This window comes from Echiichthys vipera (assembly GCF_963691815.1).
Source record: "Echiichthys vipera genome assembly, chromosome: 19".
NCBI classification, from domain to species: Eukaryota; Metazoa; Chordata; class Actinopteri; order Perciformes; family Trachinidae; genus Echiichthys; species Echiichthys vipera.
The window spans coordinates 24,679,279-24,822,158 of record NC_139844.1 but is presented as its reverse complement, the minus strand read 5'-3'; the positions used below and the strand labels follow the sequence as shown (position 1 = coordinate 24,822,158).

Here is a 142,880-nt window from a genome sequence, read left to right as displayed (position 1 = left end):
GAAAAACTTTTCAAGCAAAGCGAGACACTGACATAAAGCAACAACACTGTGTTACACTTAGCTGCCCAAGTACATGGAAATGTTCAGGAGTAGTCCAACTAGTGTGAAAAAATAAAGAATTAAGTGTTTCTTTATTGTCGCACGAGACAGCACTGGAGTTGGTTGTCAGTTTTTAGGCTGCACAAAGTTTTTTTTAATGTTTTAACTGAAATTAAAAGTGTATTTTAAATCGGCATGAGTCCGATTTGATCCTGTCATGACAGAAACTTTGGTGACTCTTTTGTTCCAATGTCACAATTGATTTTGCTAAATCTGATTCTGATGAACATTTTGGAGATGTTTGTGGTTTCCATGACATTTTAGGAACGATACTGACGTGTCTTGACGTCGTGATATGAGAGTCATGCAGTAAAGCTCATGGTTTTTATGGAAATGCTTGTCATGATATCAACGCGCAATTTCCTTCAGTGTTGCTCCAAAAAACGTCCAGTAAATTTAACTGTATCTGCAGCATGACACGCACAGATGCAGTCATAATAATGCGTTTATATCATATTTAACGAACATACTCATCTCATCTCATCTTCAGCCTCTGATCCGGGGTCGGGTCTCGGGCGCAGCAGCTCCAGCAGGGGACCCCAAACTTCCCTTTCCCGGGCCACATTAACCAGCTCTAACTGGGGGATCCTGAGGCGTTCCCAGGCCAGTGTGGAGATCTAATCTCTCCACCTGGTCCTGGGTCTTCCCCGAGGCCTCCTACCAGCTGGACGTGCCTGAAACACCTCCCTAGGGAGGCGCCCAGGGTTCATCCTTACCAGATGATCCTGAACCACCTCAACTGGCTCCTTTCAACGCAAAGGAGCAGCGGCTCTACTCCGAGTTCCTCACGGATGCTGAACTTCTCCCCCTCTCTCTAAGGGAGACTCCAGCCCCCCTCCTGAGGAAACACATTTCAGACGCTTGGACCTGGACCTGGTTCTTTGGGTCCTGACCCAGCTTTCAGGACCACAGGTGAGGGTAGGAACCAGGACTGAGCGGTAGATCCAGAGCTTTGCCTTCCTCAGCTCTCTTTTCGTCACAATGGTGCGGTAGAGCGACTGCAGCACCGCTCCCGCTGCTCCGATTCTCCGGCCAAACTCAAGCTCATGGCGTTGTCATTTGACGCACAAATGTCATTGAGGGAAAACCCACGTGTTCGTATTTCTCCGCCACCTTGCAGAGAAATACGAAGTGGTGGAGCTTTCTGTCAGAGGGTATTTTTTAAATCAATATTTCATGTGAAGGATGGCTGAAATGACGGGCGTTAAATGACACGTGAAAAGCTTAATATGCGTAGACATGCACGCGAAAAGTCATGAAAGTCATGAAAAGTGGCGTGCTATTCATACGCCCTCCCATGAGACCACGTAGTTCCTCCAGACAGCTGAGCCCATCTGAAAAGGATTGAAGCTCAGTGGGCTTCATGACATGGAAATGATGTGGAAGGCAACCGATCTACGGAGTGCCACGGCGGCGCCTCGGCCGCGTGCCGCTCTTCATCAGGGTTGGGGAAGACGTGCATTACAGTTACAGTGGCGACTGCTCCATAGAGGGCTCTAGGGCGCCACCCTTCCGGCTAAAACACGCAGGAATCCAATTAGCTTTATCCGAGCTTAACCAATGGGACTTTGTTCTTGAACCTTTTATTAGGTAACACTTTTTCTTCTAATATTACGCCGTTTTCCTCAGAATATCAGCCTTCGTCTTCGTCTCAAACTGGTCCAACTGTTTTCTCTTCATATTGGGAATCTGTTCTGGAAATCTCTTTCTTTGTCCTGACCGTGGTCCTTATTCTCTGGGGTAGCCTTTGTCTTACTATCAGGGTCCATACGGGTGCTTGAAATCCTTAAAAAATAATATGTTGTGTTTTTAAGGTTTGAAAAGTGCTTGAAAATGCTTGATATTGTATCTTTATTGCATTTCTTTCACAACAAATAGCTTTAAAATAGAATAATATTATATTTTAATGGTATTTTTTTTACATAATCTATTCACTGCACCTTATATCATTGTATGATTACTTAGTACTACAATTAGACTGCTTATTTATACAATTTTTATCTTTTAATGTTGCATTTTGTATTGCTGTGTTGATGTGTCTGTGTGTAAAGCTGCTGCTTCACTGCAATTTCCCAGCTTGGGACCAATAAAGTATATCTATCTATTACAAAACACCATTTTAGTTGTTTATACAATAATACCATCTATTTTAATGGGATAGAAAAAGGTGAAATAGTCATTTTCAATATGTATTTGTAGAATTATGTAATTTGTTACACCCCTGAGGTCCTGGAAAAGCTTGAAAATGGACCTTAAAAGTGCTTAAAAGTGCTTAAAAGTGCTTGAAAGTGCTTGAATGTGACCTTTGAATGGGTGTACGCACCCTGTATTAGGCATAAACCTACTCAAACATAATATTTTGATCTGCTGGCATCATCAACGTTGAGTTTTCAGTTTGTGGGTCACAGAAATTTCCATGTGCGTTGTGTTCTGCGAACTCTAATGCGTTGTACAGTGAGTAGTATTTGAGTTGGCAGCCATGTTGGCTCCCTCCTTACGATAGCAGTGGAAACAAGTAGAAACAAAGCAACGTGAGGGGAGAAAGTCCCCTGTGTGAGTTAGTTACTGGCAGCCTTTGGCGTCATCTGTGACCCGCTGCTTCTGTCTGGCCCGGACCACCACTCGTGTGTCAGTGACTGCTGGTTTAGTCTGACGGTGGAGGGAGTGTGAGGACTAAGTTAGGGTGAGTCAAGTGAAGGGTGCAGATGATTGGACGTCGTTAGCGTCATCAGGAATCGCTCGGGACGCACGAAAATCCTTCCCACAGAAAAAGGTCATCTTCTCAAGTGCTGGGCCGTTACTTTGTCAGCTAATGATTCATTTCCCACTCCACATGTAAGAGAACAAGTTCATTTTGCCACAAGGGATTCTGTTGACCTTCGAATCAAGAAAGTTAAATGCTAAAGTATTTGTGGGTATCTTCTTTTGGGACTGGGAAACCAGTCTACTGGCAGCGAGCATGGGACAGTTCAGCTCAGTGTCATCGAGTCAGATGAAGGCCTGGTCCTCACGAACACGGGTATTTTTGAAACTGAACTGTAACGGACCCCGGGTAAAAAACATCTCCGTCCACATCTCATCTCATCTTCAGCCTCTTATCCGGGGTCAGGTCTCAGGGGCAGCAGCTCCAGCAGGGGACCCCGAACTTCCCTTTCCCGGGCCACATTAACCAGCTCTAACTGGGGGATCCTGAGGCGTTCCCAGGCCAGTGTGGAGATCTAATCTCTCCACCTGGTCCTGGGTCTTCCCCGAGGCCTCCTCCCAGCTGGACGTGCCTGGAACACCTCCCTAGGGAGGCGCCCAGGGTTCATCCTTACCAGATGATCCTGAACCACCTCAACTGGCTCCTTTCAACGCAAAGGAGCAGCGGCTCTACTCCGAGTTCCTCACGGATGCTGAACTTCTCCCCCTCGGTCCACATGAAACCCCAAAAACCAACTCCATCAGATAGTCATGTCTAGAGCGCTCCACACGTCTCCATGGATACAACCGACTTTTTACCGTCGCACAGTGTGACGTCAAACAATGTCCGCAAGAAATTGTGGTTTTCCTCGATTTTCCTGTCCACGCATGACGGCTGAAACCGGACTTTTCCCAAAAGGTCACGCTGGACAAAAAACTCTGCAACAACTGTGGTTACGTGTGCGGTCACAGGAAAACGCGTCTCCTTGTCAGCGGTGTGATGACCCTGGGGTTGGTCCTGCTCCGCCCTCTTGTTGGCTGTTTGTCTGCTTTGTTTCAGGAGGTTGGTGGGAGGAGCTATGCCATCACAGATGCAGCACACCTGAGCAGGCCGGGCTCAGATGGCTATAAAGCACACCTGCAGGATCCTCTCGCTCTCTCCTGGCCTGACTGACATCATTATTATTTGTTTCCATATTGTTTCCACACACATACACTTACACGCTCACACACACAGACACTTCACACATACTGACAACTGATACTGAATTATATTGCTTTTTTCCTTTGGTTAATTAAAACATAGGGATGTGTGGTCAGATGATAGTGTATCTGTTGCATGAGGCATGCGAGTGAAACGCGTGTGTGTGTGTGTGTGTGTGTGTGTGTGTGTGTGAGTTTGGTGTGTGTGTGTGTGTGATATGCTTGCAGACACACAGTTAAGAGGACAAAAGTCTAACTCACGACTTCCAGTATTGTCCCACTAATCAGAGCTGGAACAATCGCCACCCCTTGTTAATTCCCCTTTACCATACAGTTCCATGGGTTACAGTGGAAAGCACTTCCGGCTTTCCACGGTAAATATTTCATCACTCAATGTTCTTTGTATTTCTTTGGCCTGTCGAGCGAAGCCATTGAAACTTCAAGAGTGCGACCTCTTGAATATTTTTAGCCGCTGAGGCTCCACCTTGTCCGCCATTGGCTCTCCTCAGTGGCCCTGAGCCTCTACCCGGATGCGTGTGCCAGCTCTTGTTAAACAAAAAGTGACAATAATTTTTCAGTGCTTGTTAGTCAACGTAGTCAAGGCCTCGGGACATGCGCCGCCCCGATAAGGGGGTCCGATTCTCACACAAAGATCCAGTACTTGGATTTTTATTAGCTGAGGATTTGAGAGGAAAGTGTGTCTTTGTCCACACATCCCCTTTGGCAACAGTGTTGTTTGTGTCACTGTGAAGGTCGTGGAATTGCTCTGGCAACGATATCATAATAACATACACCACTCATACGCCAAGTCATAAATCGTATACAGCAGCAGCTCGTTGCAGTGCCAGCTGTATTCTGTTCCATGTTTAGATGTTCTCCTGTGCTGGAGAGGTGATTTAGTTCTTCCTGCAGCCAGAGGCCAGTGTTGCTGAACCCCCATAGATCCAAAGTTATCTCAGGACACTTTACAGAGTAGGTAAAGACCGCACTCTATGACACAGGCACAGGCACCACCACCATCAGCAGAGACCTGCACACACAGGACCACGGCAGCAGGCACCACCACCATCAGCAGAGACCTACACACAGGACCACTGCAGCAGGCACCACCACCATCAGCAGAGACCTACACACAGGACCACGGCAGCAGGCACCACCACCATCAGTAGAGACCTGCACACAGGACCACGGCAGCAGGCACCACCACCATCAGCAGAGACCTACACACAGGACCACAGCAGCAGGCACCACCACCATCAGCAGAGACCTACACACAGGACCACGGCAGCAGGCACCACCACCATCAGCAGAGACCTACACACAGGACCACGGCAGCAGGCACCACCACCATCAGCAGAGACCTGCACACAGGACCACGGCAGCAGGCACCACCACCATCAGCAGAGACCTGCACACAGGACCACGGCAGCAGGCACCACCACCATCAGCAGAGACCTGCACACAGGACCACGGCAGCAGGCACCACCACCATCAGCAGAGACCTGCACACACAGGACCACGGCAGCAGGCACCACCACCATCAGCAGAGACCTGCACACAGGACCACAGCAGCAGGCACCACCACCATCAGCAGAGACCTGCACACAGGACCATGGCAGCAGGCACCACCACCATCAGCAGAGACCTACACACAGGACCACTTCAGCAGGCACCACCACCATCAGCAGAGACCTGCACACAGGACCACGGCAGCAGGCACCACCACGATCAGCAGAGACCTACACACAGGACCACGGCAGCAGGCACCACCACCATCAGCAGAGACCTACACACAGGACCACGGCAGCAGGCACCACCACCATCAGCAGAGACCTGCACACAGGACCACTGCAGCAGGCACCACCACGATCAGCAGAGACTTGCACACAGGACCACGGCAGCAGGCACCACCACCATCAGCAGAGACCTGCACACAGGACCACGGCAGCAGGCACCACCACCATCAGCAGAGACATGCACACAGGACCACGGCAGCAGGCACCACCACCATCAGCAGAGACCTGCACACACAGGACCACTGCAGCAGGCACCACCACCATCAGCAGAGACCTGCACACAGGACCACTGCAGCAGGCACCACCACGATCAGCAGAGACCTGAGAGACGACAAAGAACAAACAACTCCGGGGAAGAAGTTGAATTAGTAAGATGCACTGATGAGACATGAATGATACAGACAGAGAGGAGAGAAGCTCAGAGGACCAGGAACAGGACGATCCCCCGACAGACTCGAACTACAGCAGCAGGACGGGGGGGGGGGGGGGGGGGTGTAAGTACTCCATCATGCATTTACAACAAGGCAAACCAGGAAAGACTCATCAATGTAAAGCAAGAAGTCTCACTCTGAAGTTGCTTCGTGGAACCATCAGCAGAACGTGTCGGTCTGATTTAGTCTACTCAGAAAAACACTTTCCAAAGTGCAGGGTTCGGCTCACTGGCACATTTAGTCTTCTTATAAAACTTCCCCGAACACCACAGATCTGGAAAGGACCCTGCTCGCTCTTTGGACGAGAACAAAGTCAAAGCTGGACTCGTTCCCAGGGTAAACATCCACAAATGTCAGGGGACCAAATTTAAAAGTTATTAAAACATCTTTTTTTAAAGCTACATGTCAGAAGCATGAGCCGTCCTTAATCATGTCTTGGCTTGGAAATAAGTTTATTTAGTAAATAAGTGTTTTGGGTTTTAGTTTAATTGGTGCAGAGAATGATCAAAATGTGCCTGTTGCTCCGTGTTTTGACAGCTATATTATTATTATTATTATTCATTCTTCACGGTTTCAGTCGACGAAAACCAAATGTTTTAGTCCAGTTCTGTCATTTTAGTCGAACTGATTTGATTTGATTTGATTGACTTACTCCAGGTAGGGAATGAGTCCTTACCCCAAGTGAAGGAGTTCAAGTACCTCGGGATCATGTTCACGAGTGAGGGGACGATGGAGCGTGAGTTTGGCCGGAGAATCGGAGCAGCGGGGGCGGTGTTGCAGTCGCTCTACCGCACCGTTGTGTCACCTATGGTCATGAAAGTTGGATCATGACCGAAAGAATGAGGTCGCGAGTACAAGCGGCCGAAATGGGTTTTCTCAGGAGGGGGGCTGGAGTCTCCCTTAGAGATAGGGGGAGAAGTTCAGCATCCGTGAGGAACTCGGAGTAGAGCCGCTGCTCCTTTGTGTTGAAAGGAGCCAGTTGAGGTGGTTCAGGATCATCTGGTAAGGATGAACCCTGGGCGCCTCCCTAGGGAGGTGTTCCAGGCACGTCCAGCTGGGAGGAGGCCTCGGGGAAGACCCAGGACTAGGTGGAGAGATTAGATCTCCACACTGGCCTGGGAACGCCTCAGGATCCCCCAGTTAGAGCTGGTTAATGTGGCCCGGGAAAGGGAAGTTTGGGGTCCCCTGCTAAAGCTGCTGCCCCCGCGACCCGATCCAGGATCAGAGGCTGAAGATGAGATGAGATGAGATGATTTGATTTCAGATAAGATTTTGTCTTTTATCTTATTATTATCTGATAAAAACAACAAAGGTGACGTCGGTCAAAGGTTGTCTTCCTTCACCTGTTCAGCAGTTCAGATAACAGACTATCAGCTGTCCTGCTGTTATTACCTGGAGTAACCACAGACACTTTCCCTGTCCGTCAACGACTGCTTGTTTATAATCATCACAATTAATGTTAAAGACCGCTGTCTCGTCATTGTCTCGTCTTAGTCATAGAAAAGGTTGTTGTCGAACATATTTTGTCAGACGAAATAGACGTCTGACTCCCCGGATAGAGACAGTTGGGCCATTGGCTGCAAATTACAGCTGGCATCTTCCTCTTTCCTGCCATCCACGCTATGTACGTAAGTGGCTGAGCGTCGCCCAAGATGATTTTTGTTTGGCTCTTTCCCACAATCTTAACTTGTGTAAGCAGACTTTTCTCTTTGGTTGTTGAGTAAATTTAAATTCTCACACAGTCTTTCCTCACCATATTTACTATCAGCTGTGTTCCTGTTTATGTATGATAGCTTATTTGGTTGTTAGCTTAGCACATGGATTTATGGCAATTTTGGGATCAGGTCTACAAGGTAACCAATGCAAAAACTGCAAAAACCTTTGTGAGACTAATTCCCAGATGACCTAAACTAATGTTAACCACTCAAGATCAATGCCTAACTTTAACCATCTAACCTTAACCATCTAACCTTAACCACTCAAGATCAATGCCTAACCTTTAACCATCTAACCTTAACCACTCAAGATCAATGCCTAACCTTTAACCATCTAACCTTAACCATTCAAGACCAATGCCAAACCTTAACCATCTAACCTTAACCACTCAAGACCAAGCCTAACCTTTAACCATCTAACCTTAACCATTCAAGACCAATGCCTAACCTTAACCATCTAACCTTAACCACTCAAGATCAATGCCTAACCTTAACCATCTAACCTTAACCACTCAAGATCAACGCCTAACCTTAACCATCTAACCTTAACCATTCAAGACCAATGCCTAACCTTAACCATCTAACCTAAACCACTCAAGATCAACGCCTAACCAAAACCATCTAACGTTAACCACTCAAGATCAATGCCTAACCTTAACCATCTGTTGTAAAAGGTTGAAGAAAGCTATTTCCCTTGTCTTTACGTGTATGAAGGTGGTGACGTTTACCTGCATGGAGATGGAGACTGAAACAGTTTTGTCTTAAGCCACAAACGCTGAACTCATGACCTGATCAGAACAGCGTGAAGAAGCACAGGAATATTTTGCTAACTGGTTTATTTAAGGCAGCGACGTTCAAGTGCGTGATGTCGAAAGTTCATGTAAACAACTTAACCCTCATACGCCCTCGACTGGAGCGTGGCCAAAAGTCAGGTCACTGCGTGCATGTGACTATGGTCCTGACGGCAATATGATGACTAAAAATAGTGTAATAAGTGAGTTTTATGTGAGTGAGTGTGTCTAGTTTTTCCTGTGTTTTTTGGGAATGATGAATTGGATTTCTAAGTACTGAACATTCGGTACTTGCGTGACATCCGCAGCAGCTGTGGTCGGTGCCGTAGCTCTGTCATGAGATCTGGAGAAGAGAGAGAAAGGAAAAAGAAAGTCAGAAGCTTTATTATTCTGCTCTTAATCACCCACTTGAAATTCTACTCAGTCCTCTCCTAATTTTTCAATTTCCAGCCCCGTGTTTTGTTTTCTGTTTCCCCGGACGACCTGAACACCAAATTAATCCGATTCACTAATAGTGAAACTCAGGGCGCCCTCCCACTGTGCCTCCGTCCCGTGCCCCGTGCTTTAGGGTCCTTGTCCCCCCCTCCAGGCCCGTTTGTACTCACACTACCTGGGCCTCGGCGAATGCTTCTTGCTGCCTATACGTCATCACGCCGTAACACGTCACACGCATTGATGACGTCATGGCGATGCGTGGCTTTGTTTCCAGATCTTTCCGTAGACCTCAGAGTTTTTGTGCGTCTTGTCGACTGTTTTTGAATCTTTTCATCGACCAAATCTGCAGTAAACACTCCACCTCCGCATCACACCAACGTGAACCTTTCACCACCATTGTTTTAAATGTCCGTGCATGGTCCCTCCTCCTTTTTTCTACGTCCCAACAGGCGCACAGGAAATGACCTCAGAACCACCGTAGGCCTCGTGCTCGTACACGTGCGCACGCTCGTGCTCGTACACGTGCAAACGTGCTTTACTAAAGCCCACCTCTCCCAAACGGGCCGTGGACGACCAGCTGGCCGCAGTTACGCGCGGAGCGGGTGCACTTACACTGGTCAAAGGAACTAGGCTTGACCCGAAAAAACTGTTTTGTTGCGGTGCGGAAGGACAGTGTGAGTGCGCCCTCAGAATCTTCCGAGTTATTCACGATTTAACCTCCCAGAATTGAAAACATGTGGAAAACCAGTCTCAGTGTTCCTGATCCAATATCATTTTCTGCAGTGTTGACGTCCAGTATGAGGCCTTGGCCAATGGGAATGTACCACAGGAGGGTTTTCACAACAATAGACAGCGTGTTGTAAATGTGCCAAAGCCCCCGCCGACTGAGAGCCCACAGTTATGTAACAGTCACAGTATAACTCCATCCAGTTTAGAGGTTTTACCCTTTGGTTGCCTCGCACATTGTGAACGCTCATATAGGATCTGGCCCTGTAAAACAACACCACCACATGGTTTACATTGCACGGCTCTGACCTCAAACGTGCTGCATAATTCAGGCGCTGAGGGAGCACGCATACCATCCAACCCACCCTCAGGGTCGGACATTTAAAAAATGTTTTCAGCTCATTTTTTACCTCACGTGGCGTAGTGTGTTCTGATGTGCTCGAAGGTTTAATCATGTCATGAACGGTGCGGGGAATAACTCAGAGGAAAACGATGTGTTTCAGAGTCACAGTTTGATTCCCCTGGTTCCTCACCGGTCAGGGCTGAAACAACAACAATCACGCATGAGTAAAAAGCAAGTATGCACACACACACACACGCGCACACACTGGCTAACCCCTGCTGTGTTGTGCGTAGCTGGAATTTCCTTAGTAATCCTCCAGCTGTTTTCTCTGGCGGGGTCAGTCACCTGTCTGCTCAGACTGTGGGAAGACCCCCCTCTCAAACGTCTGCCACAGTCAGAATCCCACGCATGTTTTCCTAAAAGGGTATTTTTATTATTGAGTTATAGGTGCGGAAGGTGCTAACGTTGCTTTTTAGGGTCACCATAAAGATCCCATTCTGATAAAATGCCTGTAAATGAACACATAAGAACACAGAATGACCTTTATTAGATGATTCAGAGTGTTGCAGCAGCTGCCCTCAGGACGGGCTTGACTTGGAGACGTGTCGATCGAAACATTTAAACACGGAAAGATGAACTGCATGTTTGCTCATGACCTCTGGAAAGTTTCCACAGTGATATTGGAACGCGTGTGTTTATTTAACCTGGACGTGTTCTTCTGATGCCAGCCGTGCGTTTGACGTCCCTGCTGTGCTTCTGCACAACGACAGGTTTTATGGTTGTTTGGGAAATGAACGCGCCTGGTTTGTGCTTTGATTACATTCACTACACATTACTCTCATAAGAGATGATCCAGTGCATCTCTCTTCTCATCTTCAGCCTCTTACCCGGGGTCGAGTCTCAGAGGCAGCAGCTCCAGCAGGGGACCCCAAACTTCCCTTTCCCGGGCCACATTAACCAGCTCTAACTGGGGGATCCTGAGGCGTTCCCAGGCCAGTGTGGAGATCTAATCTCTCCACCTGGTCCTGGGTCTTCCCCGAGGCCTCCTCCCAGCTGGACGTGCCTGGAACACCTCCCTAGGGAGGCGCCCAGGGTTCATCCTTACCAGATGATCCTGAACCACCTCAACTGGCTCTTTTCAACACAAAGGAGCAGCGGCTCTACTCCGAGTTCCTCACGGATGCTGAACTTCTCCCCCTCTCTCTAAGGGAGACTCCAGACCCCCTCCTGAGGAAACACATTTCAGACGCTTGGACCTGGACCTGGTTCTTTGGGTCCTGACCCAGCTTTCATGACCACAGGTGAGGGTAGGAACCATGAATTTGTTCTTCATAATTTTAAAATAATCCATATTCAATCCATATTTTAAAGATGAAGGCTATGGTCAAAATGTAATAAAGTTATTCTTGACAATGTAACTACAAGTGATTTTAAGTCCATCATTTTTTTTACGGTTTGTCTGCTCCTGCGACCTATGTATAAAAAAATATATAGTTTCACATGTTGGTTATTTTCACACTGACTGCTGTGAGAGGGCGCTCTGGGCTTGTGTGCCAGTGTCTGCTCCTCCTGTTACTCCTGTATCACTGAACATTTAAAATTTAAACACCACCTCATAAAGACGACTGAGAAAGCTGCATGTATGTAATCTGCAGCTGGATGGACGGTGATGGAGCAGCAGAGAGAAAGTTTGGAGTGAGAGAGAAACTTACGAGGGAGAAAAGAGGAGGATTCTCAAACTGCACAGAAGAAAACAGAAACAGCTAATCGTGGCTAAAAGCTCGATGACCGCAGCAGAAGAACAAGTTCACAAACTGGTGCTTGAACAACGAGCTGCAGGGAGAGGCTTGTCACCGGTGCAGTTACGTCTCCACGCCCAGGTCGTTGCACTGAAGCAAAAAAAAAAAACAACGGCTAATCGCTAAAGGCTAAAAGCTCGATGACCTCTGTGCTGCTGGGAGAAGCTCGTCACCGGTGCAGTTACGTCTCCACGTCCAGGTCGTTGCCAAGGCGATGAATATAAATCACTTTCTCCTTTAATGAAATGTCTGTTCTTGGTCTCTGATTTTATAAAATACATTTCCCCCAAAAATGAGACTTATAAATGTTTCTGTTTCTTCTTCTTTAAGCATTTTTTAGCTGGTGCGACTTAAACTCTGGAGCGATTTATAGCCCGATTACCCCGCCCACAATCCAGTCCCCGTTTTAGAGACTGCATCCATGATTGCTGGACACTGGACGCTATGGTTACTGTGACTAAACACAAACAATCACACTCTCTTCAACCCACCACCACCACCACAACCACTTCCAAACACTTCTGGCTCCTCCTCGGCCATCAATCACACTCCATTTGTTTCAAACATTCCTCCCTCTGTGACTCTCTGCAGTTCAGCAACCCTCTGCCGTACCGCTGTCTGTCCAACACTTGTAGCTCTAGCATGTGGGAATCAGTGAAAGCTCTCTTGACACTGGGCCCGTATCCCCTCGATGTCATCCAAAAGGCTTGAGACCAGATGTGGACCTTCCGTTACACACCGTGGTATCTCGCCATTCGGCTGCGCCAACAAACACAAGAGCTTCAACCCTAAGCTTGATTTACTGCTGATGACAGATAAGAGTGATTGTCAGGGAAAATGTAAACTCCATAATCCACACACTCTGAGGAAAGACAGCTCTATTTGTTGCATGCAAGACACAGACTTGTTTCCAACCAGGACAAACTCGGTTAAGCCGAACTGGCAGAGTGGATCCAAAACATGCTTCTTGAAATCAGCTGCTGAAAGAGGAAGAAGCCGTCGTCTGTCTGATAATCAGATTCTGCTCCAAAGGATCAAAAGGACCGGGAGAGTCACGCTCATTCTGCGTTTGGAGGATGTTTTACCACAACATCCTGCAATGGCTGGGCTTTACAGACTGTTATTGTACATGAAGGGCGCACTCACACTGTCCATCCGTACCGTGTCCAAGCACGTTTCACGGCTAAAGTCTGGTTCCTTTGACCAGTGTGAGTGCAACCGTACCGCGTCTAGGAGCGGCACACTTGCCTTGTCTTGCTGGTCACGGCCCGTTTGGGAGAGGTGGGCTTTAGTAAAGCACGTTTGCACGTGTACGAGCACGAGCGTGCGCACGTGTACGAGCACGAGGCCTACGGCGGTTCTGAGGTCATTTCCTGTGCGCCTGTTGGGACGTAGAGAAAAGAAGGAGGGACCATGCGCCGACATTTCAAACAATGGCGGTGAAAGGTTCACGTTGGTGTGATGCGGAGGTGGAGTGTTTACTGCAGATTTGGTCGATGAAAAGATTCAAAAACAGTCGACAAGACGCACAAAAACTCCGAGGTCTACGGAAAAAGATCTGGAAACAAAGCCATGCATCGCCATGACGTCATCAATGCATGTGACGTGTTACGGCGTGATGAAGTATAGGCAGCGAGAAGCCAAGGCCCTAGATTGCACCAACATCCCATAATATCTCTTATCACTTTGGCTTAAAGGACAAAATAAATGCCAACAGTAGTAAATCAAAACCTGCAGCTTCAACCCTCGCCTACGGGAGTCTCCATCTTGTCAGACTTTGACTCAGCCTCATTTCCTCTGACCAAAAAAGGGCATGTATGTGACGTTGGGGGGAGGGGCGTACGTCCATCTGGCTGACGTTTACCTCCGAGGAGAAGTGAGGGCCAGAGGCTAGCTGTCACTCAAGAGGCCATGCCCCTAACTATTCATAAACTTTAACCTCCAATCAAATAAAAACTAGCCCCTCCCCCTCAGTGTTGCCATGGAGATCTGATCTAAACACACAGACTAGAATGTTCTTTTGTCCTTAAACAGGTTTAATGATGCTGTGTAAACGGCCTGTTTAACATGGGGCTCAATGAGAAACTGCTCTGTTATGAAACCTGCCCCTAGTGGACACTCTGAGAACTGACGCTGACGGAGCTTCCTGATTGGATCAAACAGGAAGTCGCTGTGGTGGGGGCGAAACAAACAGAGCACAAAAAGTTAAGAAAGTCCATCTTTAACTGGAGGAAATATCGTGTGTCATCCACTTTTATTCTCTCAGATAATGGAGCCGTAATGGCTGGGCTTAACACTCATACAAGACACATTACAACTGTAGCTAGGTTACATGATGCACACCATGTGATAATTAGGTGGAAGTCAAGGTTTACAAGCCCTATCTTCCGTTACAGAAGGACGGAGGTATTTGAAGGGGAGGCTGAGAGTCTGAGACGTTTGAGGTTTTGCCTCCTAAGCTCTTGGCACGAGCAGAAAATCTCAGGTTCAATGAAATATTAGTCGTTTTTGACAAAGGCGGGTTTGAAAATGTTGGAAATGACCCTAAATCCACAGTTGTTTCGTTTCCCAATCCCTCATCTGGGGATCAGGAGGATCTCTGGAGCCGGATGTGTGAGGTCTTTGGTGTTATTTCTAACAGAAAGTATGCAAACAAAGTCTCTGTTTGCACTAAAGATGGAAGATCATTGGCGTAAATATCAGCGTCGACACATGTTTAACTGAAAACAACGTACTTACAACCCACATTTGTGTCTGATAAGAGAAAAGATCCCTCTTAACACACCACTGACTCCCCTGCTCATCCCTGCGTTCACTCCCACACACACACATTCTCTCATTCCCTGGCACGGGAGACGCGCTGAAGTGTCAGATGAGGGCGTTGCAGCGTGACTAGCTCGCTCTCATCTGCTTTCACTTACTGCTCACCGTCTCCCTGTCATGACCCCGGCACACAGCTCGCTGCGTGGCTCGCTGTTGATGTTTCCAAGTCTGGATCTCCGAGTTCTGTTTTTGTCCCTTGGTTTCCTTTCGCTTGCGCTCTTTTTTTACTTCCACGTTTTGTCTAACACACCCTCTATCAGGTCACACATCAGCTGTTCTTAAAACAGTCTAAGAACTCCTTTAACCGTTGCTGTAACGCCACACTTAGCTGTTAAAGAAGTACCCAAGTGTTTTAGTGTCACACTTAGTGGGATACCCTTCCATGCCCCGTTAGTAGGGCTGCACAAATAACAGAATATTAATCACCAAAACATGTTTCCATGTCTTCCCACGGTTAAATGAACACGATCACCTGTGTTACTGATGTTTAAAGTTGGTGCTCAAACTAACAGTCAGACACCAGAGGGGCGGTCAAGATGTTTTGGGGTGTGTCATGACCACAGACTGTATAAAAAGTGGACGTAGCGTCTCCGTCTGGGTTCGTTCTCTCAACTTGATCCAGTCGTCCTCGCCTACAGGAGTCTCCATCTTGTCTTTGACTCCGCCTCATTTCCTCTGACCAAAAAAGGGCATGTATGTGACGTTGGGGGGAGGGGCGTATGTCCATGTGGCTGACGTTTACCTCCGAGGAGAAGTGAGGGCCAGACGCTAGCTGTCACTCAAGAGGCCACGCCCCTAATTATTCATCAACTTTAACCTCCAATAAAATAAAAACTAGCCCCTCCCCCTCAGTGTTGTCATGGAGATATGATCTAAACACACAGACTAGAATGTTATTTTGTCCTTAAACGGGTTTAATGATGCTGTGTAAACGGCCTGTTTAACATGGGGCTCAATGAGAAACTGCTCTGTTATGAAACCTGCCCCTAGTGGACACTCAGAGAACTGACGCTGACCGAGCTTCCTGATTGGATCAAACAGGAAGGAAGCTGTGGGCGGGGCTTGGTCGTGCCATGGTGCGCACACCCTGCAGTGTCTGTAAGAAACGTTCCTGAATGTTGCAACTGAAGAGGGTACTGTTGAACATACGGGCAAAACAAAAATCCAATATCTGGAGCAGGAGGAAAAGAATACAACTTGGCTTTAATTTGATTTCTACTCTGTGTCATTGCACCACTAATATGCATTTGTACAATTAGTGTTTTCTGTCCCAAAAATCAACGATTCTTATCCCCCGCAATTTTGCTGCTTGCATTCACAACACAGAATCAGCATTTTCTCTAAAACGTTCTGCTGTTGAGGTGGAAAACTGGCAGTACAGGTTTCCTGCTCCCATTCCCACATGACCACGTGTGAGGAAAGGTCCCTGCACATTTCAGGGACAGACTCCATGTGTCGACAGGAACATTGCATCCATCCCAGCATTGCCTTGGCAAGGTGGAAATACCCCTGAACATCACTAGCCATGTCTCATTAGCCTTCTGAGACCATCCTGATCTCTGAGCTCACACAACAGCATCATTAAGCAGAATAAAATCAGAAAAAAAGCCCCTAAAAAATGAAAATATATCTTTTTTAAATGGCTTTGTAAATTTTCTATGATGAAATAAATGCATCCACCATGTTAGCTAGGCCTCACAACATTTGGTAGAGAAATCCAACTTGTGCAAATGACTCAAAGCTGTGAACTCAAGCCCCGACCCTCATATAGACGTTTAAAGGTGTGCTGACCAGTAAATATTAAAGAATACAGCCGTGTTCTTTCTCCCTGGTCTCCACACGAGCGCATGATGTTAGCGGTTAGCTCCCGGTCTGAGCTGAACCAGCTGCGTTTAACCCTGACAGGGCTGAGCTTCACTGTTGTGGCTTTGAGCACGATGAGGTCATCTGTTTTACCATTAGGCCATCACGCAAAGGACGCATTCAGACTGTTTAAAAGACACGTTCGCCTGGTTGCTATGCCAACTCCTGATGTATCCAGAGCGTTGAACATTTTGCATTCATTTATCACTAATGACACCAACCACAAACATTTGGAAAATGTGTAAAAGAATACTTTGGTCGACCAAAGATCAGTCACATCATGGTGGAAGTATCACCTGTGAGCATGCGAGTCGTCTGCAGAACACAACAACAACTGTGCTGGAGGAATGTTTTTTTATTGACGTGTTGATACGTTAACACATAAGTAGGCCTATTAGTTTTCTTTTGACCACTTAAGGAGCAGCAAGCTTTAAACACCACATACTTAGGCCTCTCAAATCCTTTTAGGCCATTGATGAATCTTTTCCACCCTCGTCTGTCTCGGGCCGTGCAACTGTTTCCACGTCAGCCCTCGTTCTTTAGCTTGTTCTCCGGTGTTTTGGGGTCTTCCTCTGCTCTGTTTGCCTCGTTGGTTCCATGTTAGTGCCTGTTCGGTTATGGACTTTTTACCATTTCTTAATGTGTGACCAATCCAGCTCCATTTCCTCCTCAACAGCTGTGCCTCTGTTGGTTCCTGTTTGGCGCGTTCCCACAGGTCGATGATATTTAAACGCCACATGCTATCACCCTATTAAGGGGTTAGCAAAAGGTTAAGCGTACAAATCCAGTAGATACGCATTAGTTGTCAAGTTTCTGGCCATCTGATTGAAATAAGTGCAATAGTCACACTCCTGTAGTTTTGATTTGATCATCGGCTGAAAAGACATTTGGCTCTTTAGCGGCTAAAGCTACACTTTGTTCTCCAGACGCCAACTTTGTCTGTTTCACGGCTAAAGTCTGGTTCCTTTGACCAGTGTGAGTGCAACCGTACCGCGTCTAGGAGCGGCACGCTTGCCGTCCACGGCCCGTTTGGGAGAGGTGGGCTTTAGTAAAGCACGTTTGCACGTGTACGAGCACGAGCGTGCGCACGTGTACGAGCACGAGGCCTATGGCGGTTCTGAGGTCATTTCCTGTGCGCCTGTTGGGACATAGAAAAAAGAAGGAGGGACCATGCGCGGACATTTAAAACAATGGCGGTGAAAGGTTCACGTTGGTGTGATGCGGAGGTGGAGTGTTTACTGCAGATTTGGTCGATGAAAAGATTCAAAAACATTCGACAAGACGCACAAAAACTCTGAGGTCTACGGAAAGATCTGGAAACAAAGCCACGCATCGCCATGACGTCATCAATGCGTGTGACGTGTTACGGCGTGATGACGTATAGGCAGCAAGAAGCATTCTCCGAGGCCCAGGTAGTGTGAGTACAAACGGGCCTGGAGGGGGGGACAAGGACCGTAAAGCACGGGGCACGGGACGGACGCACAGTGGGAGGGCCCATCCCTGTCTTTTAGGTATAAATACAAGCATTGCACGCTCGGCGTAATACTTTTACTGTAAGGATTTCGACGCCTTCGTGGTCTTCAGTACGGCTCTAAGTGTGTAATCTGCTGTAACATTGATGATTTGTGATGTCATCACAGGGTACCTCCCTGTGTGACATCAGCCAGGGTTAAAGCCCCTCCGGCTATAATGTCATCCTCCGCTGCGTCCTCTGGGTGTCTCTGGACAATCTGGCAGATCCAATTTCAGCTTTTTAGCTCTCTTTAAACAACTTGTGGAAACAATTGTCCAATTAGAATGAACTGGAAACAGCAGAAGTCTCAGTCATGTGTGTTGAGGACAATGTTAAACGCTAACCCAGCCTTGTTTCAGCTTTCAGGAATGTGTTTCAAATGATTTTTCACAATGGGCTGAAAAGAGTTTCTGGGTTCATTTTTGCCGGCTCTGTCTCGATTCAAACAACATCCAAATGTCATTTTGTGGTAATACACAAGAGCCAACACTGGGGATACTGGCTCTCTAGTGTGTTCTCTGTCTGGACACTGCCTTTAAATCATAGACTACGTAATCGAACTATTGAGAAATCAGTTGGTGTATTACTGGAAATCTAAGGTCGTGCATTATCACATTTGGTGCAATTTGACGACAACAAACTTTACATTTTTGCCTGTAACTTTTGAAATGTAAGTCTCAAACAAGTAAAGTCTGTGGGTCCAGACGAATCCATCCCGTTTGTGTCTTGACCTATTTTCTGCACCTTTGAATAGTGTCTAATCTGTTTTTTTATACGAGGCCTCCTCCCAGCTGGACGTGCCTGGAACACCTCCCTAGGGAGGCGCCCAGGGTTCATCCTTACCAGATGATCCTGAACCACCTCAACTGGCTCCTTTCAACGCAAAGGAGCAGCGGCTCTACTCCGAGTTCCTCACGGATGCTGAACTTCTCCACCTGCATCTTCTGACTATCTTAATCATAATGTGATGACCTGTATAAAATGTAATCACTTATTCAATAATAGGTCAAATGCAATACGTTGTATTGTATTGTATACATTGGATCTGGAGAAGGCATATGACCGGGTCCCTCGGGAGATACTGTGGGAGGTGCTGCGGGAGTCTGGGGTGAGGGGGTCACTTCTGTGGGCCATCCAATCTCTGTACCCCCAAAGAGAGAGCTGTGTCCGGATCCTCGGCAGTAAGTCGGATTCAGAGTAGAGCCGCTGCTCCTTTGCGTTGAAAGGAGCCAGTTGAGGTGGTTCAGGATCATCTAGTAAGGATGAACCCTGGGCGCCTCCCTAGGGAGGTGTTCCAGGCACGTCCAGCTGGGAGGAGGCCTCGGGGAAGACCCAGGACCAGGTGGAGAGATTAGATCTCCACACTGGCCTGGGAACGCCTCAGGATCCCCCAGTTAGAGCTGGTTAATGTGGCCCGGGAAAGGGAAGTTTGGGGTCCCCTGCTAAAGCTGCTGCCCCCGCGACCCGACCCCGGATAAGAGGCTGAGGGTGAGATGAGATGAGACTACATTGTACGTAAATTCACCAGGTAAGGGTGTTAATAACATCATTCCTTTTTAAAACACTCTGTGCAGTAATTGTGTTATGAGTTCATACACAGCGCCTGAAGATTGTAAGAAAAGAGTCGACTCAGCATGTGGTGAGTGGGCCAGTGTGCTTTGATTTGATATGGACACGGACTGCGACGAGATTACATTCTTCAAAAATGATTTCCACACTCATATCCTGTTGTTTCCTTAGTCTTCAGTGTCAAGTTTATTATTTATGCACGGTGGCGAGTAAAAAAACCTTTCTGCAGCAGAAAGAAGCACGTGCAAAGGAATAACTGTTCTCCAACAGTTACTGAGGGAGGATGTTCAAGAACGCTAAGACTGTTGCCTTGATGTCAGGAATGAACTCTTTAAACATACTGTACTTGATTGTCGTGTGATGATAACTTGTTCTGTAAGAGGAGACCTTCACACTGACTCGTTTTGATGCGGGGACCTCCCTGCAGAGGAATGCTGTTTGTACTGGTCACCCTGTTAAGACGCAGACCCTTTCACACTGTCGACGGTGAAATACAACAGTGTGTCTAAAGAGAGCCTTTTCTCAAGTGTTTTCCTGCAAACTTTTACGCTAAACTGTAAACAAACAGCGTTGAAACCTGAACTCTAACGTCGTTTTCAGTCACACTGCCAAAACCTCCCAGGACTGTTGAAGGAAAGATGCAGATGTGGGGGATTCAAACATTATAGAAATGTTTAACTGCATTGACTTCAAAGGCAAGGGGGGACCTGGGGGCACCCCGATGATCTTACATTATGGGAAATGCAGCATACAGTGTTTTCAGACTAAAAGTCAGGACTCTGCTGCTTCGATTTAGGCCGTTCTTAACTTTGTTATGTCTCTTCTGAGCATGGACAGCGATGAGGAATCGGGCCCCTTTGCACTGAAATGTAAAACAATTATTTGAATTGGAAATTAAATTTCCCCACTGAGGCATTAATAAAGTGATTATTTATTTTGCTCTTTCTTGAATAAAGACACCCAAACACCTGCATGGTTTGTAGACATTTTGTATCTCTTTGTAGTTGCATTGTGTCTCTTTTAAGTCATTTTGTGTCTCTCTGTAGTCCTTTTGTGTCTCTTTGTAGTCATATTATGTCTCTTTGTAGTCATTTTTGTGTCTTTGAAGTCATTTTGTGTCTCTTTGAAGTCATTTTGTGTCTCTTTGAAGTCATTTTTGTCTCTTTGAAGTCATTTTGTGTCTCTTTGAAGTCATTTTTGTCTCTTTGTGGTCCTTTTGTGTCTCTGTGTAGTCCTTCTGTGTATCTTTAAAGTAATTTTGTGTCTCTTTGTAGTCGTTTTATGTCTCTTTGAAGTAATTTGCATATCTTTGCAGTCGTTTTATGGGTTTTCTTAAGTCATTTTGTCTGTCTTTGGTCATTTTGCATGTCTTTGTAGTCAAATGCATGAAGAGGCTGTCTAACTCCTTTCCAAAGCTTTCTCCCACAAGCCATCCACACTGACCCTCCTCTGCATAGATATGATACCAAACACTGTTGCACATTATGCAAACTACTATCAGAAAAGGTGCAAAAAAATCCTGAAATACATTTTAATGTTCTTAAAGCTATTTTACTGTTCAACGTCAATACAACCAATGCCTGTTTATTGTATTTTCAGGCTGTAAAGAGGACCACTAACAGTGATTTACAGCCGACCCAACAGCAGGTGGTGCTACACTGCAACCCCCCCAAAAAACCTCTTTACTGGAATATCAGGGACTTGATGCATTAGTCAGTATTTTTGAACTTTAACGGTTCTTAATGTCCCTTGATGCTGTGAGCCAACTATGAAAGTTAGCTCTGAACCCAGGTTAATAACAATACACCAGTTTCCTTTTGTTTGAGTTATCAGGAAACCAGCAGGACCCCAGTGTGCACCTCTAACTAAACTCCATACTATAGTTTTACTGCGCCTGGACAAGGCAAACGCCTGTCAGGGAATTGTCCTGAAATGAATACCACAGCGGGAAATGAGATTGAATACGTACGTTTACTATAATTAGACTTTACAAACTGTACTGTTCTGTATCCCACATGGCTCTGTTGTCAGATGACGTGCAAGTCTAGCGTGACAAATGGCGAAAGAGAGCTGATGCCATCTTTTGATTGGTTCCACATTATTTTTGAGGACAAAGTGTACTTTTCACACATGCAGCATGCAGATGGAGAGCTCCCTGTCTGTGAGAAATGGATTGATGATGTGTGATCATTGCTGTTTTTTTAAATGTAGGTTTTGGTGCTGTATCTTCTCTGTGATGTGGTTTGGGGAGATAATATCCAGTGTTTGTTGGACTGCAGCCACTTACAGCTAACAGAGTAATGTTTGTTGAGAGACTGCCGGATGAAACGGATCCAAATATCAGATTGGAAAAGGCTGTTGTGTGGGAGAAGTATTACAGGTTCACATGAGGCCTTCAGTTCTGTTTAAGGGTCCGTCCACACGATCCAAACCAACTTTCTTTTCTCTGTCGTTCTTAAAAAGTTTTCCATCCACTCGGGCTCGACTCCTAAATCTGTGCGTCAACAGGAAACCAGGTGCAGCGACTCCAAATGCTGTAGTACCCATGCCAGGCCTGGAGGTGGCACTGTAACTGCCACAGAAATACACCAACAACGAAGAAGAAGAGACGGGGAGACGCTGTGGAGAATCCCAACACCGGAGAGTTCCTCTCCAAATCCTCCTCCATCCTAGAGACAAACGTGTCCCTGGTTCTGGTCTTAGTGGAGACTTTGGTGCTGTTCTGGACTCTGATGCACCCATCACTCTGCAGTTAGTGTCCTCACTGAGCAGAGGGTGCTGCTGGGAGCCCCTTCACTCTGCAGTTAGTGTCCTCACTGAGCAGAGGGGGCTGCTGGGAGCCCCTTCACTCTGCAGTTAGTGTCCTCACTGAGCAGAGGGTGCTGCTGGGAGCCCCTTCACTCTGCAGTTAGTGTCCTCACTGAGCAGAGGGGGCTGCTGGGAGCCCCTTCACTCTGCAGTTAGTGTCCTCACTGAGCAGAGGGGGCTGCTGGGAGCCCCTTCACTCTGCAGTTAGTGTCCTCACTGAGCAGAGGGGGCTGCTGGGAGCCCCTTCACTCTGCAGTTAGTGTCCTCACTGAGCAGAGGGTGCTGCTGGGAGCCCCTTCACTCTGCAGTTAGTGTCCTCACTGAGCAGAGGGGGCTGCTGGGAGCCCCTTCCCCGTCCCAAAGCACTCCCAGGCGCCACTTTCTCACTACATTTAGAGACTTTTCACAGCTTCTTAGAACTGGATTTAGAAACAGAGCCTAGAGCAGTTTAGCTCCTTATTCAGAGCATCAGGGAAAAGGGAGAAATCTGTGCTGGGCCTCATTCAGTCCCATGCATGTGGCTCAGAGTCCAGTTCAGTCAACAGTCTCTGGGTCGTCTCTGTCCTCTCACGCAGCAGCACTGTTGTTGTAACGTGACGCCACGGGGTCAGAGGTTGGAGGTGGATGGTCGGCCAACTAAAGTTGTGTGCTTACAAGAAACGTGTCTATGTGTGGGCGGGCCCTAAGTGCCATGGCTTTACAACAGACTCACCTTAAAAGTGTCAAACTGTGTCTACAAAGGTATAATAGCCTATTTGTATTTTTTCCAAACATGTAGAAGTCGCATCACATTAGAAATGGCAACTAAATGAAGGCAAACCACATGATACAGGGCATCAAGAGCCCTGTTACGGTGTGTGACTGATCAAGTGCTGCCATCTAGTGGCTAGAATTAAGAAAACCAAACGCCAGTGTATGAGTCATAAGTTTGGAGCGTCTGACTCATGCTCACTTTATCAGTTAAGGGTTTATTTGCCTGGCCTTTACACAGTCTATCCTGACTAATTAGCTTCCCAGTATCAACACAGAGTCGATGGACAGAGAGATAACGTCTTGCATCCTGTGCAACTGATGTTTTCTGGGTGAGATGGTGAAATAGATAGCACACACTTCTGCTGTGCATGCTTCTCATAAGTCATTATCACATGACAATACGTTCTGCAACATGTAAGGATCAGAACAAATGGAGGAATGCTTCATAATCACAGAGAGCTTTTACATAAATCAAAGTGCTGCAGAGTGTTTGAGTCTGTTTGTTTTGAATCTTCTCTGCAGGCTGTTGCACATCTTTCACAAAGTGTGGCTGTGATGATGTGGACCTGTGCAAATGCAGGCTTGGCATACCTCCGTTAGACCTGCAGGAAGCACCTGGTGGGTGAGAGACTTATCTTGTCAATTCCCATGCCAAAAGAAAATGTTTTTGCCTGATATCAGACAGAAGCGTCCACTTGTAACTTTCTGTTTCAGTCTTCAGTTCGCACGGAGGAATGTGCGGATTCAAAGGTCTGGACCGAGACAATAAATGTATCAAAACCAACTTCTTGATCTGCAATATACTCTCTAAGAGCAATGTCCCAGCATTATCATGAGCCAAAGGGTGGTTATCAATAGTGAGTAAAGCTGTATGGCTACCATATAGCACTTAGTTTCACAGTCAGTGTATTCTTTACATTACACCATCCTGATTAATTAGCCTATGGAAAAGCAGCGACCGTAATGTAAAAAGTCTAAGGAGGGTAAAAAAGAGTCACAGCGCCATATCTAGTTATTTCATGGGACACAATACTTCAAAATCTGGGCTGCACTTGCTCAACAGACACATAATAATCAGAGCACATTGATAATTGGTTCAATTTGCTGATGCATCAGCAGTCAGTCTTGGGTCTGAATACATTTTATACTGAAATGTAAGATATGTATATTGGCCGCCATTCATCATGTGTAATCCTTGGATCTTGTGCTGATCCATGGATGTGGGCTGAACAGCCATGTGCCAGTACTCCTTGTTTACCAACTTTTAAAAACAAACAAACCTCAAAACCCTGTTAAGTGCAAGACTAAACATTATTCATGCATACACATACAACACTGAATATATGTTGTAGATGTATTTGACTATGTTTGTTAGTAGGCCTGTTGCAGATGGATTTTCCTGTCCAGGGTGGACCCCGCCTCACGCCCGATGTCAGCTGGGATCGGCTCCAGCCCCCCGCGACCCAGACAGGGACAAGAGGTTGATGATGAATGAATGAATGAATATTTTCTGATTCAATGCATGCTGAGGTCAGACCAGGTTTTCTGGTGTGTCTTCGATGTGATTCAGTCAAGACCATGGACTGTATAAAAAATGGAGGTGGCATACTTGCCGGGGTCCGTCCTCTCACCTTGATCCAATCGTCCTCGCCTACAGGAGTCTCCATCTTGTCAGACTTTGACCCCGCCTCATTTCCTCTGACCAAAAAAGGGCATGTATGTGACGTTGGGGGGAGGGGCGTACGTCCATCTGGCTGACGTTTACCTCCGAGGAGAAGTGAGGGTCAGAGGCTAGCTGTCACTCAAGAGGCCACGCCCCTAATTATTCATAAACTTTAACCTCCAGTAAAATAAAAACTAGCCCCTCCCCCTCAGTGTTGTCATGGAGATCTGAGCTAAACACACAGACTAGAATGTTCTTTTGTCCTTAAACAGGTTTAATGATGCTGTGTAAACGGCCTGTTTAACATGGGGCTCAATGAGAAACTGCTCAGTTATGAAACCTGCCCCTAGTGGACACTCTGAGAACTGACGCAGACGGAGCTTCCTGGTTGGACCAAACAGGAAGGAAGCTGTGGTTGGGCTTGGTAAAAACTCAGTAATGTTTTTAAGAGAGGCTCAAAGACGTACAAGTCTGTTTTCCGTTCAACCTCTGCAGACAATGAAGCCTCGTGGCTGGAGCTCTCTCCCTGAGGTGAAGTAACACAGAAAAACAGAAACAGTCGCACGGAAACCTTAAAAAAACTAACAAAACATGATGAGTGATGCGTTTTTTCCTGGTCCTTTACCCTCCAACAAATGAAGTAAGAAAGAGAGTTCTCTGTTTCTAAAAAGTGGCTTCAAGGACGGGGCTTTCAGGAACTCAGAGAACAGGGGAGAGCAGCCGGACAGACCCGTGCGTGGGCTGGAACGAGACCCTATAAAGTCATTGTGTGTGCAGGGGGTTGTCTCTGCCCTGTGCGGGGGCTTCAGGCTCCCTCGACCGTAGCTCGGTCTCAACACTCCCTCGTCACAGCGGGCCACAGATGAGGGCTGAGATCTGCTTCCTGCAAGAACAGGAACAAATTCCCAAACAGTATTTCACTGAAGTGGAACCTGGAGTCGCATTCGACGGCAGGTGACACACGATGAAACAAACTCACAGTGGAGTTTAAGGGCACACTCCCACTGTCCTTCTGCACCGTGCCCCGTGCTTTAGGGTCCTTGTCCCCCCCTCCAGGCCCGTTTGTACTCACACTACCTGGGCCTCGGAGAATGCTTCTTGCTGCCTATACGTCATCACGCCGTAACACGTCACACGCATTGATGACGTCATGGCGATGCGTGGCTTTGTTTCCAGATCTTTCCGTAGACCTCGGAGTTTTTGTGCGTCTTGTCGACTGTTTTTGAATCTTTTCATCGACCAAATCTGCAGTAAACACTCCACCTCCGCATCACACCAACGTGAACCTTTCACCGCCATTGTTTGAAATGTCCGCGCATGGTCCCTCCTTCTTTTTTCTACGTCCCAACAGGTGCACAGGAAATGACCTCAGAACCGCCGTAGGCCTTGTGTACGAGCACGTGCGCACGCTCGTGCTCGTACACGTGCAAACGTGTTTTACAAAAGCCCACCTCTCCCAAACGGGCCGTGGACGGCAAGCGTGGCGCTCCTAGACGTGGTACTGTTGCACTCACACTGGTCAAACGAACCAGGCTTGACCTGCAAAACCTGTTTTGGCCTGGTGCAGAAGGACAGTGTGAGTGCGCCGTAAATGTTTGGTTCGGCTCTAAAGCGTTTGGATCCCGTGTGTGTTGTGAGTCAGTGGAAGGGGAAGGAGTGTGTAAAGTTTTCCTGGCTGGGACTCAACCGGCTGTTGATGCTACACCAGGGGTTTGCTTCTGGGACTCGAGCCTGGGAAATGCAGCCATAGCGAAAAAGCACATCCTGAGTTGAAGTTAAAGTCTGTTCCATTGATTTATAGATTCACAAACCTCCGTTACATACGTGGATCATTAAGGACGGCTGCTGCTTCTGTCACTTATGTAGAAATGTGAGAAACACGTGTAGAAAGCTTTGTTGTGATATGTTTGAGTTAGTCAAATAGCTGAGCACTCGGACTTTATGGATTCATATTAAACTAAACTAAAGCAAGTTATAAAACGTCACACTGTCCGCCTGCTTCACTGCTGTCCTCCATCTTTGTTTTGATTCTGTTCCTGGCTCCCGCCCGTGGCACACTTTATCAACTTTATTTGTCATTCATTTACAAAACAGTAACATTGAGTATTCTAAGGTCGCACTCCCACTGTCCATCCGTCCCGTGCTCAAACACGTTCCACGGGTAAAGTCTGGTTCCTTTGACCAGTGTGAGTGCAACCGTACCACGTCTAGGAGCGGCACGCTTGCCGTCCACGGCCCGTTTGGGAGAGGTGGGCTTTTGTAAAGCGTGTTTGCACATGTACGAGCACGAGCGTGCGCACGTGTACGAGCACGAGGCCTACGGCGGTTCTGAGGTCATTTCCTGTGCGCCTGTTGGGACGTAGAAAAAAGAAGGAGGGACCATGCGCGGACATTTCAAACAACGGCGGTGAAAGGTTCACGTTGGTGTGATGCGGAGGTGGAGTGTTTACTGCAGATTTGGTCGATGAAAAGATTCAAAAACAGTCGACAAGACGCACAAAAACTCTGAGGTCTACGGAAAGATCTGGAAACAAAGCCACGCATCGCCATGACGTCATCAATGCGTGTGACGTGTTACGGCGTGATGACGTATAGGCAGCAAGAAGCATTCTCCGAGGCCCAGGTAGTGTGAGTACAAACGGGCCTGGAGGGGGGGACAAGGACCCTAAAGCACGGGGCACGGGACGGACGCACAGTGGGAGGGCGCCCTTAGACAAAGAATGTTTCCTGCTTTGCTGCTGACGAACCACAGGGCGGCCTCAGTTTGAGCCCACAGCATCACAGTCAGTCTCTGTTTGTGTATGAAAGATGAACATTAAACACCATAAAGTGCCTTTTATTTTGTTTTGTTCAGCTTTTCATTTACGTTACATTTACAAAAGGGAAGTGTTTGGAAACAAATGACTCAGAACTCAAGTCTCTTGGCAGTTTAGACAAACACTAAAGCTGCTCTACATCCTGTCCGTCTCTGCTTCCATCAAGACTCAGACTTTTTCATTTGATTTGATTTGCAGCTTCACAAAAGTCTGTAGCAGCACCGGTTCATGAATCATGAATCATCCCCTCTGACCCGAGCCGTCCCTGAGCACCTGAATTTAAACTGCTTCCATCAGGACTGACAGGTTTAATGTGCCCAAATGCAAGACTGACAGGTGTAATGTGCCCAGATGCAGGACTCACAAGTTTAATGTGCCCAGATGCAGGACTCACAGGTTAAATGTGCCCAGATGCAGGACTCACAGGTTTAATGTGCCCAGATGCAGGACTGCCAGGTTTAATGTGCCCAGATGCAGGACTGACAAGGTTTAATGTGCCCAGATGCAGGACTGACAAGGTTAAATGTGCCCAGATGCAGGACTGACAAGGTTAAATGTGCCCAGATGCAGGACTGACAAGGTTAAATGTGCCCAGATGCAGGACTCACAGGTTTAATGTGCCCAGATGCAGGACTCACAGGTTTAATGTGGCCAGATGCAGGACTGACAGGTTTAATGTGCCCAGATGCAGGACTCACAAGTTTAATGTGCCCAGATGCAGGACTCACAGGTTAAATGTGCCCAGGTGCAGGACTGACAGGTTAAATGTGCCCAGATGCAGGACTCACAGGTTTAATGTGCCCAGATGCAGGACTCACAAGTTTAATGTGCCCAGATGCAGGACTCACAGGTTAAATGTGCCCAGATGCAGGACTCTCAGGTTTACTGTGCCCAGATGCAGGACTCACAGGTTTAATGTGCCCAGATGCAGGACTCGCAGGTTTAATGTGCCCAGATTCAGGACTGACAGGTTTACTGTGCCCAGATGCAGGACTGACAGGTTTAATGTGCCCAGATGCAGGACTGACAGGTTAAATGTGCCCAGATGCAGGACTCTCAGGTTTACTGTGCCCAGATGCAGGACTCACAGGTTTAATGTGCCCAGATGCAGGACTCACAGGTTTAACGTGCCCAGATGCAGGACTGACAGGTTTGGCAGGTGTGGCTGCTGGCACTGTGGTCACTTTAACTCCTTATTTTGATCCAGTTTGTATCCAGTGAGGCGCTGTTGCACTTTGTTTGTTTGTTGTTGAATTGATGTTAATTGTTGTCCCGTGTCGTTGTCATGTGTCACCCATGTTGTTCGCTGCACCACAAATGACCTTACGGGGACAACAAAGATCTCTTGACTCTTGAGATCTCGGTCAATATTCTCATTGTTTTTGCCGACGCCGTTTCCTGGAAGCAGAACTGCTCTCTGCGGTGCGATCCAGGCCACAGGATTCAAATGAGGACTTATTTTGGGCGCCGTGACAGTTTATCTGGCTGGGTCACACACCCAGCCTGTTTATCCAGAGGAAGTGGTTCAGCAGCCTCAGGAACAACGTGAGCAACCATGAATGGAGCGTGACAGCCCTGCGGGGGATCAGCGAGAGAGAATGCACACTGTCTAAAACGACTACAGTACAATTAACATGTGATGGGACATGGCCGTCATGTGACAGACATCATACATCATACGGTTTATTGTTTAAATTATAAACTAAATTTACTGTAAGACAATATTTAAACACACAGGCAGGCAAAACTATAAGAGCATCCATGTTTTACAGCAGCATGACACATTAAATGTCAGTAGTGAAGAAATCAAACCCCATTGAGTTCATTTTTGCGTACATGCTCGCTGTGAAAGTGTCAGAGGGACGGACGATGCTGGAGGATTTAGTGAAAAGCAAAAGTGCAGTACATTCATTCATCTTCATCCTCTTGTCCCTGTCGGGGTCGTGGGGGGCTGGAGCCGATCCCAGCTGACATCGGGCGTGAGGCGGGGTCCACCCTGGACAGGACGCCAGTCTATCACAGGACACATAGAGACGAACAGAGACAGACAACCATTCACACCTACGGGCGATTTAGAGTCATCAATGAACCGAACACCTGCACGTCTTTGGACCGTGGGAGGAAACCGGAGAACCCGGAGAAAACCCACGCAGACACGGGGACAACATGCACACTCCACACAGAAGGGCCCCAGCCGGGATTCAAACCAGGAACCCTCTCACTGTGAGGCGTCAGTGCTAACCACCACCTCACTTTGTCGACCTGCAGAATCATTGTTGATCATTTATATCATCTATGCAGCTGTTTATAAGAAATATAAACTGTGTCTCTCGCAGTTCACAGAGAAAATAGAGCCAAAACTAAGTTGTGATGCGGCCGCGGAGCTCCGAGCAACTGTGGTTTGAACAGCCCAAGTTATTAACATCATATTTAATTACAGTCTACGGTTTACACGGGTTCACTGTGAGTCCGTCCTGATCTCTGAGCTCCGTTGTGTTTCACTCTCAGATCAGTCTGGTGACGTTTGAGCAGTTTGAACCAATCAGCGTTGGTTTCTTTGGTGGATTGAAGTGAAACAGAAGAGACTGTTGAGTGTAAACAACATGGAGGCTTCCACGGATGAGATGAGCAGCTATGGAGCAAGCCGCTCACTAACTCTTTGTTCTCTGGATCCTTCTGTTGAATCTGGACCGGGCTCCTGAAATTGGGCCTTTGATCCGTAAATTCACGTTAAACACAAAGGGAAAATCTCCTTTACCCACATGTTGTTTCCTTTCTGAGCTTTGCCTCCACGCTGTTAGCACGTCACACGCTTCACTCATCTGATTGGTTGGTTTGGCCCGTGTGTTGGTGACAGACAGATGGTTTATCCAATCAGAAACCAGGATTTTCACCCCTTCACAAAGATCTTTAAACCAGAGTTCAGATGGATCTGCTGAGACCAGGAGACTCATCCATCTGGAGGAGTCGGGTTATCTAAAGCTCGCCCGGATCCCCACACAGCCTGGGATCCTTCACAGCAGAGTCAGTAACACCGGTGTTGTCAGTAGTTAGTTAACCAGTGGTAACATCTCCTCATTAGTGCCGTGTGTTCAGCATCAGTTGCTGAACACGTTCTGCTGCACAAACTACGTCATAACATCAGTTTCTAAATCACTCCAGCCATCGTTTGGTGCACGATAGGTTCTGTAACAAAGGTTTTCATATTGGTGCATATACACTGTGATAGACCAGACTAATATATATCATTCTGGTCGACTTTTTATCTAAATTAAAAGCTTTAAATAAAACAGAAAACACAGATTCAGTGTCATGGGTCAAAGGTGGCTGCAGTGTAATCCCTGTGTCCTGGAGACACTGCACATAAGGTGGGTGTATACTATGAGATGATCATGAGCACCAGCTGATTTATGTTGGCTTTGATTTATGCCTCTTTTATTCACAGACTGTCTTTTCATTGCGATATCATGATATTTATTGATTTCCCAACAATATAGTTATTAAAAAAACACTTCACTTGATGAGTCATCACTCCTGAACATCTGCAGTTTCCTATTTGAGCCTAACTCCGTCCCCGTATCTGAAACCAGACCCTGTTTCCAGCTCCGTCTCTTGTTGTGGAGTCCCCTCCTTCCAGGGCTATCAAGTTCTCCAGGCGTGTAGTTTCAGGTCTTACACCCCACACCCCTTTGTTATGAGTGTGAGTGAGATTTCAACCAGTCAAACCTGAACAGGTAACCTAAAGGCTACGGGAAAGAGATCTGTTCCCCTGAGAGCTGTGCCTGTTGAGGCGAACAGTGGTGGAAGTTTCCTGCGTACCATTGCATCCCTTGAGTCATTTCTTTACATGCTCATTTACAGCGCACTCCCACTGTGCCTCCGTACCGTGCCCCGTGCTTTAGGGTACTTGTCCCCCGCGGCCCAGGCCCGTTTGTACTCACACTACTAAGGCATTGTGGTCGTACCTGTGCGCACGCTCATGCTCGTACACGTGGGCACGCTCGTGCTCGTACATGTGCAAACGTGCTTTACTAAAGCCCACCTCTCCCAAACGGTCTGTGGCCGGCAACCGTACCGCTCCTAGACGCGGTACGGTTGCACTCACACTGGTCAAAGGAACCAGACTTTAGCCATGAAACGGGCTGGGGCCAGTACGGAGGACCTGGGAACAGAGGACCTGGAGAACAGAGGACCTGGGGAACAGAGAACCTGGGGAACAGAGGACCTGGGAACAGAGGACCTGGGAACACAGGTAAGTCCCCCTGGAGGGCTACTCTGCCCTACAAAGCCTAAGCGCAGTAGCTACAAAGAAATGAATGGGGAAAAAAACCTTAAAGTTAGTTTACTCTCCCACCAGACGAATATTTGGCAGATTGATGACAGATCATGGTTTACTAGTTTACCTTTAAATACGTTTTATCCAAATCAGCCCTCACCTGAATACTTTCAGGGCCAGAGTTGAGCAGAAATCCTGTCATTAGTGATCTGGTTGTTGGTGCACTTGGGCTTTGTTGGGTGGTAGTTTCAGGTTTCTCCCTGCTCTCACACACACCAGCAGCTGAGGTTTGTCACAGGTTTGAAAAGGTTACCCTCAGGTGTGTGAGAGCAGGGCACCCCTAAGACATGCAGGGGGGTGCTGTGGCTGTGCAGGGGCAGGGGTGGACCCCCCCGCTGTGGATTAACAGGAGGGGCACTGTCCCCGTGTGACTGCAGAGAAAGGTAGTGACTTAGTGAGAGAGGTTTTCCTGGTGTTCACTAAAAAGGGCCTGGTTTGCGTGTCCGTCTCACGTTACACAGCGACGGGGAGGCGGTGATTGGTGCAGCCGCAGCCCAGTCGGCCCCCCCTCCGTGGGTTGGATCGTACACGTCAGCAGTCAATAAGTCGGAGCAGAGATGTCTCATCACCCTCTTCCTGTATGAGCGCGCTGACACCTCGTCCGGGTAAGTCACAGTCCACCTAAACCGCGGCGACGACGCTTCTCCTGACGCGTAAAAGTGCGCGGGACTCGGCGGTAACGCGCGCTCACTCACTTCGCTTTGTTCTACTTTTCCAGGTGCAAAGAAGAAGAAGAAGAAGAAGAAGAAGAAGAAGAAGAAGTCGGAGCGGCTGTTTTGGCAAATGGCACGGTGCTCCAGTGGAGAGACGGTCCCGCGAGAGGAGACGCGCACGACCAGAAGCGTCTGGCGCTCGGTTTAGGACGCGTCACGAGTTCCACCCACCGCGCGAGGAAACACTGTTGCAGACAAGTTTACAATGAAGGTGCGCGCGACCAGGTGATCGGAGCCCTTTGGTGTTGTACCCCCCCCACCCCCCAAACCTAAACCCGGGTCTACTTTGGGAACAATGAGGTTTCGGCTGCTGAAGAAGAACGTGCTGGCGCTGCTGGGGGTTTCTCTCGTGGTCGTGACGCTGCTGTTTTCCACGCGCGTGTTGTTGGTTTCTGAGAATGACGCGGGTGGACGTGACACCGCGGGTCAGAGCGCGCGGTCCGGTGACGCGGGGAGGTTTAACTTCGGCTCGCCCGCGACACTGACTCAGTCCGTTTACAACGCCAACTACAAGCAGTGCGTCCACAACGCGGAGACGTTTCCAGGGGAGCCTCGGCTGGTGCTGGTCGTGCAGGTCCACAACAGGCCCGAGTACCTCCGGCTGCTCATCAGGTCCCTGGAGGGGGCCGCCGAGGTCCACAGCTTCCTCCTCATCTTCAGCCACGACTACTTCTCAGAGGAAATAAACGCCATTGTGCAGGGGATAACTTTCTGCAAAGTGCTGCAGATTTATTTCCCCTTCAGCACTCAGCTGTATCCGGGCGAGTTTCCTGGGAAGGATCCACGCGACTGCCCCCGAGACATATCCAAGGACGACGCTGTCAAAACAGGATGCCTCAACGCGGCTCACCCCGACTCGTACGGACACTACAGGGAGGCCTTCATCACTCAAACCAAACACCACTGGTGGTGGAAGCTGCACTTTGTGTGGGAGCGGGTGCAGGTGATGCAGGGCTACAGCGGCTTCGTCGTCTTCCTGGAGGAGGACAACTTCGTCCTGCCGGACTTTTTCCACTTCTATAAATCGATGCTAGAGTTCAGGAAGAGCAGCTGCCCCGATTGTGACATGCTGGCTTTGGGGAACCACAACGAGCTGACGGACTTCACCACGCTGTCCAATAAGGTGTCGACCACTGGGTGGATGTCCACTAAACACAACATAGGCATGGCGATCTCCAGGGAGGTGTACTACAAGCTGATGGGCTGCAACAACGAATTCTGCACCTACGACGACTACAACTGGGACTGGACTCTGCAGTACCTCTCGGGGACCTGCATATCCAAGCCCATCAAAGTGCTGGTGGCGCAGGGCTCCAGGGTTCTGCACACGGGGAACTGCGGCCTTCACCAGAAGGCAAACTGCAGGCCGGAGTGGGCCGCGCAGAAGGCCGAGGAGAGCCTCCAGAAGGCCAAAGACGGCCTCTTCCCCGCGTCGCTCGTGCTTAAGGACGCCGAGGCGGCGGAGCACAAGGCGCACATGAAGAACGGCGGCTGGGGAGACGTCCGAGACCACATTCTATGCAATAACTACGCCAAACGTCTTTGAACTGTACCTTTTCTCTCAGTGATGTGGGTGAACTGTATACTGGTGCTCTGCAGATGTGCCATTCATGCGTAACTCTTCAGGGTTTCAGAGGCCGCGGGCTGCATTTCCACTCTTTAAGTGTGCAAAGTTCTTCCAAGGATCGGGACCAAATGGAGGCTGCTGCTGCTGCTGCACGTGCACAGCGAGACGTTTTAAAGGCTTTTATTTGTCATCACCAAAGCTGCACAGTTGCCAAAGACTGTTCTTGATTTTTGTGTTGTGTGTGTGTGTGTGTGTGTGTGTGTGTGTGTGACGCACATGTGGTTCACACTGTTGAATCTCATGTGTGTTTATCTCTGGGTGTCTTAAAAGCCAAAACATTACGTTAGATTTATCGCACAATAGCGTGGATTTCTGTCAGAATGTGCATACACACACAGCTGTGATGTTATTTGCATGTATGTTTAGTCAACTGGGAACATTACACAACATGTTTATTCATAAGAAAGTCACCGTGTTTGCGTCTTGCGTTGCTTTTATGAACCGTTCAGCCGCGGTGATTCGTTTGCGCTTTTTATGGTACGGTTTTAAGTGCAGCGACAAAAAGGCACATGCATGCAGCTGTACGGGTGCAGACGTTTAATCTGGAGTGTGTGACGATCTTAAATACAACGGGAAAGCTGTAGTTTATACAGCAAATGACTTTTAAGTCGAGGTTATTTCATGCACATATTCTCATTTGTGTTCCTGAATGTGATCTTCACTGTGAGCAGGGATCTCTTCTTCACAACTGACACCACTTAGTTCCAGTCCCCTTTCCCCCCGTTTGACCCGGTTTCAGCAGCAGAGCTGGTTTGATGATTGATTTTTCGTGATAGGGGAAAAATGACCTTTTGGACTCCTGTTCAAAACCTTTCGTTCTGCAAACATCAGGGTCCCGAGCGTCGCCCAGAGCTGCGTTCGTGTTCAGTATTTGCACCTTTTGTTAGAGAGTATTTTGGGATGTGACACTTAGATCAGAACACGATGAACCGCACGGTGATGCCGTTCCTTTTCTGGCATTCATTGAATAGTTGGTGAAAACATGAACTATAGCTAAACGTGCCTTTTTACAGTGACTATTAACACATATCTGTTAATGTGTTTATTGCCTTAAAGCACCAAAAGTGCCTTTATTGTCGTTTGTGCCTGAGAGACGTTAAAGGTGCACTGATAACATGGTTGCTGACGTACCTGTGTGCATGAGTCGGGGCCGGGGAACACGCAGCTCACCTGATATATGTATTTTTGAGCGTCTTTCTTCATGAGATGTTGAGGGGAATTTGAATGTGAATGTTAATTTCACAAAAATCTGCGTCGTACAGTCGGGTAAAGTAACGCATCACTTGGTCTTTGTAAGAGTGGACGGATAAGTGGCTCCATCTGATGACGGTGCACAATCCGAACTCAATGTGATGATGAAATCTTCTGTTTTATGTTGAAAAAGCACAATCGGTTCTTAAGGAGCGCGGCAAAGACGGCCTGATGCATGGATGTACTTTGTAAAAGCAACTGTACAGTAGAAGGGTTGATGATGATTCTTTGTTTTAGTGGGTTGAGCTTGATTCTCTTTCCTTTCCGTCTGATAATCACTTGAAATGGCTGTTGAAATGTTCATTATTTGCCAAATGGGGAAAAAATAAAAGTCTGAATTTTCATTTTCTCATCGTGGATCAAGTCCCTTTTTTTTATTGTGTGTTTTTATTTGTTCTTCCGTGTTTTTACGCGTCTTTATTCACAGAGAGGCGTCCACAGGAAGCTCCGTGCGGCTGGAGCAAATAGCACGGAGCGTACCGTGTCTGTGAAGCGTGCGTAGATCTCCACTAAATGTCTGTCGTCCGTGTAGTTTGTCCTCATGTGCTGCTTGTTTTTTTTTTTTTTGGTTAGTTTTTTATGACTGATGACATGTTGTTGTTGTTGTTGTTGTTGTTTTATTTTGGGGGGGCATTCATCAATGTATTTTCTCGTCATCATTCACAGACAGGCGTCCAAAGGAAGCTCCGTGTGGCTGGAGACGTCTTTTTAAAATTCAAGAAATGTTCCTTTCTTTAAAATTAACACTCGTAACATTTGTTTATCATCATTGTGTAATTTTTAGGATGTAACTTGAGGAAGCAAAAGTAGAATCGGCTCAAGAAAATCACCAGTCTGTATCCGGTCATCGTCCAAGGCTGATAAAAATGATCCTCAGACGATCCCTCAGTAAAGTGTCCTGAGATCACTTTAGTTAGGATATTCAATTGACTTGAATCCCTAGTTTCATCAGAAAGTTTTGTTCTTATCTTAGTTTATCAGTGGTGTGTGTCGCTGTATCGCAGCTGTTATTACCACTGCTCATCATTGATCATGTTTACCACCATAATTATTATCATTGTCATGTTCTATCACCTTAGCTGTGCTTGTTTCTACTGTTCTGCTGTATTAACTGTTATAACATATGAGTCATATTCACATTAATATAGATATTATTATAGTTACTGGAAGTGTGTCTGTCTCTGTCTTTGTCTCTCTCTCTCTCTCCTTCTCTTCCTCTCTCCGGTGCAGACAGATGTGCGTCCTCCACAGAGCTGGGTCTGTCTGACGTTCCTGTCTGTTATAGTGAAGGTTTTCAACGCCACCGTACTCTACGGGGGAATTGTTGGGTCTCTGTAAATCATAAATAAGTCACAGAGTGTGGTCTTTACCTGCTCTGTAAAGTGTCCTGAGATCACTTTGGTTATGATTTGGCACTGTGAATAAAACAGAATTGAATTCATCTGGAGGAGTCAGGTTATCTAAAGCTCGCCCGGAGCCTGGGATCGTTCACAGCAGAGTCAGTAACACCGGTGTTGTCAGTAGTTAGTTAACCAGTGGTAACAGCTCCTCACTGGTGCCGTACGCTCAGCATCAGTTGCTGACCACGTTCTGCTGGACAAACTACGTCATAACACCATTTTCTAAATCACTCCAGCCATCGTTTCATGCCCGATGTCTGTAACAAAGGTTTACATATTGGTGCATATACACTGTGATAGACCAGACTAATATATATCATTCTAGACTTCTAGACTTTTTATCTAAATTAAAAGCTTTAAATAAAACAGAAAACACCGATTCAGTGTCATGGGTCAAAGGTGGCTGGAGTGTAATCCCTGTGTCCTGGAGACACTGCACATAAGGTGGGTGTGTATTATGAGTGTGGTCTTTACCTGCTCTGTAAAGTGTCCTGAGATAACTGTTGTTATGATTTTGCACTATAAATAAAATTGAATTGAATAGTTAGTGTGTTTCCTTCCTATCTGCCTGTTGTTACATCTGGTATATTCACAGAAATGCTCATTAAAATGCTCTGTCTCTGTCAAATAAAGTAGAAATAAATGTATAAATCAGGCTCTGAAGCCTTTTGCCCAGGCACGTCACATGACTGAGACGCGCGCTCTCATTGGTCAGTTCCTGCTCCGTGTTTATTTCCGGAAGTAAGTTGTTGTGACTGTCAGACTTTTCTCCACAGGGACCAAACCTCAGACTACAGCACCGGGACAGGTAAACACCACCACGGGTATAATTTAAATTCAAAATAAACCTATTTATGTGTCTGTAGAACAAGCCAGTTGTCACGTCGACTCAATAAATCATGTTTACGCTTCACGGTGTAGCGTTAGCCAGTTAGCCGCTAGCTCTTCCTAGCTTACGTAATAGACTTTCTGTCTAAAACAGGCAGGTAAATAACCGTAAAACACCATTAATGGCCGCCCAGGGTGGACTCACTGGCTCTGTATCAGTTTGTTTTGCTGGGTAACTTTGGGAAAAGCTTCCTGTGAAGATGCTAACACGGTTGCTAGCGTATCGGTGAAACGACGCTAGCTAAGATGTCACATAGCTTCTGCTTCCTGCTCAATAAATAACTGTGTTTACTATTCGGGAGGTCATCCATGCCTCTGTATCCAAACTGTATTAATGCCAGAAACAACCCTCCTTCATGAGCTGTTTGTCGGTGTGTGTCTAAAGGTGTGTCCTCTCCACAGGATGGCACATTGGTTTCACAGGAACCCCCTGAAGGCAACAGCGCCCGTGTCCTTTAACTTCTATGGAGTGGCAGGGAGCCCCGCTGCCAACAAGATCTGCAAGTATGACTTATCTCCGTTTCATCCACTCTCACCCTGTTGGTCTGTGGCTGTGGCCATGACAGATGGGCCACAGTGCATTGGTTTTGACTCCATGTTGTCCCCGTGTCCTCCTTCCTGCTGTTGTATACAAGTATTGTCCTGCTCTGCTGTTCCACTTGCTTCTTTGACACACTGACTGTCAAAACCCGGGCCACACTCACACGTTCTGATCCAATCCAACACTGACACCTGGGCTGAGCGTGTCAGCCGATACCTGATACTGATCCTACTGTTGAATGAATGAAGCATGTACCTGTCCATGTGAGTGAAGGTGCCGGGCTTGACAGGAACATTTAGCATCGTTATCCTCAAAGCATTTTCAGTCAAAAGCAACTGGACTTGGTTATTTGTAGGCTTCATCAGTTCATGTACGCATCTGACCAGGCTGGGACTGGACCAGGACCAGGACCAGGCTGGGACTGGTCCAACTAACTGGTGTGGAGATCCAGGTGTTTAACCTTTCACATGGCCGATGATGTCACTGGAACCCTTTGTGCTCCGTTGTTAGAGTGACAGTCGTTGGTGGAAGTAGGTTTGGACTTGGTTAGTGCTCTGTTGAGTCTGAACGACAGTCGTTGGAGTCACAGGAGGCCGTTTGTGAACAGTTGTTCTTTGAGGTTAGATTGTTGACTCTTCTGGGAACTTCCCCGATGACAAATGAGAACATTCACAGGCATTTAGCCTTTTTAATAAAAAGGGAACAGACTAACACAGATATAAGAGAGCTCAACCTCAAGGCCATCTCACGCATCAACATTAGCACAGGACAACACACACCCACTCAACCTCCACTTCACCATCACGCCCTCTGGACGCAGGTTAAGGTCCCTGGTGTTCAGGAGGGCCCGCTACGGCAGAAGCCTGGTGCCTGACGCCAGAGCAAGACAAAAACCTCCACAGTCTCACTCTGCCATTCATCTGTCTACATGTTTATTCTGTTGTTTGTCCTTATGTGTATTAACTGTCGGCGTGCTGCCCATAAACTGTACGGTTTCACATTAAAGTCTAAAGTATCTCTCATGTCTCCTAACCCTCTCTGATACATGATGATGTCACGTCCAATGGCGTGCGTCTGTAACCATAATACAACCACAGTCACCCTGTTGCCTTACAATAGGACAATGCCTTGTCGGGAATAATTACTCAGCATGTTCAGCAGCATATTTTTAGCGCATCAGTTTAATTGCTGTGTGTTTGACACATTCAGTGACCTGAGGACAACCAGGGCGAGACTGCTGGAGATGTTCACCGACGTCACCTGCAACCCTGAGATCATGAAAAACGCCACCGATGCATACTTCTCCCTCCTGCAAGGTATGTTCAGGCCTGCACTCCACACGTCCGATCTATTCTTCTCTCTGTTCTGTTCAGGTGTTAACGCCTGAAAATGTGAGGAGACATTTTTGTGGTTAGATGTGTATTTGTGTTTATTTCCTGGAGGCCACAGTAGGTGGGGCTCTGCACTGTGGGGTGTAGGAAGTGTTAAATACAGCAGCAGGTGATCACTCAGCAGGTGTGCTGCTGATAGGAAAGAGCAAACATGTTTTTGACAGACGTGGTCGTTGTCGCCTTTGTTGCCTTTGTTTAAGGTCTTGTGTTGTTTGTATGCACAGGTAAGGGCAGGGCGTCTACTGTCAAGAGCGCAATTATATGAATAAATGTTGATGATTCAAAAGGCGTGTTGGGTTCATCGGACCTGGAAGACGACGGACGTGTCGATTACAAGTCCCAGGACAGAAGCCCTTCAGTGGCTTAGGCTCGTTTTGTTGTTTTATGTTAAGTCACTAACTTGTTGTTCAGTCAAACATTATTAAAAACCAACAGAGCTTTATTTTCAATTTGGTAGAGATCCAAAAGTTTCCCCTGATACTGAAAAGAAAAGTCTGAATTCAAAAGAAATGTGTAGAAAATGATGTGCAAAACATGTGGTGTGTATTATTCCTGTCTGCTGTCAGACAGAGTGGGATAACATGTTTCTTTAAGACACTTAAAAAGGGGGAAAAGTTGTTAAAAGCCGGTTAAGTATGAGGGAGGAGAAATTCAATCTCAATTCAGTCTGAAAAGTGAAACTTTGGTTAATGTGTGGTTTGTCTTTAAGTCATAAGTGGCTGTAAACCCCTCACACATCACTGCATCATTCTCTCTCACACACTGGTCTTCACTCTCCATGCGCAGAACCACTCACTGGTGTCTGTTTATCTATAAATCCATTATGGGACCGCTCCTTTCTTATTTGTCAATGTATCTGGTACGGAAGCAGTCCGATCGCAGCCTCCTGCCCCTGGACTTCATCTCGTTTCCCGTCCCGTCAGTACGTACTGAGCTTGGCAAGAAGGCTTTTTCCTACGCTGCACCTGCGACCTGGAACCAGCTCCAACAGAGGCTGAAGCTGCTCCTGCGACCTGGAACCAGCTCCAACAGAGGCTGAAGCTGCTCCTGCGACCTGGAACCAGCTTGTCCAGCTTTACTTCTTTAGGGGACTTCAAACTGCTCGTAGGGAGGCTGTTGAGACAGTCTGTGGGGGTCTGCACTTGTACATCTTCTTCTACGCGACAGTAGAGTCCGTTCTCCTCTATGGCAGTGAATGCTGGACCCTTAAACCAACCCTAGAGGAGTCCCTGGACGGGTGCTACACCAGGATGTTGCGTGCAGTGCTGAGCATCAGCAAGGATGCACATGTAACCAACATGATCCTGTACGAGGGAACACCAAGGGTGAGTGAACAGATCGCTGTAAGGAGAATGAGACTTGCAGGGCACTGCCAAAGACACCCAGGACTGTCAGCCAGCAAGCTGCTGCTGTGGGAACCGGCACGACACACGGGCGCCGGTCAAGAGGACGTCCCACACTAACATACGTGGACATACTCAAGAGGGATGCAGGAGCCCAGAGTACCAGCGAACTGGAGAGATGTGTGGAGAATCTGGGTGACTGGAGACAACGATGGACGGCTCGTCTAAGGACGACCTAGAGAGACATAACTTAACTTGTGCTTAACCTGTTCTTTGCCCTCTGCAGTCTGTACTGTAATATTTTACTGTGTGTGTTGTGTGTTGTGTCTCCTGTGTGTTCAGTTAGTCTGTAACTTTGTGTTTTGCTGCTACCCTGGGTCTCACTGAGATTTTACCCGTATAAATAAAGGTTGTCATTTTGCATGTGATGTGTATTTTTCCTGTCTGCTGTCAGACAGAGTGGGATAACACATTTCTTTTCAACTTTTAAGATACTTAAAACGTTGTTATAAGCCGGTTAAGTATGAGGGAGGAGAAATTCAATCTCAATTCAGTCTGAAAAGTGAAACTTTGGTTAACGTTTAGTATGTTTTTAAGTCATATTTGGCTGTAAACCCCTCACACATCACTGCATCGTTCTCTCTCACACACTGGTCTTCACTTTCCACGCACAGAACCACTCACTGGTGTCTGTTTATCTATAAATCCATTATCGGACCGCTCCCCTCTTATTTGTCAATGTATCTGCCTGGACTTCATCTCGTTTGCTGTCCAGTCAGTCCGTACTGAGCTTGGCGAGACGGCATTTTCCTACGCTGCGAGCATCAGCAAGGATGCACATGTAACCAACATTTATCATTAATAAAATAAAGTACGTCTGTAAACCACAGAGAAACCTTTTCTTAGGGTCACATTTGCAGCTGGACAGTTCTGATGCTAAACTGAAACTCCACCGGCTGGTGGATCCACACAACCACAAAGCAGTAATTCTATATTTCTTTATTATGTTATTTTGCATCTAACCAACTTCTTCTCTTTTGTGTAATATTGGTTGATGATGCAACAGGCTTCATCTCGTCCTTGGATGGAACTACACAGGAGAACAAGATGAGGTTCATCCAGAACTTCAAGTGGACCGACACCTTACAAGGAAACGCACCAAGGTGAAAACCCAGAATAACAAAAGTTATCTCAGGACACTTTAGAGAGCAGGTAAAGACCACACTCTAGGTGCATGGTGGTCCTAGCATGCACCTGGGTGAGCAAATGTTTTTTTTTACCAGAGCTGGAGGTGCACAGGGATTTTCTTTGTTTGCTGGATTTCTGGTTAAATAAATCATGTTTTTTGTTGGAACATTGTGTGTCTCCTTTCCGAGTTCAACCCATGGTAACCCAAGAGTGGCTCAGGGTGTGTGAAAGTGATCCAGTAAAGAGTCGCTGTGGCTGCAGGTTTTCATTCCAAGCAAGCAAAAACACACCTGACTCGAGTCATGCAATCACCTGAACCGTCTTCACACAGTTGATTTGTTGGATTAGGTGTGTTCTTGCTTGGTTGGAATGAAAACCTGCGCTGCTACAGGGCCTATCCAGCTGTTAGGACGTGATGTAACGCCCTTTCAAAATATGATTTCCTGTCTGAGCCTCATGTTTCTACAACACCTCAGTGCCGTGATCCCCGTTGTTTGAACGGATCTGACTTTAAAAACAACATAATTGTCATTTGACCTCTTTCTTATGCATGAAAAAGAGTCTAACTGACCATGCATAAGTTCACATGTTCGGTGGTTGTGTCTGTTTTGTTTCAACGGAGCGTTTGGACCCGGAAACCTTATTTTGAAAGGGTGTTACGTCACGACTGAACAGCCCAATGAGACATACACAGACTTTCTGATCCCTGCACAAACAGGAGCTGCAGTGAGCTGCATGTTTTTATGTTAGCATTGCTGACTTGTGTGCGTACAGCAGTCCGTGTAACCCCGTGTGTCTGTGCTCTGCTCCCAGCGCCCAGCAGGATGCGGTCTTTGAACTGGTCTCCATGGCCTTCAACGTGGCCCTGTGGTACACCAAGTTTGCCTCAAGACTTGCGGGGAAAGAAAAGTACGTATTGTTGTATTCAATAATGTTGAATCAGTTGTTACTAACGTATTTGATACTAATATTACTAATGTATGTTTTTTGTTCAACAGTGTAACGGAGGCTGAGGCGAAAGACGTTCACCGGAGCTTGAAAGTGGCTGCTGGTATTTTCAAAACCCTCAAGGTGAGATGCAGCTACAGACGGGCTTCTCCATAACTTATCAAAGAGCAGTGGGACTTGGATGTTGTGGTGCGGAATAACCGGGCATCCTTCCCGCTTCCAAAGGCCGTGTGAACGGGGCGAAAGACACTCGTACTCATGTGAATAAGCCGTTTATGAGGCTCATCATAGTTATGATCAGATTCTGGAAATGGTGTTTCCATGAGCACAGAGAAATCAGGTTATTCATATTCCCCATACACACGATAAATACCAGCAACCTGGTTATTCTATGCTTTAGATGTGTTTCCACTATGGTCGAATACCCTGAATGAGGTGGGTTTATCTCGTCGAAACGCCCCTAATTTGCAAAAATGACCGCTCAAACCCCTGAGAGAAGCCCGGTTGCTGATTGGTTGCAGCTCTCAGTGGGATGTGACGTATAGTAGAACAGACGCCACAACAACACGGATGTAGAGTCGACACTTTTATCCAGAGGTGAAGAAGAAAATGATCTGTGCACGAGTGTCTTTGCACGGGCTTGTTAAATGAGTGCTGCAGCGGCCGGGTTGGATTCTGACCTGTGGTCGTTAACTCACGCTCCCTCTCTCTCCCATTTACACACACACACACACGTACATGCACACACTAACAGACTGTACTGAGCGATTGCTGAAAGGAGCTACGCTTTAACGTCCTCCGCACTGTTGCCGGCCTGTCACTAACACCATGTAGAACAGGGGAGCAGTGGATTAAGACACACAACCTCTTTAATTTCCAAAAGACAAAACTCTTTCACTGACTGACACTTTCGCTGCCGCTGTTGTTTGTATTTCTGTGACATCATGTTCGGTGCTGGAGCTGCACCTGCGCTGAAGTCGGCAGCGCTCAATAACCGAGATAAGGCGTGCACATGCAGCGATGTCCTTTCTTTTGGAGTACTCCAGGGAGCATCTCAGGTTCTCTCATGAACGCGATACAGGCTTATCCAGATTACTGACAACAGGATCTGGTGTTTACATGACTGAACTCCGAACAGATGCTCCAATAACCCGATTATAAATGCACTCAGAGTCATAACTCAGGACTTGCAGCCTTTTCCCATTCCCACGGCGTCAGATACCACCTTTACGTCACAGCCCTTAGCGTTTGTTCCTCACGCACAAGGCGCCTTAAATGTCTGTTTAAAACACACCAGTCTTCCCTCTGCAAACCCATTAACAGCAACATTAGACGTTCTGTGTAAGTTCTGCGCTTTCACCGCTGTTTGTGCCCCGTTCATGTCCTGTCTGTCACTGCATTCGTACTAGATTGATAATAAATTAATGAATTGAAAGCTGATGTTAAAAACGACAAATTCTCTGGCATGTTTGCTACAGGAGGTCCACATCCCTCGTCTCATCACCCCAGCAGAAAAGGGCCGAGACCTGGAGCCCCGAGCGATCGACGCGTATATCATCCAGTGCCAGGCGGAGGCGCAAGAAGGTAAAGGCCTGAACGTTTTACCAGCCGTTAGAAACATCTGTCTTTCTTTATCACATCGGATCATAACCTCAAACACAGCAGAGGCTCAACAGTACATATGACATCAATAAGACATGACACTCATATCTGGCTGTATTAATGTGCATCCGTGTGTTAATTGTTTACCGTCTACTCCTCTGTTTTGCAGTGACGATTGCCAGAGCGATCGAGCTGAAACACAACGCCACGCTCATCGCTGCGTTGGCATTTGAGACGGCGAACTTCTATCAGAAGGCTGGTCAGTATGTGAGCGCGTGGGATTGTGAAAATGTCTGCGTAAAGGTTTCTGTAATGTGAAATGCATTTGGACTGATTCGTGCTGAACTCGACTATGATGAGTATTTGCAGTGTGTGTCTGTGTTAAGGGCTCCCACCCCTCCTGTCACAGTTCTCCTCATTAAAGCGTTTTTACACCAAACATGAAGTAAGAGTGAATTTAACCAGAGCTGTAATACTTAAAAGTGTAATTCCAGCGCAAAACCAGGGTCTTAATCCGCACGAACATGCATCATATAAGCCTTTGAGACAGTGGCTAACAGTGATTAGCTCGGGGCAGCACGGTGAAGGCATTCAAAGGTCTTTTTTAACCACTAATGCTGCTGAAAATAACAGCAAACCTCTGCAGCAGCATGAGAAGAGTCCCTACACACACAACAAAGCAGCAACAGCGTAGTTATTGAACTGAAAGCTCATTTCACGTTAGAGACACATACGGATACGGACGGAGCCTTCGTTCTGTATTTTGCGTACATTTCGTCCGTTTTTCTGTCCGTATCCTGGAAGCTTACGGATGCGTCCTGACATGGACCAAACATTACAGTACCACCAGAAAGCGTGGGGGCAGTGTCGGGCATTTCACACAAAGAGTGGCGTGAATATCAGGAGCGAGCGAGTCATTAAAGCCCAGACGGACATCCTGAAATACTGAAAGTGACGTTTGTCGACAGTTTTATCTGTCAATAAAACAAAGCAGCAGCAGCGTAGTTAGTGAAGCCAGAGTTCATTAAAAGAGTGTTTTAGAGACTTACCTACTGGCCCCTGTACCAGCTCCTCTCATAGTAAAGTCCATTACAGTGGAAGGAGCCCATTGGTGCTTTGTTGTGTGTGTAGGGACTCTTCTCATGCTGCTGCAGAGGTTTGCTGTTATTTTTAGCAGCATTAGTGGTTAAAAAAGACCTTTGAATGCTTTCACCGTGCTGCCCTGAGCTAATCACTGTTAGCCACTGTCTCAATGGTTTATTTGATGCATGTAAGTGCGGAAAAAGACCCTGGTTGGTATGTTACATATGGGCATTTTCTAACATAATCTTGCACTGTTATTTGTGACTACTGTAGCCGTGCACGTACGCGTATGTGTGTGTGTGTGTATGTCTGTGCATATATTCGTATGTGTGCAGTCTGTTTTCTTATACATGCGTTCTTTCTGTTTTTGACGCTGCTCTGTGAAGCACTTTGGATGACTGTCACAGGTCTTTGTAACTCTGCTACATAAATAAAAGTAACCTTGAACTTGTTTTAAGCGTAATGAAAGGTCCTTACAAGGCGAGAGGCCCCGTGCTGCTGCTTTGGGGATGACATGACCAGCGATCAGTCCCCGAGAGAGACACTAAATCCGTAACCGTTCAGTACCAGGTTCTTAATGATCTGTGTTTCTGTCCGCAGACCACACACTGAACACTTTGGAGCCTGAGTGCAGCAGCAAGTGGAGGAAGTACCTTCAGCTGAAGCAGCACTTTTACATGGCTTACGTAAGTGCAGGCGTGCCCCGATGCTGTCGCCCGTCCCTTTTGTTAACGTGAAGGAGCCGTACTCATGATTGTGTCCACAGGCGTACTGCTACCATGGACAGACCCTGCTGGCGAGTGACAAGTGCGGGGAGGCGATACGATCTCTACAGGAGGCGGAGAAGTGTACGTATACGTGTGTTCGATTCTGCATTTGTGTCATCGTCGTCTGTTTTTAAGACGTTTAAGTCAAAATTCTCTGCTTCCAGCCTCTTAGTTGTGGTTATTTCCTGGTTTCTTTCCTCCTCTGTGACGATAAACTGAATATCTTTGAGTCGAGGACAAAACGAGACGTTTGAGGACGTCGTCTTGGGCTTTGGGAAACACTGAACCACAGTTTTCTACCATTTTCTGTCGTTTTTTGGGCCAAACAACTGATACTTGACGATGAAATGAGTCATTAGTTGCAGCCATGTTTGAAAGTATACTGTTAATCCTCATGGGATATGTTATTATCCTCATTTGGGATCAGTAACATGCAGCAGAAGCACAATGAACCTTTGCATATGGGTCATAATGCAGGTGTTTCCTGTGTGTTTGTTTCCTGTGTGTAGCTGCAGTATTTCCCTTCTCTCTGTATTAACACGCAGCCGTCTCGGTTTAGGTTACTCCCGTGCGGAGGCGCTGTGTAAAGAGTACCGTCAGACCAAAGGCCCGGGCACCACGGCCAAACCCTCGGAGCAGCTGTTCTTCCTCAAACTGGGCGGCCTCATTAAAAACACGCTGGAGAAGTGCCAGAGAGAAAACGGCTTCATGTGAGTCAGCGAGGGCAGACATGCACGCATCTGTTCGTTGTTGCGTATACTTACAGTATCTCTCATTTGTAACGGTGTTGTTTGCTAAATAGATCTAGGTGCGACACTAAAGCCTCTGTGATCTCGTCAGTGGCGGAGAATCTTAAATCTTCTCTTAAAAAAAACAACAATTTTCCCCCTTAAACTGTTACTTTGCACATGTTCCTTCAGATACTTCCACAAGGTCCCGGCTGAGGCGCCGCAGCTGGAGCTGAAGGCCAGTTACGGCCTGGCCGAGCCAATCGGCTTCGAGCTGCCGCCTGTCAGCGAGCAGTGCACCGCTGAAGTCTACGCCACCTTTGACCTGACCAAGGGAGCCAAAAACGACAAGGTACGGCGGCTCAACACAGGCTGGATGACAGTCGCACAAACACCCGATGGACCTGATTTATAGTCCCATCTGTTTTTTAAGACTGTGTTGTTTCACACGTGTGTCGCTGTTGCCTTGACTACAGGCCAAACCCAAGGAGGAGGAGGTGAAACCAGTGAAGGAGCCGGACCTGAAGCCTCAGAAGGACACGGGCTGCGTCCTCTCCTAAACGTCCCACAGACTCCGGCTTCAGCCCGACGCTTCAGTCCCATCTATTGTAACGATGGCATCCAGATTTCTTTTCATGTAAACCTCCATAGAAAAAACACAATGTATTTTTTTGTAATATTGATTCATGGTGTTTTGACATTCATGCTGAAACGTGTGTTGTGTTTGGGTAAGACAGCCGTTATCCGTGCACCCCAACGGCTCATGAAGTAAACCTCAGACTGTTTAAAAGGTGGAGAGTCCCTCCAGGTTATTGTTGGTGGTCACGTGAGCTGCAGCGATTACTTTGAATTAGGTCGTTACGTAAGGAAAGTCCATGTAAAAGTATGAAAAAGCCTTATTGGTGAAGTAGTTTCATTAATGGTGCCTTTGGCTATGATGTAAACCTGCTCGCTGTGGCCTCTTACACAAGTGTCTTAGGTGTGTTTCCACTATGGTCGAATACCCCGACGAGGCGGGTCGATCTCGCCGAGAACGCCTCTAATTTGCAAAAAGCGGCCGCTCAAACCCCTGAGAGAAGCCCGGCTGCTGATTGGATGCAGCTCTCAGTGGGATGTGACGCGTGGCAGTACAGACGGCGCAACAACACGGAGAAGTAGAGTCGACACTTTTATCCAGTGGAGAAGAAGAAAATGATCTGCGCACGAGCGTCTTTGCACGGGCTTGTGGCAGGGTTGGATTCTGACCTGCGGCCCTTTACTCACGCTCCCTCTCTCTCTCTCCCATTTACTTACACACACACGAACACACACCCCGTAGTGCAGCAGGGTGACAGCCCTGTGTTAACAAACACTTTTCCAGCGCCCAGAATTCTTAAGGTGGAGTATTTTCTTTCATGTTACTTGTTCATAAGTTGACGTTGTGAATCACACGTCCACCTTAAATCAAACTGACACTATTCTGTATTTCTCACTTTGAGAAAGAACGGACCGCCGCCGTGTCACTGATCAGCTGATCACCGGCGATCCAAACCCATTCACAGTGCTACGTCACCTCCGGAGTCTCTAAGGGCGCACTCACACTGTCCATCCGTACCGTGCCCAAACGCGTTACGCGGCTAAAGTCTGGTTCCTTTGACCAGTGTGAGTGCAACCGTACCGCGTCTAGGAGCGGCACGGTTGCCGTCCACGGCCCGTTTGGGAGAGGTGGGCTTTAGTAAAGCACGTTTGCACGTGTACGAGCACGAGCGTGCGCACGTGTACGAGCACGAGCGTGCGCACGTGTACGAGCACGAGGCCTACGGCGGTTCTGAGGTCATTGTATGTGCACTGCTTTCCATTATGTGCCCAAAAGACCGCACGCTTTTGTAAACAAAGCGACGCATCGTCATGACGTCATCAATGTGTGTGACGTGTTACGGCGTGATGACGTATAGGCAGCAAGAAGCATTCTCCGAGGCCCAGGTAGTGTGAGTACAAACGGGCCTGGAGGGGGGGACAAGGACCCTAAAGCACGGGGCACGGGACGGGGGCACAGTGGGAGTGCGCCCTTAATCCCTCTTGGGCTGTTTTCTGTCATGGAGACACGGCGAGTGAACATTTTCCCCTAATGGAAACACACCTTTTGGCACTGGAGTGATCATAGATGACTCAAATCATGGAAACCGGCCTCGTGAACACGCTGACACTGGCCTCAGAGAATGGACGTACAGTTAAACATTTCCCACTACGTAGAATGTGACGCAACCGTAGAAGGAGTAAATGAAGGAAGTGACATTCCCACAACACTTTTAGATGATTTGAGTGCATTTGGTGATTGAACTATGATTGAGTCGTGGACAGACTGCATGTGTCATTGCGGGTGCAGTTGGTTTGTTTTAGCAGTTCACAATCACAACACTTTATTTCAACCTCACGACGTTTGTTGTGTGGTTCTTTTTGTACGTGACTCACGACGTAGCTGTTTGTTTTTTTACTTCTGTTCATTTAAGAAAATGTTCTCACTGCATAAGGCTGAATCCTCCTGTCACATGCTTAGAGACTCTGTGATATATACTCCTGATAATAGTAGTTCTTAATTTATTTCTATTGTTACTTAATGATATTTTAGTTGACAACACTTCTACGCAGCTCCAATCATACGCTTATGGTGATGTTTCTGTTCCAGTGGCTGCACCATGATATCCGCTGATGCAGCACGATGCTTACTCCTGTAAACGCTTCAGGCGCTGAGAGAGTGCAGTTGTGTATAGTTGACACCATATATGTACTGTACGTGTACGGAGCGTGCTCCCCTCGGGGCGTGAGCGTTATCCGATGTGGGGGTGGGAGAGCCCGCGAACAACCGTGTCTAAAGTTATTCCATGTGCTGCTTCACAAACGTTTTCAAAAGTCTCCTGCTTTGAAAATAAAGTTGTGTCATTAAAGCATAACTATGCTGCAAACGTGTATAAACTGTAATATACTGCTCACATGTACTCATTTATGCCCCTACAGGAGCATCCGCTTACCTGAGCTAGAGTCCAGCAGTAGTGGAACATAGACGTAAACCTCAAAGCAAGTTCAGTCCAAAGCAACTGGACTTGGTTCTTTGTCAGGAAGACGTTTCACCTCTCATCCAAGAGGCTTCATCAGTTCATGTACGAATCTGACCAGGACCAGGACCAGGACCAGGCTGGGACTGGACCAGGACCAGGCTGGGACTGGACCAGGACCAGGACAGAGAGGACAGATGGTTTGAAAGAGGAGTGAAAGAAACCATCACTAAACAGAGGAGGAGGTCTGAGACTCCACTTCTCTCCAGTTTACAATGCTGCCCTTTCATCCCTTCATCCAACAATCCAACCTCAAAGAACAACTGTTCACAAACGTCCTCCTGTGACTCCAACGACTGTCGTTAAGACTTAATAGAGCACTGACGAAGTCCAGACCTACTTCCCACCAACGACTGGACCAGGACCAGGACCAGGCTGGGACTGGACCAGCACTAACGAAGTCCAGACCTACTTCCACCAACCACTGGACCAGGACAAGGACCAGGACCAGGCTGGGACTGGACCAGCACTAACAAAGTCCAAACCAACTTCCACCACATCTGGACCAGGAGCAGGACCAGGACCAGGCTGGGACTGGACCAGCACTAATGAAGTCCAAACCAACTTCCACCAACAACTGGACCAGGACCAGGACCAGGATCAGGCTGGGACTGGACCAGCACTAATGAAGTCCAAGCCAACTTCCACCAACGACTGGAGCAGGACCAGGACCAGACTGGGACTGGACCAGCACTAACGAAGTCCAAGCCAACTTCCACCAACGACTGGAGCAGGACCAGGACCAGGCTGGGACTGGACCAGCACTGATGAAGTCCAAACCAACTTCCACCAACAACTGGACCAGGACCAGGATCAGGCTGGGACTGGACCAGCACTAACGAAGTCCAAGCCAACTTCCACCAACAACTGGACCAGGACCAGGATCAGGCTGGGACTGGACCAACACTAATGAAGTCCAAACCTACTTCCCACCAACAACTGTCGCTCCAACGGCGGTCGTTGGCACTTGGAGCACAAAGGGTTCCAGTGACATCATCGGCCTTGTGAGAGGTTAAATACCTGGATCTCACACCAGTTAGTTGGACCAGTCCCAGCCTGGTACTGGCCCTGGTCCTGGTCCTGGTCCAGTCCCAGCCTCGTCCTGGTCCTGGTCCTGGTCCTGGTCCTGGTCAGATGCGTACATGAACTGATGAAGCCTCTTGGATGAGAGGTGAAACGTCTTCCTGACAAAGAACCAAGTCCAGTTGCTTTTGACTGAAGTTGCTTTGAGGGTAACGACGACCTGGACACATGAGAACATTCACAGTCTTTCTCACTGAATTTCATCACAGCGCGCTGTAACAACACGTTCTGATGGAGTTCTTATGACGAAGGCACATAACCGATGTCAGACGAATGCTAGCGCTTTATTATTTCCAAGGCAACTGTTTATTAAAGGGGCGTGTCGGATCATTACTGTGTGCGCTGCTGTGGCTCATTATTCCTCCTCTAATGGTGTCCTTCATGTAAAATGTATTTCAAATGGTATTAAATCCTCCATGAACCTCATTCTTCCACGAACTGCGCTTGTATTTGTATTTGTCGACATGATTTGATCCTCTGAGCTTCTCTCCTCTCTGTCTGTATCATTCATGTCTCATCAACATGTTACTAACTCACTTCTCTCCTGGAGTTGTTTGTGTTTTGTCGTCTCTCAGGTCTCTGCTGATGGTGGTGGTGCCTGCTGCAGTGGTTCTGTGTGCAGGTCTCTGCTGATGGTGGTGGTGCCTGCTGCCGTGGTCCTGTGTGCAGGTCTCTGCTGATGGTGGTGGTGCCTGCTGCCGTGGTCCTGTGTGCAGGTCTCTGCTGATGGTGGTGGTGCCTGCTGCCGTGGTCCTGTGTGTGTAGGTCTCTGCTGATGGTGGTGGTGCCTGCTGCCGTGGTCCTGTGTGTGTAGGTCTCTGCTGATGGTGGTGGTGCCTGCTGCCGTGGTCTTGTGTGCAGGTCTCTGCTGATGGTGGTGGTGCCTGCTGCCGTGGTCCTGTGTGTGCAGGTCTCTGCTGATGGTGGTGGTGCCTGCTGCAGTGGTCCTGTGTGTGCAGGTCTCTGCTGATGGTGGTGGTGCCTGCTATTATTATAATCATATTCTATCACGTAACTGCAGTTGTTTCTACTATTCTGCTTCAGTAACTGCCATAACTTGTTATTCATATTCACATAACTATAGATATTATTGTAGTTACTGTTGCTTTTGTGGTTGCCTGCATCTCTGGGACTGTCTCTCTGTCCGTCTTTTCTCTCTTCCTCTCCTTTTCTTTCTCCACAACGGGTCCAGACCGACGTCCGTCCTGCCTGTTAAAAGTAAGCTTTTAACTCTGTGTGCTCAAGATTTCTGGATTAATATTGTATATAAAAATATTATTATTAAAGAAAGTGCAACTTGTCGCTGCTCATGGGGGAATCGTTGGGTCTGTGGAGTGAGGTCTAGACCCACTCTTTATGTAAAGTGTTTACGCACTTCCTGATCGGATCAAGCAGGAAGTCTCTGCGGTGTGTGTGTGTGTGTGTCTGTGTGTGTGTGTGTGTGTGTGTGTGTGTGTGTGTGTGTGTGTGTATGTGTGTGTGTGGGGGGGGGGTGCTTGGATGAGACACGATAAGACGGACGTTCTTATAAACAGTGTGTTCTCACAGTGCTGCTGTTGATGCTTGTTGCTTGGTTTGTGGGGTTGGTGAGGCGCTCTCGACTTTCAAACGTCTGGATCCAGTCATTGGTAGAAGTAGGTCTGGACTTGGTTAGTCCTGGTCCAGTCCCAGCCTGGTCCTGGTCCAGTCGTTGGTGAAAAAAGGTCTGGACTTGGTTAGTCCTGGTCCAGTCCCAGCCTGGTCCTGGTCCAGTCGTTGGTGAAAGTAGGTCTGGACTTGGTTAGTCCTGGTCCAGTCCCAGCCTGGTCCTGGTCCAGTCGTTGGTGAAAAAAGGTCTGGACTTGGTTAGTCCTGGTCCAGTCCCGTCCTGGTCCAGTCGTTGGTGAAAGTAGGTCTGGACTTGGTTAGTCCTGGTCCAGTCCCAGCCTGATCCTGGTCCTGGTCCTGGTCCAGTCATTGGTGGAAGTAGGTTTGGACCTTCGTTAGTGCTGGTCCAGTTCCAGCCTGATCCTGGTCCTGGTCCTGGTCCAGTCATTGGTGGAAGTAGGTTTGGACCTTCATTAGAGCTGGTCCAGTTCCAGCCTGGTCCTGGTCCTGGTCCAGTTGTTGGTGGAAGAAGGTCTGGACATGAACTCCGACTTCCCAGTTCATCTGGAACGCACTGAAACACTTCGGACAGCCGCCTCATGCAACCTCAAAAATGCAAACTATCCCTTTAAGGTCTCGGTGGCTAAAGTTGACACAGCAGTGCAACAGGCCCGGCCTCTCAGAGCTCAAGAAGGAAACTCATTATGCGTTACAGTGACAGCTCTCTGACTGCTTCCCTGTGCAGAGGTCCGCACTGTTGTGTTTGGCGTCTCAGGTTACAAGAGGGATCCTGTATCCTGTAGTAGTTCCTCTCCACAGAGCTGAGTCAGCGTGGATGGACGTACGGTGCAGCTGTGACACGGGAGAGACTTGAGAATGAACAACGACCACGAGGAAGTAAGTGACAAACAGACATGTTGGTTCAGTAACAGGAACAAAGGTGTGAGGTCACTGTTAACAGCTGTGTGGGACGTTGGGTCAGTGGTGTAGCCTGTATGTAAATGACAGCATGCTGGACACAGATGATGTGCACTAATGTCATGTGAATACAAACGAACGCACCTGAAAAGACCTGTCTCGTCTGTCAGATGTCACCGGACAAACAGGAAACAGAGTTTGGGAGTCCTGCCCCGACAGAACGGAGGAGGATCATCCACTTCTCCAGCGGTGAAACTCTGGAGGAGGAAGACCGTGAGGAGGAGGAGGAGGAGGCATCAAACAGAGCTCCCTTCAAAGAACCGACAGAGCGGGTGGGACACGCTTTTTAGGGAGAAATGTCATGTCAGATGGCATTCAGTGGCGTTCGTTTCATGGTTTCTTTCTCTCTTCTCTCAGACGAGGCTGTCGTTCAAGGATGTGGCCGTTCTCGTCGGGAGGATTTCACTCCTGAGTGCGTCACGGGACCGTTAAACACATTAAAGGCATATTAAATCATAATTCTAGCTGTGAAGGAAGTCTCACTCAGTTGTCTTTGTCCTTGTCGCCTAAATTAGCTTGTGATTTCCTCGGAGAGAGACTGGCCGGTGCACTCGGACTCAATGCAGCCAAATACCAGTACGCCATCGATCAGCATCACCGTGACCATAAGGTAAAATACACTGACGGGCCAATTAGTGCGGTCAGTTTAAGCCGAAATAGAGGTCAACGTCGAACAAACTCAACTGATTTTGTGTCCTCAGTTTGTGCTGAGTAAGAGAAAAAAGCCCTGAAGAATCGAAATGGGGGGACGTTTTGAAAAAGACCCAAATGTTTCCGATGATTCAACAGTTCATTGCTTTTGTTGTTGATATAAAACAGTAAAAGACTTTAATGTTCAGGTCTGAATGAACCCGTTTAGTTTACATGAGCGTTAATAAAAGGAGCCAGAAGAAGAACTTTAAAGCAGACTTTATGAATTTTTATGAGTGCATATATAGATATAGTGCAGGTGGTTCCTGGTTCGAATCCCGGTTGGGGCCCTTCTGTGTGGAGTTTGCGTGTTCTCCCCGTGTCTGCGTGGGTTTTCTCCGGGTTCTCCGGTTTCCTCCCACAGTCCAAAGACGTGCAGGTGTTGGGTTCATTGATGACTCTAAATCACCCGTAGGTGTGAATGGTTGTTTGTCTCTGTGCGTCTCTATGTGTCCTGTGATAGACTGGCGCCCTGTCCAGGGTGGACCCCGCCTCACGCCCGATGTCAGCTGGGAACACCCTAACACCTGCACGTCTTTGGACTGTGGGAGGAAACCGGAGAACACCCACGCAGACACGGGGAGAACATGCAGACTCCACACAGAAGGGCCCCAGCCGGGGTTCGAACCTGTAACCTCTGCCTCCATTTATTAAACAGGTTCATTCAGACCTGAACATTAAGATTCACCCAGACATGTTCACCTGTTTATACCCAGTGTTTACATCTGTTGGTGTTTTTTAAATCAGCACATATGTAATTACATTATGTCACGATTGCTCATGTCAACAAACAATTTCCTTACACAGCACAAACTGAGGATACAGAATCAGTTGAGTTTGCTTCTGTTGCAGTTTGTTACGGATGTTTGATTCCTTGTTTTTCACTCTGCTTTTCCTCACTCACAGACAACAAGCAGCCGAGCCACAGACGGCCTCATGGAGGGAGAGGCGGAGACCATCCACCTGTCTCCTGGACTGGATGGGGGTCGGTACGGAGCTGCAGGAGGTGTAATGAGGTGCCCCGCTGGTTCCCAGGAGAGCCGTGATAGAAACCCTACGGACCGAAGGGAAGGCTGTCACAACAGAGCCTATCAAGCAGACGAGAATGATCTGAAATAAACCAAACGAAGAAAAGCAAAGGAACAGGTTCTGATTTGATGTGAAAGTTTAAAGTGCACTGTTAAAAAAAAGTTTGGTGGGGGCTGTTGGTGTTTGTAATGTCAATTTCTCATGAGGGCGCACTCACACTGTGCCTCCGTCCCGTGCCCCAGCACGGTTCACGGCTAAAGTCTGGTTCCTTTGACCAGTGTGAGTGCAGCCGTACCGCGTCTAGGAGCGGCACGCTGGTCGTCCACGGCCCGTTTGGGAGAGGTGGGCTTTTGTAAAGCGTGTTTGCACATGTACGAGCACGAGCGTGCGCACGTGTACGAGCACGAGGCCTACGGCGGTTCTGAGGTCATTTCCTGTGCGCCTGTTGGGACATGGAAAAAAGAAGGAGGGACCATGCGCGGACATTTAAAACAATGGCGGTGAAAGGTTCACGTTGGTGTGATGCGGAGGTGGAGTGTTTACTGCAGATTTGGTCGATGAAAAGATTCAAAAACAGTCGACAAGACGCACAAAAACTCCGAGGTCTACGGAAAGATCTGGAAACAAAGCCACGCATCGCCATGACGTCATCAATGCGTGTGACGTGTTACGGCGTGATGACGTATAGGCAGCAAGAAGCATTCTCCGAGGCCCAGGTAGTGTGGGTACAGACGGGCCTGGAGGGGGGACAGGGACCCTAAGGCACGGGGCACAGGACGGAAGGACAGTGGTAGGGCGCCATAAGTCCAGTCCCAATGTCCAGTTGCCATTAACTCACAGGTGTTTGCAGTGGTCTCCTGCACAGACGCGGTTCACAGGTTGTACAGTATGTGGCCCGTTGAGTTGGTTGATGTAGAGATGAACGGAACAGATCCTGTAACTCTTTTCCTTTTGGGGTGTCGTCACATCGACTCTTTGAACGCTCCTTGGCTTCTCTGTTGCCGGTCTGGTGAGAACTGTTTGGCTCCTACCTGTGTCGCCTCTTCCTGTCACCTGTGCCCCTATTCATACGCCCCTGTGCTCCCAATGACCGCCACCATGTGTCCAAAAATAACAGTACACTAAAGACTAGACCAAATGATAAAATGCCAACCGTGAACAGAAAGTAGCTCCTACAGTATTGTTGAAAACTGTGAAGAGAAACATCACAGTGATAGATGTAATAAGATTAAGATTGCAATTTTGTTTACAACCAAACTAATAAATTATCGACAGTTTACATCACTTTACACTGTTAAAAAACACTGTTTGATTGGTGAAAAATGAAAAGCTATCGACGAGGATGGGATTCGAACCCACGCGTGCAGAGCACAATGGATTAGCAGTCCATCGCCTTAACCACTCGGCCACCTCGTCCCCACTGCCATATACGTTACACAGCCCCATTATAAACAGCAACCGGCAACACGATAGTTAACGTGCCATGCTAATGTGCTAACAAGCCGAGCTAACGTTAACTAACGGTAGTTAACGTGCTAGTAGTCATGTTAACGTGCTAACGAGCCGAGCTAACGTTAACTTACGGTAGTTAACGTGCTAGTAGCCATGCTAACGTGCTAACGAGCCGAGCTAACGTTAACTAATGGTAGTTAACGTGCTAGTAGCCATGCTAACGTGCTAACGAGCCGAGCTAACGTTAACTAACGGTAGTTAACGTAATAGTAGCCATGCTAACGTGCTAACGAGCCGAGCTAACGTTGACTAACGGTAGTTAACGTGCTAGTAGCCATGCTAACGTGCTAACGAGCCGAGCTAACGTTAACTAACGGTAGTTAACGTGCTAGAAGCCATGCTAACGTGCTAACGAGCCGAGCTATCGTTAACTAACGGTAGTTAACGTGCTAGTAGCCATGCTAACGTGCTAACGAGCCGAGCTAACGTTGACAAACGGTAGTCAACGTGCTAGTAGCCACGCTAACGTGTTAGTAGCCATGCTAATGTGCTAACGTTGCCCGCGTACACTTTTAAAAATTAAAAACTAAGTTTCCTGCTACACCACTGAGACAAACGTGACTTTTCTGTTATCACTGAATATTAAGTCTTGTCTGACTTTACCTTCACTTTAGTATCAGTGTCAGTGAGGAAGAGTAAGAACAAACAGATTAAAGGGGGTTAGCTTTTCACGCAGGACTGTTTTTGTATCTGTCGTGATAACACCCCGTTAGCTTTTACTAGGCAGGTGCCATATGCATGAAACTGACTGTGCGTACACAAACTAGACCCATCTTTGTACTGTGGAAAGTGTATATACAGCGACGGTGTCAGTGGTGGGTGCACTCGGCTTCAGTGCATCGTTCGGGGTTCGATTGTTTTCCCCTGTGACCTCTGTGACGTCATCTCAACCCTTTTTCTACTCGTACCCACAAACAAAAATCGTGTTCGTATTCGTAGTCGTGGAAATTGGAGTTTGCACTCACAGCTTTTAGATTCACACTCACGTAAAAAACAATCCTAACCCCAACAGTTTCTCAGACTCGTGTGTGAAAGCAGAATCTTGTGTACGATTTTTTTATTTACGAATACGAACGGTTAGGATCACGGAGGAGTCTTTTAATCATGGACACATGTTTTCCACAGCTGTGTTACTCCATAGTTTCAACGGTTTCGTGTGGACGCAGAGATTTCTTGAGCCGAGTCCGTGTGGACCCAGGACCAGGTGGAGAGATTAGATCTCCACACTGGCCTGGGAACGCCTCAGGATCCCCCAGTTAGAGCTGCTTAATGTGGCCCGGGAAAGGGAAGTTTGGGGTCCCCTGCTAAAGCTGCTGCCCCCGAGACCCGACCCCGGATAAGAGGCTGAGGATGAGATGAGATGAAAAGCCAACATGGGTAGAGTTGGGCGAAAGTCAACCTTCAAGCGTTTGGAGTTATGCGTATGTCACAAATCAGCTGTTACCGAGACGCCGCTGCCTTTTCCACACGTGCAAAAACACTTCATAAAACAGCTCAGCAATAAGTAACAGTGCTGAGTCAAAGTCCGTCTTTATAACCACACAGGCTTCACAGAGCAGAGCTGCAGCTTCACTGTGACACAGGCTGACGATGCAGCGAGGGCTCCTACTGTTCGCTGTGGCGGCCGTGGCCTCTTCATACACTGTGAGTATTTATGCACGGATGATTGGTTCATGATGATGATGGGGTATCTCTGTCACCTGTGGACCACTCACGCTGCTTCTCTCTTACTCAGATCCCTGTCTCCCCCGAGGTGCACGGTATGAAAAATGTCTGTTAAAAGACTTAAGATTGTTGTTGAAAGTCTGTAAAACAAGTGTGATTGTGTTTGTGTTTCAGAGGTGCACGAGAACGGGGAGCATGAGAACCCCATCCTGAACCTGGGTGAGCGCCGCGCCGCTGCTGTTCAGAGCCAAACTCAGCTTTAGAGATAGATAGACGGATAGTCAGATAGATGGATAACTTTGTTTATCCCCGAGGGGAAATGAGGTCATGGTAGCAGCGGTACAAAACAATCAAGACTACAATAAGAGAACAATATCGCACATTTAAAACATTATATTCAAATATATTAAGTGGATTTTAAGGTGCTTATTGACAATTCTGCGATATGTTCCAGACATAGAGAGGAATCCAAAATACGTTTGTCTCACGTGTTGTCTCTCCGATCCGAGCTATCGTTAACTAACGGTAGTTAACGTGCTAGTAGCCATGCTAACGTGCTAACGAGCCGAGCTAACGTTAACTAACGGTAGTTAACGTGCTAGTAGCCCTGCTAACGAGCCGAGCTAATGTTAACTAACGGTAGTTAACGTGCTAGTAGCCATGCTAACGTGCTAACGAGCCGAGCTAACGTGTTAATAGCCACGCTAACGTGTTAGTAGCCATGCTAATGTGCTAACGTTGCCCACGTACACTTTTAAAAATTAAAAAATAAATTTCCTGCTACACCAGGTGCAGTAGTACAATATATATATTTATATATCAATAAAAAGAGAAACACAGAAAACTGAATAGTGCAAATAAATAGAAAGACAGGAGGTGAAAATGTGCAACGTAACGGACAAACTGTACAAAATATCAGCTAGCACATGTAAATATGAATAAACAGTTATTATTATTATCCTGTGTTTACTGTTATTATGTCTTAAATGTTGACTAACACTGTTTGTTGCTGATTTAAATATATCTATTTATATAAACTGTGACTCAGTGACAGAGTGGGTCGTCCTCCATTCGAGAGATTGGCGGTTCGATCCCCACCTTCCCCCGATCCACATGTCGAAGTGTCCTTGGGCAAGACACTGAACCCTGAATTTGCTCCCTGTGCTGCTGCATGGGTGTGTGAATGTGGTGTGAATGGTTAGATTAGATGGTCTGTAGATGTCCACTGCCATCAGTGTGAACGTCTGTGTGAACGGGTGAATGTGACAAACACTGTGAAAGCGTCTTGAGTAGTCAGAAGACTAGAAAGGCGCTTTATAAGTACAAGTCCATTTACCAAGTCCATAATAAATATATATTTGCAGGCTCTGATGCCAACCTGTTTGAAGGGGACATCCTAATCCCAGTAAGTTGTGCTTTGATTGCTTTGATATTTTATATATAATTTGAGAAAAACACTTTTGCTTAATCATTGATAATTGTGCTTTAACGGTTTTATTATAGTTCCTTATCTGTTTCAGATAACGAGCTTTATTGTGCGTGTTTTTATGAGCCCCAATTTGGTTTAAGGTCATCTTTTAAATCCTTCTCTGTGACAGGAAGGGAAGAACGCCATGATTGACAAAAGATACAGGTGGAAATTCCCGATCCCGTACATCCTGGGGGATGATTTGGGTGAGTTTGTCTTTAATGCTCAGAACCCTGCAGACTGTAAAGTGTCGTGTGCTCTCTGGCCCAGAGTCAGCTCACTTTAACAATCACTGTTGTGTAACTCACATGTTGAACAGCGCTTCCTCTCCCCGCTCCACAGATCTGAACGCCAAAGGCTGCGTCCACCAGGCTTTTGAGATGTATCGGCTGAAGTCCTGCGTTGACTTCAAGCCTTACGAAGGAGAGAAGACGTTCATCAAGTTTGTGAAGAGAGGAGGGTACGGCTGCGTTTAGTCTACTGTAAAGAGCCGCTGGGTGACGGGCGAATGAGGCTTCATGAAGCATCTTCTTTACTTTCCCACCAGATGGCGCTTTTTAAAAAGGGAACGATAATTAAAGGCGCACTCCAACTGCCCTTCCAACCCGTGCCCCGTGCTTTAGGGTCCTTGTCCCCCCCTCCAGGCCCGTTTGTACTCACACTACCTGGGCCTCGGAGAATGCTTCTTGCTGCCTATACGTCATCACGCCGAAACACGTCACACGCATTGATGACGTCATGGCGATGCGTGGCTTTGTTTCCAAATCTTTCCGTAGACCTCTGAGTTTTTGTGCGTCTTGTCGACTGTTTTTGAATCTTTTCATCGACCAAATCTGCAGTAAACACTCCACCTCCGCATCACACCAACGTGAACCTTTCACCGCCATTGTTTGAAATGTCCGCGCATGGTCCCTCCTTCTTTTTTCTACGTCCCAACAGGCGCACAGGAAATGACCTCAGAACCGCCGTAGGCCTCGTGCTCGTACACGTGCGCACGCTCGTGCTCGTACATGTGAAAACGTGCTTTACTAAAGCCCACCTCTCCCAAACGGGCCGTGGACGGCAAGCGTGCCGCTCCTTGGCGCGGTACGGTGGCACTCACACTGGTCAAAGGAACTAGGCTTTAGCCGCGAAACGTGCATGGTACGGATGGACAGTGGGAGTGCGCCCCAGTTTGTTGAACATAGAGCGGCATGTAGTGGGCTATAAATGCTCGATGAAGCTTTATCGGCCCGTCACGCCTGCTAGGTACCAGTTTAGAGAGTGAGAAACTCAAATGAACTTAAAACCTTCTGTCCATTGAAATCAAATTCAATCACGGGCATAGATTTAAAGGAGAACGCCACCTACAGTAAGAATTCCAACATGTGTATCCCCCACCTGATCACAAATTGGACTTTCGATTGATCTTTAATGGCGTTCTTCTGCTGCCGTAGGTGTTTCTCTAGCGTCGGTGACCAGCAGAGCGGCCAGATTCTGTCTCTGGGGTCGGGCTGTGACCACAAGGCGGTGATTGAACACGAGCTACTCCACGCTCTGGGGTTTTACCACGAGCAGTCTCGCACGGACAGAGACGACTACGTTGACATCTGGCTGGATCAGGTTTTACCAGGTGTGTCTGATTTCCCGAGGCCCAGCAGTTCATATTTGTCCGCTGTGGCAGACGTGAGTCAAAGTCTGAGACCGCATGATAATGTTGTTTGATCCCAAAGACACTCAAGAGTTTAACCAAAATAGCCTCATGTTGCTGTTTAACATAACCACAAACAACACCAAATACACCAACCAGGTCTGTCCTGAGGTATTTATTAGTTTCTAACACTTTCTGTAACTCTTATTGTGACATTTTGTTCGCAGGAATAACTAAAACAACATGTCGCTTCCTGCAGGGCTCGAACACAACTTCAACAAATACAACGACGACTACGTCACTGATCAGAATACAGCGTACGACTACGAGTCCGTCATGCATTACAGACCCTTTTCCTTCAACAAGAACGACTCCGTCCCCACCATCACGACCAAAATCCCTGAGTTCTACAACATCATCGGCCAGTACCTCGACTTCAGCGAGATGGACACTCTCAGGCTCAACCGGATGTACAACTGCTGTACGTATGTGTGTAAATCATCCCAGGGTCTTTTTTGGCAAATACACTCATCAGATAATCCAAGACAATTGTTTTTGTGTAACAACTATTAACCGAGAAATCCTGGAGAGTAGCTAACAGCCGAATGTGGTTAGCTCGGGGCAGTACGGTGGAGGCATTCAAAGGTCTTTTTTAACCACTAATGCTGCTGAAAATAACAGCAAACCTCTGCAGCAGCATGAGAAGAGTCCCTTCACACACAACAAAGCAGCAATGGGCTCCTTCCTTTGGGATTGACTTTGGTAATCCACTGTAATGGACTTTACTATGAGAGGAGCTGGTACAGGGGCCAGTAGGTAAGTCTTTAAAACACTCTTTTAATAAACTCTGGCTTCACTAACTACGCTGTTGCTGCTTTGTTGTATGTGTAGGGACTCTTCTCATGCTGCTGCAGAGGTTTGCTGTTATTTTCAGCAGCATTAGTGGTTAAAAAAGACCTTTGAATGCCTTCACTGTGCTGCCCCGAGCTAATCACTGTTAGCCACATTGTGCTGTTAGCGTCTGTTAGAGACTCTCCTGGATTTCTCCGTAAATAGTTGTTACACGAAAAACAACCGACTCAATGGCTTATTTGATGAGTGTATTTTCCAAAAAAGACCCTGGGATGACGTTACGCCGGAATTTCACTTAGGGTTCAGTTTGTACAAAAGCCTGATGACGTCTCAAATCCCTCCACCCCCCATCCCCTTCCCTCCCCAGCTGGTCCTCTCACCCTGCTGGACCAGTGTGTCTTTGAGTACGCGAGCATCTGCGGGATGATTCAGGCCTCCTCCGATGATGCTGACTGGGTCCATACCAAGAGCAGTGTGGGGGCAGAGGATCACACTCTCCTGGGGAAATGTAGAGGTCAGAGTTGACTGATTTGTCTCAGTTCAGACCGACCGCATGGAAGGAAATGTTGTTGTTGTTCGCTGTAAGAGCTTCTCTTGTGTTCACTCTCCAGATGCTGGGTACTCCATGCACTTCAACACCATGACTGGGAAGCCTCTGGAGTCTGCACTGCTGGAATCCCGAACCCTCTACCCAAAGAGGAAGCTTCAGTGTCTGCAGTTCTTCTACAAGATGACCGGAAGCTCCAAGGACAGGCTGGTGATCTGGGTCAAGATGGACGATGGCACAGGCACCGTCCGTAGGATGAAGAAAATACACACCTTTCATGGTATTTATGAAGGGAAGACGCAGCTTTGCATCAAGGCAAATATTCATGGGAACATTTGGTTTGCTGATCAGTTCACTAACGACATTCAAATCAAGTTATTTTAAGTAAACAGTTAAATAAGATCAGAGCAGGATGAGAGGATTGGTACCACTCAGTCATGTCTGTATGAAGCTAAAGCTAAGCGTGTGAATGAACATGAGCAGTAGAGATGTGCGGGAGGAACCAGCTAAGTTTGAATGTTTCCAGGCAAAGAAATTGTTCCGACACATAAACTCCCCAGGAAACAAGTTGTTGTTTTTCCATTTTCTGTTGTGTCGGGATTAAAAAATTAAGATACGTCTCAGTAAAGTTTAGAGTTGCTTGTTGGGCGGCCGTAGAAATAAAATATAAAGAAAGAAAATTCCAAATCGAATCAAAGTAGCGGTAGAAGTAGTTATATGGTCAGAGTGGCGGCCATTTTTATGGGTACTGTAGCCATTGCAATGTACTAGCTTAAACTTCTGTAAAACCCGACTTGCAGCTTGTAAACGGGTGTGGTTAGCTAGCTAGCTAGCTAGGCAGCCTTCACAACAACTACCATTTTCTTTAGTACTTTAGTCAAATGACCACATCAAATCCTTCCTACTCGTTTTGTTTCTATGTGCAGGACTATTTTTGTTTTTACCTTTGGGCAGAGTCACGCTAGATGGTTCTTTTACTTCCTGTCAGAGAAAAGCTAGCTCTGGATTTTTACTTAATGAACAGATATGAGAGTAACGGTAAAAGTAGTTATGTGGTTAGAGTGGCGGCCATTTTTATGGGTACTGTAGCCACTGCAATGTTCTAGCTTAAGCTTCCGTAAAACCCGACTTGCAGCTTATAAACTGGTGTGGTTAGCAAGCTAGCTAGCTGAGCAGGCTTCAATTGGTTGATCATAATAACTAACTACAACCACCATTTTCTTTAGTTAATGAACAGATATGAGAGTGGTTTGGATTATTTCACAAAACGTAACAATGATCCTTGACAGTTAACATTTTGAAGGCTAATGTAATTGAAGGCAACACTTCACAACTTCACAGTCCCACTACTGAACATACAGCTAATGCTACCATACGAGGTAAGAATTGTCATCTTGTCTTTTCTCTGTGACGCAGCGGATTCTGACCACACATGGAAGATTGCCCATGTCCCAATGGAGGTAGGGGTGAAATTCCGGTATGCTTTCCAAGGCGTACGCGGTGACCCCTCTACATCTGCTGGTGGCATCTACATCGACGACATCAGCCTGACGGAGACCCGCTGCCCAAATGCCGTGTGGAGGATCCAGAACTTCTCCAAGATAATGGAAACAGCCGACAACAACACAGTTATCGACAGCCCTCGCTTCTACAGCCCTGAAGGCTACGGTTACGGTGCCCGTATCATACCAGTGTCAAGTTACTCTGACTACACCGGGAACTATGCAGGGCTGTACTTCCACCTGGTAAGCGGGGACAATGATGTGGTGATGCAGTGGCCAGCGGTAAACAGGCAGTTCACCCTGGTCGTGATGGACCAAGACCCGGACATAAAGCTGAGGATGTCCACCGCTCGCAGCCTCACAACTGATTTGAAGAGTAAGTGCTCCATCCTTTATCCCCAGAGGACGACAGTACAATAAAACATAGCATAGTTATGTCGCAACCATGTTCAATTGAAATGCGAAACAATACTTAGTAACCCCTATAAATAAAAATGGTAGAAATGTGAGGCTGTTTAACAAACTACTGAACAACATCATAGACCATAGACCTGATCTTATTAACAGATAATGCGGAGGTCTTAGTGTGTTCAGACAGGAAGTCAAATCACCTAAATATTGTTTAGCGCTTAGTTGCCGAGTCTGTGATAATTCGCCCCAAATAGCCGACATACTTTAGAGTCGTTAGCTGTAGGCTAGCATCATAGGTTAACAAGAAATCACAGTGCAGTACAGAAAGTTTGCCAAGAGACCGAACCGATCAGCGTTGGTTTCTTTGGTGGATTGAAGTGAAACAGAAGAGACTGTTGAGTGTGAACAACATGGAGGCTTCCACGGATGAGATGAGCAGCTATGGAGCGAGCCGCTCACTAACTCTTTGTTCTCTGGATCCTTCTGTTGAATATGGACCAGGCTCCTGAAATTGGGCCTTTGATCCGTAAATTCCCGTTAAACACAAAGGGAAAATCTCCTTTACCCACATGTTGTTTCCTTTCTGAGCTTTGCCTCCACGCTGTTAGCACGTCACACGCTTCAGTCATCTGATTGGTTAGTTTGGCCCGTATGTTGGTGACAGACAGGTGGTTTATCCAATCAGAAACCAGGATTTTCACCCCTTCCCAAAAGATCTTTACACCAGAGTTCAGATGGATCTGCTGAGACCATGAAAACCAGTCCATCTGGAGGAGTCAGGTTAATAACTGACATCCCATGGAAGTGGTTCAGGCGGGTGTAAGACCCCCTCTGCTGCCTGTCAGTGCTGGGGCAAAGCGTCACCAAACGACGTACAAACAACCATGAGTGTTTTTTCCCCCATACCAAAATATTAACTCGTAGTGCCGTTGATTTCCTCCGTCAAAACGAACCAAGCACCGACCAGCTGTCACTCATCGCTCAGTTGTTTTGTTGCATGCTTGGTTGGAGCATTGTGGTCTGGACCATTGATGACGTCCCTTGGAAATCGAAAATGAACTGAGGTTTCAAACGAAAACACATTTGCAAAGTAGTCAGACGATACCAGTCCACATTTCTTTGGTAGTTGAGAGACACTTGACCACAAATGTCAAGCACATGATGCTTTTAGAGGCAAAGTCAGGGGATCACAGAACCTTAACCCGTCCGACCGACATCCCTGTCCTCATCCTTAACTTGACCAACATACAGCATCGTTGAAGTGCATCGTTCCTCACATGGAAGGTCTGTCTCTGTGTCCTTATAGCACAAGATGGAAAGTTAATCTGGGACAACCCCTCCAAGGTGGGGACTTTGGACCCTTCCACTGGTTTCTTCAGAGGTACATCGTGGGGCTGGAGAAACTTTGTCAAGCACTTTGACCTCAGGCGGCGCAATTACCTCAAGAACGATGACCTCATCATCTTCATCGACTTCGAGGGTTTGTGGTCTTCTTGTTCACTATTGTTTGTGTCGTGTTCCAAGATGCAGGCATGACGAGTGATTGTCTCTTTGTCCCCAGATATAACGCCACTGATCCAAACGGAAGTTCCCATCAAACCACAGGAGTAAGGGCCACACAGGGGGTAATCAGGACTAACTGGAGGTAAGACGTCAGACTTTCTTTATTTCACATGTTACACCACAGGGTGACATGGTAGGTGGTTAGCACTGTTGCTTAGCACTGTTGCCTCACAGCGAGGGGGTTCCTGGTTCGAGTCCCTGCTGGGGCCCTTCTGTGTGGAGTTTGCATGTTGTCCCCGTGTCTGCGTGGGTTTTCTCCGGGTTCTCCGGTTTCCTCCCACAGTCCAAAGACGTGCAGGTGTTCGGTTCATTGATGACTCTAAATCACCCGTAGGTGTGAATGGTTGTCTGTCTCTGTTCGTCTCTATGTGTCCTGTGATAGACTGGCGTCCTGTCCAGGGTGGACCCCGCCTCACGCCCGATGTCATCTGTGATCGGCTCCAGCCCCCAGTGACCCCGACATGAATGAATGAATGAATGTTAAACCACACTTGTCACTTTGTTTTTCTAAAATGATCAGATGCAACGTGTGCGGCTGGGATGAGAAGAACGACCTGTGAAGACGAAGGAAGGACGAAGACTGCTGTGACACAATATCAGAATTATAAATATAAACAAAACAACTTCAAATGTGAAGCTGAAGTTTACACATGACACATGTCGTCTATGTGAACATCAACGTTGCTTCTCAATGACCCGTTGTCTTGATTCAAACTATTAAATGAAGCTGTTGAAGAACATGTCACTGGTTTGTTTCTTGATCAAGAAGTTAGAGGAATAAATGCTTTAACATTTGTTATTTTGGTAAAATGATAATTAAGAGTCATCAAACTGTTTCAACATGAACACGTCATCACATACTTCCATTATTTTAACCTTTGAAACAACATGAAGTACAATAGTCTTTCAATTCAGTTCAATTGTGTTCATAATGCCAAATCATGACAAAAGTTATCTGAAGACACTTAAAATAAAGAGTAAGTCAAGACCACACTCTATGACTTATTCATGATTTACAGAGATCAAGCTGGGAGGAGGCCTCGGGGAAGACCCAGGACCAGGTGGAGAGATTAGATCTCCACACTGGCCTGGGAACGCCTCAGGATCCCCCAGTTAGAGCTGGTTAATGTGGCCCGGGAAAGGGAAGTTTGGGGTCCCCTGCTGGAGCTGCTGCGCCCGAGACCTGACCCCGGATAAGAGGCTGAAGATGAGATATAAGAAGTCTTTTTTGAACTGTAAGCATGTAGACGTGCTCTGTAGAAACACAAAACACAAGCATCAACCTGAGAACGATGGGTCGCCTTTAAGTTACGTGCTCCTAACAACAACTTCAGAAGCCGACCTTTCGACTGTAAATGACCTTTACCTTTTTTTTTTGTGGAAGAACGTGCAGCAAAGGGCGGCAGTTTGGAGTCGAAGCAGGGCCCCTGTGGCGATGACTTAGCCTCTTTACACGGGGGGCCCCTGGCTCGACCTTCACTGGGGATTGAAAGTTTGGATATCTTGACCTCTGCCGCCTCAGTTCAACCTTTTTTATTGGTCTCTTCTCTCTCGGACCCTGAGCTTTATGGAGGTGAATGAAATGTGCTCCCATGATATCAACTAAATCAGCTGAGTCGTCATTTGATAGACAGCGAAACAGAACAATTATTATCGGATCTGAATATGTCATAAAGCTGCTTATCAGGTATTAATGGTGTTATGGCACGACGGATCGAAGTGTCAGCATTCTTTGATTTCATCTTTACTCTCTATCCAGCACTTTAACGCACACATGAAGGCATTACCACTCAGCAGGTTGGAGTAGTGCAGGAGTTTAAATATTGCAATTTTGATTTTGATTGCAATTTTAGGTTTACTTTTAACGCTGAGTGTATTTTTAAAAGTAATGCAGCGCTTGCATCTTATCAGAGAATTGAATACTTTGGATCTGGTCTCTGAGGGTCGTGTAGAAAGCGTGCTGTGTTACAAATACACAGTTATGTGCATGTTATGGTCACCTGGGGGTTAAACAATTGCAAAAGAAATGGCAGAAATGATTCAAAATGTCCGGTAAAATCAAAGGGAAGGAGCAGAAACAGCTGGGATGGAGTCATGACGAGAGTCGAACAGAGAGCACAGAGGACTCTGGCTGATCCCAGTCGCCAATGAATTTCAAAAACTCCCGTCAGGACGGCGTCAGAGCTGCCAACAACCCAAAATATTCATAAGAAGTAATTCATACTGAACGCAAGTACAATATTACATTCATGAACACATCCCAGGACATTTTAGACCCATGTCCCTCACCTTTTTACTCTTTCTTATTCTTTCTTTGTGTCTTGGATGACATGTTATCTATTTAACGCGTGTTACTGTGTGATTTCATGTGGTGAAAGGAAAGATTAGGTACAAACACTTTCTTCTGACAGAAATAGGAAACTCTCGTTCTGCATCGAAGGTTGCTTCGTGAAGGACTGACCTACATGACTCGGTAAAACTGTCATTGAGAGGTCAGAGGTCAAACCCATGAACGACACAAGTGCCTGTTTTATAAGACTTAAGCTCATAGTTCATATCAAGCTGTTGTTGATCTGTTGCCTCAGCGCGGGGTCGAGCTCGTTACCTGTGCTTGCCAGAACACCTGACTACACGTCGGCCATATAAGAGGCAACGAGGACACGCGTGAAATGCCTGTTACTAATTAAACACCCCGGTCCTGATCAAAGTTCCTCTCCAGCGGCCGTCTTTATGGGCATGTTTACACTGGCATCAGAGAATCACGTTTGCGTCTGGACACCGACATGGACTCCAGAGACAGACTGAAGAAAATTGCTGCACTGATTGGACTCTTTGCGGTTTTGAAGGTAGGGAATTTATATTATGAGTATGTAAGTATTTGAAATTGAGTCACTCTGGGGATCAGAAATTGAAAATGTAGTGACATATCTCTCTTTATGTGCCAGGTGCGAGCTGTTCCGACACGTACCGGTTGGTTCTTATTAACTTTACTGATCATATGCACATAAAACATGCTTGTTTGTGACTGTTTCAATGTAAATAAATACATAAATGTATCTTCTAGGTGGTAATGTAGATGCTGGTGAACTGAGGGACGACATACTTGAGATCAACAGAGGTAAACTCTCTTAACCCTGTCTCCTCTGGTTACATGTGATCTTATGCTTTGTTGCCAGAGATTCATATGCACTAAATATGCGTTGTTCCCATTTTTAGGCTTGACACACTTGTTTGAGGGAGACATTGCTGGTGATGTGAGTATACAGAGAGTCTGAGTGGAGATGACGTTGGTCAAGAACTTGCTCTGAACGCCTTCGTTGTGTCTCAGCCCAGCAGGAATGCGATCCTCGATCAAACAAGAAGGTGGAAGTTCCCCATCCCCTACATCCTGACGGATTCTTTAGGTACACTGCGCCAAAGGGAAACACTTCCACCTGCAAATAATCTGACGAACACGCCGACGTACGTGTACTGATTTAGAAATTAATTTCCATTCTTCCAGAACTGAATGCCAAAGGTGTGATCCTTCAGGCTTTGGAGGAGTACCGTTTGAGGTCTTGTGTGGATTTCAAGCCCTACGAAGGAGAGAGCAGCTACATCTCCTTCACCAAGCTGTCGGGGTGAGCCGCAGAGTTCCTCGCCACATCTGCAACTGTGTGGACGCAGGGGTGTCAAAGTGACCCAGTAAAGGGTCGCTGTGGCTGCAGGTTTGCATCCCAACCAATCAAGAACACACCTGATCCAACAAATCAACTGTGTGAAGGCAATTCAGGTGATTGCATGACTCAAGTCAGGTGTGTTCTTGCTTGGTTGGGATGAAAACCTGCAGCCACAGCGTCCACAGACCCCCCTGAGAGCGTGCAGTCAAGTCATTCAAAGCATTACGATGAGGAAATGTCGATGTGACGAAATGCTATGTAGTGCTCAGTAACGGCACCTTAGATTGATTGTGTTATCATTTGAATTTTTCCATTTCATCACCTCAGTTGCTGGTCGTATGTTGGAGATGATAGAAAAGGGCAGAATGTGTCCATTGGGGCCGGGTGTGACACTAAGGCCATCGTTGAGCATGAGCTCCTCCACGCTCTGGGCTTTTATCACGAACAGTCTCGCTCGGATAGAGACGACTACGTCAAGATTTGGTGGGACCAGATTGAAGAAGGTGGGTCGCAGCTATTTCTTGTGTTTGGTTTATTCAGGGCTGAATTAACAAATTTCTATATTTTCCAACCAGGACTCTATTGTCCCATGTATTTCTGTGTAAGTGACTCATGGAAACAGTTTTTTTATGGATCAGGCTGTTAAGACGTGATGTAACACCCTTTCAAAATAGGATTTTTGGGTCCAAGCCTCGTATTTCTCCAATGCAGCATGTTCCCCGATGTTTGAACTGATCTGAGTTTCTAAAAAACAACCTAAATGTCCTTTAAACTCTTTCTTATGGATGAAAAAGAGTCTAACTGACCAAAGAGGTGATCGTAATTGTTCACATGTTCGGCCGTTGTGTTTGTTTTGTTTCAATGGAGCGTTTGGACCCAGAAATCTTATTTTGAAAGGGTGTTACGTCAGACTGAACGGCCGGACAGAGCGTGAGCACTGGCCACCACGAACCAGGCTGCAGTGTAATCGAACGCGGCACCTGCGCACCGACAGATGCCCACTTAAGTGCTTGTTCCTGCCACTGACAGGCTCAGATTACTCTTCCAAGTGTCTGACTACACTGTGGAAAGATGGAGACGTTTCCGTTATCCTGCCGTGTGTTGGTGTGTAGCCACTGATGCAGGTTAACACAGTAACATTAGCTAATAGCATTAGCTTACCTCTGCTCTGTCTGCAACATGTGTCTCCACTCCACAGTGTTTTTCTTGATGAAATTGTGCTTTGGGAGTAAATTTTCAAGCCTAACTTTGAAACTTAAAGGAGTTTAAGCAAAAAGATTCTTCAAATTCCACGATCAAAACCCTCCTAGGAAAAATACGACCAACCAACAACCAGACTCAAACTGAAAACAATTTCAGGATGCAGATATTCATTGAACCCACCTCATATGAATTTATTAAAATTATCTCTCATCTGAACTTATCTGGGGTCAGGTCTCAGGGGCAGCAGCTCCAGCAGGGGACCCCAAACTTCCCTTTCCCGGGCCACATTAACCAGCTCTAACTGGGGGATCCTGAGGCGTTCCCAGGCCAGTGTGGAGATCTAATCTCTCCACCTGGTCCTGGGTCTTCCCCAAGGCCTCCTCCCAGCTGGACGTGCCTGGAACACCTCCCTAGGGAGGCGCCCAGGGTTCATCCTTACCAGATGATCCTGAACCACCTCAACTGGCTCCTTTCAACACAAAGGAGCAGCGGCTCTACTCCGAGTTCCTCACGGATGCTGAACTTCTCCCCCTCTCTCTAAGGGAGACTCCAGCCCCCCTCCTGAGGAAACACATTTCAGACGCTTGGACCTGGACCTCGTTCTTTGGGTCCTGACCCAGCTTTCATGACCACAGGTGAGGGTAGAAACCAGGACTGAGCGGTAGATCCAGAGCTTTGCCTTCCTCAGCTCTCTTTTCGTCACAACGGTGCGGTAGAGCGACTGCAACACCGCCCCCGCTGCTCTGATTCTCCGGCCAAACTCACGCTCCATCGTCCCCTCACATTTCACCAAAAGGTCCTACAGTAGCTCTTCTGGAACTGTTAATCATATGTTAGCAGCCTGGTTGTATAAACACATACAGAGGGACAGGTTTTAAAGCCTCTACATATATAAATGTGGGAACACTGTTTGAAGAGTTGATTTACTGTCCCATTACAACGTTACGTTGTCTTTACAGGGATGGGGCACAATTTCAATAAGTATGAGGATGACTTCATCACCGATCTGAACACCCCGTATGATTACGAGTCCATCATGCACTACAGGCCGCTGTCCTTCAACAAGAACGAGACCATCCCCACAATCACCACCACCATACCCTATTTTAATGAGGTCATAGGCCAGCGGCTGGACTTCAGCGCTGTGGACATCACCAGGCTCAACCGCATGTACGACTGTGGTGAGTGTCTCCTTTCACTTACACCGATAGAGATGGTAACTGGTTCACATCCTGGCAATGGTCAAAAGGTGAGATCCAGGTATCATCTCATCTTCAACCGCTTATCCAGGGTCGGGTCCACGTGTGTAGGTAAATCATCGCCCTTTTTCGGCAAATATACGAGACAGTTTTTTACTTGTAACAACTATTAACGGAGAAATCCAGGAGAGTCGCTAACAGCCGAATGTGGCTAACAGTGATTAGCTCGGGGCAGCACGGTGAACGCATTCAAAGGTCTTTATTAACCACTAATGCTGCTGAAAATAACAGCAAACCTCTGCAGCAGCATGAGAAGAGTCCCTACACACACAACAAAGCAGCAACAGCGTAGTTAGTGAACCCAGAGTTTATTAAAAGAGTGTTTTAAAGACTTACCTACTGGCCCCTGTACCAGCTCCTCTCATAGTAAAGTCCATTACAGTGGATTACCAAAGTCAATCCCAAAGGAAGGAGCCCATTGCTGCTTTGTTTTGTGTGTAGGGACTCTTCTCATGCTGCTGCAGAGGTTTGCTGTTATTTTCAGCAGGATTAGTGGTTAAAAAAGACCTTTGAATGCCTTCACCGTACTGCCCCGACCTAACCATTGTTAGCCACGTCCGACTGTTAGCAATTTCCCCGTTAATAGTTGTTACAAGTAAGAGAATTGTCTCGACGGCTGGATTTGATAAGTGTATTTGCAGAAAATGACCCTGAAATGATTTCATGCCGAGATTTCACTTTAAAACCGCACTAAAACAATTATCATCTACATTTCACAACTTTCAAGATTGAAGTTTCTTCTATTTTGAGTTCACTCCGCTGCCACAGATGGGTCATATTTCCTCTGTGTGGGGCTTTAAGTTTGTATGCTGACTGTCGTTGTCCTGTTCCAGCCAACACACACACTCTCCTGGACCAGTGTTCCTTTGAGCTGATCAACATCTGTGGAATGATCCAGAACGAGGACGACAACGCGGACTGGGTCCAGACTCTGAGCAGTCCCGCGGACACAGACCACACCTTGACGGGGCGCTGCAGAGGTCCTGAGCTACAACACACACAACGTTTTCTATTTATCACACACCCCTGTTCCATATGGAGGCTCCATGTTTGCTGTTTGATACTGATTTGCAAGCAAGAGCGGTTGTGGCTCAGTGGTAGAGTGGGTCGTCCTTCATTCGAGAGCTCGGCGGTTCGCTCCCCTGGTCCACATGTCGAAGTGTCCTTGGGCAAGACACTGAACCCTGATTTGCTCCCTGTGCTGCACATGGGTGTGTAAATGTGGTGTGGATGGTTAGATTAGATGGTCTGTGACACTTTTTACATCAGTCAACCTGCTGGCTGATGTAAAAAGCCTCACTAATAGAGCGCTGCATTTAGCATATGTTTGCTGCTATATTCATATTCTGAATATGAAGTACACTTCCTTTAAGCTTGTCATCACGGTAGACTTTAGAAATTGGAGAGGAGGGTCCAAACCAGGGACGGAGTGGCCCTTGGGACAACCGTGAGATTTCCCGGTAAGCTCAAGGGAACCGGCCGGCACACCGCCCTGTGCAGCTGTGTGATGTTCATGACTGGCCCATTGAGCTAAAACTCTTCACAATCAAGCACGTTCCTGTGAAAATCTCAGAAAATCTCTATAAACCGTAGCTACAGAGAGTCCAACCACTGTATCCAACACTTGTTGTGTCTCTACAGCTCACTCATGGTTGCTACAGTGTCACACTCACTCTCATTAATCCAGCCTACTGGTTTTTGTTTAGCCTCAGACACCCCCCTGTCCTGGTGGAGGGGATACGTTGGGCCCGTTGTGGGCGCCGGTGCAGTCAGATAATAACCCTGGGGAGGGGGAGTTTTCCACCCACTCCTTACCCTAATCCTTTTCATACAGTCCCCAGAAACATTTACATCAATAACAACAGGGCATGAATAACCTCATGCTCTGATCCCAGACATCATTATATGATCCTTTCTCCTTCTAGATTCTGGATACTTCATGAAGTTCGACACATCCTCCGGTGCAGTTGGAAGCAGCGCCCTGCTGGAGTCACGTATCCTCTACCCCAAGAGAGACGAGCAGTGCCTGCAGTTCTTCTACAAGATGACCGGAGCCGCCGGGGACAAGCTGGTGGTATGGGTCAGGACTGATGATGGGACAGGGACTGTGCGCAGTGTCAGGAAGATCCACACCATCACAGGTAGTTTATTTGATCACTCATATGCCAAGGTGTTATGCTTTCTGTCCATGTAGAAGTGGAGTTTATTACATATTCTGAGACTTATATGAAAGACATGCTTTAGAAATGGGTAGGCTGTAATATGATATTTTAATCAAAGATATTGGCGTCATGAAACTAGACTACCAAATCCATTAGTAGCGACCATGGAGGCTCAGTAACGCTCCAAAGTTCGGCTTAATGGGGAAACCTGGCGTTTCCAAAGGGGTCCCTTGACCTCTCACCTCAAGATATCTGAATGAAAATGGGTTTTGTTGGTACCCACGAGTCTTCCCTTCACAGACATGCCCACTTTATGCTATGGTGTATTTGAATATTTGTAGTGAGAGCAGCTTTTGTGACTTGAGATGCTGTATAAAAGTATCTGCTGTGATCTCTTGGATCATCACGGCCTCATGAAACTTTACAGCCACCAACTAGAGACCTGGAGGATTCAGAGGATGGGTTTCTTTGGTGTATCGCCAATAAGGGGATTTGCTCGCCATCCAATCGGCATCTTGCTGAAATCTCCAAATGTCAGAAGATTCTGAAACCAAATCACAGCAGAGATTTTTCTACGGTGTCTCCGTAACAAATGTAAGGACCTCCCAAATTTGTGCGACAACTTATGACACATGATAGAGCATGAGAATGGCCATCATATACTTCCATCACAATGTTGTAAGCCCCTATACACTCTAAGCTTTCAACATTGTGTGCCTAACAAAAAAGACACCAATGTTTATTAGAGATTTATAAGAATTTGAGACGCGGTACGGTTGCACTAGCACTGGTCAAAGGAACTAGACTTTACCTGTAAAACGTGCTGGGGCACGGTACGGATGGCCAGTGTGAGTGCCCCCTAAGGGTTAAAATATTTGGTACTCCTAAAGTGGCATGTCCCCCCACCCCCCGGCCCTCCAAACACACACACACACACACATTTGAAATGGTCTAGAACTGCCACTGCACCTGCTTTTGTGTCTTTCAGGTGACGGGGATGCTGCCTGGAAAATTGCCCATGTGACTCTCAAGGTGACAGAGAAGTTCCGCTATTTCTTCCAAGGCATCAGAGGATCATCCACTTCCTCAGGCGCCATTTTAATCGATGACATCACTCTCACTGAGACCATTTGTCCCAATGCTGTCTGGCAAATCCATAACTTCACCGGTGTTCTCGTCACCACTTCTCCTGGCAGTCCTGTTAGAAGCAAGTGCTTCACCAACGCGGAGGGCTACTCGTTCGGTATCAGTGTTTACCCGAACGGAAGAGTGAGTGCCTACACAGACTATGTTGAGATCGACTTCCACCTCTGCAGTGGGGAAAATGATGCCGTGATGGAGTGGCCGGCAAAAAACCGGCAGGTGACCATCGTTGCCATGGACCAGGACCCTGATGTAAAACTGAGAATGTCTTCCACGAGGAGCTTCCCAACAGGTGGGCCCGAGTAACTGGCATGAAGGAAAACAAGACTTTGGTAACACTTTCTATAAAACCCACCTACAGTGCATTATGACGGCCTTCAGAGTGGATTCAATGCTACATGGCTACACTCATAGTATGCTAATTGTCCAAGTTAAGTTAGGTATTATTATGCGTGTTAAAGGCGCTGGAAACCCAAATCCACAATATCTAATTTAGGAGTGTATGTACATTCAGTAAGCATTCAAAAGTATTAAAGGTTGAATGAGCAGGACATCGCCATCTAGTGTCTCAAGATCGTACAAAAAAGGAGTCCAGCAGTGGGGTTGCCAGGTTAGTCAGACCCGGCCCAGTAGCTCCAGGAGACCGGAGTCTGTTTGAGCCTGTTTGAACCCGTCCCCTCCAGAAAATCACAGCATCAAAACAAGGATTAGAGGAGTTTGACTGACAGTTAGCGTTAGCCGTTAGCGTTAGCCGTTCCAGCTAAGTGCAGATGAAAGTGATGTTAGCATCAAGGAGAAGCGTAGCCATGTGGGCGTGCGTTTGAATGGCGTTCCTCTCCTTTCTCTCAGTCCATGGAGTGAATGCTCGGCCTATAGTGACTCTGGTTGTTGCCCGTCTCCGCTCACTCAGCTGCTGGGACAAAGAACGCCCCCTTCACAAAAACAAGGATTAGAGGAGTTTGACCTTTATTTTTCTGGATTATTTTTATTTGGGGGATGTCAGTTTGGGTTTTTTTCTCTGGATCCTTCTGTTGAATATGGACCGGGCTCCTGAAATTGGGGCTTTGATCCGTAAATTCACGTTAAACACAAAGGGAAAATCTCCTTTACCCACATGTTGTTTTCTTTCTGAGCTTTGCCTCCACGCTGTTAGCACATCACACGCTTCAGTCATCTGATTGGTTGGTTTGGCCCGTATGTTGGTGACAGACAGATGGTTTATCCAATCAGAAACCAGGATTTTCACCCCTTCACAAAGATCTTTAAACCAGAGTTCAGATGGATCTTCTGAGACTAGGAGACTCATCCATCTGGCGGAGTCAGGTTAACCTTTAGTGTGGTTCACCTCTGAAAGCTCTTGATCAAATCCTGGTGACTGTAATGTTTTCATCTCCCAGCCTGACATCCTGTCTGTGTGTTTGTTTTTATTGACTGTTTCCCCTTCAGGCGATGATGTCGTCTGGGGCAAACCAACAGCTACCTCAGGAGCAACGTGGGACGACAGCTGCGAGTGCTTCCGCAGTCTGGACATTGGCTGGAACACATTCATTTCTCACAAACAGCTGCTCAGGAGGAGCTTTCTCAAGAACAATGACCTCATCATTACTGCCGACTTCAATGGTGAGAATCAGAAATATGCGCTCTTCTACCGAGCTCAGCTAAGTTTCTACATTCCTCAAAAACATATGCACAATTTCTTCCCGCTGCTCAGATTCCCCCGGCTACTTTAATTCTTGTCCCACATCTCTTACAAATTCAAATCTTGCCATCTTGAGTGAGCAAACACTTCATTTAAGATGTTCATGAACTTGCTGTTTCGTTAGATTTGACCCACCTGATCAAGACTGAGGTGCCCGTGAAACCGGCCGCACCGAGCGACGACATCACCGACGAGAAACCCATCAGCAAGGTGGAAACGAGAGCGGAGGTTCCCAAACACAGGGAAGCGCGTGCTGCCAACCCCTGTAGTCCCAACCCTTGTTTTAATGGAGGCGTGTGCGTGGAGAGGGAAGGGGAACTCTCATGCAGGTGAGAATCTGTGTCTGCAGGTGGATATGCAGCACATGTGGATTTGCATGTTAATTGTGGGAATTGAGTTATTTTTTTAGTATTAGAGATATTTTGTCCAGTCCTCCTTTCCAAAAGATGTGAATTTCAAGGTCAATAAGAGTTTGAGGCAAATACCAGGTTCTGTCACCAATCGTCAAAAAGAACGCAAACAAGTGCATTTCCCTAAATATCAAACTAATCCTTTAAAATGAATGTGAACCAACCTATTTTAGTCCCAACACAAAACAATCTTTTCTTCAAACGTCTCTCTGTTATTACAGTACGACAGAGGAGGGTTAGTCATCCCAAAGGGATCAATGAAGAGAAGTCTAAGGGCGCACTCCCACTGTGCCTCCGTCCCATGCCCCGTGCTTTAGGGTCCTTGTCCCCCCCTCCAGGCCCGTTTGTACTCACACTACCTGGGCCTCGGTGAATGCTTTTTGCTGCCTATACGTCATCACGCCGTAACACGTCACACGCATTGATGACGTCATGGCGATGCGTGGCTTTGTTTCCAGATCTTTCCGTAGACCTCAGAGTTTTTGTGCGTCTTGTCGACTGTTTTTGAATCTTTTCATCGACCAAATCTGCAGTAAACACTCCACCTCCGCATCACACCAACGTGAACCTTTCACCGACATTGTTTGAAATGTCCGCGCATGGTCCGCACAGGAAATGACCTCAGAACCGCCGTAGGCCTCGTGCTCGTACACGTGCGCACGCTCGTGCTCGTACACGTGCAAACGTGCTTTACAAAAGCCCACCTCTCCCAAACGGGCCGTGGACGGCAACCGTGCCGCTCCTAGGCGCGGAGCTGTTGCACTCACACTGGTCATAGGAACCAGACTTTAGCCGTGAAACCTGTTTGGGCATGGGACGGAGGAACAGTGGGAGTGCGCCCTAAGTCTAGGGTTTACTATCTTTCCTTATATTCACACATTCATCTAAATGCAATCCTGGTGTTTGGTATCAGACAGATCTCTGTACACTGCTTAAATTACTCTTGTTAGCCAGATCTCTCTATCTTTATTGTCACTGTCCAGACTTTTCTACTCTACGCAGTTTATTCAGTGCCTGGCCAAAAATAATCCAAAGTTTAGCAAAATTGTTCATGTCGACACTGTAGTTCCTAGCAATTACTAATGCTTCATGGAATAAATTTTTCATTAAACAAATGTGTTTGCTGATTGTCAGGTGTGCATCGAGCCAGACCACCTACTACGCAGGTAAGAGATGCGAGGAACTGAAGGTAGACAGAGGCATTCTGGGAGCTCTGATCGGTGGAACAGCAGGGTTCGTAGTTTTGACTCTGGCCATCTTCACCGTCATCAAGAGAGCTCAGTGAAACGTTTCAGAAGAATCATCAAACCCCAGCAAAATAGAAGTTTAGAAGCTCGTCTCTGGACGTTAAATCCATCCTGGGACTGTGTTGGGTCCCAACATGAAACCACAACCACAATGTCAAATTTCTAGTTCTCCCAAATTACCAGCATTTTGCAGGAGAGCCTGATTTGTGTGTTTTAAAGTTTGTTTCATGTGTGCGACAAAAAAAGAATCACATGTAGGCTGCAACATTAATTCTGTTCTCAAGCGTGTATAGTTTGGGTACAGTCTGTGGTTGAAACTTCTGAATAATGAACGAACGAAAAGACGCTGTTTTCCTTCTCTTTATTTCACTGCATGTTTTTTGGATACACTGGTTAGACACACACATATTTACAGGTTATAGTTCAAGTCAAACGGTCTTTTTACTTTCACTTTAAAACAAAACGATCAAACCAAGCCAAACTGGTGAATCCAACAAAAAATCTTTATACATCTCCTCTTCAGCCTCTTATCCTGGATCAGGTCTCGGGAGCAGCAGCTCCAACAGGGGAACCCAAACTTCCCTTTCCCGGGCCACATTAACCAGCTCTAACTGGGGGATCCCGAGGCGTTCCCAGGCCAGTGTGGAGATCTAATCTCTCCACCTGGTCCTGGGTCTTCCCCGAGGCCTCCTCCCAGCTGGACGTGCCTGGAACACCTCCCTAGGGAGGCGCCCAGGGTTCATCCTTACCAGATGATCCTGAACCACCTCAACTTTCAAAATCTTTATACAGTCAGTTCGATGTGGGCGTACAGAACGTTCACTTAAAGCTGCGGTCTAAGAGTCAGCTCCGCGCTGAGTGGACACGATGATACGGGCGCTCTGGAGTATTGCAAGACAAAAAAGAGGCTCTAGGTTCACGTAGAGGAGCATAACTGTTTCACTCTTTAAAGACAAAAAGATGACCAAACATATGGATGCATTTCATATATTACTCCCTGGAGCAGGATTTGACAGCTTCCCCACTTCTTCCAACTGTACAAAAATGTATACAAATACCCCGGGTACGGGTGTTGCCATAAGCCACAGTGTGTTGTTCTATCGGAGCAGAGTGTCGGCTTCAGTGTGATCAAACAAATGTTGCCAACTGCACGTTTAAGTGGTTTGAGCTGGTGTGGATCTAAAGCCTTAAAGCTATACAATGACATTTTTGACCTCTATTACACATAATTCATTCATCCATCCATCTTCAGCCTCTTGTCCCTGTCGGGGTCGCGGGGGGCTGGAGCCGATCCCAGCTGACACGGGGCGTGAGGCGGGGTCCACCCTGGACAGGACGCCAGTTTATACACGTAGAGACAACCGGAGAACCCGAAGAAAACCCACACAGTGAGGCGACAGTGCTAACCACCACCCCACCGTGCCGCCCTATTACAAATAATGCAAATGATAAATATTTTGTAACTGGATGCATTTCATATATTACCCCCTGGAGCAGGATTTGACAGCTTCCCCACTTCTTTTAACTGTACAAAAATGAAGCCAAATACCCCGGGTACGGGTACTGCCATAAGCCAGACCCCCCATAGTCCCACCCATGCACCTGCCAATCAATCACAAGTTGTCAATCATGACATCACACCTTGTTTTCATAGCATCAAATAGCGTGGGGACTGAGCTGAGGACGATGATCGATATAACAGTAATAATAATAATAATGCTAAACTCTATCAAATAAATAAATATGATCAAAACATCATCTATTTAACCAGCTTAAATGACAATGAGCCTAGTTTTAGGACATTCGTGTCGACCTTTGTAGCTGTCTAGGATCTATTATCGAACACGTCCACTCTAAAAGAAGTTGCAGCCACACATGGAGCTGCAGACGTCAGTTGCCGTTTCCGTCACAGTCTGAAATGAAGAGATGAAGTATTTAGAGTTTTTATAGACAAGATTCCCAAACTTACAAACTCATTCACCCACACACACACATTTCATGTAAGTTGGCATAGCTTGCTGAGAGGCTGGTTGCGGTGACTGCAGCAACATTTGACACTGGACCTTGTGTGAAACAAACTGCACAACATGCAAAGCAGAAAGCAATCAAATAACACACACAGAAGCGTTGTTACCGTCTACACTAAGGATGATAAAGGCGTACTTTGTGCCGCCTTAACAGCTGAAACAAAGCTAACAGGAGACTCAGGAGGATGTCAATCAAACACAATAGACACATCCACACAGTCTGGAGAAGAGGTCTAATCAACCAGGTTAACTGAAAACACCCGTGTGGGGGTTCAGGGGCTTTAAATTAAATGGTGAAGTGGGAATAAAGAATGAGACTATAGGAAAGAGGCTGAGTCAGCGGAAGAAAACGGCTGTGCTTTTGGGTATGACCAAGCATACCACTCAGGGTTCGTTCGTTCTCTCAACTTGATCCAGTCGTCCTCGCCTACAGGAGTCTCCATCTTGTCAGACTTTGACTCCGCCTCATTTCCTTTTACCAAAAAAGGGCATGTATGGGACGTTGGGGGGAGGGGCGTACGTCCATCTGGCTGACGTTTACCTCCGAGGAGAAGTGGAGGCTAGCTGTCACTCAAGAGGCCACGCCCCTAATTATTCATAAACTTTAACCTCCAATCAAATAAAAACTAGCCCCTCCCCCTCAGTGTTGTCATGGAGATCTGATCTAAACACACAGACTAGAATGTTCTTTTGTCCTTAAACAGGTTTAATGATGCTGTGTAAACGGCCTGTTTAACATGGGGTTCAATGAGAAACTGCTCTGTTATGAAACCTGCCCCTAGTGGACACTCAGAGAACTGACGCTGACGGAGCTTCCTGATTGGATCAAACAGGAAGGAAGCTGTGGGCGGGGCTTTGGTACGACACATACACTGTAAAATTTGGTCTGCAGTTGCCATGATGCCCAGTAGGTGGCACACTGTCATAGAGAGACCTAAATGGAAACAATCACTTTAATTCTAGCGCCATCTGCTGGAACCCTCCAACAGCGCCGCTCCAGTTCCACTACGCATGCGTCATACCTTAGACAAGCTTAGACGTTTGTTTTGGTGTGCTAGCCTCCTTCCTTAGCCTTGAAGCTAACGAGGAAGTGCCTTAAACCTGCATTCTTAACAGGGGGTGACCATCCACCAGCAGAATCGGTAGCTTTGCAGGTTGAATGCATCTACAGGCAGGTTTGCTTATTGCTATTGAACACCTGTGCCACTGGAGGTGCAGCCAAGGAAACATTTTGTGGTGTTACACAACACTGACCTCCGTCTTCATTTGTGTTTTGTGTATGTGGTGGAAATCAAGTTCTTCGTGCTGTCACTTTTCCCTTTTGCTTTTTCCTAAAAGGTGGAATGAAACAGAGTTATGATGCATGTTTCCAGCATTTTATGGTGTAATTCAATGGTAAACTTACCATTATGAGCTTAACCATTTCCTCTCGAACCTGTTATTAATGACACAAACTGTTTAATACATTGAGGAGATGGTAAAACAACATGATTATTGACAAAAACCCTCCAAATCTGTCAAACCCACTGGACATGTGAGAGCTTTCCAATAAATCAATGAACATATTGACTGTTAAGAACAAAATGACAAACCTACCTTCTGCTCCGCAAAACACCCCGTTAGCAAAATGAAAAAGCCCTACGAGAGAATGTAAATACATATATGTAGATATTTTTGTTTGTAAAAAAACATTTTGAGTGTGTGTTATGGAAGGAGTGGCTCATACAACACTGAGCCAGAAGCTTTTATCAGAATTAAAGCAAAATGTACTTAAGAGTATAAAAAAGATTGTACTCATATGCAAACAGTTCCCGTTTAGAGCTATATTTAGTTTGAACAATGAATGCCTGCACATCACCTGCATATATGTATTACAGTATGCACTGCAGTACATCATTTGCATACATACAGCATTCAGAAAGCAAAGTACACCCTGATATGAAAATTCAGTGATAGCTGATTACTGATATATCTGCAAATCGTATTAGAGTACTTTGACGTTCAAATGTGCACAGGTTGGCAGGTCTGCTTTGATGTGTAGGTGGCGTAAAATCACCCCAGGGTCTTTTTCGGCAAATACACTCATCAGCTAATCCAACTATTAACAGAGAAATCCCGGAGAGACGCTAACAGCCAGATGTGGCTAACAGTGATTAGCTCGGGGTAGCACGGTGAACGCATTCAAAGGTCTTTTTTAACCACTAATGCTGCTGAAAATAACAGCAAACCTCTGCAGCAGCATGAGAAGAGTCCCTACACACAAAACAAAGCAGCAACAGCGTCGTTAGTGAAGCCAGAGTTTATTAAAAAGAGTGTTTTAAAGACTTACCTACTGGCCCCTGTACCCGCTCCTCTCATAGTAAAGTCCATTACAGTAGAAGGAGCCCATTGGTGCTTTGTTGTGTGTGTAGGGACTCTTCTCATGCTGCTGCAGAGGTTTGCTGTTATTTTCAGCAGCATTAGTGGTTAAAAAAGACCTTTGAATGCCTTCACCGTGCTGCCCCGAGCTTATCAGTGTGTTAGCCGTATTCGGCTGTTAGCGACTCACTGGAATACCTTCATTAATAGTTGTTACATGACAAAAATTGTCTTGATGGCTTATTTCACGAGTGTATTTTCCAAAAAGAATTCACTTTAAAATGCGTACAGGTCGGCAGGTCTGCTTTGATGTGTGGCCGGTTATCTTAGATATAAATGATGTAAATGATTCAAGAATACAGATCGAATACAGCTTATCTCTGCGAAAGAGAACACTGGTATTAGGTTGGGAATCAGTATTGTTACCTGAGCTGAGCTACTGCAAATTGGCTGTATCGGATTAATGAATCCCTAATAAAAACATTCTGTTTTTGCTTTCAAATTACCTGGAAGGAATTGAGGATGGTAAAACTATATTCAACAACCACAGACAGGGGATCGTCCTCATCCAGTAGAAGCTGAGCAAAGCCGAAAATCCATGTGACTCCAAAGACAGGCGTAAGGAAGACCACCACTTTAATGATGCTTTTGGCCGTCTCCTTGTCATCTGTCTTGCTGCCCTCGGGGGCTGAGGACTTCATTAGTGTGAAAATGACGACCACCATGGAAAAGAGATTTGTCAAGATGACCACTCCCACAGGTAGGAGGAAAGCGTGCATCGAACCCTCCAACAGTCTGACATAAACGAGCCAGCACGTGTCCTCCCTGTGGTACGGCTTGTCGGTGTATTCGCAATACACATAGCTGGACCCCACTATTAAGATTGGGCAAACATAGCCTACGATGCTGGAGAAGAACATGAAGACTCTTTTCCTCAGCGGGCTGAAGACGAAGATGAGCTGGTGGACAAGCATGACGCTCAAGCACAGCATCCAGCTGAACATTACCAGGAAAAACAGGTGTTTGCATACCGTCAAAACCCGGCACCAGGGCTCGCCGAGACTCTCGGGAGAGGTGGACGCCAAGAAACAGCAGTTAGCGAGCAAGAGGAATACGGCAATGTTCACTATGGCTGTGTGACGGAAATGTGAAAGGTTGGACTTAACCACAGCCGACCACACCAGAGACTCGACGAGGAGGAAGATCAGCAAGGAGCCGATGGACACACCCAGGCCCACATTGGTAATGATATCTAGGATTGGATTGGATATATTACCCTTGGACATGAGGACAGAGAATGAGGTCAGGTGGTTGCATTCGCAGATTGTGCGGTTACCATTAGTAGCTATGCATCCTTTATCCGACCAATCCCTCTCTGTGGTGTTCCAGAAGACGCAGAACGGTTTAGTGTGGTACCGCGGATCCCGGGGGAACTCCAGTCTAATGTCTATAGACGAATCGTTGTTGTCCTCCAGCGTGGCTGATATTAGGAGGCTGGTAGAGATGCTGTCATGGAAGTTGTTTCTTAATTTATCCATTAATTTTCTCACAGCAACAGTTTTTATTATGCCGTGGGTCATGCTTAGATTCACAGCGATGTCAAACGCAGAGACTTTACAGTCCCTGCCTGAGCAGAACTTTAGATCTACATTTTCACTGTCAACTCCATTGCTCTTGTTGACCTTGATATTCTTTACCAGATCCTCCACAGACTGAAGGTAAGTGGCTGACATCTCATACCTAGTAGAGTCGTTGGTCTTCCAGGTCTTGTTTAACATATTACTTGCTGCGTGAACAAAATCCTGAAACAGAAGAATTCAAATAAAATAAAAGTCTCATTTTTATATTCAAACATGACACCGAGGTTGCCAAACTACACAGATTTGCAAAGCTCAGAGTATGGAAATGTGGTTATGTGGTAACAGGTATGTGTGTTTCCTATCTTTTGGCTGTACCAGCAGAGATGAAGTTGAATGGTTTGTTGTAAGTGCTGATTCCTTGACACTAAAACCTCTTGCTAGAGGTTCTGACAACAGTCACTCCTCCTGGTACCACTTAAGATATTGATATTGTGTGAGTGGTTCCCGAAGTGGTTTTGTGGCATTTTGGGTTTCCATCAATAGTGGCGTTTCCATTACGGTTGAATTCCTGGTATAAGACGGGTCTCTCTAAACTAAACGCCACTTATTTGAATTTAAGCCGCCCTAAAAGGTCGTTTTTACGGGCTTTTGTTGACCAACTAAACTAAGGACTGGAATTCTCCGTTCAGACTCTGGGACGTCTTTAGTGTCTCACGGACCACCGCTGCCTACAACTCTACCTGACATGCTTCCTCCTTTTCAACGGATGCAGGATCGTTATCTCCTCCATCGCCGCCATGTTTGTTGTTGTTGTTGTTTATTGGAGTAACTTTTTAATCTGGATTACTCCCTCTAGATCAGGGATGTCAAAGTCAAATACATCAGAGGGCCAAAAAAACAAATGTGCTACGAGCCGAGGGCCGGACTGGAGTAAGTACGCTGGCTACCGTTGCATTGTGGGTAATGTAGTTTTGGTGCGTGAAAAACACCAGCAGGCGGCTGTGGCGTGCGGGCTGATTCTAATACTAATCAAATATCATCCTGGGGGCCAAGATCATTCATTTGCGGGCCGGATCTGGCCCCCGGGCCTTGATTTTGACACCCATGCTCTAGAGGATGTTTTGCTCAACGTCCATCCCAGCGTAGAGAACGCGTGAAAGCATGAGGGCAGTGGCGTTTAGAACGTTGATAGCGTACGTCTCTATTTCCGCATGAAATGGGAGCAGAAATGAGCCTTAAGCAGGATGTGATGTAGGTATGACTCGATGCCACAACAACACATGGCACATTTTTAAGCCGGTGATGTAGCGAGTAGACATTTTCCTCCAGTGGTGTAGTGCTATGTTTTGTTTAACCGTATCTGTGCAGACACCTGTTAAAGTGAGTGCTGCGGCTCTTTGCTTTGCTGCCCCCTCCCCTATTTTCCCGCCAACCTTTAACTGTCCTGTCCAAATTCTAAATTGCAAAACGAAAACAAACTCTTTTGATGATTTTGATGTCAGATTATTCAAACTGCTGCTGTTTTGTATTTATCACCTGGAGAAAGAAATGCTGCAGCACTGTTCTGATGTAAATGACAATAACCTGACGACCGGAGGTTAACCTCTTTAGGGTACGTTTTTGGAATGGAGACACGCTGAGTGAGAGGACATTTGAGAGGGTATGCCCTGAAACTTTCCCAGGGACCCTCTATACAGTTTGAGACAACTAAAACCGGGCTGTACAAAATTCAACTGTAAAGTGAAAGCTACTTGGGATATGGCTTTTCATGGAAGCTATGTGTCCCACACGGGTATGCCTCATCGGGAAGGAACATTTTTGACGATGGTGCCAAGTCTAGACTGTCGTCTTCCTATGTACATACAGTACAGACCAAAAGTTTGGACACACCTTCTCATTAAATGAGTTTCCTTTCTTTTCATGACTCTTGACGTTGTAGATTCACACTGAAGGCATCAAAACTATGAACACATGTGGAAATATGTACTTAACAAAAAAATGTAAAACAACTGAAAACACGTCTTATTTTCTAGTTTCTTCACCTTCTGCACTGATCACTGCTTCGCACACACTCTGCGTTCTCTCCATGAGCTTCAGGAGGTCGTCACCTGAAATGGTTTCCACTCCACAGGTGCGCCCTGTCAGCTTCAATAAGTGGGATTTCCTGCCTTAAAAATGGGGTCGGGACCCTCAGTTGTGTTGTGCAGAAGTCAGGTGGACACACAGCTGATAGTCCCGCTGAATAGACTGTTAGAATTTGTGTTATGGCACGAGCGGCCATCATTACTTTCAGAAATGAAGGTCAGTCAGTATGAAAAATTGGTCCCCAAGTGCATCTAGGATTTTCATAGTCATGAAAATAAAGAAAACTCTTTGAATGAGAAGGTGTGTCCGAACTTTTGGTTTGTACTGTATGTACATGTGAACACGTGTGAACCCCGTGCAACCCTCTATTATCACATGGTCAAAATTCCATACGAACCTCACATGATTACAACTGAACCATGACAGATCAAAACATCTCTGACAACTGAGGAACTCCATACACTGAGGAAGGCTAATACATGTTGTTAAAGCTTTGGAAACAGGTCCCATGTGATGTTCAAAAAGTTCTAAAAGCTAAAAGTAATAATCAACAAGGGCTTACAGGAAAGACGTCGTCTTGCAAGGCAATGTTTGTTGATGCACTGGCCATCACGTTGAGAACATTGATGGAAGCACTGATGTCGGCTATTAAGTCACTGGAATCAGGATCGTATGTGGACCTGTTGTTAAGTCCTCCAAATATGTCCTTGGCCACCTCCTGGGTAGCCCCTAATCCTTTCAGGAAGTTCTAGAAACAAAACAACAGTTTGATTACGGTAGGGTTGGACTACCTGCGTGAGAAACGTGTGCATCACCAAACCTACTATGCAGCCAACGATGCAGCGCTTGGCTGAACAAGTAGAGAGATTTGGCCTCGCCTATTTTTACTGCGATGTGTGCAACAGCATGGCATCACTTTCACCTCAGTTTCGATGTTTTCATGTCTGGGACCTATTCTAAATGTTCAAATGTTTAATTTCTATGTAGTTTGTGGTGCACACACACTGATGAGCACTCGATGTGAGGGAGTGGAGGAGCTGGGTGGTAGAGGGGGAGGGGCGTGAGAGTTGGAAACATCCGAAATTTGACTGAGTCAACTCGATCTCCCTCTCTTTTCTAAACTGAATACATGAGTAATTCCTTTCTCTAGATAACAGCATGTAGGATGTGACAGTTGGTCGTTGTCCTGCCCCTACACAGCCAACCAGAAAAAAAACACCAAACATGCAGCGGTCAACACCGATTAGATGCTCAGCGTATATACGAAGCAACCCATTTGCAAAGCATAGGTGGGGCAGCAGGCTACACTGAGTAGCATGTGGCTGCTGCCAGCTTCACTGTGGGCCAGATTGTACTATGTATTTTTTTACCGTGACCGTAGCAGCTTTACTTGGATATAATGGAAGTGTTCGGCTGCGGGCATCCCATGACAGCCATGTGGCGCTGCATTCGCAGTGCATACAATTTGGCTGTAAAGCTTTGATGACAAAGGCCAACTTTTGCGTTGTCTCACGTCGACTGTCTGGGCTAAAAAGTGACACTTGAACTACAGCTGAAAGCCAACTTGCCACCTCAACTGGCTCCTTTCAACGCAAAGGAGCAGCGGCTCTACTCCGAGTTCCTCACGGATGCTGAACTTCTCCCCCTCTCTCTAAGGGAGACTCCAGACCCCCTCCTGAGGAAACCCATTTCAGACGCTTGGACCTGGACCTGGTTCTTTGGGTCCTGACCCAGCTTTCAGGACCACAGGTGAGGTTAGGAACCAAGATTCAGGACCAGTAGTGTAAATTCCTAATTCATTAAATGTCATAACAAACAAACTTGAACGGGTAAGTTTTGATAAACGTCAGAATGCTCTCATTTTCAAGTCGCACTCACGTCTGCAGCATTTAAAACTTTGTTCAGTTCTTGGTCGACGCAGTGGAAGAACACATCCTGCCAGGCGGGGCCTTCACACGTGCGTGACCTATATCCCACCCTGCCCTCTGGACATGTTCGATTAATCACTGTGTCTCCTGCTGGGGTTTTTGGCCAACCATCTCTCAGATCCTCACTGCAGAATTTTGCCCCCTCTTGGAGAGAAATATAGGGAATCATTAGTTATTAAAGTATTCTGACAACATGAAAACATGACACATACCGCAGAGTAAGTTTAAAATAGAGCTGATTCAATAGTGAGTAAGAATCACTTACTGTAAATTACTGGGATGACCAAGTTTTCTGTCTTTTCTTGTTCTTTTATGTTCTTAAAAGTCACAGAAACAACATGCGCGTCCTTCTTTTCCTGGCAAGTGACAGAAACGTCAAACGTGTAGACGAGGAGATTCTCATCATCTGCAAAAACAAAATGGATATTAGCTTTATTGTTAAGTTTTTAGGCATTTTGCAGAAACACTGTGAAGTCAAATGTGTGTTGATGTTGTCAGAGACACTGTAGGTTTGTCTTACATGTTATATCTAGTTCACTTTTCCGAACACCGTTGTAGCTCCACCAAACTTCATAGCTCTCGGTGCTGTTTAGTACGGTGGCGCTGACCTTCACCGGGACGCTCTCAGTGCTCAGCTTTTCCGAACAGTCTGCGGTAAGAGGGTCAGCTTTCAGGACGATCTCCTCGGGCAGGAGCGCCACTCTCAGTTGTGCCCTGGCTGTGTGCCTGACTGACCCACTGGTGAACCCACACTCGTATAAGCCTGCGGGGAACATGGTGAGGTAAATTCACACCAGCTGCAATCGGCTGAATATGACTCGTCCAATTTTTTAGGATATTTTTGACTCAGATATCACCAGCGGATTTGTATGGGAATTGAACAATTCCATTAAAACGTAGTATCCAAAGTAGGGGTGATGGTGTAAATGGAAATAGTAATAAATGACCGAACAAGTAAGTGATACCTAAAGCAGTGTATATCCTCCTGATCATCCTGTGGTGGGCCAACCCCGACAGAGGGTGTCTTGTAATAAGTGGCCGAAACACCCAATGATGTTTGGGGCAAACAACTGATGATGTGGCGTGCTGGTGGCCCCATGTGATCATTGCCAAATCCCACCCCACCCAAGAGTAGAGGACATCTCAAATGACGTTCAGTTGATGTGCTGAATATTAGGGATATTTAACAACTACTCCTATTAAGAAGGAATGGTTTGACCTTCATTTGATCAAGAACCAACTTTGTACTTGCCTGACCAGCTGCCCGTCACGTTCTTGAGTGTGACTTGAACACATGACTGGTGTGCCGGTGAGCTGCAGCTGAGGTTCAGCTGCACCACACTGCCCGTGTTGAGCTCAAAGCGCTCATGCTTCCTGCTCATGTTCCAGCCAACGCTGCCTGTTTGCTCCTCAAACGTGCATTTCAGCACTGGGTTAGAATTGTAGCACACGGTCGTCTCCGGGGCCTCCATGGTGACCATTCCTGTGTGAAGAAGGCAAAATAAATACACAGCCATACAGTGAATGATGATTAGGCTAGAATTAGGAGACGCAGCCTTTTAATGTCATCTCATCTCATCTCATCTTCAGCCTCTTATCCGGGGTCGGGTCTCGGGGGCCGCAGCTCCAGCAGGGGACCCCAAACTTCCCTTTCCCGGGCCACATTAACCAGGCGTTCCCAAGCCAGTGTGGAGATCTAATCTCTCCACCTGGTCCTGGGTCTTCCCCGAGGCCTCTTCAGTCCCTGTAAATCCCTGAGAGACTTTGGTGCTGTGCAAGATACCTCAACAACTTCTCCATGAAAATGACAGCAAACCTCTGCAGCAGCATGAGAAGAGTCCCTACACACACAACAAAGCACCACTGGGCTCCTTCCTTTGGGATTGACGTTGGTAATCCACTGTAATGGACTTTACTATGAGAGGAGCTGGTACAGGGGCCAGTAGGTAAGTCTTTAAAACACTCTTTTAATAAACTCTGGCTTCACTAACTACGCTGTTGCTGCTTATTTTTATTGACAGATGACAGAAACTGACGACCAACATCTCTCTCAGTATTTCAGGATGTCCGTCGGGGCTTTGATGACTCGCTCGCTCCTGATATTCATGCCACTCTTTCTGTGAAATGCCCGACGCTGCCCCCATGGTTTCTGGTGGTACTGCAACGTTTGGTCCGTATCAGGACGCATCTGTAAGTTTTCAGGATACGGGCAGAAATACGGACGAAATGTACGCAGAATACAGACAGAAGGCTCCGTCCGTGTCCGTATGCGTCTCTAACGTAGAGCAGAAATGAGCCTTTATTTCACTAACTACGCTGTTGCTGCTTTGTTGTGTGTGTAGGGACTCTTCTCATGCTGCTGCAGAGGTTTGCTGTTATTTTCAGCAGCATTAGTGGTTAAAAAAGACCTTTGAATGCCTTCACCGTGCTGCCCCAAGCTTATCACTGTTAGCCACGGCCGGCTGTTAGCATCTCTCCTGGATTTCTCCGTTAACAGTTGTTACCCAAAAATTGTCTTGTTTTATTTGATGAGTGTATTTGTCGAAAAAGACCCTGAGAGGATTTTAAACTGGAATTTTACTTTAATAAGCACATTTTCATCTAGATCAATAATTAGTAGTATCGGGAGCAAGAGTAAGAAATAGGTCTACATGATGAATGAATGATAATGAACAGCGACACTTTTATACCGACCTGCAGTGTCGACCCGCAGTACGCCGCCAAGTTTTGTCTCCAGCCCAGTCACGATGCCCTGAAGGGTTGACGTGCTGAATCTGACGCTGACGGCTCCTTCAAAGTCAGCCACTTGCATCTCTAGCCTTTAAAATGAAGAAACATCATCAGGTGAGACGGAGCCCATCTCTTTGTTTTTATTATAAATGAAATATTAACATTAGCAACTGAAATGCTTCGTGATGACAGGTTTGAATATTATGTACAGCCAATCAGCAAATCTGTAAGATGCGGTCTGTCAAGATTCGGTTCTGTCAGTTCCCTCCTCTCTCCCTTTAATGTGAGTTTGTCTCCCTCTGTCTGTTTCTCCCTGCATGTGTCTCCCCTGTGTGTTTGTTCGTCTCAGGTGCAGCTCGTTACGCTGATCACCTGAGGAGTATAAGAACCCAGAGCTGACAGGCGTGCAGCGCCGGACCGTTGTTATCATTCCCTTGGTAAACTCTTCGTCGGTTGGCTCCCGTTTCTCCTTCGTTCAGGTTTTTGTGCTCCTCGTTGATTGTTGTGTTAATCATTGTTGTCTTTGTTTCTTTACGTAGTTTCCTCGTTCCTGTTACATTTGTTTTTGACGGGTTTGACAGTGACTTCCTGTCCCGTTGTGTTTCCATGGTAGCAGCCAATAGCGTTGGACGTTGTTGGTTGCCAGGGTTGTCTGTTGTTGGGTGCAGCTACTGCAGGCTGGCACTGGGTGAAATGGAGTTAGCCAATCCTGCAGCTGCTTGGGAGCCTCAGTGAAGGGGGCGTTCTTTGTCCCAGCAGCTGAGTGAGCGGAGACGGGCGACAACCAGAGTCACTATAGGCCGAGCATTCACTCCATGGACTGAGAGAAAGGAGAGGAACGCCATTCAAACGCACGCCCACATGGCTACGCTTCTCCTTGATGCTAACATCACTTTCATCTGCACTTAGCTGGAACGGCTAACGCTAACGGCTAACGCTAACTGTCAGTCAAACTCCTCTAATCCTTGTTTTGATGCTGTGATTTTCTGGAGGGGACGGGTTCAAACAGGCTCAAACAGACTCCGGTCTCCTGGAGCTACTGGGCCGGGTCTGACCAACCTGGCAACCCCACTGCTGGACTTCTTTTTTGTTGTTGCGACTACGATCTTGAGACACGAGATGCCGCTGTTCTGCTCATTCTCAGTATTTGACCTTTAAGGAGTCAATATAAAAAAGTGGATGTTGAAACTCCTGGTTTCATACGGGACATGAGCAGCTTTGTCTTTGTTTGACCCATCCATCTTCCGCCCACGCCGCCTTCCTCGTCCTTCATACTACATTACCTGACTTCCGCGTCACCTACACTGAGCGTCTAATGTTGCTGTCACACCATTAATTTCAGTCAAAGGATTAAAAAAAAGGAAATGACACATAAAAGTCCATAACTTTACCTGAGACCGGTGACGTCCAGGTACTCAAAGCCGTTCAGTTTCCGAAAGTCCTGTTGAAGCTTTGAAAAGAAAGATCATTAAACCATATTTATGTGATTTATGTATCACAGAAGCAAACATCATCAAGAATGCATAAGTACACATTTGCGATGAGATGTACCGTAACAGTTTTGGTGTTGTCCCAGGTGCCAGGTATATTCAACGTAACCGATCCAGTGATGTGAACTGTGTTGATAGCGAACATCATCATCAGTAACGAGTGATAACAAACAGTAAAACACATTAGTACGCAAGAGTACGTCTAGATTATAGCAACCCTTAACGCGTTTTAGTACACTTGACACTAGAACACTGGAGGGAAATGGAGACCTACCTTTGACTTTGGCGACGCACAGTGGTGTGATGTCAGACACATTTCGCTTGCAAGGACTTTCGTCGCAACAGCTGTAATTGTAGCAGACTTCGTTGCTCCAGATGAACCCGGAATTGCAGTTGCAAGTGGTTTCATCTTCAAGAATCAGGCACTCTGTAAAGACCACACTTTTGAAATCCCTTCAAACTTGATTTCCTGTTATTCCTCTTTGGGGGGGGGGGGGGGGGGGGGGGGGGGGGGGGTTGGTAAAACTATATATTTCTGGAACCCTCCCAGACCGAGTAGTCTGCTGGAGCAGCTGCATTTCAGCCGCAGACAGGAGGAGACAAATAAAACTTATGATAAACTTATTAAGCAGGCCGGCTCCATCCTGGGACGCCCTGTGGACTCAGTGCAGGTGGTGGGAGAGAGCAGGATGCTGGACAAGCTGTCATGGCTGCTGGTGCAGGAGTCCCACCCCCTGCAGGTCGCTCTCACAGCACTGGGCAGCTCCTTCAGCAACAGACTGATGCACCCTAAGTGTGTGAAGGAGAGGTACCGCAGGTCCTTCAGCAACAGACTGATGCACCCTAAGTGTGTGAAGGAGAGGTACCGCAGGTCCTTCAGCAACAGACTGATGCACCCTAAGTGTGCGAAGGAGAGGTACCGCAGGTCCTTCCTTCCTGCTGCTGTCAGACTCTACAATCAGCACTGCTCCCAATAGACTGTTGACTTCATCCTGTACCCTGCACTGTGCAACACGCCTGTACTAAGATCACTTCTTTTTTTAATCTTTTATCTTATTTTGTAATATTCTGTTGCTGCTGTGACACAAGAATTTAATGCGTGCACGAGCACGAGGCCTACGGCGGTTCTGAGGTCATTTCCTGTGCGCCTGTTGGGACGTAGAAAAAAGAAGGAGGGACCATGAGCGGACATTTCAAACAATGGCGGTGAAAGGTTCACGTTGGTGTGATGCGGAGGTGGAGTGTTTACTGCAGATTTGGTCGATGAAAAGATTCAAAAACAGTCGACAAGACGCACAAAAACTCCGAGGTCTACGGAAAGATCTGGAAACAAAGCCACGCATCGCCATGACGTCATCAATGCGTGTGACGTGTTACGGCGGGATGACGTATAGGCAGCAAGAAGCATTCTCGGAGGCCCAGGTAGTGTGAGTACAAACGGGCCTGGAGGGGGGGACACGGACCCTAAAGCACGGGGCACGGCACAGAGGAACAGTGTGAGTGCGCCCTAAAATAACGACTGATCTCAACTTTATTTGTGTCAATGATCATCGAAATCTATTCGACGTGACTTCCTGCCATCCAACGTGACAATTTCACTGCTGGAAATTAAATTCTAGGTAGGTAGGTCATACTCTAAGGTTTCCAAAAAATATATAGTTTCCATAACCCCCCCCAAATTTGAACGCAATTAGACAAGGAAACTGACTAAGACGTGGATACCTGCCACCAGTTCACTGTGCGAGAGAGTCACAGTGTGGGAAACTCCGTCACTGTCGCTCACTTCCAGGTTAGTTGTTGTATCCAAGGCTGACAGGACGGCCTGGGCGTTCAGGGTGATGTTACTCTCCACCATCAGCTCAGCCACGTAGACATCTTCAACAGAAACGGGAGATTTACCTTTTCACGCAGACAAAAGCACCTTCGTTAAAGTTACTGAGAGGGGAGAGACCCACTAACTACACACACCATACACTTAGCTGCATGTGTGAAGGTTTACATTTACAGTGAGTTACATCAGTGCATGCTTTACTACAACACATATGCAAGAAACACTGGGAACACAGACTTTGCAAAGAAATGAAGCACTGCTTCACGTAAACAGTGAGGAAGTTATTCATGTGTGTATCCACCGTGTGGAGTGGGTTTAAGATGACACAACAGAAAAGACGCGTGTCACCGTCACCTCATTTACAGCCCTGTATTTCTCATCAGTGCATGTCACTAATTCACTTCTTCCCCGGAGTTGTGTGTGTGTTGTCGTCACGCAGGTCTGTGCTGATGGTGATGGTGCCTGCTGCCGTGGTCCTGTGTGCAGGTCTCTGTTGATGGTGGTGGTGCCTGCTGCCGTGGTCCTGTGTGCAGGTCTCTGCTGATGGTGGTGGTGCCTGCTGCAGTGGTCCTGTGTGCAGGTCTCTGCTGATGGTGGTGGTGCCTGCTGCCGTGGTCCTGTGTGCAGGTCTCTGCTGATGGTGGTGGTGCCTGCTGCCCTGGTCCTGTGTGCAGGTCTCTGCTGATGGTGGTGGTGCCTGCTGCCGTGGTCCTGTGTGCAGGTCTCTGCTGATGGTGGTGGTGCCTGCTGCCGTGGTCCTGTGTGCAGGTCTCTGCTGATGGTGGTGGTGCCTGCTGCCGTGGTCCTGTGTGCAGGTCTCTGCTGATGGTGGTGGTGCCTGCTGCCGCGGTCCTGTGTGCAGGTCTCTGCTGATGGTGGTGGTGCCTGCTGCCGTGGTCCTGTGTGCAGGTCTCTGCTGATGGTGGTGGTGCCTGCTGCCGTGGTCCTGTGTGCAGGTCTCTGCTGATGGTGGTGGTGCCTGCTGCAGTGGTCCTGCATGACGCTTCCTTCTACTTCTTTAACTATTAGTCATATAAACTGTCCCTCGTCTTATTAATTATAACATTTGCAGCCATAAAAACACCATCAGTGGTGTCTCGCTGTATTGCAGCAGCTATTGCCGCTACTCATCATTGATCATGTTTGTCATAATTATTGTCATTTTCATGTTCACCTTAGCTGTGCTTGTTTCTACTGTTCTGCTGTTTTAACTGTTATAACATATGAGTCATATTCACATTACTATAGATATTATTATTGATACTGTTACTCTTTGATTCCTTGCATCTCAGGAAGTGTCTCTCTCTCTCTGTCTTTTGTCTGTCTTTGTCTTTTCTCTCTCTCTCTCTCTCCTTCTCTTCCTCTCTCCGGTGCAGACAGATGTGCGTCCTCCACAGAGCTGGGTCTGTCTGACGTTCCTGTCTGTTATAGTGAAGGTTTTCAACGCCACCGTACTCTACGGGGGAATTGTTGGGTCTGTGTAAATCATAAATAAGTCATAGAGTGTGGTCTTTACCTACTCTGTAAAGTGTCCTGAGACAACTTTGGTTATGATTTGGCACTGTAATCAAAATTGAATTGAATTGAATTGAATATTTTCACGCCTTAGACCGGCCCACTTTAGTTCACAACTGACTATATTAAAATAACAATAATAATAATAATATTAATGAGGAAGAGGCTTCACCGGTGCCTCCACCCAGCAGCTCCTGAGGACTTTTGGGAGCAGTGGCTCCGCACCCAGGAAGGCTCTAAAGGAGCTAGCGGAAGAAGGGAGCTTCTGGATCTGGCTCAGAAGAAAGGACAAAGGCATGGGGAAGGCAAGGATCCTAGGGTTGGCTGCAGGGAGACGTCCCTGTCGCTGCTCCACCACCCACAGATGTTCCAGGAATGATGGAGCGAAACATCTGAGAATGGCGGCTCCCGGCTGATGACGCTGCAGTCAACCTGACCTATTTGGCACTGTCGGAGGTGCGTCAAGCAGAAATGCTTAGCAGGTATACTTACCTGTGCTTCACTCATAATAATCAAGTTAATTCTGGATGCTTTCTCAGACGAAACACAGAAAAACAAAACAGAAACGAGAAAAGAAGGAGAAGAAGTTGGAAGGTTGAAAGCAGTGATAGTGGGACGTGTGGAGGTGTTTTACCAAAGCTGCGTGAAAGAGTAACGAAGCAACTCACCTTCTGCGAAGACCTGCAGAGGCAAGAGCAGAGTGAGTGTCCGTCACGTTAAATACAATAAATATGAGTCACACATTTAGAAGCATGCAACAAATCAATAATCGTCTTCATCACCATCTTGGACTCGTTGTCCTGACGTTCATGTGTGTGTTGCTTTTTTGTTTATCATCGTGTTTCTTTGCTGAACGCCGTCATGATCGAATATTAAAGTATAATAATAAGTCTTAGTGACTTCAAGTGGATCAGCTGCCTTAACATGATGTAAGGTGTTGTTTTGTTTATTTACATTTATTTGCATAAATTCAGGAAGTGACATCACACGTTCTGTTTAAGACACGTGCTGAGACAAAGGGGCTCTTCTTCTCCTTTTCAGGCACAAATTTCATTCAAATGTTGCTGTTTTTTCTGTGCAAATGCTATCGTTATGAAAGCTGTCTGACATAAATTAAATAAAATAAACATTCAAAGTTCTGTGCATTGACATAGAATCACAATACAAAGTGAACTTAAGCTACAGTCCTGTTTGTTCTCCATCAGACGGAGGAGTGTGTTTACCTGGGAGGAGATGAAGGCCGCTCCCAACAGGAACAGTAACACGCGGGGACACATTGTTTCTCTGGGGGGGGAAATACAAAAGCAACATAAGCTGAGTCAGACCGGGTTGATAGAAGCACTTCAGCTCCAACTCTGGGGTTTTATTTACTCTGCGAACACTTTGCATGGCAAGCTTTAAGTATTTAATTTAAAATAATCCCTCAAATATTTGACTTGTGTTGCTGTTCAGACAGTTTCTATGTGACTATGAGTCCAACTGTTATATCACGTTCATCCTAAAACGATCTCTTTTTCTCATCAGAGCCTGGAAAGCCAATCTTTCAGCTCGTCAGACGTCTTTGCATCACGCTGTGGAAGCACATAACGGGATGGTGGCTTTCACTGCCTTTTGAAACAGTGCAGTGTTCCCATCCTGCCCACAGAACCAGCGGCCGTATGCGGCCTACCACATTATTTTCTTGTAGGGTCAGGACGCAGCATCGTAGCCATAACTACACTGTTGATATGTAAAACATGTGCAAACATACAGTAACCACACCAACATGCACACAAATGCTACCGCAGCAGTCCGACACAGTGATAGAAACACCTTTATATCATATCCAATCAAACTATTATAACAAACAGAACTGCAATACTGATACTGAGGATTAGTATTATGGTATGACCTGGGGGGGCTGTGGCTCTGGGGGTAGAGCGGCGCGTCTACTAAAAGGAAGAAGTGAAGTGTCCTTTGGTAAGATACCTTGTCGTTCCTAGAGTGTGGAACAGCCTGCCGGAGAGCCTCAGGGTCGCGGAGACTGCTGAGGTTTTTAAAAAGAGGCTTAAGACCCATCATCTGTTTAACCAGGCTTTTAGTTAATTGATTTCTTTTAGTCAGTGCTAATCAGAGCACGTTTTATCCTTTTTTACTGTTTTAATATCTGTTTTTTAGCCTTCATGTTTTTATTTACATGTCTTATGCTCTTATGCTTTTATCTTCTATTTCACGTTTTAGCCTCTATGCTTTTATGTTTTAGTCCCTCGTTTTTAGCCTCCATACTTTAACCCTTACTGTTAGGCAACAGTTTTTAATCTCCAGTGTTTCCTCAGGGGGCCTAAAGGACTGGGAGTTGTCTCTGGTCTGCCCGTGGGGGGTGCTGTCCCCTGGACGGTTCCGGCCCGGGCGGCTAGAGGGCTCTGCACCTTGGTGCGGAGGCTCCTGTCTGCCCGGGTTGGGGGGGTCTCTGTGGCGGTGCTCCCTGTGACCTTGGACTGGGATCTCTCCCGGTGTGGTTGGCCCCCCAAAGGGAGCTTCCTCTAGACTCCTCTGTGCCTCAGGTCTCGCTGCCCGGCCGTATCTCTGTAGTGACAGCTAGTGTTTGTGTAGGTGTGAGTGTGTGTGTCTGTGTGTCAGCGTGGCTGTGTGTGTGTGTGAATGTGTGTATGAACGTATACATATGTGTGTGTGTGTCTCTGTGCTTGACTGTGGGAGGGTTCTTTTAACTTTCTTCTCCTGATTTTATTTGATGTTTCTCTTTTTCTGTACAACTCTGTGAGGCACTTTGCGACACTTTTCTGTATGCAAAGCGCCATATAAAAAAAGTTTGATTTGATTTGATTTGATTAGAGTCTCCAAAAGTAGAACGGGAGGCTCCTCTCCTGTGGAACCGACCCCCGAGAGAGACAGACACTGTCCCCATATTTAAGAGTACGCTCTAAACCTTCCTCTGTGATACAGCTAGGGCTCACGAGCTACGATGATTGGGTCAGGACAGTTGCTTGCATCTCTGTCTCTGTCTCTCTGTCTGTCTTTTCTCTCTCTCTCTCTCCTTCTCTTCCTCTCTCCGGTGCAGACAGATGTCCGTCCTCCACAGAGCTGGGTCTGTCTGACGTTCCTGTCTGTTATAGTGAAGGTTTTGAACGCCACCGTACTCTACGGGGGAATTGTTGGGTCTCTGTAAATCATAAATAAGTCATAGAGTGTGGTCTTTACCTACTCTGTGAAGTGTCCTGAGATAACTGTTGTTAATGCATGTTGTCCCCGTGTGTGCGTGGGTTTTCTCCGGGTTCTCCGGTTTCCTCCCACAGTCCAAAGACGTGCAGGTGTTCGGTTCATTGATGACTCTAAATCACCCGTAGGTGTGAATGGTTGTCTGTCTCTGTTCGTCTCTATGTGTCCTGTGATAGACTGGCGTCCTGTCCAGGGTGGACCCCGCCTCACGCCCGATGTCAGCTGGGATCGGCTCCAGCCCCCCACGACCCCGACAGGGACAAGCGGATAAAGATGAATGAATGAATGAATGTTTGTGCTGTCACTTGTCGACAGAACGTGTCTCCCTCGTCCTCTGTTTTGTCTCCCGACCCTTCCACCGCGCAGCATCGCTCCCGTTCTTCTGTTGTTCTTCCATTGTCAGAAATTAGAACAATGTGTCGATCAGCGGCTGATTTAACGCTTCACGCATCCCCATTTTTGATTTTGATGAGTAATTTAAACAGGTCCAACCATTCTGCACGTAGGGACTTGAGCAGTTAACTTATTCCTACAGGTTTTGAGACGTAACTATTGAGCAGAGAAGCAGTTTGATGTATTTCGATCAACATGATGATGAACTGCAGGAAACAGCAGACAAATGTGCATTGTTCTCATTTACAACGTGTTCTAAAGAATGAGAACTGGCTTCAATCGAGTGCACAAGTGACGAGATGATGGGAACATTCAACAGAGAATGTCAGACGGATGTTTTCATGAATACGCATGTGTCGTGCTTTTTACAGTTATACCTTTGTATTAGAAATGTAGCAGGGTTACGGGTGAATGCTAAGTATCGAGATCTAGCCTCTCAAAGATCTTATCGTTCCTGCAAAAATAAAAAATATAATACATTAGGAAAAAGCTCTTACCTTGTCTTTACGTGCATCGCACAGAAAACAGATGATTCACGCCAACTTTGCTGTCATTAGCAGACGGAAATCCATCCATATTCCATATTTTATCACGTACACGTCAGAATACGAGCCGAAGTGAAGTGTCAGAAAGACTGGGTTAGGCTGGAACGTGTGTGTGTGTGTGTGTGTGTGTGTGTGTGTGTGTGTGTGTTGGGGGGTGTTACGGGACACACTTATGTCATGACTTTGTGTTGGAAGGTCATTTGCATAGATGGCATGTCTCCATAAGTCCGGACTATGCAATGTAAACTCAGAGCCTTTCAGCTTTCCATAGACATTTGTCTACCAAATCCAGCGTTCTCCTTCAGGAGGTCACAGAGCAGATGCCCGTCTCATGAACGCCGTCGGGTTTGTGGCGTCTGTGAGTCAGCGGCCTCGTAACAACCTCCTGCTTAAGAGCCTTGATCATCACAAAGCTGGGTATTTCCTGCCTCTTCTGTGGAAAGTAAATAAGTACCCGAGTACTGGACTTCACTAACAGCTGGACGTGGCTAACAGTGATTAGCTCGGGGCAGCACAGTGAAGGCATTCAAAGGTCTTTTTTAACCACTAATACTGCTGAAAATAACAGCAAACCTCTGCAGCAGCATGAGAAGAGTCCCTACACACAAAACAAAGCAGCAACAGCGTAGTTAGTGAAGCCAGAGTTTATTAAAAGAGTGTTTTAAAGACTTACCTACTGGCCCCTGTACCAGCTCCTCTCATAGTAAAGTCCATTACAGTGGAAGGAGCCCATTGGTGCTTTGTTGTGTGTGTAGGGACTCTTCTCATGCTGCTGCAGAGGTTTGCTGTTATTTTCAGCAGCATTAGTGGTTAAAATAACAGCTGTGACACAGTGAGACATCGGAGGGTCGCCGGTTCCAGTCCCTGTGTGGACCATGAATGGAGCGTGGATTGGGGTCCCGGGGGCTGGAGAGGTACCAGTTCATCTCCTGGGCACTGCCAAGGTGCAGTTGAGCAAGGCACCAAACCTCCAACTGCTCGGGGCGCTGATCCACTGGCAGCCCCCTCGCTCTGACATCTCTCCATTAACTGCATGAATATAGGTCCTGTTTGTGTATGTGTGTGTGTGTGCGTGTGTGTGTAACCTGAATAATAACAGAGTGAAATAATTGAATTTCCCTTGCGAGATAAATAAAGTAATTCTTCTTCTTCTGTTTTCTAAATCAGTGACATGCATTGAAGTAGCATTTCATATGAAAATGCTCCATCCGTGTTTGCATTTGCTGTCGTTGCTACGGTGATACAAAGGGGTGGCAGTAGCTCAGTCCATAGGTGACTTGGCTGGGAACTGTAGGGTTGCTGGTTCAAGTCCCTGTGTGGCCCATGTATGGAGTGTGGACTGGTGGCTGGAGAGGTGCCAGTTCATCTCCTGGGCACTGCAGAGGTGCTGTTGAGCAGGGCATGGAACCCCCAACTGCTCGTGGCGCCGGTCACGGGCAGCCCCCTCGCTCTAACATCTCTCCTTAATTGCATGTATAGGTCCTGTCTGTGCATGTGTGTATTTTGGGCCTGTGTGTGTAACATGAAAATAATAATAAGAGTGAAAAAATTAAATTTCCCCATGCGGGATAAATAAAGTAATTCTTTTTCTTCTTCAAAGTTGGTTGAAAATGGAAGTTTCCCTTTGATAGCTCAGTCGAAACCATGGTCGAAACTCGCCACTGCACTCCCAGAATGCACTGGCACAATAGCCCCAGCAGCACTATTGGAAAAGTTCACAGTCTGAGGTTATGCAAATCACATCCCAGAACAGCCACACGAGGACGAATGACACGGACCAAACCACAGGCTGAACAGCTACAGTCGGTGTATTGTGTTATCGGTCGGGTCTAAAAATAGTGCTTTGTTGTTTAAGAGAGTAGGAAAATGTTGTTTACACTCAACAGTCTCTTCTGTTTCACTTCAATCCACCAAAGAAACCAACGCTGATTGGTACAAACTGCTCAAACGTCACCAGACTGATCTGAGAGTGAAACACGACGGAGCTCAGAGATCAGGACGGACTCAGGAGGCCTTTTGTTTTCTTAACAAAGCTTCAAAGTGAACAACAGAAAGGACGAATGAGACAAATGGGGACCAAGAAAAGCATCAAACATAAACACTGGAGGATAAAGTGAATAAGGACAAATTATTAAAAGGCCAAGGAGCAATGATAAAACCTAGCATCAAATGAAATATTGATAAATGCTTTTTCCTGTAAAGGAAGGTTTTAAGAAGGTGGTAGGTTTGTGGTGAGTCTGGTCACAGCGGGAAACCTATGGTGGCGTACGCCGAGCGCGTAGAGTACGCAGAGCCCGAGTACCTGGCGGGGGTGCCCCAAAATTAAGGTTAATAAAAGATGTCATTACATTTATTATATTTCAATAATATATAAAGTATTTATCAACAGATGCACCTTTTTACAGAACATAAAACCAAAACAACAGAAAGGACGAATAAGTCAAATGGGGATCAAGAAAGCATCAAACATAAACACTGGAGGATAAAGTGAATTATAATTATAATAATTTTTCCTATAAAGGATTCAACAGGTGGTAGGGTTGCGTAGAGCCCCAAGCACCTGGCGGGGGTTCCCCAAAATTAAAGTTAATAATAAATGTCATTAAATCTATTACTTTTAAAAAATATGTAAATTATTTATCAATACATAGATGTTCTTTTTAGTTGCGTACTCTATCACTCAATTCAGGCAAATGAGATGTTTTTTTTTACCTACTATCTAAAAATAGTCCACCCCCGCAGCTTCTCTGAAATGGTACAGCCCGTAAACTTCGCGAGTTCTCGTGTTTTCGCGCGAGAGTTCGCTCTGTTTAGCCTTTGCCCTGAACTTGAATTAGCCACATTTAGCTGCTTTAGTAACGTGTGGATGTTGAGACATTAATAATAATAATAATAATAATAATAATAATATTAATGGAAAGTAAGAGACGACATAAAAACGGAAGAAGAGGAAACAGAAAGATGGCGCGTCCCTCGCTGGTGAGTCCGTGTGTAATTGCGTTGCTAGCCTAGCTCGTAGCTAACGCAGCGAGCTAGGCTAGGTTACCTAGCAACCGGATGTGATGTAGCTCAAACACAAACCTTATTTAATCCAGATTTATCAGCTAATGTGGCACTTTTGCAAAGTTTGACAGATGTTTGGCGCCTTATATGAAGTTAACAGAGGTCGAGTTAGCACAGAGCTAGTTAGCACAGTGCTAGTTAGCACTGAGCACTGCATCAGACCAAGCTTTTCTGCATACAGTGCATTTTATTTACACAGTTTCACATCATAACAAAAATGTTTATTGACTTATTAATATTTGTGCATTAAAGCTGCATTATGAGCTCCGTTCTCCTTAAATACATTTCACCTCTGAGCTCTAATTTATCTGTTTTATGCACATAGTTAAATTAAATGTGATCTTCTAATAACTCTGTCACCTCTGCCTGTTTTTGTTGTATATATTATTATTGTTAAAGTATATTTTTTATATTGTGTTGTATATATTATTGTTAAAGTATATTTTGCATATTTTGTTGTATATATTCTTATTGTTATAGTATGTTTTGTTTTGTTGTATATATTCTTATTGTTATAGTATATTTTGCATATTTTGTTGTATATATTATTGTTATAGTTTAATTTGCATATTTTGTTTTGTTGTATATATTATTATTGTTTATTGTTTATAGCGCACTGTGTACTGCATGCATATATTGGATTCTATGTATGTTACGTACAAAGTGTTTATTTGCTGACCCACTGCTGCTGTTACAAAATCATGTCCCAGTCTGGGATCATTAAATCTCTTTGTAGTTTGTTTTGTAGATTCTGTGTCACCTTTTTCTTTCTGTTGTTCTTTATTTTGTTCAAAAATAAATACAAACATGTTGACTTCTCAAATTGACCATTTTAAAATATATATATTTTCAATAAAAATGCTAAAACTCTTCGTTCTATTGTGAGAAAAAGACATTAACGGGGCGGATGAATTTACCAAGAAAAAAGAAAAGTGAGAATTATTTCAGAAATGTAATTTAAAGGTTGAATATGTAGAATATTTATTAAGAGCTATATTAAAAAAATATAATAAATAATACACCCACGGGGCGTTTTGAGGGGAGCAGAATGAAAGTTTTGCTTCTCCATTACAAAATATTTTAGTCTGAATGAATATTTTAAATGTTTGACTTCCTGTCCTGTTGTGTTTCCATGGTAGCAGCCAATAGCGTTGGGCGTTGCTGGTTGCCAGGGTTGTCTGTTGTTGGGTGCAGCTACTGTAGGCTAACGCTAACTGTCAGTCAAACTCCTCTAATCCTTGTTTTGATGCTGTGATTTTCTGGAGGGGACGGGTTCAAACAGGCTGAAACAGACTCCGGTCTCCTGGAGCTACTGGGCCGGGTCTGACCAACCTGGCAACCCCACTGCTGGACTTCTTCTTTGTTGTTACGACGACGATCTGGAGACACTAGATGGAGCTGCTCTGCTCATTCTCCATATTTAACCTCTAAGGCATATGCATGTGATATATCCGTTACTTAGAATAGGCGTGCTGTCAGCAGAATGCTGGAAAGGTAAACATGAGTTTTAGTTGGTTGGACTATGCTGCCTTCAAGTGCTATTGAAAAGATGGTTCTTTCCATCCATCCATCTTCAACTGCTTGTCCCTATCGGGGTCCCGGGGGCTGGAGAGGTGCCAGTTCATCTCCTGGGCACTGCAGAGGTGCTGTTGAGCAAGGCACCGAACCCCCAACTGCTCAGGGAGCCGATCCATTGGCAGCCCCCTCGCTCTGACATCTCTCCAGTAATTGCATGTATATAGGTCCTGTTTGTGCGTGTGTGTATTTCAGGCCTGTGTGTGTGTAACATGTATATAAGAGTGAAACTTGAATTTCCCCTTGCGGGATTAATAAAGTAATTCTTCTTCTTCTTCTTTCCACTTGTAAACAGGAAGTTACCAGTGTGTTGTGTTCAGGTGTGTCTGTCGTCGTAGTGAAATGAAACATGGTCGACCCACAGATCCTGATCTGTTAGTTGGGAGAAACTATTTTAGACTCATTCATCTGCTGCAGCGAGAAGAGGATTTATCCAAACACAAACAGTAACAACAGGAAGTGCTTTTTATAAAGCTCAAAAGAGAGCTAATGTTTCTGCTTTAGCAACATAAACGTGTTCTACCCTCATCTGAAGCACATCCTCTTCTTCCCTACCAGCTCAGAAACAGTGATGTTGTAATAAAGTCGACTCCTGCCTTGGTGAAAAGGTCAAAGGTCAAAGGTTATCTCATCTCGGCAACTCTAGTCTACGAGCTTCCCAGTGGAAATGACCACATGAGGGGGTGTTCATGTGCAAATCTCACGTCTGCTTTTGTGCCTTACCATATTTTCCATAGGGGTTCGTTCCATCTGAGGCTGTGGAAAGGGCGACGCCTGCTGGTAGCTTTTAAAATGTGTTGTGGTTGAGCCAAAATATGGTACATTCATTTTTGGTCATTTACAAAATGCCATCTTTGTTTTGTTTAATGTGTTTGATTAGGGTACATCTCATCTCATCTTCAGCCTCTTATCCGGGGTCTGGTCTCGGGTGCAGAAGCTCCAACAGGGGACCCCAAACTTCCCTTTCCCAGGCCACATTAACCAGCTCTAACTGGGGGATCCTGAGGCGTTCCCAGGCCAGTGTGGAGATCTAATCTCTCCACCTGGTCCTGGGTCTTCCCCGAGGCCTCCTCCCAGCTGGACGTGCCTGGAACACCTCCCTAGGGAGGCGCCCAGGGTTCATCCTTACCAGATGATCCTGAACCACCTCAACTGGCTCCTTTCAACGCAAAGGAGCAGCGGCTCTACTCCGAGTTCCTCACATTCATATTTAAGGTATTTGTCCATGTTTCACTAAATTATAATGCAATAGTTTCCTCTGATGTTCCTTTCATTGTGAAATAAAGCGGCTGTGACAAAATAAAGAGCGTTACAGATAAACAGAAGACTAAAGCTGATGCAAATGATGATAATTGAAGTCACTTGTTATCCTATTATAAACAGAAGTGTGACGTGATACATGTGCCATCAGAAAATCCTGCTGTTTGGTATTTTTATTTAGCTTTTGCTCATCACGTTATTTTGTTTCAGATGAGAGGGCCGGTGACAGGGTGGTGAAGAAGTGTCCCAGGGGGTGGTGTCGGCGATGGCTGCGGTGTCAGCGAAGTCGGCGAGGAGAGAGTCTTTTTTTCCGGAGTTCATCTGAGAGTCGTCTGATGTTTTTTTCCCCTGAGGTGAGTGATGTGCTTTTTTGGGTTGGTGGTGGGTGGTGAGGGGCAAGGTGCCATGGTCGGAGCAGAAAGTGGCTGTGAAAAGAGGAAAAGAGGACAGCTCCAGCAGCAAAGGTGTTTGTAGAAGCCTAGCCTATGCACGCTTGTGTAGTTTTGACAAGGGAGGTAGTGGAGAGACTCCAGTTGGAGTAGAAGAGGCGCATATGGCGGATTGTCTCGACAGTAGTAGGAGGCAAGACTTACCGGCATGGGCCCAAAGACTGGGCCCAGTGAGGTTGCTGGTGTCCGGTGAGCAAGGGTACAAGCTGCTCTGCTTCATCCCTATGTTCCCTGATCAAAAGGGTCCGATGTTCCCCGGTCGCATAAGCCTCGGCATATTGTTCGGGCTTAAGGGTTATGGTCAGGGTCAGGGTTAGGGGGTAGTGTCACGCTCTACATAGGCCAATTTTCCCTGGAATTCTGGACTATTTGTGGGAAATAAAATATCAGACCAGGGCACATGGGACCCTTCCTGTGAAGAGCGCGGAACATCGGACCTTTTTAAAAAAAAGGCTCCTTTCCTTGGTCTCATGCTAAGTGGGGAGCATAGGTTCCTACATGTGAATGTCACAGTGAATCATTAACCCTGCCACTTATTGTGGGTTGTTTCTTTAGAAGCTTTGCATCTTTTTTTTTTTAGTCATTTTTAGTTATTTATTGTCCTATGTACAACAATTACAAGAGCGTCACTGTCATTGAGAATCAGCAGCGCTAATTTAATATGTGTCAAAAATCAAATCACACAAGTCATAACACAAAATAATAACCTAATACATAAAATAGTGCAGGTTAGACAACAGGGCTAAAACATCAGTAAAATCTGAAATCAGTTTAGATGGTTAGTTAAATGTAAACAAGAATGCAGAGGGGCGTATACGGTAAAGTCACAGCGTTAAATGATGAGCTCAAGAGTTCAACAGTCTTATGACCGGTGGTTTGAAGCCGTCCCTGAGCCTGGGGGTTAAAGCCCGGACGCTGCCGTACCGTCTTCCAGACAGCAGAAGGCTGAACAGTTTGTGATGGGGTGTTCTGGGTCTCTAGTGTCTCTGTAGGGTCTCTTTACTATATTGGTTGGCTTTCCACCTACGCCGCTGGGTGTAGAAGTCCTCCGTGGATGGCAGCTCCATGGAGGATGTGCTGGGCACTTTCACCCACGCTCCGCAGACTCAGGATGGTGCAGCAGGTCAGGACACTCAGGATGGTGCAGCAGGTCAGGAAACTCAGGATGGTGCAGCAGGTCAGGAAACTCAGGATGGTGCAGCAGGTCAGGAAACTCAGGATGGTGCAGCAGGTCAGGAAACTCTGGATGGTGCAGCAGGTCAGGAAACTCTGGATGGTGCAGCAGGTCAGGAAACTCAGGATGGAGCAGCAGGTCAGGAAAATCTGGATGGTGCAGCAGGTCAGGAAACTCAGGATGGTGCAGCAGGTCAGGAAACTCTGGATGGTGCAGCAGGTCAGGAAACTCTGGATGGTGCAGCAGGTCAGGAAACTCTGGATGGTGCAGCAGGTCAGGAAACTCTGGATGATGCAGCAGATCAGGAAACTCAGGATGGTGCAGCAGGTCAGGAAACTCTAGATGGTGCAGCAGGTCAGGAAACTCTGGATGGTGCAGCAGGTCAGGAAACTCTGGATGGTGCAGCAGGTCAGGAAACTCTGGATGGTGCAGCAGGTCAGGAAACTCAGGATGGTGCAGCAGGTCAGGAAACTCAGGATGGTGCAGCAGGTCAGGAAACTCAGGATGGTGCAGCAGGTCAGGAAACTCTGGATGGTACCCCTGTAGAAGTTGAAGCTGAACCTCCTCAGCCGCTCTCTCGTCCTCCTTGATACATTTATTATCTAAATCACACACTACAGCTATGAAGACTGCACCTGTGACTGGACTTCTGGCTTCACAGTACTGCTGCATAAGATCTTTTAATTTCTCCGGCGCTCCCTTTACGTGTGTGGAGTTATATTTGACTGATAGTCGTGTCCAAGTCAATTTGTCATTGTGATGCCACACTTTGAGTAAACAAGTTCAATGATCTGTGTAAGACAGCCAGGCCGTGTCTAACTGATTTGATTGGCAAAGTAAACCAGGAGCCATTTTGCATCTGCTTTGGGGACATTTTGAAAACAATGTGATGAAGACTTTAAAAGAAAACAGAATGCTTCATGTTCTTTTTTCAAGTAAGTCTCTCAATATACCACACACACACACACACACACACACACACACACACACACACACACACACACACACACACACACACACACACACACACACACACCTTCCAAAGTGCAATGCAATTACAGTAATACTATCCAACATACATTATGCAATACTAGAAGAAACATCATTGTTGGTGTGTAATACATACATATGTTGTTGTGAGCCGTGCTGTAACAAGTGCATTCATGTTGTTGAAACTCTTGGATGTTACAATACACTTTAAATCTAATCTTGTTATTGTTAAAGCTGCGATTAGGACAGAAGTAAAAAACTGAGAGAGCCGGTTTGCTCGGTTGGTTGTCATTAGGTTGAACAGAGTTGTCTGCAGAGATCATCACGTGTTGGTGACAGAGTGAGATTCACCGGAGGTACCAGATGATAGATTGTAACCATCTGAAAAAAAACAGAAGTGAAACGAAATGAGTCTGTGGCAAAACAATAAAACTAATGAGAGTAAATCAATGTGTTCACATCTTCAGGAACTGCTCGATGAGACGACCTACAGTGTCACTCAAATGGATGCAAATTTGTCGCGGGCTTAGCGAAAGGCAACACACAAGTATTCGAAATGTGCGTTTCCTTGCTAGTTGACTTTGAATTTGAGCGTACAAACTCATGGAAGAAACACGAAGTGAGGCAAATTTACGTGGCCTGTGTGAACACAGGACAAGAGTCGACAGCTCACTGAGGCCTTGAGGCTCATTTCTGCTCTACGTTAGACACACAAACGGATACGGACGATGCCTTCTGTCCGTACCCTGCGTACATTTCGTCCGTAGTTCTGCACCTATCCTGCAAACTTGCAGACGCGTACCGATACGAACCAAACCTTGCAGTACCCCTGTGGGGGAATCGTCGAGCATTGTACACAAAAAAAGTACTGGGAATATCAGGAGTGAGCAAGTTATCAAAGTCCTGACAAACATCCTGAAATACTGAAAGCTATTTGTCCTCAATTTCTCTCTTTTGTCAAACCAATGTGTGGAATTCTCCGTCCACACTCTGGGACGTCTTTAGCGTCTCTGAGGACCTCCACTGTCTACAACCCTGCCCGCCATTTTGCCTCCTTCTCAACAGACACAGGATGGCATACTAACATGCTCACAACTGAGACGTTAACACGCTGATGTTTTTGTTGTTTTCCAACAGTGTTGGCAGAAGTCAGTGACATGAGAGCGGACCACTTGTCCAAAACAACAATGGCAGCTACTAAAGAGGTTAGCTTAGATGCTGCATTAGCATCCGTTTGATCAGAACAGGAGTTCTTCAGGTCCTTTACAGATAAACAGCCTCACTCAGGATCTATTGTTTCCTGTTTGTTGAATTAACTGTATTAGTCTTCATACTGGATTTTATTAAGATGTAACTGCAAATGATTTTGCCGTTGAGTTGTTTCCACAGCTGTTATTTCCTGCAAGTATGAGACAAAGTGACATTTTGACCAGATGGTGGCGCAGCATGGAAAATGAGGGTAATGCCTCATTCTCAAAGCAATTTCAGTCAAAAGGAACTGGACTTGGTTATTTGTCTAGGAAGACGTTTCACCTCTCATCCAAGAGGCTTCATCAGTTCATGTACGCATCTGACCAGGCTGGGACTGGACCAGGACCAGGACCAAGCTGGGACTGGACCAATATCTTTGCTCGGATTGAATGAAAATCCTCCTTGGGTAGCTGGCTGTGTCTGTTCTGTGAAAGGCCCGTCACAGCGCCCCTAAGCTCTGCTCACTCATTGAACAGCTCTCCGTCTGTCACTCAGTCACTCACGTTCGCAGGTCTTTTCCGTTAATGTGTTGTGTTTTACAGTATCCATTTATGGGAGACTCATATTTTTCCTATTTTTCCGACGGCTCATTTTGGATCGTTTTCGTCAACCGGCCCCAATTCCAAATGAATTGATTCTAGTAGTAGTAGTAATAGTTTTCTAATCAGCAATAAATCCAATGATTTCTGACCAACCCACATCAATTGCATGCTTAAAATACCAAACCGGTTAAAGCCCCGCCCATTTCAAGACAACCAGACCCACGTCCCGGTTAAATCCCACACGCTCCTGGGTTAGGCCCCGCCCATTCCAAGGACGAATACGGATTCAGATGAGTCATTTGGTTAACAGATACAGATAATGCTGTACTCGCTCATCCCTAGTCGCTACCATTATCGTGCCAATCCATCTAACAAATGTTGAGACATTTTACGCTAAGAGTGAATCTTTGACCTGCTGCAATAGAGGAGCAGTCAGATGATTGAAAAAGTAATTATCCTAACAGGCATTAACGTTAATCGATGCAATAGTTGAGATCTTCCAATCTAGACCAAACACAAGCTGCTAGCATAGTTTATAAGACTGTTGCACTATCCTTTTATAATCCTCTGTTGTTTCTGTCTTGTCTTAATTGTTGCTATACCTCTCCCTCGTCTCCAATTCCTGAAGAAGCCCAATCCGCTTGATGAAGAGTTTCCAGCACTGGTGCTCTGAAACGAAATAATAGCATAAGAACATGAATCACAACAATATTTTAATCTGCTAGCAAAAAAAAAATGACATGATTTAGAAAAGCGGTCTTACCCTTGTTCCAGTTCTGGAACTTTGTGACATGGCCACAATTTCTGTTCGCACCTGAAAAGGTAATTCCCAAACATTAGCACCCTGCTATAAAACCACAATCAAGTCTGTTTCAAATGCATCAAGAAATCAAAGGGTCAACATGAGAGAGAGAGAGAGAGAGAGATTGATTGATATAACAATGCCCTAACATGTGTTTCATCATTTACTCTCTCTCTCTCTCATCCCTGTCCTCCATATATTTATTAATATATTAAACATTAGCAATGAAATATTGGAGAAATAACCAATGTGGATTCCAGCCGTGAGTGTATTCCCTCATTAATAAAGTGAGCGGTTGATTAAACATTTGAAACATTGAGACATACCTTCTTGTCCAACAGTGTGCCAAACACCAATATGAAGAAACCCTAGGAAAAAAGACACACAGAGCAAAGAGATGACTTAGAGGACCTAAGGCAAACTCACTATTCAGAATCCATAGTCTCATATTACCACAGTATACAGCACATGTGCAAACTGATCCAGTAAAGAGTCGCTGTGGCTGCAGGTTTTTATTCCACCCAAGCAAGATCACACCTGACTCGCCTTACTCAATCACCTGAACTGTAGTAGATTTGTTGGACCAGGTGTTTTCTTGCTTGGTTGGACTGAAAATCTGCAGCCACAGCGGCCCTTTACTGGATCAGTTCAACACCCCTGCTATACAGTAATATACTGATCTGTATCATTAACTACTCTATTTGTACCTGCAGTGAGTTGAAGAATGCGAATGAAGCATGAATTCCTAAATTTTGTGGCTCGACCATGGTTCCGACTCCCAGACCCCATGTTAGTCCAAAAAATGGTGTGAGGACCGCCAAACTCCTGGCAATGACCACCAGGACGTGCCGTTCAGCTGCTTGTGCGGAGTCTGACACCGCCCTTCTCCTCAACATTTTGTATATCACCACAATCAGGATGACGAGGTTTATCGCCACTATTGCCAGCGCAGGGATCACAAAGGCCAGTAAAGCCATGGACTGCTCCATGTTGAGCCAGCAGCCAATTCTTCGGATGTACTCGTCCTCGGGTGCAGTTACAGCTATAGTTATGGTGACGATGATGAGAGGTGCACCGTAGCCTAGAGTGAATCCAATAGCCAACATAGATTTTTTGGACAAGCCCCCATCAAAGACACTGACCGTGCGGTACAGCAACAGCAGAGCTGAAGACAACATCCAGAAGAACAGGGCGAGGTAGAAAAAATGGATAAAAAATGTAGCTGCGGTGCACGCGTTTTGGTTTCTCTGCTTTTCATCTGAAATGGCTGCCCCAATAATGAACCAAATGTTGGCAATCAGGAGAGACACAGCGATATTAACGATGGAAACATGACGCAGGTAAGACGTGGTGTTCTTCCTTATTTTTCTCCATATGACGGCTTCGATTATGAGGCATATGACCAGAGAAGCCATGGATATTCCAACTCCAATGTAGGTTATATAAGCCAAAAAGTCGGCTTCTGGACTGTAGGGCGACATGAGGATAGAGAACGAGGTCAGGTGGTTGCAGTTGCAGGCGACGGTTTCGTTTGTCGTTTTGTCACGTACCAACTCGCAGCCCTCGCCGTCCCACCCCCCAAGACCGTCAAAGAGGCTGAAGTTCCAGAAAACACACTGAGGGTTCCCCAGAGATTCGTTTTTATCGTTTATATCAAACACGAACGAAACATTATTGACGGTGCCCTCGGACTGAACGAGTACAACTCTCCCATTGATGATGGAGAGACTTGAATTCCTTTCATCTCTCGCGGGGAGTACGTTGTCCATAGAAGCAAACGTTATCACAGTGATGAACTTGCTCCCTCCGTCAGACTCCTGTATGCCTAGCTCCACGGAAGAACCATTGATTTCAAAGTCGGCATCGAAAGTGTCCGTGTATGTGGTTTTGTTCAAGAGAATCGAAGGTGTCTGGATGTTGAAAGATTCATTGGTGAGACGTCTGGTTATGTTCTCAAGAGACAGCAGAAACGTTGAGCTGATGCTTTCAGCTGGGGTACTGTCACTTTCTGTTTCTAACATGTTTTGGGTGTCATTTGCGTTAAGAGTTTCCCAGGATGTCTTTGCGCCATCTATAGTGAGGACACCTGCAGTCAAGAGGATATCCTAAATTGAAAGAGAAGCAGATTTTAGCACCATGAGAAATCACGAGTAATGTGTACATTGTTCAGGGCGTCACCTCAGCAGACATACCTTCATTGAAGCCTCAGTTATCGGGATATTCAGGTCCGCTACATTGTTGAGTATATCAACAATGGCATTAATGGTTGCAGGAGATTCAACCACATTCCCAGTCAGCGTGGTTGTGACATTGCTGAGTTTTTCCAAGAATTCAGGCAGAGAGTTGATGTCCAAGAACTGTGTGATTTAAAAGAAGAAAACAATGTCACCATTACACACTATCTCAAGGAAATTCAATTTGTGTTATGAATAGCACAGTCCTGAGGCTAATGCACAACTACCAATCAGCTGACCTCCTCCCGCCCTCTTTAAAAGCAGCTCATTTATTGCAGTGTTTCCCATGCATAGACCAATGTGTGGCGCTGCGCCACAGAATCAACCAGCGCCACTTGATTCTCTTTTTTTCCCAACGTGATCTTGAAATGTAAATATTGTTCCGTTTATTCACTTTTGCATAGCACTCTTTCTCCCAGTCATTCTCGTTCACACAAAGGGAGAGAGAGAAGGGCACCTCACTGCAGCCGCCAGCACACGAGTGCCGACACCCCGCGAGTGCCGCCAGCCCGCGTGTGCCGCAAACCCGCCAGTGCCGACAGCCCGCCAGTGCCGATAGCCCGCGAGTGCCGATAGCCCGCGTGTGACGCAAGCTCGCTTGTGCCGCCAACCCGCGTGTGCCACCAACCCGCGTGTGCCGACAGCCCGTGTGTGTGCACAGCTTCGCTCTAACTTCAGTTTTGTGCTGACATCTGAGCCAAGAATGCAACGATGCATCTTGAGACAGTTAAAAATTGCTTAAAATGTGTGACGAGTTAAATTGGTTGAGATGAAAAATGAATAGCATCGCGCTATCTACTTTTGGCTTTGTTTGTTGACAGCGGGGCAAAGATGGCCGCGAGCGCGGCAGCCTGTTTTATCAGAGGTTCTAACTCAGTTTTGTCCAGTGGAAATTAAAGAAGTTATGTATCTTGATCCTCTGATTTCCTGTCCTACGCGCAGTTAGAGACGCAGTATATCCTAAATTGAAAGTTGAATATACCCAGGATATACCTCCATGCTCTAAACGCCCTAGGTCTCTAGTTTGTGGTTGTACAGTTCTCATGAGGCTGCGATTATCTTTGATCTCACAGTAGATACTTTTATACAGTCTGTTTCAAAAACCAAGCCAAGGTAGAGCTGAGAGAAGTGGGTCACCTCAGACTGCTCCAGCAGCTCCTGCACCTCCCGTAGGACGCAGTTATCTTGTCGGACTTCCCAATTTTCATCCTCTTTACAAACCGCCCTCTGTTCTCCCACCTTGTTCTTTGAGCATTGACCCACGGCTTCATCGTCTTTATTTCCAACACCAAATAAATCATCTTCACAGAGATATGAAACTAGAGAGGAACAAAATCAGTCGTTCTTATCACCGGTAACAATATTTTGACCTGAATTGTATTTAATGCTCTGTAACGTCTGGATCCATACTTACTGTCAGCAGGTGATAACATCAGTGTTATAGTTTTATTAAAATTTGTATGGGTTTTCTCTTGGCAAGTGAACGTCTCCTCCGGCTTTGAACAGTCCAGATCAGGAATCAGGGTGACCGTGTTTCCTGTTCCTAAACATACAAAAAACAACAATCAACTTGGATGAAGCCGACCAACATTAGATTAAAAGATTATATATGTGCATTATCTCAAGTATTGGTCTGAGAACAATGTTAATATGTAAAACATTCCCAATAGCTTTCATTTAATTCATGATTCTGTGTTTTACCTGCAAAGCCTTTAAACTCAACCTCATAGGAGCCGGGGCTGACGGAGCACTCCAGTTCTTCTCGCGTCCCGTTTTCACATTTAATCCTTTTTTTTATCGGCGTCACTTCGATCGAGGGTGGCGCTTTCAGATCGAAGGCTCCTGTCTGTCTAAAAGATGAGTTGCCTTTTCTGAGCGTACATTCATAAAGTCCTGGAATTAAAGGCGATCATGAGTTAACATCGAAACAAGGGGATGTCAGTGTTGCCAAACATTTGTTTAAATTAAAATATATGGGGTGGCACCACCATCAGACGCAAGAGGGGCAACAACCTAAATCAGCATTTATATATAAAGATAGAGATTTAGATATAGAGGAAGCAACATCCAGCCATGAAACCAGGACTCTCTGTCTGTTTTTCTTTCCATTCGTCCTCATGTCTCAGGAACTGTTCATCCTATTAGGTTCAGAATTGGCGAGTAAAGGAAAGCTAATTGGGCGGCAGTAGCTCAGTCCATAAGTGACTTGCCTGGGAACCGTAGGGTCACTGGTTCAAGTCCTGGTGTGGACAATGTATGGAGCGTGGACTGGTGGCTGGAGAGGTGCTGCCAAGGGCGCCGGTCATTGGCAGCCCCCTCGCTCTAACATCTTTCCCTAATTGCATGTATATAGGTCCTGTTTGTGTATGTGTGTGTATTTCGGGCCTGTGTGTGTAACATGATTGATAATAAGAGTGAAAAAATTCAATTTCCCTGTTGCGGGATCAATAAAGTAATTCTTCTTCTTCTTCTAAACATTTGTTTAAATTAAAATATATGTGGTGACACCAGCCATGAAACCAGGAATCTCTGTCTGTCTGTTTTTCTTTCCATTCGTTCTCATGTCTCAGGAACTGTTCATCCGTGTAGGTTCAGAACTGGCGGGTAACGTATTTTTCGGATTATAAGTTGCAGTTTTTTTCAGTTTGGCCGGGGCGGACTTCTACTCTGGAACGACTTATGTGTGAAATTATTAACACATTACCGTAAAATATCAAATAATAGCCCGGGCTGTTATTTATGTCAGTTACGTAAGAGACTAGGCGTATATCAGCAATCGTCACACGCACACACACGTCAACCAATCAGTAATCGTAAATGAAATGGAAAGTCAACAGGCTTCATATCGAGGCTTCTGGCAGTAACAAAACTGATGGTTAATAGCTTAGGTATAATAAGCGTAGGTCAAATGATTTAACCATGACCGGGTACATAAGTGGATCAAGCTACACAACGGACACAGCCTTAAAATATTTCACTCAAGTCAATCAGAGTTCTGCATTCACACCAGTTTGGAGAATGGGAAACATGTGTATGATTGATTTCTTACCATTGTCTGTGCTGAAGAATCTAACAATAGTTAGCACTGATGTTCCATCCTGTTGTTTCATCGAGTGTTGACTGTCTTCAAAGATGTTTTTGTTGTTGAGTTTCCACTCGGTCGTCCAGTTAGCACTAAAATTGAGATTCTTTGGTGGTGGGCCACATTTCACTGTTACGGCACTCCCAAAATACACTTGAGAGGAGTCAAACTCTAAGGGCGTCGGGCCTTTAAGAAAACAGACACGCAGGTCAAACAGTTATTAAACATCTACACGACACACGAATCCTCTTAGTATGAAAACAACTTATGTGACAAGTCTGTCAAAAGCTCTCTTACTGATGAACAGCATTGGGTATATCTCTGCCAGCTCCGTGAATACCCCAGCTTTTACGGATTCTATTTCCCTTTCTGGAAAGGAAGATGCTCTGATAGTGTAGTCCCCGATGGTGCTTCCCCTCCTGTAACGCAAAATTAAATCCCAATGAAAAATCAGTCACGAGCGGGTCAAATGTTGTCCGTTCAGTAGCATGTTATATCTGCGTTAACTGACTACAGGAAGGTCTTAAACGCTGTATAGTCACTTGTTTTGGCACATGAAAAAGTACACTCATGTACAGTTAAAGTTTGATTCCATAAGAATTGAGATACAACGTTTCACGTCTTTGGTGGTCAGAGGTCAATAACATCTGACCACCAAAGGCGTGAGGCGTTCACACGCTCCACACTGATGAACCTGTTCACCCGTGGAATGATCCAAACAGGTGTTTTTGGAGCATTCCTCAGCTTTCCCACTCTTTTGTTGACCCTGTTCCTGCTTTTCTGGGCATCAAATTCAAAATGAGTGAATATTTGCAGAAAAAACAATAAAGTTTATCAGTTTTAACATTAAATATCTTTTCTTTGGAGTGTATTCAATTAAATATCGTTTTTTATTCAGGTATACACAACGTCCCAACGTCAGTGGAACGGGGGTTCGTACTTTGCTACAAGCTGGAAAATAAACATAGGGTCAGTAAATAGTATAATTAATATAAGAAGGAGGGTAAAATTAGACTTACCGGAATTTAATTGACTGTATTGCTTCAAAATTTGGGAAGAACCTTTTAGCTTGTCTTTCAATCTGATTGAGACAGGGACAGTCTGCGTGTTAACAGTGCTACAATGAAATCAGTGGGGTGAACGACGAACCTCAATCAGTGGGTTAGCGAGGTATGCTGCGCTCAAAGCCTGGGTCAGCTGTGACACCAAATTAGCTCTCTTTTAGCATCGCTGTATCACCATGGTAACTTATGCTGCCAACCAAACCTGGTCTGCAGGAGGTTTTCAGATCAGACTTAGGGCGCACTCACACTGTCCTTCCTTCCCGTGCCCCAGGACGCTTCAGGGCTAAGGCCTAGTTCGTTTGACCAGTGTGAGTGCAACCCTACCGCGTCCACGGCCCGCCTGAGAGAGGTGGGCTTCAGTAAAGCACGTTTGCACATGTACGAGCATGAGCGTGCGCACGTGTATGAGCACGAGGCCTACGGAGGTTCTGAGGTCATTTCCTGTGCGCCTGTTGGGACGTAGAAAAAAGAAGGAGGGACCATGCGCGGACATTTAAAACAATGGCGGCGAAAGGTTCACATTGGTGTGATGCGGAGGTGGAGTGTTTACTGCACATTTGGTCGATGAAAAGATTCAAAAACAGTCGACAAGACGCACAAAAACTCAGAGGTCTACGGAAAGATCTGGAAACAAAGCCACGCATCGCCATGACGTCATCAATGCGTGTGACGTGTTACGGCGTGATGACGTATAGGCAGCAAGAAGCATTCTCCGAGGCCCAGGTAGTGTGAGTACAAACGGGCCTGGAGGGGGGGACAAGGTCCCTAAAGCACGGGGCACGGGACGGAGGCACAGTGGGAGGGCGCCCTTAGAGCTCAGACCTAGACTTTGGTGTTAGATCGGCTCCTTAAAGCTCAGCGCAGCATCAGCAGCGCTCGGGTCCTACAGTAATCGTTGTAGGTTGTTGCTTTTGCATTTTTTAAATCATCATCTCAATTTTGGAATAATGGCGAACAATTCTGCGTTTGGTTGTTTTTAGACAATAGGCAGAATCTTTTCACTTTTCACAAATTCATACAATCTGCTATTTCTTTTTTCCAGCACGCCTCCCTCGCCTTATTATGTGAAACTGCGCTGCCGCTTGCTGTTATTATACTCTTGAACTGCTCTGAGGAGTTCTTTATAATGAGCTCTTGGGTAAAATATGCGGCCCTTGATCCATCCATTTTGAAAGGGTGAGTCAAATGACACAAACCATCCTTTTTACGGGAACGCGCATTGAGACTAAAGCTGAAAACCCGCCGTGTGAGTGAGCTTCATGTTGCCATTCAGCTTGCAAGATTCATTGTTTTCGATTCAGGTGATCCAAAGAAACCCTGAGTATGTTCAGCGCGCTTCGTAGTTCACCCCACTGGATATCACACACGTTCACGTCATTAACAGCTGAATAAATAATATTAATACTTACAGTTTTGTATGAGTTTTGGTAAACACTGCTGGTTTCTTCATTGAATGAATCCTTAAATTCTATGTCCATGGTAAACGATAAATTTTTCGCTGCAACAGAAACGTTTTCTTTCATAAGTTATGTCACAAGTCACGTCACGTACACGTACATGTCATAACATTCTCTACATTTTAAGTCTCATACCCTCTGTTGGTGGTGGAGTTGGCATTGGTGGTGGCGTTGTTGTCATTGGTGTTTTCATAGTTGTTGTGGTTGTCACTGGTGTTGTCATTGGTGTTGTGATCACTGGTGTTGTTGTCATTGGCGTTGTTGTCATTGGCGTTGTTGTCATTGGCGTTGGTGTCATTGGTGTTGTGATCACTGGTGTTGTTGTCATTGGCGTTGGTGTCATTGGCGTTGTTGTCATTGGCGTTGTTGTCATTGGCGTTGGTGTCATTGGCGTTGTTTTCATTGGCGTTGTTTTCATTGGCGTTGTTGTCATTGGCGTTGTTGTCATTGGCGTTGTTGTCATTGGCGTTGGTGTTATTGGCGTTGGTGTTATTGGACATTGAGTAGCATCTGTGGAGCAATATTGGAGATTAAATTATATATATTTTTCTGCATAGGGAAAGCATCATAACTTCAGTTATAATCAATATCACGCCACTTTAGAAGTGACTCAATGTTTAACAGACCTCAACCATGTTTATGTGAACACATGTAGGAGAGTCAGATGCAGTCACTCATCTGGAGGAGTCAGGTTACACTTTTATTGGAACAGCTAAAAAATTGCAATGCTTACTTGTTAGCGGTTCACAGAACTCTCCATCAGGAAGTCCATTGATGCACCCACAGGTTTGACTGGTTGCATTACTGCACGCCCCATAGATGAAGCACTTGTCACATGACCAAGCGAACCCCTCCTCACAGCCACACTGCAGTCCTCCAGCGGCGTTTGGATAGCACCCTTTTAAAGACATTTAAAAACATGTACAACATATACAAAGCAACACAACATCAAATCCTGTTTACCTGCTGGCTGTTTTGAAAACAAAAAAGGGCGAGAAGGCACGATAAAGGGGAGTTTCCCAACTGTGACACATCAATAAATTAAAAAACACATGTTTAGGGCGCACTCACATTGTCCCTCTCCCCCCGCACCCCCGGCCCGTTTGTACTCACACTACCTGGGCCTCGGCGAATACTTCTTGCTGCCTATACGTCATCATGCCGTAACACGTCACACGCATTGTTGACGTCATGGCGATGCGTGGCTTTGTTTCCAGATCTTTCCGTAGACCTCAGAGTTTTTGTGCGTCTTGTCGACTGTTTTTGAATCTTTTCATCGACCAAATCTGCAGTAAACACTCCACCTCCGCATCACACCAACGGGAACCTTTCACCGCCATTGTTTTAAATGTCCGCGCATGGTCCCTTCTTCTTTTTTCTACGTCCCAACAGGCGCACAGGAAATGACATCTGAACCGCCGTAGGCCTCGTGCTCATGCTCGTACACGTGCGCACGCTCATGCTCGTACATGTGCAAACGTGCTTTACAAAAGCCCACCTCTCCCAAACGGGCCGTGGTAGTCAGCTGGCCGCAATTATGCGCGGAGCGGTTGCACTCACACTGGTCAAACGCACTAGGCTTTAGCTGAAAAACCTGTTTTGGCCCGGTGCGGAAGGACAGTCTGAGTGCGCCCTTAATGCACTCTCTCCCTCTCTCCCTTCAATATTCTCTGTCATTCTTAATCTGCGGGGAACGATTGAGTAAACGCTCAAGCAATAATGTGGGTAAAAGGTGACACACATGATCTCCAACTATGTATTCAAATTCACTCCGCACGCTCAATACTGCATCCATGCACGTTAGTCTATTACACAGCAGTACATGGGGAGTGAGGGTCCAGGCTGACAATACATAAACTCCCCTTTAAGACGATGACGTAGGTGAATACAAATCTTTATTGGTCAGTGGTCACATTCAACTGTAAGTACTATGTAATGAGATTTTTGCTGGGGAGCAGGCACAGCTGGGGGAATAAGCAGAAAGCAAAGGTTTTTACCTGTGGTGAAATCTAAGCCTGTCACTTTGTAGGATGGACTGATGTCGTAGGGTAACGTGAAATCTCTCAGCGCGTCCCTGAACAGACTGATGAAACCCGCTGGCACACTGGAGACTGGGACACGCAAGTCCAGGACTATTTCAATGTCCACTGGGTCTGTGGAGCATACGAGAGAATCCATCCATCACCATCACCGTCACACACAACAGTCACAAACGGTTCTTTCTCCGTGCAGTCATCGTGACATGAATCAGGGTTCGTACGGGGGCTTAAAACCTTGAAAATCTTGAATTTTAATGTGTTTTCAAGGTTTGAAAAGTGCTTGAATTTTAGATAAAGTGCTTAAAATTGTATCCACATTAGTTTCAATTATCTAATTTCTTATCATTCTGGTGTTACAAAATATTTTTGGTGTTTAAAACATAATGCCAACTCTTCTAACGTGATTTAAATGGAAAAAATAAAGGTAAAATAATCATTTTCAGTATCAATATGTTCTTTAGAAATAGGTAATTTACCACCTGCAACTATAAGGTGCTGGAAAAGCTTGAAAAAGGACCTTGAAAGTGCTTGAAAAGTTCTTGAATTTGACCTTGGAAAAGGTGCACGAACCCTGATCAATGTTGCCCATGTGCACTATATACGCACTGTTTGATTGACATGAGCCTTTACATGTGACTCTGTTTATTTCCAAACCATTAAAAAAGCCCCGTAGCGCCAACAGATACCCCAAGACTGATTTTTACATCCCTCAGAAACAAAAGCACAGGTCTGCAGTCTCTACATGTCACGTGTTATACCGTTTGGTGGTGTGGGGGATGGCGTCGGTGGCGTCGGTGTTGTCACTGTGAAAATCAAAAGAAAGAAAACAGCAATGCCTTTAGTCCTGGATTTCTATTTTAAACGGATGTTATATGTTTCCGTACACCAGTAAAACATTGGTAAAGGGTGCTGCTTTTCACAGCTGATACACAATAACCTCAATAATACACTGCTTTTTATTATAACGTCTTTCATATGTTAACATTTGACACCAACTCGGGAGTCGTTTGCACTTGGAAGTCCTTATTATGGAGAATGGCCCTTTTTTTTTCCATCTCCAGGGGGCCGACCACACTGGGAGTTGTCTCTGGTCCACCGATGCGGGTGCTGTCCTGTGGACGGCCATGGACCGGGTGGCTTGGGAGCTCTACACCGTGGTGTGGAGCCTCCTGTCTGCCTGGACTGGGGGGTCCCTGTGGTCATGGACCATGATTCCTCCCGGTGTGCGCGGCCCCCAAAGGAGCTGTTTCCTCACCTCCGACCTCGGTGCCCAGCCGTGTCTCCTCAGTGACAGCTTGTGTGTGTGTGTGTGTGTGTGTGTGTGTGTGTGTGTGTGTGTGTGTGTGTGTGTGTGTGTGTGTGCGTGCGTGTGCGTGTGCGTGTCTATCTGTGTATCTGTGTGTATAATTTTTGGGCTGTGAGGTTTGGGGTTTTCATGATGTTTCTTTGTTGTTAATTTTTGTTTTGCTGTTATTTCCTGTGAGGCGCTTTGTGCTACTGTCAAAGTGTGAAAAGTTCCATATAAATAAATATTATTTAATATACTGTGTGTTATTATTATAGATCATAGACAGTAATGGTGCGTCTAGCTGCAACAAGTCATCATATTAAATGAACTCAGGTTTTGTAAATAAAATCAGAACCAGTAAAACTGTATCCGGAGAACGGATGCAGTGTAGTGGAAATGTGCGGTTTCTATCATCGTCTCTTAGCTCAGGCGTACCTGTTCCACTGGTGTTCAGCTGACAGTACTGCCCATCAGCCGGAAGGGCATTAATGCATCCACACGTGTCACCCATGATGGCATCACAGGCGTCATAGATCACGCAGCTGTTAAATGACCAAGCGTAATCCCTCTCACATCTGCACTGGTACGCAGTCGTAGTTGGCAAACACACTGTGTGAAGAGACAGCAGCAGTCAAGATCAAGGGGATTTACTGACGCATTTACTGGTTAAAATTAAAATATAGTTCAATTTGGCAAACGACGGGGCACCAAAGGGAAGGATATCGTACCTGTCGTGGTGTCGATGCTGGTGATTTCAGTACCGTTGACCACTAAAGGAAGATTTAGCTCTCTCAATAACGTTTGGAGACGCTCCAGGTCAGAGGTGGTGATCACAGCTTGGATTACGTAATCAGAGGCATTTAAGGAAGCTGGGAAGACATGAAGGGCAAAGTCATCCAGGCTGCACTCAGTGAAATGAAAAGAGTCATAAATCAATCTGTTATTAAATGCGTCTCACCCTCTCGTTTTTCTCTGGTGTGAACGTGTGATGCGTTCGTTCCCATCCATTCCTGCAGAAATCAGTCCGATTAGATTCTGATTAGTCACATTTTCGTCTCTCAAATTGAAGCTAAACAGAACTGAAATGAAAACATTTACGGCACAAATAGGCAACACAATAATGCTGCGGTCAAACCGGAAGCAAGAGGTAGAAGCAGCGCATCTACATACAAAGTCAATCTACAAACGCCATTTCACCAATTTACTTGTGTTACTTTTTTCTTTTGCGATAAACGTGAAAAACTACCGATATTCAAGTCCAACGCCTCCAACGTGGGAGCTGAAAATGTTGAACTTCTCATTGAACTGACGCTTTAGCAGCCAATCAGAAGGAAGGACGGGGTGCGAGCGTTGTGATTCGCCCACTGGCAGAAGCACTACTTGCACTAAGCGGTATCCGGGCACCTGGAGCCGTGCGACCCAAGCTGTTGTTTCCATTGGACCGCAACAAGAAGGAGCAAGCTTGAGTCTGAGTCAGCAAGGACGTTCTATTTCCTGATTGTGTGTTGTAGCTATCCTCCTGCTGTTGTGCTTTACTATGAAGCACAGCAGATGTCCGTCCTCCACAGAGCTGGGTCTGTCTGACGTTCCTGTCTGTTATAGTGAAGGTTTTCAACGCCACCGTACTCTACGGGGGAATTGTTGGGTCTCTGTAAATCATAAATAAGTCATAGAGTGTGGTCTTTACCTACTCTGTGAAGTGTCCTGAGATCACTTTGGTTATGATTTGGCACTGTGAATAAAACTGAATTGAATTGAATTGAATTGAACCAAGTTAGCACTGATTAGCATTAGCATAAGTTTCCATTCAGCACGACAGCAGTGGAGCAACCTCTGTTTATGTGTTGTTGTTCATACAGGTGGTTTCGCATCATCAGCATGTGGATAACGCGATTGGTTCATTCGGCACGTTTGGTGCAATGGTCCAAATATGATCAAGCAGCGCGTAACTTGCTTTTCTTGTGCTTTCAGTGCGTAACTTGGCGTCTATCGCACCTGGCGTGAACACAGCATCAGAATCTTGATTCATATTTGATCGGTGCTGCACAGTAGAAACTGGAAAGTTGCTCCTGATGGAGAATGGCAGTTATGTGAAGTAACGTAGCGTGACTCTCCTCCGTCAGTCATCCTCTTAAACCCGCCCCACGTGAGATAAATGGTTGTGATTGGCTGGAAGTCTAATGACACACGAGCTCTGCAGATTGCTCTGGTTTCAGGCTCGTATCTCCTGCTATAGTACCACAAACTTCAGAGTTTTTCCTCATAATTTTACCAGGAATAAAAACTACACATTTGTAGGTTTATTCTTACCTCAAAGAAACCATTCAGAGACTCTCTGTATCCCTGATTCTCCAGACTGTAGAATATAACCAGAAGAAAAACCACGTATCCCGCTGCCTTTGGTAAGGCCATCCCGACTGGAGAGAGAACACAAGACGCACACTGAGTTATCATTACAAAAATCACAAACAGCCGCAGCTATCATCCATCAAACTGTCATTTACATAACTCCAGTGCGTTGTTCTGCACGGCAGCATATAAACAAAAAGCTCAATCAGATAAACCTGTTGACCTGATGACTCCTGGATTAACTTAAGGTTGATTTGAAGGGGAATTTCGCTGCATTTCAACCTTATTTTCCAGTAACAGGAACAACATTTTTTGATATTAGTTTTTTTTTTTAGGCTCGGCTCTATGTTTGAGACGTGACCTGAGGGATTTCAGATCTCAGGGCCCCAAAGAAAAGATTTCACTACCAGACTTATACATATTTTAAATCTGTTTCATTCAAACCATATACACAAAACATATCAGATCTTTGTGTTTTGTAAGATTAGGAGATAGATGGAGGAAAAGCGTCCTGTAGTTATCCTCAAAGTAATTTCAGTCCAAAGCAACTGGACTTGGTTCTTTGTCTAGGAAGAAGTTTCACGTCTCATCCAAGAGGCTTCATCAGTTCATGTACACATCTGACCAGGACCAGGACCAGGCTGGTACTGGACCAACTAACTGGTGTGAGATCCAGGTATTTAACCTCTCACAAGCCGATGATGTCACTGGAACCCTTTGTGCTCCAAGTGCCAACGACCGTCGTTAGAGTGACAGTCGTTGCTGGAAGTAGGTCTCGACTTCATTAGTGCTGGTCCAGTCCCAGCCTGGTCCTGGTCCTGCTCCTGGTCCAGTCGTTGGTGGAAGTAGGTTTTGACTTTGTTAATGCTCTGAACGACAGTCGTTGGAGTCACAGGAGGACGTTTGTGAACAGTTGGTAGATTGTTGAATATCCTGGGAAGGAAGGAATTTACAATGCGGCCCTTTCAAAGTCGAAACCAACCCCTACCAACGACTGTCACTCCAACTGATCAGTCCCAGCCTGGTCCTGGTCTTGGTCCTGGTCCTGGTCCAGTCCCAGCCTGGTCCTGGTCCTGGTCCAGTCCCAGACTGGCCCTGGTCCTGGTCCTGGTCCAGTCCCAGCCTGGTCAGATGCGTACATGAACTGATGAAGCCTCTTGGATGAGATGTGAAACGTCTTCCTGACAAAGAACCAAGTCCAGTTGCTTTTGACTGACATTACTTTGAGGATAACGACCTGGACACATGAGAACACTCACAGTCTTTTCCTGTAGTTAGAAATATAAGATAAGAATCACTGCTCTCACCCATTATCTCATATCTTCTTTATTTCCTCATCTAGCCATGCGATGCCACTTTGCAAGAGTGTATGTTTCTGTTTTGAGTCACAGAACTTGATGTGTCATGCTTCCTTTTACCTCATGATACTGCGGAGAGTAGTCTGTGCATTTTTAACTTCCCGCTCAGACCCTCGCTTTTCTCTTGAATTGAATTCATCTTACTCCACCTTTGTTAAAACTTTGCTGCCAAACATTCTGGGTACATAATCAGACTTTAGCTTCATTACATTGACTCCCAGACACAACACAGAAATTATTTGGTTAATGGGCTTTTCTGCATCACCTGTCAGAGAGACAGCTGACACTCAGGGCGCACTCACACTGTCCTTCCGTACCGTGCCCAAACAGGTTTTACGGGTAAAGTCTAGTTCGTTTGACCAGTGTGAGTGCAACCGCTCCGCGCCTAGCTGCGGCAAGCTGGGCGTCCACGGCCCGTTTGGGAGAGGTGGGCTTTAGTAAAGCACGTTTGCACGTGTACGAGCACGAGCGTGCGCACGTGTACGAGCACGAGGCCTACGGCGGTTCTGAGGTCATTTCCTGTGCGCCTGTTGGGACATAGAAAAAAGAAGGAGGGACCATGCACGGACATTTCAAACAATGGCGGTGAAAGGTTCACGTTGGTGTGATGCGGAGGTGGAGTGTTTACTGCAGATTTGGTCGATGAAAAGATTCAAAAACAGTCGACAAGACGCACAAAAACTCAGAGGTCTACGGAAAGATCTGGAAACAAAGCCACGCATCGCCATGACGTCATCAATGCGTGTGACGTGTTACGGCGTGATGACGTATAGGCAGCAAGAAGCATTCTCCGAGGCCCAGGTAGTGTGAGTACAAACGGGCCTGGAGGGGGGGACAAGGACCCTAAAGCACGGGGCACGGGACGGAGGCACAGTGGGAGGGCGCCCTTAAAGGTAAAGTGGCAACGTGTGCTGTGTATATTAGAACAAATCAAATAGATCTATTACAAAGTGTAAATGTTGGATTCGTGTTTCTGGGCAGAGATAAGTAAACATCTCTGATTTAGCTGCTGCTGGAGGAAAACATCAGTCTGACATTTAACCTAAAATGAACAAGTGACAGTGCAAGTAAAGCTGTAAGCTTCATGTTTGTGTACGCCATCAGTCGTCATTTATGTATCAGCCTACAAACAAACATCAAACCTGCCATGAATAAAATACATGGGAACTGAAAACATAAAATGGCGCTTCAGCTAGAAGAGATTATATCAGACGAGAAGGGGAAGAGGACGATGGCGGACGACACTCACAGACCATTCACGCAAATCCAACGATCAATCGGTTTTGCGTTAATTTAATAGCATGGTCTTATCTTCCTATTCTTATATTCAAATGTAATCATTCATGTTGACATCAAACGTTTATTTAACTCAGTATCAGTGATCATGACAAAAGCGTCGACCTAAAAATGAATAAAAACGTCAAAGAAACATGCGGTTTTTGGTTCCTCCTGTTGGTTCTGGAGCTTCTTAAAATGATAAAGTCAAATCAGAATCAGGTTTATTGCCAGGCAATTTTCATCACAAGGACTTTGACTTGATTTGACGGCGCCTACATAAATATAAACATGAACACAAGCAAACTAAACATATCTCATTGAATTATATACATGAAATATAAGTGAGTGTATTTGCATGATATAGTGGTAGTGTGCAAAACATCCAGTCAAACTTCATTTATATAAAGATAAAAACGGTTTAAATGTTATATGCTTTGTTTATGTTCTTTCACACGAGTAAAAACTCTCCAAACTACGTCACATCTGTGCTTTTTCTGTAAAATGAACCGTTTGCCTCACAACATAATAAGCACTAAGCATCTATATGATATCAAAGTCACGTTTAAATATGGTAATTGTGTTTGTTTACCTCTCGTCGTCCTCCAGCGTCCGTGTCAGGAGAGAATGATCATCTTCATCATGTCCTGGTGCACTGAACAGCGATCAAACATGCTAGAAATGCCATCATCCGACTTCCTGGAATACTTTGAGTCACGCAGCTGCCGAGCAAGTTAGGTCACTTGATGTTTGGCACAAGTCTGGGTACAGTACACTGGCTGATTGTGTCGGCTACTGAAGTGTAATTAACTTTTATATAACATGTGAAGGTGTCTGAAGGTGGTGGTGGTGGGGCAGGCAGTCGTGTCTTTGTCATGATTATGTTTTTGGTAATTCAAATAAAGACACACACACATGTAACACACGCTTTTTATCTTATCTTAACTTTGTGTGTACAATTTTCTTTCAGTGTTATGGGAAAGTTAACAGTTAATACCATTGTCTGGGTTTAGGTATGTTTCATTTATCCAGAGGTTGCTGTCAGCTGTGTGTGTGTGTGTGTGTGTGTGTGTGTGTGTGTGTGTGTGTGTGTGTGTGTGTGTGTGTGTGTGTGTGTGTGTGTGTGTGTGTGTGTGTGTGTGTGTGTGTGTGTGTGTGTGTGTGTGTGTGTGTGTGTGTGTGTGTGTGTGTGTGTGTGTGTGTGTGTGTGTGTGTCATCATGGTGAAATGTGATCTTGGAGACACCTGCTGTTGTGGGAACTACCACAGAGGAGGTATTGATTATTTTGAATGAGTGTTTCTGTCTTTTCTGTCTGTGTGCGGATACAGTCAAGAAACTCCGCAGGTGAGATCACATCAACTATATTTAGTTCAAATTTTATTTATAGTGTCAAACCATAACAAACGCTATCTCAAGACACTTTAGACAGGCAGACACAAAGACAGACAGACAGACATAAAGACAGACAGGCAGACACAAAGACAGACAGACAGACATAAAGACAGACAGGCAGACACAAAGACAGACAGACAGTCAGACATAGAGACAGACAGACACAAAGACAGACAGACAGTCAGACATAAAGACAGACAGGCAGACACACAGACAGGCAGACACACAGACAGACATAAAGACAGACAGGCAGACATAAAGACAGACAGGCTGACATAAAGACAGACAGGCAGACATAAAGACAGACAGGCTGACATAAAGACGGACAGGCTGACAGACAGGCAGACACAAAGACAGACAGTCAGACATAAAGACAGACAGTCAGACATAAAGACAGATAGACAGACAGGCAGACACAAAGGCAGACAGACATAAAGACAGACAGTCAGACATAAAGACAGACACAAAGACAGACAGTCAGACACAAAGACAGACATGCAGACAGACAGACAGACAGACACAAAGACAGGCAGACAGACACAAAGACAGACAGACAGACAGACAGACAGACACAAAGACAGACATAAAGACAGACAGACACAAAGACAGACAGACATAAAGACAGACAGACACAAAGACAGACACAAAGACAGACAGACATAAAGACAGACAGTCAGACAGGCAGACAGAGCGTGCCGCTCCTAGACACGGTACGGTTGCACTCACACTGGTCAAAGGAACCAGACTTTTCTTTTGTGCGTCTTGTCGACTGTTTTTGAATCTTTTCATCGACCAAATCTGCAGTAAACACTCCACCTCCGCATCACACCAACGTGAACCTTTCACCGCCATTGTTTTAAATGTCCGCGCATGGTCCCTCCTTCTTTTTTCTACGTCCCAACAGGCGCACAGGAAATGACCTCAGAGCCGCCGTAGGCCTCGTGCTCGTACACGTGCGCACGCTCGTGCTCGTACACGTGCAAACGTGCTTTACAAAAGCCCACCTCTCCCAAACGGGCCGTGGACGGCAAGCGTATCACTCCTAGACAACTTTAGCCGTGGAAGCTGTTTGAGCACGGGACGGATGGACAGAGTGAGTGCGGCCTTATTTCAGTGAGATCACACATAAAACCCTAATTGAGTTTTTGAGAACGGACCTAATTATAGAGATAATGACGCTTGTTCCCTTCCTTTACGGTAAATCCAAAATAATTTGACAAAGGAACAGATGCCTTTTTGAGGCATGGCAGCCTGTGGACAGCTGCTGAATTAAAGAGGAATTAATAGTCAACAATGTATTTAACAGTAGGCTGCAGCTGCAGTCGACCACACCCGTTAGTTTTGCACTTAATAAATAGGTGCACACCTAAAATAGTTATACGTGGCTGAGTCATGAAGGTGATTATTCACGCAACAGTTTTAAATCAGAGCACAGGATTTCTCTTCACCCATTCAGTTCATGAGCGTAGAGAATCAGTCCGCCTCTTGTGGCCTTTAGGGGTCGTGAAGACTTTTCTCTAAACCAAATCTAAAACAGGAATTCACAGAGAGTCTCCCTTAGAGAGAGGGGGAGAAGTTCAGCATCCGTGAGGAACTCGGAGTAGAGCCGCTGCTCCTTTGTGTTGAAAGGAGCCAGTTGAGGTGGTTCAGGATCATCTGGTAAGGATGAACCCTGTGCGCCTCCCTAGGGAGGTGTTCCAGGCACGTCCAGCTGGGAACAGGCCCTGAACCCCCAACTGCTCGGGGCGCCAGTCCACTGGCAGCCCCCTCGCTCTGACATCTCTCCATTTATTGCATGTTTATAGGTCCTGTGTGTGTGTGTGTGTGTGTGTGTGTGTGTGTGTGTAATAATAATAACAGAGTAAAAAAATTTAATTTCCCGTTGCGGGATTAATAAAAGTTCTTCTTCTTCTTCTTCTCCTTCTTCTTCTTCTTCTCCTCCTTCTTCTTCTTTTAAAGATTATTGTGAGGTATGAACGACGTTGCAGTGTGTTCATTAAGGACCTGTATTAGTCGTCGTAGAAGAAGACAAGTGAGACACTGTTCAGGTTAAAGCCTGTTGCCTGAGTCCTGATAAAGCCTTAATAATCGTTTATATTCATTAAAACTGAACGTGCGATGTTCTGGATAAATATAAATATAAGATGCTCCAGATCTTCAGAGCTATGCCCCCGGTCAAGACCCCTGAAAACCCGTTCCTCTTGCACCGTATGCACGATTCATACTCCAACAGTGTTGCTGCCTGTAATCAATCATTCTAGATGCCTCTACGTCAGCACCCCCGTGTTACTGGTCAGTAAAGGATGATGACGTTCTTCTAACTGTACTTTACTTTTCTGGTTTCAAAACTTTCTGTTGTGTGTTTGTGCTCGGTCACACACACACACACGCACACACACACTCACACCTGAGAGTAAACAGACCATGGTCCTGGGACTGAGACGACGACTAACTGTGATTTCTTGTCTGTTGTTTCTCATTAAATTGGACCCTGTGGTGCATCGTGTCAGGATTCAGAACATTAAGTGGCAATAAATCTGTTTTGTTCCATCACTTTTGTTGTTGCTCGAAAACAAGAAGGTCCCAGGTTGGAGAGGTGTGAGCTTGTGTGTGTGTGTGTGTGTGTGTGTGTGTGTGTGTGTGTGTGTGTGTGTGTGTGTGTGTGTGTGTGTGTGTGTGTGTGTGTGTGTGTGTGTGTGTGTGTGTGTGTGTGTGTGTGTGTGTGTGTGTGTGTGTGTGTGTGTGTGTGTGTGTGTGTGTGTGTGTGTGTGTGTGTGTGTGTGTGTGTGTGTGTGTGAGAGTGTGTGTGTGTGTGTGTGTTTGTGTGTGTGTGTGTGTGTGTGTCATGCATTCACACCTCTAATTGAAGGTTGTTGCATCACATCATCTAACCGGAGACATCATTATGAAGACACATCAGTGTGTATCTGGATATTTTCAACATTCAACAGTTTAAAAAGTTTAATACGAACGAAATGAACGAGACTAGAATGAAAAAGTGTTTTTGTGTTTTAGGAAGGAACGTGTTTCACCCACTTTACTCCTCAGGCTGGATGTACAATCACTATTTAGCCGATGATGCTTTGTCACTGACTACATGTTTGTGCTTCTATCATCCTTCAAACAGAAACTGTACCAAAAATACCATATGTTTTTACTCAAGTGAACGACAAGAGCATAATCATACAGTACGTCTCAACATCTCATCTCATCTTCAGCCTCTTGTCCGGGGTCGGGTCTCGGGGGCAGCAGCTTTAGCAGGGGACCCCAAACTTCCCTTTCCAGGCCACATTAACCAGCTCTAACTGGGGGATCCTGAGGCGTTCCCAGGCCAGTGTGGAGATCTAATCTCTCCACCTGGTCCTGGGTCTTCCCCGAGGCCTCCTCCCAGCTGGACGTGCCTGAAACACCTCCCTAGGGAGGCGCCCAGGGTTCATCCTTACCAGATGATCCTGAACCACCTCAACTGGCTCCTTTCAACGCAAAGGAGCAGCGGCTCTACTCCGAGTTCCTCACGGATGCTGAACTTCACCCCCTCTCTCTAAGGGAGACTCCAGCCCCCCTCCTGAGGAAACACATTTCAGACGCTTGGACCTGGACCTGGTTATTTGGGTCCTGACCCAGCTTTCATGACCACAGGTGAGGGTATGGTCAACATACTGTACATCTTTTAATTTGCAAAACTAGGCCCATACAAGGTCAGGGTGTCTGCTGAGTCTTAAAAAATGATTACAATTAAAACGCCCTTAAAAAGTATTAAAAAGTCATAACCGCAATATAATGAGGTATCAAATTTTGTTGGTCTTCCAGCTTTGTCCAAAAAGTGACTGTACGTATTTATATTCATCCCTCAGGACTTTTAAAAACAACAATGTGCAGGCGCACTTGGTCTCGATCGGCTCGTTCCGCCCTCGTCCCGGTGCAAAACAAACTCCGAAATGGGGAAATGTAAGTTTGCGGACTCATGGTTGGAGATGCCTGAGTTCAAACAACAGCTGGAGCCTGTCGCTGAGAACAATAAGGAGGTTTACTGTACTGTACTGTACTGTACTGTGAAGGAAAGATAAGCGTAGCCTCGATGGGCATCTACGCTGTCAAGTCCCACATGCACGGTGCTAGCTACAGGACTGCCGTTGGCCGCAGAGCAGCCGCAGCAGCAACGCCTGTTTCTGTGCTCCACCACTTCCCTACAACACGACAGCTGAACAGGCCGACACAGCTACGACAGCGACCTCTGCCTCGTCGCCTGCCGTCATCGGCGGCTGCTCGCAGAGGTTATCTGGTGTCTCAACGCCGCGGCGAATCACCGGTCACTCAAGTCAATCGATGGCATTTTGATATTTTCAAGTCAGTGTTTCCGGATTGGGGCAAAGCTGAGGCGTTCAAATAAACTGAGGCACACGTCTTGAGTTCTGATCAGTGTTTATATTATTCACCAAGTTGTTTTTGGTGGTGAATGCTTGAGAGTCAGAGTGTTATTGTTGTGACCTGGGGTGGAAGAATACCCAGTGTGTAAAAAGTCCTGCATTCAAAATGTTACTTTAGTAAAAGTGCAAAAGAATCAGCATCAAGATGAACTTCAAATGTCTCAGTACAGAATGAAAGTTCTTGACAGGTTTGACATTGACTTTGTGTCCCGTTGTGTTTCCACTGTAGCAGCCAATAGCGTTGGGCGTTGCTGGTTGCCAGGGTTGTCTGTTGTTGCTACGGAAACAAGGAATCATTGTGAGTTGAGAGCGAGTGAATGGATTCAACAGCACTCAAGGAAAAACTCGCTAACGTTAAAATACTGTTGTCAAATGAACTGATTAGTCTGAGTGAGTGGTTCCCTGTTTGATTCCTCACTGACGTGTCACAGGCTGATCGCTGACACACCCACCCACCAACCTGGCAACCCGCCTGCTGGAGTTATCTTTTGTTGTTGCGACTTTAATCATCATAATCATGAGACACTAGATTGCGCAGTTCTGCTCATTCTCCAGAGTCAACCTATGACATGAGCCTTGAACACACACACACACACACACACACACACACACACACACACACACACACACACACACACACACACACACACACACGCTGGTTGTATGGTATGCAAATAAGACGCGGTCCCATTTCGGATAGGGCAGCTGCTGCTCAGGTAGAGGTTAAATATCCAGGTTCTGCAGAGTGGCGCTGAGTTCAGCACGAGTGCGTGGACTCCTTTACGGGTTTGAGGCGTGATATGAAGAAATAACAGATTTGTGTCAGTGTCGTGCAAATTCCTGCTCCTTGTTGATGTGAATTGTACTGGCTTATAGAAAGCATGGACCCAGAGGCGGCTCTCAACAGGACCTCGGTGCCGAGCGTGCACCCCTGCTACGAATCAGATCATTTCCATCTCACCCTGACGAAGAACCCTTCCTTCACATGTGTGTCGTTGTATGTTTTCCTGATGTTATTGTCTGTTATCACAGTGTGTGGAAACCTCCTCGTCATCATCTCCGTATTTTACTTCCAGCAGCTCCGCAGCCCCACTAACTACCTCATCCTGTCTCTGGCCGCGGCCGACCTCCTCGTGGGGATGGTGGTTTTCCCCTTCAGCATGGCGTTCTCGCTCAGCTCGTGTCTGCGTCACGAGGGGTTACTTTGCAAAGTGCGAGGCAGTTTTGACATATCGTTGAGCACCGCCTCTATTCTGAACCTGTGTTGTATATCGATCGACAGATACTTCGCCGTGTGTCGGCCGCTGACGTATCGAAGTCAAATAAACCACCGCGTAGCTTTGATGATGATCCTGGTGAGCTGGGGGGGTTCGGCTCTGATTGGAGTCAGCGTCATTATCGCTGGGTTATACAATGAAACATGCGAAGGAAGGTGTTTAATTGATGTTCTCATTGAACACACTATCGGACCTATCTTATCTTTTTACCTCCCAGTGGTCGTAATGCTGTGTATCTACCTAAAGATCTACCTGGTGGCGCGGGCGCAGGCGCTCAGCATCCAGAGCTCGAAGCCCGGGGCGACCGTCAGTAAGATGGAGAGGAAAGCCACCCAAACCCTGGCCATCGTCTTAGGGGTCTTCCTTCTGTGCTGGACTCCTTTCTTCCTCTGCATCACCTTCTTACCCTTCAGTAAAGACCCGGTGCCTGTTCCTGTGATCGAGACGCTCAACTGGCTCACACTGTCCAACTCCATGCTCAACCCGTTCATCTACGGTTTCTATTACAGCTGGTTCAGGTCTGCGTTCAGGATCATCCTCTCGGGGAAGATATTTAGAGGGGATTATACTAATTCAAAACTGTAATGATCCTGTAACTGTAATAGCCTGTGACAGGGGTCGTACGGCTGCTTTAAAGCCTTGAAAATGCTCAAATTTGAATGTTTTCAAGGTTTGAAAAGTGCTTGAAAATGCTTGAAGTTGAATTTCTTTAACAAGAAATGTTAATATAATTAAAGTATAGTATAGTTTAAATATTTAAATCCTCACCATCTTGTATTACTAAACAGACTCTTAGTTGCTGATAGAATAACATCATCTCTCTTAACGTTACTGCAAAAACCTAAAATGATCATTTTTAATATGTGTGTATTTGTATAAACATGTAATTAACAGCTGGAAGGTGCTGGAAAAGCTTGGAAAAGGAGTTTGAACCCTGAACAAAGATGATTAACACACACACGCTGCTGCACCTTCACTACCTTGTGCTGTGTGACGGCCCCCTGCTGTTCTCCGGCCTGCTCAGTGCGTCCGTTCCTGTCTGCAGGTGTCTCAGTGGGCGGGGCTTGAAACAAGGAGCACCTGGTCGGTCTCCTGGAAGTTTTAGGAGCAGGCCGTCGCAGTCTCTCTCTCTCTCTCTCTCTCTCTCTCTCACCACAAGGACCTGGTTTCTCCTCCGGCGCCATTGTCTTGTTTTGTTGGCTGTGGCCTGGTTTTTACACTTTGCAGTCATCGGCAGACACACTGATAACCACACGTTCACACCTCATAGCATCATTATGACTTATGTACTTTATTTAAATAAATATTGGTAACGGTTGCGCTTCTCCCCGTCTCACTGTCTTTTGTCATGGCTTTGTGAGCCGGTCATATTTATGCTGACATCCTTGAAGACGCGCGGTGCTTCGAACGGATTTTGTGACTAAAAATGAGAAACAAATGTAACAAACAACAAAAAGCAGATTGATTAAAGCTTTCTGAGCCTACAGGCAGGTGAAGCAGGCATCCTCTAACCCAGGGGTGTCAGACTGACCTGCTGTGGCTGCAGGTTTTAGGTTTCTCCCTACTCTCTAAGGGCCCCCTCCCACTGTGCCTCCGTCCCGTGCCCCGTGCTTAAGGGTCCTTGTCCCCCCCTCCAGGCCCGTTTGTACTCACACTACCTGGGCCTCGGAGAATGCTTCTTGCTGCCTATACGTCATCACGCCGTAACACGTCACACGTATTGATGACGTCATGGCGATGCGTGGCTTTGTTTCCAGATCTTTCCGTAGACCTCGGAGTTTTTGTGCGTCTTGTCGACTGTTTTTGAATCTTTTCATCGACCAAATCTGCAGTAAACACTCCACCTCCGCATCACACCAACGTGAACCTTTCACCGCCATTGTTTTAAATGTCTGCGCATGGTCCCTCCTTCTTTTTTCTATGTCCCAACAGGCGCACAGGAAATGACCTCAGAACCGCCGTAGGCCTCGTGCTCGTACACGTGGACGGCCCGCGTGCCGAAGTTATGCGCGGAGCGGTTGCACTCACACTGGTCAAACGCACTAGGCTTTAGCCGAAAAACCGGTTTTGGCCCGGTGCGGAAGGACAGTGTGAGTGCGCCCTAAGACACCTTTATTCTAACGAGTTTCAAACCTGTGACGAGCTTCAGCTGCTTGTTCACGAGCACATCATTAGAATCAGGTGTGTGTGTAAAACATGCAGGACGGTGGCTTCAGGAGCAGGGTGGGGGCAGCCCTGAGTTAGAGGATGCCTGCTTCACCTGCCCTGCTCTAACCGACATCTATACTGATAACCACTGATTACAGCCATCTAATGGAGTAATGTTGAATATTATAAGCATGTTCGTGTACGCGGATTATACAGTAGATAACATGTCTGTGGTTTATTTTGTGTCATTTCAGTTGATTACCTGGCGAACGGCACGGTTACTCTTCAGTTGCTAGTTAGCTTAGCATGTGTGTAAAGGAAAGCTAATGCAATTAAACAAGTGGAAGACAGTGATCGGATGTTTGAGTTTGAGTGTGGCACTGTTTCACCGGTTTAACGCCCTTTACGGCGGGAGTTATTAGATTAATGTAGTTAGTTTAGTAAAACCGTAGAGCCCCGCTCTAACCCACATCTACACTCACAACCACTGATTACAGCCGTTTAATGGAGTCATGGTTTGTGAAGCTGGTGGCCAGGCTCAGGAGTTGGAGCTTGGATTGTTAGGACTCAGAAACAAAAGGGAGAAGACGTCCTGAGGAGGGCGAATAAAGAGATTTCTGTTAAAGTAATCGATCAAACTGTTGTGTGTAAAAATGTGCAACACAAAAAATGCACATGGAAATTAATTTGGACAAAAAAAATGCTCCACTTCTGAGTCCTGATCAAGACAAAGGTAGAAAACAACCTTTCCCATGTTGGTTCAGCCAGGATACACACACACATGCACACACATACACAGACACAGAGACAGACATACACACACACAGAGACACACACACACACACACAGACAGACATACACACACACACACACACACACACACAGACAAACACACATGCACACACACAGAGACACATACACACAGAGACAGACATACACACACACACACACACACACACACACACACACAGAGAGACAAACACACACACACACATGCACACACAGACACGCACCCACACACAGACACGCACCCAGACACACACACACACACACACACACACAGAGACACACACACACCTGAATACACACACAGAGACACAGACACACATGCACACACACACACAGACACACACATGCACACACGCAAACAGACACACACACACACACACACAGACACACACACACACACAGATGCAAAGACACACACACACACAGACACACGCACACACAGACACATGCTTACACACATACACACTCACACACAGCCACACACACACACACACTGTACCTGGTTGGTAGGCGTGTTGCAGGCGGACTCATAATAATTATGGTAATGAGACGGGAGTGAGTAAATATTCAGTGTAGGTCGTGCAGAGCGCCACAGTCGCCCAGGACGCCCCTGCACATGTGGAGGGTGTGAGAGGTGCAGAGGTGCAGCACGGTGTGAACCCATACGGAGAGCAAACCGATGTTTAAACTGTGCCTGGATCAGTGTTCAGATTGTACGCATGCATAACTGAATGACAGGAACAAGCATGGAGACAGACCCCAGCACCAACAGGACGCAGCTGCTCACTGAGATCCATCCCTGCTATCAGACCGACGCCGCTCACGCCCTGACACGCAGCCCCTCCGCTCTCTGCGCGCTCTTTCACGTGTTCCTCGGCTCCTTAGCCGTCGTCACCGTGTGCGGAAACCTCCTCGTAATAATCTCAATCGTGTACTTCACACAGCTCCACACCCCCACTAACTCCCTGATCCTGTCTCTGGCCGTGGCCGACCTGCTGGTCGGGGCCGCGGTCTTCCCCCTCACCATGGAGTTCTCCGTCGTCTCGTGTCTCTACTCCGACGACGTGTTCTGCAAAGTCCGCAGCACCCTCGACGTGTCGCTGTGCACGGCTTCTATTCTGAACTTGTGTTGTATTTCCATTGACAGATACCACGCCGTGTGTCAGCCTCTGACCTACAGAGCTAAGATAACTCAGCGCGTGGTCGTGACCATGATCTCGGCGAGCTGGGCCGTTTCCCTCCTCATCGGCGTCGGCTTCATAATCGTAGGAGCAAACCAGGGAAAATGTGGCACGGCGTGTTTGAGTAACGCCGTACTGGCGAGCGTTTTGGGGCTTATTTTCTCATTTTACCTCCCAGTGATCGCGATGCTGTGCGTCTACATGAAGATCTGCCTCGTGGCGCAGAGACAAGCCCGCAGCATCCAGAGCACGAGCACAAAGTCGGGAACGAGCGGCGGTAAGACGGAGAGGAAGGCGACCAAGACTCTGGCCGTCGTGATGGGAGTCTTCCTGATGTCCTGGCTTCCTTTCTTCCTCTGTACGACCGTTCTGTCCTTCACTCACGTTAACGTGCCTCTTCCTGTGATCGAACTACTCAATTGGCTCGCGCTGTCCAACTCTACGCTCAACCCGTTCATCTACGCGTTCTTCTACAGCTGGTTCAGGTCGGCCTTCAGAACGATCGTGTCTGGGAAACTGTGTCGAGGGGATTTTGCAAACTCTAAACTGTGCTGATGTAGCGTGGAGGTGCTGCTGTGGGAATTTTGTATATTTGTGATTCATAATCGTAGTTTTGTCAGGTCAGACGCAGTTCAGTGTCTCCTCTGTCTCACCCTCTTGATGGATAACGCACATAACTAACTCATGATGGTGTAACGGCGTATGTGTGCATGTGGACCCTGTGTTAGAGACCTTGGCCTGTGTGGACTCTGTGTTAGAGACGGTGTAATAAGAGAGGTTCACAGGGGGATTGTAATGTCTAAGGCTTGTTTTTGACCCAACCCGCATTTCGCGTCCTTTCCCTCTCCCTAAAAGTCTGTGAGATTTGGCTCATGGTCATTCCTGCGAGACCACGGGTGTCAAAGTCGAGGCCCGCGTATGAATAATCTATCTGATGTGTGACCTGGGGGAGATTAAGGATGAGACTCATTTGATGTTTTATTTCCCAGTTTCTGATGATGTGATGAACGTGTTTTCACTAAAGTGTCGTCCATTGATGCTCGTTTGAAAAGCTTTTCTGGAGCCGAGTTTCTGGTGAAACCTGGAAGAGAAGGAGGAATATTTGGTTCAAAGATGGAGGTGTGTGAGGGGCGGCCGGTGGCTGAGTGGTTAGGGTAAAAGAGGCTAAAGGTCCTCGGGTTCGACTCCGACCTGTGGCCCCTTTGCTGCATGTCTCCTCCTCTCTCTCACCCCATTTCCTGTCTGTCCTACAAAATAAAAGCTTGAAAAACTGCCCAAAAAAAGATGGGGCTGTATAATAATCTGTATTTTAAATGTACTGTATGATGTGATGGTGTTTTATAAACCCATGAGCTCTTTGTGTGCAGAGTCAAAACCTTAAACTGTAATCAACCCGAGATAGATAATAAAAACTGCATGTTGAAGAAAACTTTTAGGTTATTCAAATTATTATTATTATTATTATTATTATTATTACAGTTACAGTGTCAATCATACACATAGCAGGCCCGGGGTCAGATCCGGCCCACGTATGAATGATCTTGGCCCCCGGGAAGATATTTGATTAGTATTAGAACCGGCCGCACGCCACAGCCGCCTGCTGGTGTGTTTCACGCACCAAAACTACATTACCCACAATGCACGGTAGCCCGCAAACTCACTGCAGCACCGCAAGTGGGCAGATCATCAGCATCAGGGCAGATGTCACCTTTCACCCCCCCAACCCCCCCCCAATAACGGCTAAAGGGAAGGTGGACGATGAGAACAAGGGTGTTTAAAGCTCATGTTCACAGAGCTGTGCGTCTTTATCTTGATATTAAGGAACATGTTCTTTATTTTTTGCTGTTTGCTGTTGAAAATGTTTTCCTCTTAATAACTAAAGTCATAAGAAAATCTTGCTTTATTCATTTAATGTACAGGACAAGTTTGTTTTTGTCTGTGAGCCTGTTGGAAAATCACTGACAGAGCCGTACAAAAATATGTGATTATTCATTTAATCATTAAATAAAACATGGTTCACTGTGTTAGGTCTTGGTTCAACAGGTTATATGCATCATTTTAATATGTTTTAATAAACGTTGAACCAGTCCGGCCCTCGGCTCGTAGCAGATTTGTTCTTTTGGCCTCTGATGTGTTTGACTTTGACGTCCCTGTGCGAGACTTTGTGAGGACGCAGGGTGAACGTGTTTTTGTCTGCAGAGGAAAAAATGCTTTGGTAAAATAAACCACAGAGAAAAAGAAAAAGCTGATCCTGTTTGTTGATCTTTATCTTTAAAAACTCAAAACTAAATTACAAACATCCCAAAACAAACTAGTAAGGCTGCTTCTCAAGCTTCAACCTCTCACTCCTGCTCGTTTCAGCCTTAAGTGGCTGAAGGTAGAGAACAGGGTGAATGACATACAACTGTGTATGGTGCATTCATTCATTCATTCATTCATTCATTTTCAACCTCTTGTCCCTGTCGGGGTCACGGGGGGCTGGAGCCGATCCCAGCTGACATCGGGCGTGAGGCGGGGTCCACCCTGGACAGGACGCCAGTCTATCACAGGACACATAGAGACAAACAGAGACACACAACCATTCACACCTACGGGTGATTTAGAGTCATCAATGAACCGAACACCTGCACGTCTTTGGACTGTGGGAGGAAACCGGAGAACCCGGAGAAAACCCACGCAGACACGGGGAC

The 142,880-nt window shown here is 46.3% G+C and overlaps 8 protein-coding genes across 10 annotated transcripts; 6 read left to right on the top strand and 2 right to left on the bottom strand.

The window, feature by feature from the left end:
* The first annotated feature begins 32,721 nt into the window (after positions 1-32,721).
* Positions 32,722-36,112, top strand: LOC310962123 (alpha-1,6-mannosyl-glycoprotein 2-beta-N-acetylglucosaminyltransferase). The gene is made up of 2 exons (XM_083934502.1): positions 32,722-32,769; positions 32,883-36,112. Exon 2 carries the CDS (start codon positions 33,173-33,175, stop codon positions 34,421-34,423), a length of 1,251 nt encoding a protein of 416 aa, XP_083790628.1. The 5' UTR covers positions 32,722-32,769; positions 32,883-33,172; the 3' UTR covers positions 34,424-36,112.
* A 1,784-nt stretch (positions 36,113-37,896) lies between these two features.
* Positions 37,897-52,225, top strand: brox (BRO1 domain and CAAX motif containing; the record flags this gene model as incomplete). 3 transcript variants are annotated; one of them, XM_083934184.1, is made up of 13 exons in its annotated part: positions 37,897-37,963; positions 38,446-38,547; positions 39,794-39,900; positions 42,385-42,481; positions 43,320-43,415; positions 43,505-43,577; positions 44,933-45,038; positions 45,226-45,315; positions 46,740-46,825; positions 46,906-46,987; positions 47,466-47,616; positions 47,827-47,986; positions 48,111-52,225. In XM_083934184.1, exons 2-13 carry the CDS (start codon positions 38,447-38,449, stop codon positions 48,192-48,194), a joined length of 1,233 nt encoding a protein of 410 aa, XP_083790310.1. In that variant the 5' UTR covers positions 37,897-37,963; position 38,446. The 3 variants fall into 3 exon arrangements, with proteins under 3 accessions (XP_083790310.1, XP_083790312.1, XP_083790311.1); XM_083934185.1 differs by having other exon boundaries at positions 37,905-37,979; XM_083934186.1 differs by lacking the exons at positions 47,827-47,986; positions 48,111-52,225 and having other exon boundaries at positions 47,466-47,620.
* A 1,685-nt stretch (positions 52,226-53,910) lies between these two features.
* Positions 53,911-56,183, top strand: LOC310961740 (protein FAM177A1; the record flags this gene model as incomplete). The annotated part of the gene is made up of 5 exons (XM_083933951.1): positions 53,911-54,293; positions 54,485-54,646; positions 54,732-54,786; positions 54,890-54,984; positions 55,971-56,183. The coding sequence occupies exons 1-5, from the start codon at positions 54,273-54,275 to the stop codon at positions 56,181-56,183; spliced, it is 546 nt and encodes a 181-aa protein (XP_083790077.1). The 5' UTR covers positions 53,911-54,272.
* Positions 56,184-57,583: 1,400 nt separating this feature from the next.
* mep1a.1 (meprin A, alpha (PABA peptide hydrolase), tandem duplicate 1) lies at positions 57,584-67,892 on the top strand. The gene is made up of 14 exons (XM_083933518.1): positions 57,584-59,249; positions 59,341-59,365; positions 59,445-59,489; positions 60,635-60,675; positions 60,869-60,944; positions 61,081-61,198; positions 62,175-62,350; positions 62,628-62,849; positions 63,588-63,734; positions 63,832-64,047; positions 65,184-65,645; positions 66,987-67,160; positions 67,242-67,325; positions 67,764-67,892. The coding sequence occupies exons 1-13, from the start codon at positions 59,196-59,198 to the stop codon at positions 67,289-67,291; spliced, it is 1,806 nt and encodes a 601-aa protein (XP_083789644.1). The 5' UTR covers positions 57,584-59,195; the 3' UTR covers positions 67,292-67,325; positions 67,764-67,892.
* Positions 67,893-70,026: 2,134 nt separating this feature from the next.
* On the top strand, positions 70,027-80,063 carry mep1a.2 (meprin A, alpha (PABA peptide hydrolase), tandem duplicate 2; the record flags this gene model as incomplete). The annotated part of the gene is made up of 14 exons (XM_083933950.1): positions 70,027-70,089; positions 70,189-70,213; positions 70,308-70,361; positions 70,460-70,497; positions 70,572-70,647; positions 70,746-70,863; positions 71,230-71,405; positions 73,065-73,286; positions 74,198-74,344; positions 75,290-75,505; positions 76,515-76,961; positions 78,116-78,289; positions 78,493-78,697; positions 79,913-80,063. 14 exons carry the CDS (start codon positions 70,027-70,029, stop codon positions 80,061-80,063), a joined length of 2,112 nt encoding a protein of 703 aa, XP_083790076.1.
* A 1,815-nt stretch (positions 80,064-81,878) lies between these two features.
* Positions 81,879-108,290, bottom strand: adgrf3b (adhesion G protein-coupled receptor F3b; the record flags this gene model as incomplete). The annotated part of the gene is made up of 15 exons (XM_083933948.1): positions 81,879-81,938; positions 83,649-83,690; positions 84,917-86,212; positions 88,638-88,823; positions 89,954-90,147; positions 90,269-90,409; positions 90,524-90,766; positions 91,256-91,486; positions 92,698-92,822; positions 94,125-94,183; positions 94,285-94,349; positions 94,498-94,632; positions 95,946-96,098; positions 107,849-108,046; positions 108,215-108,290. The coding sequence occupies 15 exons, from the start codon at positions 108,288-108,290 to the stop codon at positions 81,879-81,881; spliced, it is 3,204 nt and encodes a 1,067-aa protein (XP_083790074.1).
* A 2,003-nt stretch (positions 108,291-110,293) lies between these two features.
* Positions 110,294-129,647, bottom strand: LOC310961474 (adhesion G protein-coupled receptor F5-like). The gene is made up of 22 exons (XM_083933548.1): positions 129,568-129,647; positions 126,304-126,410; positions 124,952-125,003; positions 124,722-124,862; positions 124,429-124,602; positions 123,464-123,508; positions 122,664-122,819; positions 121,400-121,564; positions 120,802-121,176; positions 120,619-120,707; positions 119,165-119,226; positions 118,443-118,564; positions 118,113-118,331; positions 116,765-116,956; positions 116,478-116,606; positions 116,201-116,382; positions 115,022-115,186; positions 113,537-114,934; positions 113,156-113,197; positions 112,791-112,841; positions 112,630-112,696; positions 110,294-110,615 (listed from the first exon to the last, which is right to left on the bottom strand). Exons 2-22 carry the CDS (start codon positions 126,403-126,405, stop codon positions 110,557-110,559), a joined length of 3,987 nt encoding a protein of 1,328 aa, XP_083789674.1. The 5' UTR covers positions 126,406-126,410; positions 129,568-129,647; the 3' UTR covers positions 110,294-110,556.
* A 4,659-nt stretch (positions 129,648-134,306) lies between these two features.
* Positions 134,307-140,745, top strand: LOC310961736 (uncharacterized protein; the record flags this gene model as incomplete). Its single annotated transcript, XM_083933947.1, has 5 exons — positions 134,307-134,405; positions 134,488-134,686; positions 135,672-136,653; positions 137,118-137,155; positions 139,748-140,745. The coding sequence occupies 5 exons, from the start codon at positions 134,307-134,309 to the stop codon at positions 140,743-140,745; spliced, it is 2,316 nt and encodes a 771-aa protein (XP_083790073.1).
* Positions 140,746-142,880: the final 2,135 nt, after the last annotated feature.

Excerpts from the sequence above, each read along its gene's own strand:
- mep1a.1 (XM_083933518.1), top strand. The coding sequence starts at position 59,196 with ATGCAGCGAGGGCTCCTACTGTTCGCTGTGGCGGCCGTGGCCTCTTCA. Across the intron at positions 59,366-59,444 it reads TGTCTCCCCCGAGGTGCACG|AGGTGCACGAGAACGGGGAG; the intron begins GTATGAAAAATG and ends TTTGTGTTTCAG. Across the intron at positions 60,676-60,868 it reads AAGGGGACATCCTAATCCCA|GAAGGGAAGAACGCCATGAT; the intron begins GTAAGTTGTGCT and ends TCTCTGTGACAG.
- LOC310961474 (XM_083933548.1), bottom strand. The coding sequence starts at position 126,405 with ATGGCCTTACCAAAGGCAGCGGGATACGTGGTTTTTCTTCTGGTTATA. Across the intron at positions 122,820-123,463 it reads ATCCCCCACACCACCAAACG|ACCCAGTGGACATTGAAATA; the intron begins GTATAACACGTG and ends TATGCTCCACAG. Across the intron at positions 118,565-119,164 it reads ATACAGTCAATTAAATTCCG|GAGGGGAAGCACCATCGGGG; the intron begins GTAAGTCTAATT and ends TTTGCGTTACAG.
- LOC310962123 (XM_083934502.1), top strand. The coding sequence starts at position 33,173 with ATGAGGTTTCGGCTGCTGAAGAAGAACGTGCTGGCGCTGCTGGGGGTT.